The sequence below is a fragment of the Macaca fascicularis genome, chromosome 4 (assembly GCF_037993035.2).
Source record: "Macaca fascicularis isolate 582-1 chromosome 4, T2T-MFA8v1.1".
In the NCBI taxonomy this organism is placed as follows: Eukaryota; Metazoa; Chordata; class Mammalia; order Primates; family Cercopithecidae; genus Macaca; species Macaca fascicularis.
In genome coordinates this window covers 75,957,095-76,101,273 of record NC_088378.1, presented here as the reverse complement: position 1 = coordinate 76,101,273, position 144,179 = coordinate 75,957,095, and the positions used below count along the sequence as shown (strand labels likewise).

The window sequence follows — 144,179 nt, the reverse complement described above, 5'->3', positions numbered from 1 at the left end:
GTAGCCTTGTAGTATAGTTTGAAGTCAGATAGCATGATGCCTCCAGCTTTGTTCTTTTTGCTTAGTATTGTCTCAGATATATAGGGTCTTCTTTGATTCCATATGAAATTTAAAGTAGTTTTTCTTAATGCTGTGAAAAATGTCAATGGTAATTTGATGGGAATAGTGTTGAATCTATAAATTACTTTGGGCAGTACGGCCATTTTCACAATATTGATTCTTCCTATCCATGAGGATGGTATGTTTTTCCATTTGTTTGTGTCCTCTCTTATGTCCTTGAGCAGTGGTAATTCTCCTTGAAGAGGTTCTTCACATTCCTCATTGTATTCCTAGGTATTTTATTCTCTTTGTAGCAACCATGAATGGGAGTTCACTCATGATTTGGCTCTCTGTTTGTCTATTTTTTTGTATAGGAATGCTTGTGTTGTTTGCACATTGATTTTGTAGCCTGAGACTTTGCTGAAGTTGCATATCAGCTTAAGGAGTTTTGGGGGCTGAGGCAATGGGGTTTTCTAAATATACAATCATGTCATCTGCAAACAGAGACAATTTGACTTCCTCTCTTCCTATTTGAATACCTTTATTTCTCTCTCTTGCCTGATTGCCCTGGCCAGGACTTCCAATACTATGTTGAATAGGAGTGGTGAGAGAGGGTATCCTTGTCTTGTGCCGGTTTTCAAAGGGAATGCTTCCATCTTTTGCCCATTCAGTATGATATTGACTGTGGGTTTGTCATAAATAACTCTTATTATTTTGAGATATGTTCCATCAGTACCTAGTTTATTGAGTGTTTTTAGCATGAAGGGGTGCTGAATTTTATCAAAGGCCTTTTCTGCATCTATTGAGATAATCATGTGGTTTTTGTCATTGGTTCCATTTATGTGATAGATTACGTTTATTGATTTGCATATGTTGAACCAGCCTTGCATCCCAGGGATGAAGCTGACTTGATCATAGTGGATAAGCTTTTTAATGTGATGCTGGATTTGGTTTCCCAGTATTTCATTGAGAATTTTTGCATCGATATTCATCAGGGATAATGGCCTGAAATTTTCTTTTTTTGTTGTGCCTCTGCCAGGTTTTTGTATCAGGATGATGCTGGCTCTATAAAATGAGTTAAGGAGGAATCCCTCCTTTTCAACTGTTTGAAATAGTTTCAGAAGGAATGGTACCAGCTCTTCTTGGTACCTCTGGTAGAAATCAGCTGTGAATCTGTCTGGTCCTGGGCTTTTTTTGGTTGGTAGGCTACTACTGCCTCAATTTCAGAACTTCTTGTTGGTCTATTCAGGGATTCAACTTCTTCCTGGTTTAGTCTTGGGAAGGTGTATGTGTCCAGGAATTTATCCATTTCCTCTAGATTTTCTAGCTTATTTCTCTGATGGTAGTTTGTATATCTGTGGGGTCAGTGGTGATATCCCCTTTATCATTTTTTATTGTGTCTATTTGATACTTCTCTCTTTTCTTCTTTATTAGTCTAGCTAGCAGTCCATCTATTTTGTAATTTTTTCAAAAAAGCAGCTCCTGAATTCATTGATTTTTTTTTTGGAGAGTTTTTTGTGTCTCTATCTCCTTCAATTCTGCTCTGATCTTAGTTATTCCTTGTCTTTTGCAAGCTTTTGGATTCGTTTTCTCTTGCTTCTCTAGCTCCTTTAATTGTGATGTTAGGGTGTTGATTTGAGATCTTTCTAGCTTTCTGATGTGAGCATTTAATGTTATAAATTTTCCTCTTAACATTGCTTTAGCTGTGTCCCAGAGATTCTGGTACATTGTCCTTTGTTCTCATTGGTTTCAAAGAACTTCTTGATTTCTGCCTTAATTTTATTATTTGCCCAGGAGTCATTCAGGAGCAGGTTGTTCAATTTCCATGTAATTATGTGGTTTTGAGTGAGTTTCTTAATCCTGAGTTCTAATTTGATTGCACTGTCATCTGAGAGACTTTGTTATTATTTCAGTTCTTTTGCATTTGCTGAGGAGTGTTTTACTTCCAATTATGTGGCTGATTTAAGAATAAATGCCGTGTGTCACTGAGAAGAATGTATATTCTGTTGATTTAGGGTGGAGAGTTCTGTAGATGTCTATTAGGTCCACTTGATTCAGAGTTGAGTTCAAGTCCTGAATAACATTGTTAATTTTCTGTCTTGTTGATCTGTCTAATATTGACAGTAGGGTGTTAAAGTCTCCCACTATTATTGTGTGGGAGTCTAAATCTCTTTGTAAGTCTCTAAGAATGTGTTTTATACATCTGGATGCTCCTGTATTGGGTACATATATATTTAGGATAGTTAGCTCTTCTTGTTGCATTTATCCCTTTTCCATTATGTAATGCCTTTCTTTGTTTTTTGTTGTTGTTGTTGTTTTATCTTTGCTGGTTTAAAGTCTGTGTTCTGTGTCAGCAGAGACTAGAATTGTAACCCTGCTATTTTTTTCTTTCCGTTTGCTTGGTAAATATTCCTCCATCCCTTTATTTTGAGTCTATGTGTGTCTTTGCATGTGAGATGGGTCTCCTGAATATAGCACACTTGACTCTTTACACAATTTGCCAGTCTGTGTCTTTTAACTGAGGCATTTAGCTTATTTATATTTAAGGTTAGTATTGTATGTGTGAATTTGATCCTGTCATCATGATGCTATCTGGTTATTTTGCATATTAGTTGATGCAGTTTCTTCGTAGTTTCATTGGTCTTTATATTTTGGTGTGTTTTTGCGGTGGCTGGTACCAGTTTTTCCTTTCCATATTTAGTGCTTCCTTCAGGGGCTCTTGCAATATAGGCCTGGTGGTGATGAAATCCCTCAGCATTTGCTTGTCCAGAAATGATTTTATTTCTCCTTCGCTTATGAAGCTTAGTTTGGCTGAATATGAAATTCTGGGTTGAAAATTCTTTTCTTTAAGAATGTTTAATATTGGCCTCCAATCTCTTCTGGCTTGGAGGGTTTCTGCTGAGAGGTCCACTTTTAGTCTGATAGGCTTCCCTTTGTAGGTGACCTGGCCGTTCTCTCTGGCCAAGACACCTACATTTTTTCCTTCATTTCAACCTTGGAGAATCTGATGGTTATGTATCTTGGGGTTGACCTTCTTGTGGAGTATCTTAGTGCTATTGTCTGTATTTCCTGAATTTGCATGTTGGCCTGTCTTGCTAGGTTGGGGAAGTTCACCCAGATAATATCCTTAAGTGTGTTTTCCAGCTTGTTTCCATTCTCCCCATCACCTTCAGGTACTACAATCAATTTTATAAGTTTGGCCTTTTTAGGTAGTCCCATATTTCTCAGAGGCTTTGTTCCTGCCTTGTCATTCTTTTTTCTCTAATCTTGCCTGCATACCGTATTTCAGCAAGGTGGTCTTCAAACTCCAATATCTTTTCTTCTGCTTGGTCGGTTCAGCTACTAATACTTGTGTATGTTTCACGAACTTCATGTGCTGTGTTTTTCAGCTTCACCAGGTCATTTATTTTCTCTCTAAATTGGTTATTCTAGTTAGCTGCTTCTCTAACCTTTTATCAAGGTTCTTAGCTTCTGTGCATTGGGTGAGAGCATGCGCCTTTAGCTCAGCAGAGTTTTTTAATTACCCATCTTCTGAAGCCTACTTCTGTCAATTTGTCCATCGCATCCTCCCTCCAGTTCTGTGCCCTTGCTGGAGAGGCACTGCAATCATTTGGAAGAGAAGAGGCACTTTGGCTTTTGGGGTTTTCAGCGTTTTTTCATTGATTCTCATCTTCATGAGTTTGTCTGGTTTCGACCTTTGAGGCACTGACCCTTGGATGGGGTTTCTGTAGGGACTTTTTTGTTGTTGTTTTGTTTGTTCCCCCTTGTTGTTGCTTTCTGTTTGTTTGTTTTTCTTTCAATGGTCAGGTCCTTCTTCTGCTGCTACAGTTTGCTGAGGGTTTATTTCAGGCCCTATTCATCTGGTTTGCCCCAATGCCTGGAGATGCAACTGAAGGGGGCTGGGGAACAGCAAAAATGGGTGTCTGCTCCTTCTTGTGGGATCTCTGAACTTGAGGGACATCAACTTGATGCCAGTAGGATCGCTCCTATATAGGGTGTCTGACAAAAAGGTTAAGAAACTTTCTGAAGGTTATACAGGAAGTTGCTGGCAAGACTCACATGTAGGTCCTTCTGGAAACAAATTTCATGCTTAATATACTTACTACCCCTCAGCAAACCATCTGCAATGAAGTGCTCCAGTCAGCTATTCATGGGTGGGGAAGAATTCACCTAGAGAGCTACTTCCACTGCATACAAAATTCTTTCTTACTTGTTCCTTGTCAAAATATCAATCATAATTGAAACCCCAATAAAAAGATCACCTCCTCCAGGAGACTTCCTGCATATCCTCCTTGCCATGTTGATTAACCCATTTCTTCTCTGCTTTGTTTATACTTTCTATTTACCCCTATTATTGTAGCACTAATCCCTCAACTGAACTTTGCTCACATGATCTTCCTGCTCAACAGTCCCTTAGGGTGAAAAATGTATCTTGTTGATTTATCCTCTCAACTATTGATATAATACCTGATTCATAATAGGTCCTCAATAAACACAAATTGGATTTAATTCAGTGGAATGAAATAGAATAGAATGGAATGTTATGCCTTGTATTTATCTTCTTATCTAAGGCTTCCAAAAAGTTTTGAGGTAAAAAGAGGTATAGGGAACATGGATTGCAAAAATGTATGGTTCTGTGACTATGACTCTCTCAGCTGTTGAGAAATGGAAATTTAATTTATCTTTGGAAAGTAGATCCATCTCTGCACCTTCTCTGTCCTTTCTGAGTAGCAGTACAGGTTAAGCAAAACATTATAGGAAAGAGTAGAATAGACTCAATGACTTTTTCAAAATCTTTTTATCTTCTGAGTATAAATATTCATTTTAATCCTTAAAAACAATCATTTTAGAATGTTTTGTGCCTAATGGTTGCTTTTAAAGGGAAATCCCTTCTTAGAGCAACCCCGTGGGGTTTACAGCTAAGGGAGACCTGGGTCAGCATGACTCCCTGCCCTGAACTCCCTCAGTTCTTACCTTTTACTAATTGACTCTCAGAATCAGTGTCATTCTGAGCCCTCTTCAGCCAGCATTGGTTTACTCTGGGTAGCACATTGGTGCATTTTTGTTTGCACTGTAATTAAATCTCATCTGTTAAGGTGTCAGTGACCCATCTTGGCAGCTAAAAGGTAACGTGTGAAAGTTAATTTTCTAAGGTCCTAGAGCACAAAACACTGACAATGTACAGGGGATACACTTTTGAATTCATTCCAAAAGAAGTGTGTTTGAACTGGACTATTCTGAGAGAACAGAGGGGAGAAAAAAAGACTGTCTTTGATCAATGAGAAAATGTTTATAAAAATCAAGATGAGCCAACTCATTAAGTCTATTTGTCTTGACTTAAGTAGTTTATGCTGTCACATTCTTTGGAAGTATGTGAAGCTAATGGGGAGATTATTCATATAGGAGGAAATGTTTAATAAGACAGTTTGGATTAAGGAATCCCAGAACTAGATGCACTCTAAGAGATCTGCAGTCATTAGTCCAGTTCTCCACTACTGTATTAGTTTCCTATTGTGTTTGTAGTAACAAACTACCACGAGCTTGGCAGCTTAAAACAATACAAATTTATTATTTTACAGCTCTGCAGGTCAGAAACACAACACAGGTCTCACTAGGCTAAAACCAGGGTGTTGGCAGGGCTGCATTCTTTTCTGGAGGCTGTAGGAGAGAATCCATTTCCTTGCCTTTTCCAGCTTCAAGGGGCCACCTCATTCCTTGGCTTCTTGCCCCATCTTCCACCCTCAAAACCAGCAATGTTGCATCTCTCCAACCAGTTTTCTGTAGTCACATGTCCCTCTCACACAAGCCTGGAAAGATTCTCCATTCCTGAGAACTCACGTGATTAAACTGGACCCATGTGGATAATCCAAGCTAATGTCACATCTCAAGGTCCTTAACTTAATCATATCTGTAAGGCCTATTTTGCCATGTAAGGTAAATATATTCACAGGTTCTTGGGATTAGAATATGGACATTTTGGGGATCATTTTTCCACCTGCCCTAACTACCAAGGGAAAGGTGCTCCAAAAATGTGATTATAGGATAGGTATCCTCATCATAACTCTATTTCATGGCCATATTCACATAAAGACTTTTTTTTCATCATCTAACCTAAATCTCCTACTACTATACTTCCAAATCAAAACATTCTCACTCTCCAAGCCTACATAAACCTCTCTCTCCCCATGGAAGATATGATTCTATACCTAGAAAACCCTAAGGACTCTGCCGAAAGGCTCCTAGAACTGATAAATGACTTCAGTAAAGCTTCAGGATACAAAATCAATGTACAAAAATTAGTAGTATTTCTACACACCAATAACATTCAAGATGAGTACCAAATTAAGAACGCAATCCCATTTACAGTAGCGGAAAAAAATAAAATAAAATACCTAAAAATGTATCTAAGCAAGGAGATGGACTATCTCCAGAAGAGATACTATAAAACACCACTAAAAGAAATCATAGACGACAGAAACAAATGGAAACACGTTCCTAGCTGGGCATGGTGGCTCACACCTGTAATCCCGGCACTTTGGGAGGCTGAGGTAGGTGAATCACTTGAGCCCAGGAGTTTGAGACCAGCCTGGGCAACATGGTGAAACCCCGTCTCTACTAAAAATGCAAAAAAATTAGCCAGGGCATGGTGGCATGCACCCGTAGTCCCAGCTACTCAGCAGGCTGAGGTAAGAGGATCACTTGAGCTGGGGAGGTCGAAGCTGCAGTGAGCTAAGATCACACCACTGCATTCCAGCCTGGGTAACAGAGTGAAACTCTGTCTCAAAATAAGAAAAAGAAAAATTCCATGCTCACAGATTGGAAGAATCAATATCATTAAAACAGTCATACTGCCGAAAGCAACTTCCAGATTCATTGCTATTCCTATCAAGCTACCAATGTCTCTTTTCACAGAACTAGAAAAAAACTATTCTAAAATTCATATGGAACCAAAGAAGAGCCTGAATAGCCAAAGCAATCCTAAACAAAAAGAACAAATCTGAAGGTATCACATTCTGACTTCAAACTATACTATAAAACTACAGTAACCACAACAGCATGGTACTGTTACAAAAACAGACACATAGACCAATGGAACAGAATAGAGAACTCAGAAATAAAGTCATACACTTATAGCCATCTGATCTTTGATAAAAGTTGACAAAAATAAGCAATGAGAAAGGGCTCCCTATTCAATAAATGGTACTGGGATACCTGGTTAACCATGTGCAGAAGAATGAAACTGGACCCATATACAAAAATTAACTAAAGATAGATTAAATATTAAATGTAAGACCTCAAACTATAAGAATTCTAGAAGAAAACCTAGGAAATACCATTCTGGTCATCAGCCTTGGGATAATTTATTACTAAGTCCCCAAAAGCAATTGTAACAAAGACAAAAATTGACAAGTGGGACCTAATTATACTAAAGAGCTTCTACACAGCAAAAGAACCTATCAACAGAGTTAATAGACAACCAGCAGAATGGGAGAAAATATTCACAAACTATGCAACCAACAAAGGTCAAATATCCAGAATCTTAAAAGAACTTAAACAATTGAACAAGCAAAAAAAAAAAAAAAAAAAAACCAGAAAAACAAAACAAAAAACAAACAAACAACTATTAAAAAACAGACAAAAGATATGGACAGATAATTCTCGAAAGAAGACATACGAGTGGCCAACAAACCTATGAAAAAAATGCCCCACATCACTAATCATCAATTCAATTCAAATACAATTCAAAACCACAATGAGATACCATCTCACACTAGTCAGAATGTCTATTATTAAAAAGTCAAAAACAACAGACGCTGGTGAGGCTGCAGGGAAAAGGGAACACTTATACACTGATGGTGAGAATGTAAATTAGTTCAGCCACTGTAGAAAGCAGTCTGGAAATTTCTCAAAGAACTTCAAACAGAACTGCCATTCAACCTAGCAGTCTCATTACTGATTATACATCCAAAAGAAACGTTTTGCCAAAAAAAAAAAATATATATATACTCACATGTTTCTTGTAGCACTATTCATAATAGCAAAAACATGGAATCAATCTAGGTGCCCATCAATGGTGGACTGGATAAAGAAAATGTAGTACATGTACACTGTGGAATACTACACAGCCATAAAAAAGAATGAAATCATGTCCTTTGCAGCAACATAAATGCAGCTAGAGGCCATTATCCTAAGTGAATTAACAAAGGAACAGCAAACTAGATACCTCCATTCTCATTTATGAGTGAAAGCTAAACATTGCATACTCATCGACACAAAGAAGGGGACAATAGAAACTGGGGACTACAAGAGGGAAGAGGGAGGAAGGGAGCAAGGGATGAAAAACTACCTATTGGATACTATGCTCAGTACCTGGTGGATGGGATCATTCACACCCCAGACCTCAGCATCACACAATATACCCAGGTAACAAACCTGCACATGTACCCCGAGTCTAATATAAAAGTTTAAATTACGTTTAAAAAAGCTATATAGGCAAATTAATAAAGTAAAAGAAAACATAGTTGCCAACATTATAAACAAAGGTATGACAGAAGAGAGTTCTTGCTTACCTATAATAGAAGATTTTTAAAATGTGTCTTCCCTCCTTACCAAAGCTGATTTGGCCTACAAATTTTTGCTTTCCCTTCATTGTTCCCAACCTCCCAACCAAAATAAAAGTATGAAAGCTCATTACCTATGCAGCATTCCTGTTTCTGTGTTATCCATTATATACTTAAATTAAAAGCTTTTTTAATACTGAAAATTATGAAGTCTTCCATGTTACTTTTCTGAGTTGTTTGGGTTGCTCTCAGGGGATTCTGTCTCTTTTTTTAACTAAGTATTTATCTCTGCTTTCTTTCAGGAGGCAGGAATGTGCAATGCAGTGTCCATCAACCAAGTGCTTCTGAGATTTTCACTTTCTTTATTTCAGAGTCTCACTCTGTTTCCCAGGGTGGAGTGCAATGGTGCGATCTCAGCTCACTGCAACCTCTGCCTCCTGGGTTCAATCAAGTATCCTACCTCAGCCTCCCAAGTAGCTGGGATTACAGGCACGCTCCGCCACACCCAGATAATTTTTATATTTTTAGTAGAGTCATGCATTTTAGTTTAGTAGTATTTTTAGTAGAAACATGGGGTTTCACCATGTTGGCCAGGCTGGTCTTGAACTCCTGACCTCAAGTGATCCGCTTGCCTCGGCCTTCCAAAGTGTTGGGATTACAGGCGTGAGCCACCTCGCCTGGCCAGATTTTTCACTTTCTTAAGCTCCCATGTCTGACTAAGGTACCTGCCTCAGGAACTTAGTATACCTGGGAGCATTCGCTTCCTCAGAAACTTCTCAGGCTCCAAGATCTGGGGTCAGAACCAGCTGCAGTCAAGGCACAAGGATGGGAGGAGAGTATTTCTCACCACTTCCTTTCAGGTCTCCAAATCCCGGGACCTAGACAAGCCCAGGAGTAAAGAACACTACCTATGCATGTTCTTGAAAGGTAACTGTGGAACCTGCATATTTCTACATCTATTGTGGCCCAGGTACTTTGCATGTATCATCTCCCATAATCTCCCTAATTGTCTTGGTTGTCATGGTTGTTTCCAGTAACAAGGAAGGAAACCAAGGCTGAGCATATTTACACCATTTGCACATGGTCCAAGGTGACTGCAATTCCCACCTCCACTGCCAGAAGCCATTATTTTGGGCAGCCTCTTAATGCACATTAATGCCTTGCCCTCATTTTTGGTGAAGTCTATTCCTAGCACACGAATCAGTTCCCTTGACACAAAGAAATAGATGTCACCTCTTCTATCACCCTGGACCCTGAGACATCAACACAGTCAACCAGCAAGAAAACACTTCAAGCAGCTGAAAGTCTGAACTGCAGCCTCACCATCTCCTCAACACTCCCACAACCCAAAGAATTCCCCAGGCTCCCCCGTCCCACCCATCCCCAGGGGAGTTCAGCCAAGCCCCAGTGCCCCCAGGGGCTTTTTAAGGCTGAGATCAGGCCTTGGGCACTATCTGAGGGATTTTAAGGCTTCCCCTCCATGGTTCAGAGTAGTCTGAATGTTACAGGCTGCAACTTGAGTTGGTTTGCTACGTCCATGGGCAGCTGACAGCTGTCAGGGAGGCAGGTGTCCCTCTTGCCTCTGGCCAGTCCTGAGGCTCATTCACGGAGACAGGGACAGAGTCCAGACTGACAGACTATTTTGGCTCTGTCTGTGAGGACCCAGCAAACTGGGTTTGGCTGCAGACAGCCTCCAAAGTCAGCAGAACACGCAGACTTCTCGAAAACCATTGGATCAACTGACCATGAACTGGACATAGGCCTGGTTTAAAGCTTGGCTGTCCCCTCCAGTGGATTGCTTTGTTTCAGCCAAAAACGCTTTTCTTTCATGCCACTAAAATGTTTTGAGCTCCTCCCATGTGCTAAAGACTGAGATGTGTTCTGCCTAAACCTGAACTGATAAAGTATAAAGTGGGAGAGAACTTTGTCATTCGTTCATTAGTTCATCATTCATTTATTTATTCACTTATTCAATAAACAGATATTGAATATCTGCTCTGTGGAAAGTACTGTGTTAAGCAATGTGGAAAATAAAAGGAGAATTCACCAGATATCCTGCCCTCAAAAAGTTCATACATGAATAGAGGAGATATGCCAGAGACAGAACTTTCTCCAAGACGAGGTAAAACATAATAGATGCAGTGGAAAAGGTACAGGTGGAATCTCGGGAGTAGAAAGACATTACTTGCATTTAGAGTATCAGGGAAGTTGTCTGGAGTTTGGGTTTCCCCAAAAGCAGATCCCAATACGAGGATTTGAGTGCAAGTAGTTTATTTGGGAGAGAGAGGATCTCAAGACACACAAAAGGAGTAGAAGTCGAGACGCAAAGAAAGAAAAACCAATAAAGGATTCTTTAATGAGCAGGTTACCACTGTGAGCAACTGGGGCTCTGCCGCATTGAGGAAACTCGGAGAATAAACATCCCTCAGGGTCATTGCAATAAGAGAAGAGGAAGCTGCAGTGTTTAACCTACAACTCCCATTCCTGAAGATTGAGGGTTGCTCCTGGAGCAATAAGCCCCCTTGCCCAGCAGCCCAAAACCCCACCAGTGGCCAAGAACACCCTCCAAAGGGGACGGGAGTTTTCGTTGTTTAGAGGCACTACCTTCGAGTCCTGCAAGTGGGCTAAGGGACTGTGGGTGGGGCACTGCCAGCATGTGCTCGAAAATCTTCGCAGAGAATCAGCACTTGAGAAGAGCCTTAAAGAAAGAATGGGATGTGGTCTAGAGGGGGCAGGGGAATTTCAAGTGAAGGAATAGCCCAAACAAAGACACAGCAGCAAGTACAAAGGGAATAGTGAATAATTCAGCAAAGCTGGACCTCAGAATCCACATGGTGGGGCTGGGAGAAATACGGCAGGTCAGGAATGAGAGAGTACATTATATATCAACATGCTATAAGATCTATATATATGTGGATATTTTGAAATAGTTTTTAAATGTAGTTGATATTTTAAAAATTAAATCGCTACATAAAAATCTTACTCTATCTCAATAGCAAACCACTTAACCTAGAGACAGGCTCAAATCAAATCTACTTTAGCCTTTGTGGCTAAAATAGTGTCTGCAAGTGGCCTCCAATATTGATTGTGAAATGTTCCTGCCGATCAAATAAATTTTGTCTTTATAGCCCCAAAAGATGCTTCAAACATGTCAGCAGTGTGACTCTCAGTGTTGATCAATAAGGACTTACAGAGCAATGCAAATTAACCCACATCTTCTCTTACACTTTAGGAAATGTCTTCATTGGGTGTATCACTTCTTTACTGAGGTCTTGCCCCTTGGCTGCTGCAGAACTAGAATGTCTCCCTATAGCCCAAGTACTCACAGGGACAACCAGATGTCTGCAGGGAGGAAGGTGCTAGAAGGCCATTGGACTCAAACTCCCATATGTATTTCACTACTGTCCAGGGTCCTCATTCAGCCCTGCCTGAAAACAATGCAGGGACTTTCTGTCCCAGGACTAATGCTCCACCACACATCCACAGTCACAGAAACAGAGTCAAGGCTCTGCAGTGGGTGAGTTGGAGAAGGACTTAGAATTCCGATCTTAGGAATTTAGGTTTAAGGTCCATAGCAAAACCAGGGATGTTTCGCTCCTCATCAGAGTCAGGGGGCCATATACTCTCTGACACTTCAAGGAAAATCAAGCTTTTTTTACTTACTAACTTTAATCGAAAAAGAAGTATCTATGTTCCTCAGTTCATGAAATTAACTTGTTCCAAAAAATTGATGCAAAGATGAATTTCCCAATGTTGGATCTTATTTTTAATTCAGTACAAAAACTTTATCTTTAAAATCATTTTTCCTATGTAAAATAAGAACTCATTTGTAGTGTGAATTTTAACTTTCCTTATATTCAACCACCATGTATCTGTTGCATAAATCTTTTTGTTCATTAGGTTTTTGTGGAGTGGAGCACATTCATTTAAAAATGTTATTTAACATTCAGGTCAGCTCAACAACCCCTTATTGAAGGCCTGTTAGAAACAAGCAAGCATTGAGCTAAAGGTCAGGGACACAGAAGTGAGTGTGGCACAGTCCCTGCAGGCTTCAAGGAGGTGGCATCATTATATGTATACACACACACACACACACACATATTTTATATAAATATTTATATTTATATACATATATGTGTATTATATATATGCTGAATGTTGTAGTAGGGGCTACATAGTGACTATAGAAAAGTGGGAATTTTTTTTCTTTTCTTGAGACAAGGTCTCACTCTGTTGCCCAGGCTGGAGTGCAGTGGCGCGATCTTGGCTCACTGCAACCTCCACTTCCCAGGTTCAAGCAATTCTCCCCACTCAGCCTCACAAGTAACTGGGACTACAGACACGCGCCACTATGTCCAGTTAATTTTTGTATTCTTTGGTAGAGATGGGGTTTCACCCTGGTCTCAAACTCCTGACCTCAAGTGACCCACCCACCTCGGCCTCCCAAAGTGATGGGATTACAGGGGTGAGCCACCACACCCGGCTGAAAAGTGGAAATGTTTTCATGCAGTACTGAAAGGGATACCAGGTAGTAATGTTAAGGACTAATTTTAAAAAATTGACCTCAATAGATCTTTTTAGATGATTTGCAAAGGGAATAAAACTGTAAGAATAGGTCCATACTTGCTTAACTGACATTGACACTGTGTGAGATTAACAATCTTTATATTTTTATTGTCTCTCTAAATAAATGTTTGTAACTTCATTTCTTTGCAAGAATTTCTAGTGCATCTTAGAATCCTCTCCACAAGTCAAACTTCAATTGCTCTTCAGACCACCTAATTCTTTTCTGATCTTTTTCTAATCTAATCTTTCCTGTGAGCTTCCAAAGAGAAGCCACTGCAAAAGTAAGTAGAAAAACCCAATAGGAATATTTTGCTAAAATTCGTGTGAACGGTATGAGACCCAGCCTGGCTTCCAGCCTCAGCACAGCAAGTTCCTTCACTGTTACCACCGGTACTCCATTTGCAAGACCATCCCGCTCCCAGTTATAACACTGAGCCAGGGCAAAAGAGTTCAAGAATGTCCCTTTGTGTGTCCACTCTGTCCTGAGTGCATTATACAATGTACTGTGCAGAGCTAGCTTGTGTCACGCATACTCACAAGTAAAACACCGGAGGATTTTTACCAAATAGCACACAGTGGTAAAGCCAGGATCAAACCAGGTCTCTCTGATTCCAAAACCCATACCCTTTCCACTGCACCACAGGCCCAACGGCACTCCACTCTTGGGCTAAGCATCCACCTTCTCTGAGCACTCACCTGGTGGCTGTGCCCTGCTACCCACTGACTGGCCTCAGAAGGAGTTCAGAACACTGCCAGCCCAGGACTCCCCCTGCTGGAATCCGCCTCTCTGCTGGGACCGCCCCCGCTCCCAGCTGCTTTGTCTTGGGGATCTCCCCCGCTGACTGGCTGGCCTCTGCCAGGCTACCTCCTTTCTCCCAGGAATCTCTGCTGCTCTGCCAGAGCAGTCCTCCCTCAGCCCCCGAAGGCTGACCAACCAGGAGCAGTATGGGTCTCTTCTCAGTTCCCCTCAACCTGCCCCATCTGCCTGTGAGCGAGAGATCCAGGGCAATGTGGATCCTGAGAAATGACAGGAAGCAGCAAGACACCAGAAATGTCAGGTAATCAATTAAGATAGAACCAAATCCAAGAGGCTGAGCAGAAGGTGACTTTCAGAAGAAATGAACAGGCTTTTGCCCAGAACTTCTAGCTTTCTAGTTGTAGACCCTAGAAAAGTATTCAACTTTCTCCAAACTTTGCTTAGAAATTCATTTGCCATGAACAACCAGGGCCAAATCAGCAGTAACAAAAACGGAAGAACTAAAGCAATTTTCTTGAATAGCAGTCGGCAACCTTTCCAAAGTGAGGCACCACACCCAGCTGTTCCCCCCTGATGTTCAGACATGCCTGGGCTGCAGCAAGGAGGTGCCCACTCTTCTCAGGGGGTGGGGTAGTGTGCTGACTCTCAATGAAAACCACATGCTGTAGGTTTCTACCCCAATTTAGAAGCTTAGAACAGCTTCTGTTCAAAGCTGGATCATTCCATCTCAGAAAGCACTCCAGCCTCTGATTGTCTTAAGCCATAACAACAGTAATAAAGTGGTCTGTTGAGCAGATGCAATTTTCTAAATATTTCAGAACATCCAGGCAAAATATTTTCTCTTTAATACCCAGGCAAGAGAGACCAAAGCAGGATGTTGCTTTTCCAGCGTGAGTGGGAATCACACATATTTTTAATGCATCAAAGAAAGCAAAGCCCATGACTCACCCAAAAAGTAGTTTTAAAAAAGTGATTTTCTCAAAGTTGAAGGAAATAATGGGAAGGATTACATGGTCCCCAAAATATTCTTGAGCATCCTTTAAATCAAAAGTTTCTTTGGTTCAAATATGTTTATATACTTTTTGTGATTACCAGAATAATACATGTTTATGGTAAAAAATTACAAAAGTATAGGAAAGCATAAAGATAAAAATTTAAATTAATCAAAATTCAGCAACTCAACAACCACTGTTATCATTTCAGTGAATAGATATTCCAGCCTTTTCTGTGCATATGTATTTGTCTCTCCTGCTTTTATGTTAGTTTTTTACAAAAATGGGAGCATATTATAGACACTATTTGTATCCTGTTTATTCCACTTAATGATACATCTTAAACAGTTTCCCATGACATTAATTTTTCTTCTAAAACATAATTTTAATGGTCATGTAGTATTTACTGTCAGATATTTTAAGTTGTTTCTAAATTTCTCTATCGGAAATAACATCAGTAGTAAAAGGTCTTGTGCACAAATCTCTTTGTGTGTCCTATAATGTCCCTATTTCTTGCTTATTATTTATTTAAAATTAATTCCTTGAGGTAGACAAAGACAGAGAATATGCCTGTTTTTAAGTTTTTTATTCATATTAACAAGTGCCCATCAAAAATTGTGCATACTTGTAAAGTGTGCCCTGTTCCCTACACCTTTGCCAATTGTGGGCATTTCCAGGTTTTGCCAAGTGAATAGATAAAATTGAGAACTCGTTGTTTTAATTGGCATTTCTTTGTTTACTATTGAGATTAAACATGTTAGCGTATGTTTTTTGGACGTTTGCTTAAATATTTAAAACCTCTATCCATTTTTATACTATGGAATTTCTCTTTTTCCTATTAATTTGTAAGAGTTCCTTATGCATTAAAAATATTCCTTTTTGGTCTGCCATATTGGCTGCCAATATTTCCCCCAGGCTATCATTGCTTTTTAACATTATATAGGGTACTTTTGGCATGAGTTACAATTCATATGCCAGCTCCAAGTAAGAGTTAAGAAACTTTCTGCATATGGACCCTAATTCCCACTGGTGGGCTCCAGTATTACTGGAAGCTGTTTGAACAACACACCCTGCACACCCTGGAATCCACAGCAGTATGCAGTGGCCCTGGATTGCAAATACGTGGTCCACAGAGACTGCAAAATAAATCAATAAAGCTGCTGAGTCTAACACTTGAGCTCCTACTGGACCAAGCTGACTTCTGACCAGGGCTGTAGGACAGAGTGCAGCCAGACAGTAACTATTTTAGGCTTTGAGGGCCCACATCTCTGTTGTCCTTTACTCAACTCTACCATTGTAACATGAAAGCGGCCAAAGATAATACATAAACAAACAAGTGGAGTGGCTTCATCCAAATAAAGCTTTATTCACAAAACACTGCAATTTGAATTTCATGCAGTTTTCATGTGTCACAAAATATTATTCTTCTTTTTGATTTTTTTCAACTTTAAAAAAATCTAAACACCATGCTTAGCTCATGGGCAGTATAAAACCAGGCAGTGGGCCAGATTTGGCCCAAGAGCATTAGTTGGCCAATTCCTAATGCAGGATGAATGTCTGGTTTGTATCGATCTGCTAGAGAAGCCTGAGGAAAAGGACATGTTCTGATTTGCAAGCAGAAGAGATGTGTACCCCTTCCAGGCAGGATCTTTAGAAGTCAGGACATGGCTCCATCATATTATCTTTTGACCCCGCCCCCCATTACAACATCCATGCTAGTCAGCCTGGACCCAAAGTGCAGATGCATAGAACAAGGCCACAGCTAACCTACAGTGAATATGAAACTTGGTTGAGAAATAAACATGTATTGATACAAGCCACCAAGATTTAGGGATCACGTTGTTACTGCGTATATGTTAGCTTCTACTGACTGACACACTCCTGAACAGCTTGTTTTGCATTTGTACTTGCTTGAGTCCTATAAGCATTTTAGTTTAAAAGTTGTTTTGTGAGACAGAGCCTCACTTTGTCACCCAGGCTGGAGTGCAGTGGCATGATCTCGACTCACTGCAATCTCCGCCTCCTGGTTTCAAGCAATCCTGCCACCTCGGCCTCACAAGTAGCTGGGACCATGGGGGTGTGCCACCACACCTGGCTAATTTTTTGAATTTTTGGTAGAGATGGGGTTTCACCATGTTTCCCAGGCTGGTCTCAAGACTCCTCAGCTCAAGCAAACCACCCTCCTCAGCCTCCCAAAATGCTGGGATTACAGGCATTAGCCACCATGCCATCCTTTTTTAAGTCATCTGAGCTTTCATTTCTTCATCTATAAATTTGCAATATTATGTACCCTCGCAAGGTTGTCATGAGGATTAAAATGAGTTATTACATGTGAGAAATACTTTATAAATTGTAAAGCACTATAGAAAAGTTCTTATTACTTTTATTATCAAATCACCATAAAACAAGACAGACTTTATCAGGTTCTACTATAGAAGTAAAAAGTACTAGGAGGAGGGGGTTACTCAAGATGATTAGGATCACAGAAGTCTTCAAGAGGAAGTAGCATTTGAACTAGATATTCAAAGACTGGCAGGATTCTAGTAGAAACATGCACACAGGTAGGTAGCAACAGCCCATATTCTGACACACACTTGAATGTCGTTTGTCCCTGCCCTTGTTTGAAGTCCTAACACTGGTATCTGTTCATTAAATTTTGAGAAAGAACAAAGAAGTTCTACTACAGGTAAACAGTGTGTAATAGAAGAGGACTCTGAAATGTTCATTCTGAAATCTGATGTAATATTTAAAATTATTTCATTTCAACTCAGAGTAAAGGCAGCCCAGAGGAGTTAGCTACATAATTGCTCTTTTAACAGTCCTTGCCACCCTTAACACATTTAATTATTCCGTAATTACTCATACTTATGGCCTAGTGTGGAAATTATATGTGGATTATCGATCTTGATGATGAATATAAAAGAAAAGCAGTCATTACTCTCTGTCCCCAGAAGGTCTCCCCTGTCTCCCCGAGAGAGGACAAACAGCTCTCTCTGGGCGGTGGGGAAAGATAAGACCAGAAGCACCACCACTGTGAGCTTGGAGACCTTGCAAAGGATAAAGGTGCAAAAGGTTTACACATTTCCATAAATATTTCACCTTTGGTTTATCTTACCCAGATTCACAAATCACAAATGCTCACTGGGACACCCACCTGTTCAGTTAGAAAAGGTCTTGCCAAACGCAAATTTCATGAGAGTCAAAAACATTCCAGCAGACTTCTCTGTTCCTTTCAGTCCCACCTCACAGCTCCCTCTAACATTGTAAAACTAAACGTGAGCTTTAAATTCACCCATGGATTTAACAGTGATCCACCCATGACTAGACTCGAAGTCGGAGTACTTTACCCTTACATCTTCGAAGACTTTTAGCTTCTCCTGGATCACAACTCTGCGATTAATGGGAAAGACAATCAATGGCAATGAGTGGGAAAAAATCACACAAATAATACAACATAGGACTCTGTGTTCCTGCAAGAGTGCAAACTCTCTGCAACTCTAACATTTTATTATGTGTTTCAGGAAATAATTTGAGGAGAGAATTTGTGTAAGGCCTCTCATAAGTGAGGGAGCTGTCTGCTTATATTCAGTATTAAATCTCAGATCTTACCTATTTCAAGAGACACCAGGAATATCCCAAGTGTCCAAGAGCAGCACCATTTAGCTCTTTTGTGACTTCTTTTTTTATAAGAGTCAAAAAGTGTAAAATAAAGCTCTCAGCCTTTTATCCCTTCAGAGTCTCTTGACTGAGGGACCATTATATTCATACAAAGCCTCTTCCCTCCTGTAGCTTATAATCTAGTTAGGGAGCGGCAGAGGGATGAGTCATGAAGAAGCAGCACAAGGCTTGAGTGGCAGTACACAGCAACTTCAAGGCCATACAGGCCTAAACAACCAAAGAGCAGTTCTTCAATAATTCAGAGTAAGAGAGAAATCTCTAGGGTCTGGAATGGCCATGGGGATGCCTGGGTAAAAGGTGGAATCTGTTCCAAGACTGGATGGAATTTTTTTTCTTTGTGAAGAAATGGGCAGAGGGCAGGCCTAGTAATCCCAGTAATTTGGAAGGCTGAGGCGAGAGGATCGCTTGAGGTCAGGAGTTCAAGACAAGTGGGGCCAACATGGCAAAACCCATGTCTACTAAAAATATGAAAACTAGCCCAGTTCAATGGTGCATGCCTACAATCCAGCTACTCGGGAGGGTGAGGCAGGAGAATCGCCTGAACCTGGGAGGCAGAGGTTACAGTGAGCTGAGATCATGCCACTGCACTCCAGCCTGGGTGACAGAGTGGGGCTCTGTCTCTAAAATTAAAAATATATGTGTGTGTGTGTGTGTATGTAATGGGTAGACAACATTCTCAACATCCCCAATATGGCTAGTGTCAGAGGAGGGATGTGCCTCATGAGCTCAGGGTCAGTGAGATCTGTTGCATCTGAGTCAGACCTGAAGATGAGTTGTACAAGATAATTAAAAAGGCAAGTAGTGGACAAATTGTGAAGGGCCTGGAATGCCTACCTAGGTGTGAATAGCTAGCATGATCCTCTGCTTGGGTTTGTAACAGAGATTAGTGGCAAAGGGCCCAGCTTCAGCTTCTCAGCTTTCTGAAACAGGGATAATATTCCCTAGGGTAAGAAAGGGAAAGCAAAAAATAAAAAGAATAAAATTGGTATAGTAATAGTACCTACCTTATAGCAGTATTGATCCAAGAATAAAATGACTATATATATGTTTTTTATATATATATATGCTGTATAAATATAAGCTCTGTGTATGTGTGTGTATATTTATATATGTATACATATCTTAAAACAGGACCTGGCAAATAAGTTCTAGGTACAAGTTAGTTATTATTTTATAATTGGAGGTACTATTCCATCATCTTTGGACATGGCTAAATAGGAGTATTTAATTCTTTCTCCGGGTTTTATTGACCAAAATAAGAATAATTCTCTTGGTCCAGGACAGCTGGACACCTGCTTCCTATCTCTACAGTACTCCACACAGAAACCAGGCATTCCGCAGAATAAAAGGCCCCAAATCTGCAGTCCTGTGAGCACCTCCCTGAGCACCAAGCCTGTTTCTTCCACAGCCTTCCCCTGGCACCCGGGAATGGAGAGTCTTTTCCATCAGAACCCCAGAAACAGTGATTAAGATGGACATCTTCTGAAACAAATCGGAAACTTTTTTTAAAGGAGGAAAAAGGCTGAACCTCCACAGTGTAAATATTACTAGATGGCCTCAGGCTCAGATGCCATTCACAAACTCCTCAAGCTGTGTGCTCGCAATTTATGACATTTAACAGAGCCCCTGAAGAGACCTTCAGTCCTGCCTGCACTCCAGAGCTAAATATTAGCCTCCTTGTGTTAATGAGGCCGAGTCAGGGAGGAGGAAGAAGGGAGATCATTGGAGTGATTTTGCTTGTTAACCCCCAGCCCTCTTCACTCTTCCCTACCCTTCTCACTCCTCGCCTTTAGAGAAAGCTGGAAGCTTTCATGACAAGGATTCAGTGTGTCCCCTTCACCAGCACCAGTGCTAGATCACCCCCCACCCTCTGTGCCATGGGCTGCACAGCCCCCAGATCCAGGGGCATGGCTGGGAAGGGAGGACAGAAGATACACAGGCAGGAGGTGCTGCACAGCAGAGACCAGCAGGGTCCTGGCCTCACCCAGGCCTGCCTCTACTTACCTCTCATACCAGCCTGTAAACAGACGTGGCTCTGGTGAATCTCTAGGCCCCCAGCAAGGGAGGATCTGTACTTTTATACAAGATAGTCCAGCCAAAGCCCACTTCTGGACAGGAGGCCATTCATGTGAACCAGCCCCACCCGCACCTGCTTCACCTCATTAGGCCTGACCATCTCCTGGGCAGGGCAGTTATGCTCTCTAGGCCTAAGGCTGCCAGATTTAGCAAAAATGAATCCTATTCTTGTAATTTTTTTAAAGAGATGGAGTCTCACCCTGTTGCTCAGGCTAGAGTGCAGTGGCATGATCATAGCTCACTGTATCTTCAAACTCCTGGACTTCAAGCAATCCTCCCACCTCAGCCTCCTGAGTAGTTAGGACTATAGGTATATGTGACCACTCCCAGCTAATTTTTTTATTTTTTTGTAGAGACGGCAATCTTGCTACTTTGCCCAGGTTGGTCTTAGACTCCTGGTCTCAAGCAATCCTCCCACCTTAGCCTCCCAAAGCACGGGGATTACAGGCGTAAGCCACCATACCCAGTTTATGAATTAGTTTTAATATAGGTATTTCCCACGCAATATTTGAGACATACTAATACTTTAAAATTACTCTTTGTTCATTTGAAATTCAAATTTGATTTGGCATCCTGCATTTATCTGGTGATATTGTTTGACTCTGTGTCCCCACTCAAATCTCATATCAGATTGTAATCTCCATGTGTTAGGGGAGGAACCTGGTGGGAGGTGATTAGATCACGGGGTGATTTTCCCCTCACTGCACTCATGAGATCTGATGGTTTAAAAGTGCATGGCAGTTGCCCTCTCGCTCTTTCTTTCTCTCCTACTCCACCATGGCAAGACGTGCTTGCTTCCCTTTCATCTTCTGCTATGATTGTAAGTTTCCTGAGGCCTCCCAGCCATGCTTCTGTACAGCATGGAACTGTGAGTCCATTAAACCTCTTTCCTTCATAAATTATTCAGTCTCAGGTAGTTCTTTCTAGCAGTGTGAGAATGGACTAATACATCTGGAAACCCTGGCTCAGCTTCAGTTTCCTCACCACTAAATGGAATATTAAACTAGATCAGTGATTTCCAAACTTTTTTAAGGTCAAAGATCCTCTGTTAAGAGAAATCTTACCCAGAAGCACAATATATGAAACAGATAAGAACAGAGCCACCCAGATTGAGGCAGAAGGGGCAGCCTAAGGCCTCCTCCCACCTTTTGCTGAACCCAGGTCTGTCCTGGGTTCTGTTTCAACACCAAGGGAGTATATTGACCCTGCAATTTCATCTGTCTCCTCCACCTAGGCTTTCAGAGGCCTTCACAAATGAAGGCCATGCAAAACTTCACACATTCACGTCTGTTTCCTTGGTCACTAGAAATCCTTCACATGCACTGTCATGAGAGGTAAGGAGGTTATCTCCAAATACTCCAGGTCAAAATCCCAGTCCCCAAACCCCTGAGACATAGGCTAGGCTCCTCCTCTGTAGGCACATGCCGCAGTGATAAAGTACCTCACAGACTGCCCAGAGAGGCTGTGTGTGGCAATGGAGAAAGCATGGTCTCTACTGCCACTGTTTTGTTGGGTCTGATATGGTTCGGATGTGTCCCCACCCAAATCTCATCTTGAATTAGAGCTCCCATAATTTCCACGTGTTGTAGGAGGGACCTGGTGAGAGATAATTGAATCATGGAGGTGGTTTCCCCTATACTATTTTCATGGTGGTGAATAAGTCTCCTGAGATCTGATGATTTTATAAAGGGTTTCCCTTTTCACTTGGCTCTCAGTCTCTCTTGCCCGCCACCATGTAAGACGTGCCATGATTTTGAGGCCTCCCCAGCCATGTGGAACTGTGAGTCCATTAAACCTCTTTTTCATTGTAAATTACCCAGCCTCAGGTATGTCTTTATCAGCAGCGTGAAAATGGCCTAATAAAGTAACCTCGGAACGTGAATGTAGTCTCTGAATATCAGTTTCTTGATACTAAGGATATTGTTATAATAATTAATATTATACATATATTTAAAATACACATACCTTTTGATACATCAGTTTCACTTGCAGGAATATGCCCTTCAAGTATTAGTGTACAAAATACAAAATGTATTACCTAATTGTTTAAAATAGCCAAAAACTAAAAATAAGCCATCAAATGGGGATTGGTTAAATAAGTATGGTACATTCATCAATTAAATTCTATTGCACTTTTAAAAATTAAAATGGATCTATATATGCTAATAAAGGTAAATACCCAGTATATATTATCAAATATAAAAGTAATAAGCCCAATAGTAGATAAAATTTTATAAAATAAATATTGGCTATGTGTGGGGGAAAAACCTAGAAAGTACTACATTGGAGGTGATTCGGTTGTTTTCCTCTTTTACATTATAAATTTATATATTGCTTTAATTTTTATACCAACATATATTACTTTTAGAATCAGATCAATCAAGTTTTTTAAAGAAATTTTGTCGCTGAAGAAACTGGAACCCAGAGAATCACATAAGGAATGATTTCTACCTTTTACATTGTTGACTTTTTTGGCTATCCTCTAACTCTTTGGAAAGCTAGCTTCCCTTCCCTATCTGGAAGAGAGAGATCGATTCTCATTTAATCAGTCTAGGGTGTGACCTGAGCACTGGGATTTTTTAAATCTACCTAGGTGCTTCTGAAGTGCAGCACCCAAGTTTGCAAACCACTGTTTCATATGGTGTGTACTTAATAAGTATGACTTATTGTAATTATAAATTTGATGAGGCTCCAAATGACTGTGATCATGCCTAACATATAACACCTTATAATACCACTCTACCATAAATCGCATACACCATGCTGTAATAAAGAGCAGAGAGAACTATATAACTTAGCAGCTAGGTCTTACCTAAACACTTTCTTTTTTTTTTTTTTTTTTTTTTTTTTTTGAGACGGAGTCTCACTCTGCCGCCCAGGCTGGAGTGCAGTGGCCAGATCTCAGCTCACTGCAAGCTCCGCCTCCCGGGTTCATGCCATTCTCCTGCCTCAGCCTCCCGAGTAGCTGGGACTACAGGCGCCCGCCACCTCGCCCGGCTAGTTTTTTGTATTTTTTAGTAGAGACGGGGTTTCACCGTGTCAGCCAGGATGGTCTCGATCTCCTGACCTCGTGATCCGCCCGTCTCGGCCTCCCAAAGTGCTGGGATTACAGGCTTGAGCCACCGCGCCCGGCCCTAAACACTTTCTTTAAAGAGCAGAAGAAAATGTACCAATCAGATATGGGCATATAATTCTGGCTGACCAATTAGAATATACATCCTGCAGAACATAGGGCTTGGTTCAGGGATGAATATGTGACACAAACACAGTCAATTCAAATCATTTTCAGGAATTCCTATAGATACAGAGAGAAAGGACTTCATACCTTTTTACCCTCAATCACTATTCATGAGTAATATCTAAGTTGAAACTACGTAGGCATATCTTTTGCCACAAAGTAGAAAAAATAAACCTGAAAACGAATCCAAAGAAATAAGAAAATCTGGGAGAGCAACAATGTTCTATTCACATCCATAAAGCCTCTGGATCCAGTTGGCCCTATGGCTTGCTCCATCCTCTTGAAATTCCTGGTTTTACTAACTAGTGTGAGGGAGTTTTGCAGAAAACAGCAACTACAGATGATTGCCAACATCGCAGAGCTCAGAGGTGCAGAGCAAGGGCTAACTCCCCGTCCTACCACTCCCCCTCCAACCCACCCATTGCAATGGCTGTCCCACCACACAGATGCCCCATCACAAGGCCTGCAGTGGCGCTGGTGTTCAGATGCTACCTCTTCGGTACAAATGTACACTTGTATAAATTGTCTGGAAGAAAACTTCACAAAATGTATTATGAGCCCTCAAAATATCTGCACTTCTCTGTGACAAGGGGAAAATGTGTTGACGAATGGTCTTTTTGACCATTAAATTTCTCATTGTCAATGAAGGCATTGCCTGTCTGATTTTAGCGTTTATACTCTTTGGCTCACTATCGCCACTTAGGAAATAGATCCTATGGAAATTTTTAAAATTATGAGCAAAGATTTATGAAGAAAGAGGTTCATATAAAATAGAAAAAAGTGAGATATCCTGAGGTATGATGATAGCGAAGCAAGTTATGACATATCCAAAGAATGGAATATTAAGCAGTAATTTTTAAAACCTGTTGCACATTTATGGTTTTTAAAGACAAGAAAAAATAATTAAGTGAAAAGGTAGGGTTTGTTTCACCTATTCCATTTTACCATAGCTAATGTATCTTAGAAGCATTTCATTAAAACCATCTCTAATTTGGGAAGCAAACTGACACAGTATAGCCAAGAGTTAGATTTGTTGAAGAGACCTACCGTGGCAGATCATTACTATTTGGTTGAAATAATATCAGTACTACAATAGACATCGCTGAGCACATTTCCAGTCATATCAAATATTCTTCACATCCTAGCTACCACAGTTCCTATGAATTGCTTACACAAAATCGTTGTACAAGTAGCCCCAGAATGATGCCCTTGAGGCAAACAACTGAGCAAGATGACAAAAATGTATGAAGAATTATGTGAAGCTCCCCTACAGGCAATTTTGGTTCTTCCAGACCAGTTACCGAAGTCAGGCACACTAGAGCCCCCACACAGCTAACTAAGGATATTTTCTCTATAAAATGAATATTCAGTGTGTCCCCTGGGACTCACTCATAACCAAAAGGGAATATTTTTATCCTGCCACCTGCCTTCTGCTTCCGTAACTGAAAAACAACTCTTCACCTTACTATGTTTTTTGCCAAGAACTATGTTTCATCAGGAATCTTGCATTTATTACTATTCTTGATTGATAGATTTAAAGGTTTTATTAATAGGGTAAAAGTTTAGGAATTATTGTCGATTTGGTTTACTATAGAAAAATATCAAAAATCTATACTTAGAAGCAGCGTGGTGCTACGGGGAGTACCAGAGACCAGGGTTCAAATTGTGACTGGGCCTGTTTGGAGCTATTTAATCTGCCCAAGCTTTAACTGGGCGGATTAATTCCCAATTTAAAAAATGCTGAAATACCACTTTGCTGGGTAGTGATAACTTTAAGCCTTGCACAGTGCCCAGCACATTGTGGGAGCTTAATAAATTGTTCATAAATGAATGGCTTTAAAATGCTTAGCACTGCGCCCTTCAGAGTCCATCAGTGCTCCTGAAACCTTAAAAGTGCATATGAAAACATCTTGGGCCGGGCGCGGTGGCTCACGCCTGTAATCCCAGCACTTTGGGAGGCCGAGGCGGGTGAATCACCTGAGGTCAGAAGTTTGAGACCAGCCTGACCAACATGGAGAAACCCTGTCTTTACTAAAACTACAAAATTAGCAGGGCGTGATGGCGCATCCCTGTAATCCCAGCTTCTCCGGAGGCTGAGGCAGGAGAATCGCTTGAACCCGGGAGGCGGAGGTTGCGGTGAGTCAAGATCGCACCACTGCACTCCAGCCTGGGGAACAAGAGCGAAATTCCATCTCAAAAAAAAAAAAAAAGAAAGAAAGAAAAAGAAAACATCTTGCGATATTGATAAAAATCAGGCTCTGATACAGTAAGACTGGGATGGGGCACGAGAGTTCCAACAAGCTCTCAGGTGATACCAATACTGCCGGTACACAGACCAAGCTATCAGTAGCAAAGCTATATATATATATCACTGTTCTCAAACTTGACCACACCTTTGAATTATCTGAGGAACTTTAAGAAATACTGAGGATTGAGTTCCACCCCCAGAAAGTCTCATTAAATTGATCTACGGTGTGGCCTGACTATTGGAATTTCTTTGAATACCCCTAGGTGATTCTGAGGGGTAGCACCCAAGTTTAAAATCCACTGTTCCACATAGTATGTACTTAATAAGTAGAACCTATTATAAATTTGACAAGTGTTCAGATTACTGTAATTATACTTAATATATAAATACTATAATACTACTCTATAATAAATATAGATCAAGCTGTAATAAAGAACAGAGAAAACTGTATAACTTAACAGATAGATCTTAGCTAAACAATTGTTTTTAAAGCAGAACAGAATGAACCAGTCAGAGTCTATATAGAATTTAGAGTTTTCTAAATTGTATATGTAACTACTTTAAATGAATGCATATGCAACACTTTAAAGAGAAGTGCTTTGTTTTAAGAGTGTCTCTTCAAATGTATTCCAATGCATGGCACATATAAGAAGGTTTCCGTCCTATCTTGTTAACTAAAATGTTTGGGGTTATTTTAACTGCATTCTCATTTCCAACGGAGAGTGGGAGCACAAGACACATGATACAATAGGGAAAATGTCGAGACAGCGCTTTCAAACATAGTCATCCAAATGTGAAGGGACATGCCGTTCAGAAGAAACAGAGTAAGATGATACAGCAAGAAGAGAGGAGAGCAGGTGACGCAATGTGATGTGACGCTGACATGCCAGATCAAAGACTCTGACAGGACAGAAACATTTCATTTGGGAATCAAGGGAATTGTTATAAAGTTAAGAGAGAGAAGGAGGACTGTGGAAATAATAAGACTGGCTTTCAGCCACCACATCTAAGGACTTTGCCCAGAGGAACTAACTATTCAAGTGCTCATTCAGAACACTCTGACTGAAAGCTTAAATGGAGATTCCAGTGGGATCTGCTTGTCTTTAAATGTCTCCATCCTAATTCAGGGACCTCTGACCATCTACAGAATGTCACCCATATTCCAACAATCTTCCTCAAAGAGCAACAATCTCTAGCTCTTGAGAAATTATAGTATTCTACCAGTTCACTGACTTTAGCACTTAATTTTGCATTTAGCACTTGCAATTGGACTGACTTATTATACATGCCATTATTTTTTACGTAAAAACTACTTTGCCATGTTTTTAGACTATTATGTCTTTCTATACTCCTTAAACCAAATAATTTTATAATGTCTTCTTAATTTTTTTAACTTTTTTCTACCACTTTACTGTTTTGCATAACAAACCCACTGCTTCAAAGAAAACAATTTTAAGCAATTTATTTGGAAAACTGAAAAATAATACCTATTGAGTAGTCTGAAGAGAGAGCACTGCATGGTTTTCTCTCTTTGCCAGTCTCTGAGGTTGTCTGAGTTGGGCAAGACATTTATTCTTTTTGACCTTGTTTTTCCATTCATAAGGAACTTCAAATATGAGAGATTTTGACAAAGTGATACAACATTTCTCAGATGGACACAACATTAAAACTTATTAAGACAAAGGTAGGAGTGGAATTAATGTGAACTAATTGTGCAACTTAAAGAAATTTGAATGTAACTGAAACAACAGAATCATGTTTACATTCACCAGATCATGAATCTTAATAAAAGAAGTTCAAGAAATATCATGAAGTTAATAATAATGCATTTAAAATGTTAAACTAAGTATTTCCAGAATGGTGACCAGAGTCATAAAAGAAAAAATTAAAAAGTTGAAGATCCTGTCACATGCAGGCAAATGAGAAATCTCAGTAAAGTAAAACGAGGCAGAGAATTTGGAAGGGCCTGACACTGGGGAGGATGTTCCATTCTTGGACCCACTCAGTGGAGCTGAAGGATAAACGTGGTTGTATGCGCCGGAGCTGGCAGGTGCAACATGATCTCTAAAGAGTATAGTCACAGAAGATAATGCCTGGCACACAGGGGGGACTCAGTAACTTCTGGATGGATGGGTAAATGAATGCGTCTTCCTATTCAGAATCCAAAAAGAGATATGAGATATTAAGTTATCTATAAAGGGGAATGAGGGATGCAGGAGAAACTGAGCAGCCCCCGACAGGCAGGCAGTATCAGAGAGATCCATCAGCAGGTGGAGGAAGGTATTCAAGGAGAGAGAACAGAGAGAACTACCAAAATAAATGGAAGATTATTGAAAAAATAATTTATACACAGGCAAATAACACAAAAACTAAGAAGAAAATAACAACAACAAATGGGTATTTTTCTGCAAGGAGAAAACAACAATGAATGGGTCTTCAGTCCTAGACAAAAGCTCAATTCTCAGACCTAAGGCATAGAGCAAGATATCTCATGACCAGCACACAGCTTCAGGAATCAGAACTAGCACCAAAGGCTGCTTGCTGCTGGGACCTGGAACTCCTGTAAATCTCCCCCTGCCTGGAGGCAGGATTAATCCTCAAGCCCAGGACAGAACTGAGAACTGCAGGTTTGTCCAGCAAGATACAGCCTTTGGGAGACGAAAGAACAAAGGCTGAAAACCAGACAACCTGGGAAGCAAACAGGATCCTAATGACTCCAGAGAATAGAAATGGGAAGTGAACTGGGATTCCAAAAAAAGTAGAAACAGCAAATCCCATGGACTATTACAAGTCATCTAAAAACACAGCCACTTTACAATAGCTCTGTGGTTGAGAAGCTTGAATCCTCATATGGTCTTTCTTCTATGAGCCGCAGTTATACTAGTAACCTAGCATACTAGTAAGCCAGTAACACAGTTCGAGCCCCAATTACACTAGTAACCAAGCATACTAGTAACTCAGTGGCACCAGCCTTTAACATACACTAGTAACCAAGCATACTAGTAACTCAGTGGCACCAGCCTTTAACATACACTAGTAACCAAGCATACTAGTAACTCAGTGGCACCAGCCTTTAACATACACTAGTAACCAAGCATACTAGTAACTCAGTGGCACCAGCCTTTAACACTCCCTGACTTCCCTTCTATACAAAGAGCCCCGTTCCAGGCTTCTGTCACAAAAGTGAATTCCTGTGATTTAGAATAAACTACTGACAGGAATGCTAAGACCGAACAAGGATTACGTGAAAAATATCCAAGAGTTTCCTTTTCCAAAATCAAAACATAGACCATTTCACGCCAAGAGTAAGGATTTCTGCCATTCATTGGGAAGAATGGAAAATAGCCCGTTGAGCCCACAGGAATACTGCTTGCTGGAATAAAAGAGCCAGAGTGTGCAAAGAGTACATCCCTTTTCAGCTCGGGTCCAGATCTCTTATTCCCTCATCCAGTCAGGCTCAGTGGCTGAGCCTCTCTCCAGCTAAACAAAGAGGAGAGCTGAAGTCATTAACTCTGTGCCCTAGAATGTGAACAGTTTGCTCACAGGGAAAGAAGTCCCTTCTCCTGCCCCGTCAGCTGCCCATTCTAAGGAGGCTTCCTCACATCAGTATTCTGAGGGGGCCCTCTGATGCTCGGTGGCATTGAGGCTGAGCAGTTGTTTTTGGTTTTAGTCCATTCTGTATTTTTAGCCCCCAGCATTGCCTCCAGCCACTTGCACTTGTTTAAGAGGATCATTTGCTACTGATGTTTGCTCGGAGCATCAGCAAGATGTGATGGTGCTGCCTTTGCTTAGCAAATAAACCCAGTTTCAAAGAAGGAAGACAAGCTGCCTTGCAAACCAGAGTCACTATGGAGGATTCCATAAGGAAGGCTCGGGCTTTCCAGAACCAGGCTTTGTGGTGCCTCATCCCACAGCTTTGTGAAGCTGCTTGCAACAGCATCCCCACCCCTGAGGCAGAATGTAGGTCTAACAAGGTAAAAGAAATGCTTCCCCAAAAGTCTGGCTCCAGTACTAAAAAAGGAGGGAAGGAAACCATCTTAGCTCTGAATGTTAATGAACCTGTAAAGAATAGGCGAGCACCCCCTACACTAATGGAAGATTCCTGTATCCTTCCCACCATAGCAGCATTGAAACTGGCGATGATGCCAAGAAGAGCTCAACCTAGGGACCCACTTTGCCACCCTGCCCTCAGTGCTACTCAAGCAGCCAAAGACAAATTTGGCCAGGCCACTCATGTCTCCTTCCCATGAAAAACCGCTCATGTGTGTCGGAGCCTGGATGACTAAGATGGGGCAACTTGACTCCATTTGCTGCCTCCTTCTGAGTCTGTTCAGTCCTTTTCCTAGCTCGAACTATTAACATCATCCTCTTTTTCTGCCTCTCCTTCTTCCACCCCTGTCTCCCTTCCTGGATTCTCAAAGGGGAAAGGTAGGATTGGGGCACAGGACAAATAAGCTAAAGAGATGGATAAGGTTGAGAATGGAGACCTATCCAATTAATTTCGGGGCACTGTTAATGCTAGCTGTATTGACAGCTTCTCCCATTGTCATCCTGGCAGAAAGTTAAAGACCTCTCTTCTTTGAGGCTAGGTTTCCTCCACTGGGAAATCAGAATGATAACACCTATATTGCAGGGTTACTGAGGGAATTAAATGGTATGATGAGTGCATAATGCCCTGCACGCAGTAGTCACAAAATAAACAGGAGCAGTTACAATTGCTCTCTCCCCTGGCAAGTCATGCAAATCAGCACCCTGTTTACTATTGTTGCTTTCTGTATAACTAGCTACCACACATATCACACACAGCTCAACTTCATTACACAAAACAGATGCAGCAATACCCACACCTGGCCACCTTCAGCTGTGGCCCCCAGAGAACAGGTAAATTCTCTCTTTACAAGGCTGCGTGAGCCTCAGAGGATAAACTAAGCTTCACCATCAAAGCGAACTGACCTTTAACCTCAAATTGAAATGATACAAGTTCTTTTGAGAGTTCAAAACATCCAGTGGCTCTCCTTTCGATTTCATAATACATTCTTGTAGTTGTAATTACAGGCTGACTTCAGAGAGCAATGTTGTAATTCTAAGGCCAGACTGTATCAATATTTCTGATCCACCTAAAACCAAGTAAGTGCCCAAGAAAATCCTGGACCTTGTAAGATTTACAGACCAACTTTCTAAACCAAAGTGGTTTGCATAGGCTTTGGATAAGAATCTGAAATCAAGTTTTCTTATCTAAACTAGACCACTTTAAAAGAAGAAAAAGAAGAAGATACAATATTAGCTTTCCAGGGAGTGGAATACAAGACCAAGCAATACAAGACCAAGGAAAACAATTATCTGGAAAATGAGTGTTACAAATCAACAGTTCCTATACAGAAAAGACACGACACCACATTTCATAGAGCTTGGGAGTATACACTTGAAATAACTGCTATGAAACAAAAAAAAAAATCACCAGTTGAACTCAAATTGTATCACTTATTTGGACCCTGACTGCTATCTTTCAGATTATGATGAAAGGGATGTGATAAGAGGAGATACTGCCTATCTGAACCGTGACTGGGGCTGGCTGGGGTCATAAATCTGCTGGGGTGTTAACCTCCCATTACAGTCTGTACACACCTCTCACCATGGAAGTAATGGTGGTCATGGGGCCTATCTGTCTCAGATGGAATAGAGACACAGAACTCCATTTAGCTACAGTAGAGGTCAGTTGTTTCTTGGGCATAATCTCCCCCTCCACGACTGAGTATCACATGCCCCTAGGATGAACAGGATTTTATTGGGAGGACTAGAAGCATATTCTTAGAAGTGGAAGTAACCCACACAACTTAGAATGTTTGCCGTATTAAACTGGAAAAATGAAAGTTGTGCATGTAAGAAAAATGGAAATAAATAATAGCCATAAATGGGAAATCAATTTTAAATAGTTTTTTCAAGTATTTCTCATCTCTGTTGACTGAAGGGCTTCAAACATCATTTTGGTCTTCAAATTAATTTCAACTATTGTAACATTTGTTTATAATCTCAAAGTGGTTTCAAAAATTAGTAGATTCCCTATTTCCCTCAGAAATGAATCTCTGACACCATTTTAAGGAAGATGCTAGAGAAATAGAATCCCAATGCACTAGGGGAAGCAGAGTGTTAAGTGGGGAATATTTAAGAGAACATCTGAATTCAACTTGCTGAAATTGTACAAAATGAATAGATAAAAATATGGGACACTTGTCTCTCATTCACTCCCCCATTCCTGCCTTCTGGAAGGGTATTGCTTCATACTCTATCATCAGGTTACAGGAGAAATGTTCCTAAAGGAAGAGCTGTCCAGAGAAACCTGATTCCATTAGCAGTACCCTGGAACACCATCTCCAAGCTTCACCTACTCTTCTCCACCCAAAAAACTTGCCTGGTTTTTCTCCTTTCTACTAGATCCTTCTCAGATAGGAAGCACCTACAATACCCGGGAGCGTATTAGAAATGCATACTCTCAGAACCCACCCTGAACTACCAAATAAGAATCTGCATTTTGGCCAGGTGTGGTGGCTCATGCCTGTAATCCCAGCTCTTTGAGAGACTGAGGTGGGTGGATCATGAGGTCAGGAGTTCGAGACCAGCCTGGCCGATATGGTGAAACCCCATCTCAACTAAAAATACAAAAATTACCTGGCCATGATGGTGGGTGCCTGCAGTCCCAGCTACTCAGGAGTCTGAGGCAGGAGAATCGCTTTGAACCCGGGAGGCAGAGGTTGCAGTGAGTCAAGATTGTACCACTGTACTCCAGCCTGTGCAATGGAGCAAGACTCCAGCTAAAAAAAAACAAAAAAAAACAAAAAAAAAAACTACATTTTATCAGGATCCTTATGTTATTTTCTTGCACATAGAAGTTTGAGAGGCTGCCACATCATTACATTCTTCTTCTTCCTAAGCCCCTTTCCACCTGGCCCCCTGAGCCCTCCCTTTTCTTTTATTAACATCCTAAAGTTTTTGTTAGTGAGTTTGTCATGATTTCAGTCACAAGTCTTTCCCCCATTGCTATTCTGTCCCGTCTCCCACACTACATGAAGCTGTGTGTAGGAAGATATTACTTTTATTTTCTCTTGTGCTTTTCATTATCTATGCTTACCCAGATTTGCTCTGTCTTCTTCATTACCCTTGAAGTTCAGCTCAAACCACATGAAATTCTTGTCTATTCTGTGCCAGGCACTATGGCAGGTGCAATGGTTACAAAGGCAGCTAAGATGTAGGACAAGGACATGTCCTCCAGGAAATGCAGTCTAGACTCTCTCTTGCCATTCACCCCAACAGTAGGCTCTACCGTGAGCACTCCAAGGGCACCAACAACTGAGAGAAGACCTTCACCAACCAACACTAGATGTGACAACAAACAAATTAGAGCTATTTAGGTAAAAACTCATTTTTTATTTGGAAAAGTGCCTCATTCTACTTTCTATACTTGGATTAGATGGCGAATGCTCAAAGCAGAAAGACCACCACGATGCACCCTCTTCAGTCCACTATGCTTTCTGGTTTCCTCCTAAGAAAACTTTTGCCAATGTGTGCAAGACCCATTCAGCACTTTTGCCAAAGGAACAGTAAGGAAGCAGTTGCATTCCCTAGAATCCTTGGGGTGAGATCTATCTCTTAGCCTGCTTTCACCAATATGACCAATCAATGTGTGAACATACAGTGCATGGTACAGTACAGCTGGCCACAAATTTTGTCACTCTCCCCATAAAACTATAGTTTATTAACTTTCTCTGTGAATCTAGGCTGTTGCTGTGACTCCTTAATGAATAAAAGTGACAGTGTGCCAGTTCCAGGCCTACATCTTAAGAAGGTCTGGCAACTTCCCCTTTGCTCTTTTGAGAGCCCTGAGCTGCCATTTGGGTAATCTGACACCCCTAGTGGAGAGACCCCATGGAGAAGAAAGGCCAGTAGCTACATGGAGAAGGGGAGAGGTTCAGCCCTCCCAGCATCCCAGTCCAGCCTTCAGGCAACTCCAGCCATATGAGAGACTCCAAGCAACTAAGCAGAACCACACTGCTGAGCCCAGTCAACCTACAAAACCAATGAGAAATGATAGAATGGTTCTTCTTGTAATCCCCTAAGTTTTGGGAACTTCATTACACATCAATAAATAACATGTTGAAGTAATATACTTCTGGTAAGTCAGAAATGGCCTTGGGATCTCAAGAAGATCAGCCTACCTATCAGAAATCTATCTTATGTGAAAGAAAACAACCAACACTTCCAAATGGTCAGCCTTCAGTCTATTGCTGTGCCTGCCGCAGTCCCAGTGCATGTAGAATAAACACTCTAACACTTACTAAAAGAGGATGACTGATAAAGGGCTGGGAAGTCAGGGTCCAGCTACACTTGCTTCAGAGTGAACATGACTACTGTTTTCAGGTGTGACTAGCCAACTCTCAGCCAGCTGAGGTAATCTGCCCCATGAACTATGTCACCTTCGTCAATGTTGAACCTCAACTGTGTCACTCCATTCAAGAGAAGGAAAGACTACAAGAACCTGCTTAGGATACCTGTAGACATGCCAATGTCTGATGAGGGATCAGGAGTTTTCAGTGAAGAGTGTTGGACCTCCCAGAATCAAAAAGCCCTAGCAATTTGTTTCTGATCATTAAGTGTGTCCACCCATCAGGTCATATTCCTCCATTCACCTCTCAATGCTAAAGAAAAAGCAACACACCAGCGACCTGATCAACTATACAATCATTGGTCATTAGGTCTCAAAGGGCAGTTAGGTGAGTGCAGGGTGGACCAACCTGAGCCTGAAGAACTAGAGATGCTGGATGATGAAGTTAGCAACATGCGGCCAATCAGCATCCCACCATTCAGAGTTCGACATAAAGCCATGTAAAAGAGAATGGTCAATAAGAGGCCCATGATGTCCCAGCATCTTTCTCATGTGACAGCATGTGGAGATAAATTTACCTGAATCATTGGCTGCAAAATAGTCAGCACCCAACCTGTGGTTGGCAATGCCCTGGAAAAGATGCATATGAAAACTTACATCAAGATATAATCAGCCAAAATTAGAGGAGTAATTAAAGTACTTAGGGTATATTTATGTGAAATTTAATGTTGCCATTAAAAAGTATGCTAAGGAAGAATATTAATGAATGGTAAATGCTCACAATATAATGCTTTCTAGCTAAGTAATCTTGGACACACAACTTCAGTTTTCTGTGCCTCTGTTTCCTCGTCAATAAGTGAAGATAACACCACCATATTTAATTAACGTTAAGATGCATATTTTCTCACACTTTAACATCTCTAGGGAAAAAACAAATTCTAATTTATAGTGACTTAAAATTAGTGGGTAGTGTTTTCTTTATTTCTTATGGTACATAAGATGCTCTAAAGTGATGCATCTTAGAACCCACAGCATCTTACATTTGATGAAAAGGTAGGATCTACTGTATTAGGTTGTTGTGATGATTAACAGAGTTGAAATAGATGGACAAACCTGAAACTATGCGTCACAAGAGGCAAGCACTCAAAAAAATTAGCTGTTATCACCGTTATCAAATGAAACAGTGTGCACATGTACTCACCTTAACAGGAACAGTCAGCTGCCTGCTTGAGAGGGCTGAGCAATGCTGATAGGCAATCCCACCTAAAACAAATGTACACCTCTCTTTATTTTGGTGCCTGGACTTCGCATCACCCATCCCTTTCCATCCACAAAAGCACGGCTTCCCAACTCTGATTGCACAGAGGAAGCACCTGGGGAGTTTTTTTAAGTGCCAGTGGCTGGGACACCTCCCTCACCCAAACAAACAAACACACACACACACACATTCTGATTTGATTAGCCTGGGATAAGGTCCTGGCACTGGGATTTTTAAAGCTCCCTAGGTGATTCTGATGTGTACCCAAATTGGAGTCACTGCAGTAAATTATAAGGTCTTTGCGACGAAAGGCTTTCCCAGGGAGAAAACCAATATAATGGCACAGTAGGGTCCTGGAGTCAGCCAGACCTGGGTTCAAATCCCTGCTCCTCCCCTCAACTAGTTAAGTGATAAATTGCTTAACTTCTCACAGTCTCAATTTCTTCATCTGCAAATCAGGAATAAAACCAACCTCACAGGGTTGTTTTGGGGATTCATAAAATGTCAACAAATGAGCTATGAATATACATCTAATAAGTAAGTTATTAGTGCCATTTTGTGGCCTTTTTGGCACCTACCTAGTGACTTGCCAGTGGAGGTACTTAATAAATAATTGTTGATTTGAATTGGAATGCTAGAGAAAGACTCTTTCATGAGAGAGAAGGACATAAGAAGAGGTCATCAAAGGATCGCAGGTAAAGGCCAATCCCAATTCAGTCCAGACTTGTCTATGCCTCACTTGGTAGGAACACATCCTTCATCAACAGTGCAGCATTCAGTTCCATGGACCTCCACCCTCATGGCATCCTCTCCACGTTCAGGGTCTGGGTAGGTAAACTGACAGTTGACTAGCATTTGATAATTCAGTCAGAGGCACAATCTGAGGGATTTTTACAAACAAGGGATGTTGAAACAAGAAAATATGTAAATATTCAACTAAATGCAGGGCTCGATGTTCCTTTCCTTGGGAATAAACCCCGACCTTAAAAGCTGAGTGGACAGAAAGGCACCATTCCCGCAGGCTTTTCCATCCTGCATGCCTGGGCCAGGAGACCACCAGCCAGGACTTGCCAGGCTCTTGTGGTAAGCTGTACTAACAAGGATTCGCAGAGAAATGAAACCAGGTCCCATTCCTCACATCAGCATCAAATTTTTATTTCTTGACTAAATAGAAGCTCTGTGGCAGAGAAGCAAAATGACTTTTAAAAAGAAGCAAAACTAGAATGGAAATCATTTGCTGCCCTCTTGTGGGTGCCTTGGTATCCCGTCTTGCTGCTTGCCAACAGAAGTCTGGGTTATCTCCTTAGCCTTGGAAGAAATTGTGAAGGAGAAGAAGCAACAAAAGGCATAACTTGTCATAGTGCTTATAATTTTCTTGTGGTACAAATCTGAATTTGGGCTCCTGGCTTAACCCTAGGCCATACAGGGGTGGTGGGAGGTAGGAGAGAGCTAGTAAGATGAGGTATTCCAAGACCGATCCTCAGGGTTACATCTCCTCTAGAGAAGAGGAGGTCAGGGGCTCAGGCCAATTACGAAATCTTGGACTAGATCAACTGTGAAATCAAACCAGACTTCAGGGAGCAGGACGTGAGGCCGATTCACAGTAAAGGTGGCCTGAGCTGGGAGCAGGTGCTGCGCCCCAAATTGCAGTTCAAGTCCTGTCCACAGTGGGCCAAATTAGACTTTAGCCCATCAGGAGCTAAGCGAATTGCTTTCATTTTTAGGAATGTTGAAAGATGTTCTCCCTAGCTTGGAACAGATGCAAAATGTGTGTTGAAGTCACAATCCTTCTAGAGATCACCCTGTGCTAATGACTAAGATTTCCCTGTGAGCTGCCACACCATTTGCAACTTAACTAGTGACAGAAAAATGAACCTAAATGGATTTTTTTAATTATTACATTCTTAATATATACATGAAATTTCAGCAATCTTACAGAAATGTAACCACATATTCTAATAATCTAAGAAAAGAGGGGAGCCTTAATAAAACAGTATTTTATTTACTATTATCTTTGTATTGATATATTATAATCCAAAGTCTACTAATACTATTGCTGGAGTAGTGGTTTTAAAGTAGCATTCATTCTGATCCCATAAGCATTCACAATAGAAAAGCTTGTTTTATGAGCATCCTCTATCCTAAGATAGTAGTTTTCATTCCAAGGTTGGTCCATGCAGAAATCAAGCAATGAATTTATTTTTTCCTTACTTGATTGACCTAGCATTGCATAGATACAGCTTCATATTAATGATTCCTCAAATGAAGACTCGTTAAACCCATACCTGACTGCATCACTCACCTACCTGGAAACTCCCATGGCCCCCATATTCCAGAGTGGCACTGTCTGATATTGTAGCCACTAGCCATGTTTGTCTAAGTTTACATTTTAATGCACTAAAATTAAAGTTTCCTCATTGCACCAGTCACTAGGCCCTTTACTGTTCAGTAGCTACATGTGGCTACTGTATTACTGCAACTGTTGAACATTTCCAAGATTACAGAAATTGTTCTTAAAATAGGATACTGATGAAAATCCTCAGCAAAACAAACAAAGCCTTTTACAGCCTGGTCCCAAATGCCTTACTCTCATCTCTAGCCTCTTCCTCCAAATATCCCCACTGCATGGCTCCCAGTCCCATCACTGCCACTGATCTCCCTGGGATGTCTCCCTTCTACTTCCTACCCCACTACCTGGGATCTGCTTACTCATCCTGTAAGACCCAGGTTGCTTAAATATCACCTCCTCCCTGCAGCACTCCATAACTCACTTTCTCGCACCAAACAACTGTTAAGGTTAATTGGTGTCTTGTGAGTAATTTCACAACTGTTTATTTTTTAATAAAATATGTATTACTTGTTAATTGGTCTTAACAATATATTTTACTAATATATTTTGTTATACAATATTTTATCTTTTATTAATATTATTTAGAAATTTGGGGAACTATTACTTTTAAAAATAAATGTGAGCTTTGATTTCACCCATGTTTGAAATAGAGCTCTCAGAAAACACCTCCTGTATCTTCAGGGTCATAGTGAACTGGGAGAAAGAAAATTGAACTGGGAAGTGGGAAGCCTGGGGTCAAATCCTGGCTCTGACCTAACTGGCTGTGTAATCTGAGATAAGTCACTAAACCTCTCAGTTTTCTCATTTATCATGTGAAGATTTGGGTCTGGCAATTTGAGTTCTTCTAGGACTTATGTCTAAGCAGGGAGCCAATGGAAGAACAATGGACAACACAGGTGAAATTGGAGAATCAGAACACCCCTCTCTTTGTAATGAAGCTTTAGGAAACTAAACCTAAATGTCTGCTTATTCTCCCCCAACTCATACCAAACTAGATAACTCCAAGAGTTGTTGCCTCAGTCAAGCCACCAGAGACAACAGATTCTTATAGGCAAATCAAGGTTCACCACTCAGAAGCAATCTACCTAGGGCTGCGCTCTCAGACTTGCTGTCTTTATGATTAACTTGCAAATACTAGAATTATTGGGGGCATTTAAAGGTACTAAAAAACTTGAATGCTACGCAAGTCAAATATCCTTAGCCTTCCGCATCTATTGATCTGGATGTCTCCTGACATGTTGAGGGCTCAGCTCAAATGTCATCTTCTCAGAAGGGCTTTCCCTGACTGTGCACCAGCCCCAGTCAGTCTTCTTCACACTACCTTGTTTTGTATTCTTTGTAACACTGATCATTATCTGAAATTATCTTTCCTGTTTGTTTTCTTGTCTATTGTGCCATAGGCACACTACAAAAAGCTCCAGCAGGGCAGAAATACGCCTATCTTATTCACCAAGTTTTCCCCAGCACCTAGAATGATGACTGGTATGTAGTAAACACATAAAAAATATTTGATGAAAGAATGAACAAATGAGGTCAGCAACATGATGGCAGAACCACTCCTACAGTATAACCAACTTTTGCGTTGTAATTAAACCTCTCGCTATTCCCTTGGTTGCTCTTCAGCACTGGGTAGCTATTGAAGAAAATCTTATTGCCCTGACCTTGCTTTTGTCTGTACTAATAAGACTATATTCTCATATATTCCAGTAAACACACTTTCTTCCTTTGGCATTCTCTTTATACTATGCCATGTCTTTATTAGGAATCATTGAGGGTGAGTAGCGTGTAACATATACCCTTCACTGGGAAGTCCAGAATGCAGAAGCTGGGTCCCAGGGGTTCTGTGTATGCATAACAAAACCTTGAACTTCTGACTACATGAGCCACAGCAAAGTGGGACTTCCAAAAGTGGGGAGCTCCAGGGACCTCCAAGGCAGCTCCAGGGACCTCAATGATACCCCAAGTTGGATCAATCAGATTCTTTCACCAAGAATTTTGAAAAGTAGAATGGAAAGACCTAGGAGCTGGGAGCCAACCATCTCTAGAAAACATCACAAACACTTAGCACCAAATTGCCCATTTCAAGGTTTGATTATCCCATTCTTCTTTAGCTTTGTGAGATGACAGAGTTCTCCCAATTGACTACTATGGTTTATAATCAAATGAATCTTAATTGACACAAGACGGGGTGTACTCCATTCGACCCTGCAGCACATGACTCTGTCACTGAACATTTTATCTGGAAGATATCAGTAACAGCATGGATACTTAATTATAGCAAACATAAATTTACACATCGATCAAATGTGGCTGTTCACCAGTAGGACGATGTCAATACACTGTAAAGTACAGGAACCCGAGTGAAACCAGCAGCCTAGAAAGAGCCCAGGTTGCTGGAGGAAATGGCACAAAACCAAAATGACCAAATTTTATAGGAATACCTATTAAGACCCAAATTAATGCTATAATCATCTACATAATCAAATAAGAAGAGCTGGAAAGAGGCCAGGCGCAGTGGCTCACGCCGGTAATCCCAGCACTTTGGGAGCCTGAGGCGGATCAATCACCTGAGGTCAGGAGTTTGAGACCAGCCTGGCCAACATGGTGAAACCCCATTTCTACTAAAAATACAAAAATTAGCCAGGCGTGGTAGTGGGCACCTGTAATCCCAGCTACCTCAGGAAGTTAATGCAGGAGAATCACTTGAACACAGGAGGCAGAGTATGCTGAGATAGTGCCATTGCACTCCAGCCTGGGCAACAAGAGTAAAACGCTGTCTCAAAAAAAAAAAAAAAAAAAAAGAAGAAGAAGAAGAGCTGGAAAGATCTGGTTTCTTGGCAGTTCAGATGGATGAGACCTGAAGATTTTAGCTGGGCCCAATCTCAGGATAAGCCAACACTATACAAGTACAACATGATGAGCATTATTAAAATAACAGAACTCCCAGAACATGATAGGTAATGATTCTACAGTCTGTATAGATTAAATATTATTTGAAGTATTGTGCCCGATTTGTTGTCATCATACAAAGATGACACTGGCTAGGGATCATCCAGCGAGGGCTCTAAAGTGAAGAGAAATGTGTAAACCATGTGACACGAGGAACCATTAACAGAACTTGGAGGTGTTTGGCCTAGAGAAGGAAAGGCTTCGGAGTCTAATTACTTCTTCACATACTGAAAGAACAAGCACATAAAAGAACATGTTCACTGTAACTCTGGAGGACAGAAGCAGGATCCTGGAAGAAAATTACAGGGAAGCAGAATTGTTTTTAATAATTTCAACTTTTATTTTAGATTCATGGGAGAATGTGCAGGTTTGTTACCCAGGTATATTGCATGATGCTGAGGTTGGGTTACAATTAATCCCGTCACCCAGGTACCAAGCATAGTACCCAATCGTTTTTCAGTCCTTGCTCCCTCCCTTTTTCCTTCACTCTAGTAGTCCCCAGTGTCTATTGTTGCCATCTTCATGTCCATGAGTACCCACTACTTAGCTCCCACTTAAAAGTGGTAACACACTATATTTGGTTTTCTGCTCCTGTATTAATTCTCTTAGGATTATGGCCTCCAGCTGCATCCATGTTGCTACAAAAGATATGATTTTTTTCCTTTTTATGGCTGTATAGTATTCCATAGTATGTATGCACCACATTTTCTTTATCCACTCCACCACTGATGGGCACCTAGTTTGATTCCATGTCTTTGCTATTGTGAATAGTACTGCAATGAACATACACATGCATGTGTCTTTTTGGTAGAATAATTTATTTCTTTTGAATATATACCCAGTAATGAATGGTATTGCTGGGTGAAATGGTACTTCTGTCTTAAGTTCATTGAGAAATTGCCGAACTGCTTTCCATAGTGACTGAACTAATCTACATTCCCATCAACAGTGTATAAGTATGTCTTTTTCTCCATAGGGAGGCAGAACATAACTTAAAGAATAGCTTGCTTTCACAGTTCTCCAATAATGTAACAATGCACCTAACCAAGAAGTGGGTTGCCCTTCCTAGAAGTATCCTCCAACAGTCTAACTATTTAAGGATGCTTGGAAAGTGTTTCCATGTTAGATAACATACAGTCTCTTTCAGTACTAAGACATACAGCTTTTTTGCTCATGGTCTAGGTGACTTGAACAAGTAAGTTAATTTCTTTTGGCCTTTTCAGCCTCACCTATAAGAGAAGGCTAATTAGATGATTTGAGGTCTCTCGCATTGCAGAAATCTGTAACTTACAACAGAGAGGGAGCAGAACATCTGAGGTGGAGAAAGGGTAGACTCAGACAGCAAGAAAGAGGAGGGAATGGGGAAGGGAATCTGCAATTTGACAAAAAAAAGGAGAGGCTGATCAAAGACCAGGGTAAATAGCAGTTTTCAAGAGGGAAGAAAAAGCATAAACAGAGTCATGTAGCAAGAGAGAAAAAAAAGGAATCAAAAAGAAGAAACAGAAAGGTCAAAAGGGAATGGTGTTCTGCCTTTCCCCAGCCCTTGCTAGATCTATCTAATAGCTCCATCCCCACCTTCTTTTTTGTTCAGCTATTTTGATAAATTTCAACTGGCATTAATGTAAAGCATATGGATAATACCATAGTTTTAACTCCCAATTCAATTTTATTACTAAAGGTGTCTTTTTTCCAAACAAGAATTTCTCTGAGACTCATTGCATTTTCCCTTTATATTCATCACATATTAAAGGTTTCCAGAAGCCCCTAAATTTCCCATTTATGCTGATGTTCCCATTTGGTATGCTGAAGGTACTTCATTGCCATTCGTTATGAATGAGCTGCAACAGTATTGCAACAGTGCTCAGCAAACAGCTCCTGACTTTCAGGTGTCATTACATGCAAGTTAAACTAAATGGATGAATTTTTAGCAGGAATAATGTAGTTCATGTTGACATTATTCACAGCTTTCCCAAGAAGACAGGTATTAATCAGAAAACACTCACGTAGGTCTCAGTATATAAATATTTGGGTGTCTGGCTAAACAGTGCCCTAACCTTTAAAAGGCATATAGACCTTATGCTTTAAATAGGATCATCAGTATAAAGGGCAATTTAGGACAAATAAAAGGAAGAACTTCCTTGCATAGGAGTATGGATGTATATGGAACCTATCATCTCAGGAGTTTGTACAGCATAAAAATAAAAATAAGCCCAAGAAGGATTTAGGTAGGTCAGTAATTACAAAGTTCTGTGAATTCTTCCTTCAAAGTCACTCATCTATTTGCCTTTCCCTTCTATTTTCACTATCCTCACCTTGAACACTGTATATTTATTGAATCCTCCAAGAAAATTTTTTAAATGCAAGAAAACTGTATTTTCTGAAAATGTATAATCTCAAAAGTGGATGTGATATAAAACAAGAGATGAATAGAAAATGACATAGGCACATGCTAGTTGCTAAGGGAACAGTTAAACAATAATTGCTTCAAACCTTAAGAAGAAGGGACTATTTCTCAGGGCAGGAAGACTTCCTGAAGAAGGATAAACTTGATATGCCACATTGCATGGGATGAGCACAGATAAGTAGACAGGATGGAAACCCCGCAAGCCAAGACACGAAGGCAACCAAGAGTATGACCCAATTTGAGTAAATCAGTTGTCTGGATGGATAACGGAGTTCATTCAGGTGAGGAAACTTCACATAGGATAGCAGGAGAATGAGTTCTTTAGGAACAGGATATTAGAAGTCTTTGATAAGCAAGCTAAAGAGTTGAGACTATTCTGTCATGGTGACGAGCCACCAAAGGTGTCTGAGCAGGAGGTTCTGCCAAGGAGCAATAAGGACCCAAGTTGAGAGCAACAATGTAGAAAGAAGGGAAGAAATGTATAGGACAATCTGCTCTTCCCTTCTAATGCACACTTCTGCTGGATTAATCCTCCTTTATCAACTTGCTAATCTTCCACTCAAAAGACCTCATTGCATACCATACAAAGTCCAAACTCCTCTTCTTAGTATCCACTACGGTTTGCCATCTTGCACAAATCTATTTATAAACTCAGTTTCCACTTACAACATGACCCTTCCACTGCATTCCACCAATAAGTTGACTATATCCAGCATACATATAGTTTATTATTAACAAGATCACCCACTGTGCCCTGCTCTGTGCTACATGTGAAAATGAAAGAATGATAAAATAGAGACTATTCTTGAACACCCAAATCTAATGGAATCCCTCTTCCACTGCTTTTTGCCTTAACACTATTCATTCATCTAGAAGCATGTCCATATCTTCTCCAGGGCCACTGATGATCACACTTACCTACACCACCCTCACTTACTCTGAAATCATCTGTACCTATAATCTTTTCCATTTATTTTATAATTTTATTACAATTTACAATTTTATATTTATAATAATTTATAATTGTATTTTAGTGATCATTTCTGATTTTAACATATCAAAAAATTATCACTTTCTAAAAACAGATTCAACACCTAAGATTGGTTTTTGTTCACATTCCCTGCAATTTGCACATGCTGTCACCAGGAGGCAATAGTGTGCCAGGGGTACAACAGCAACCAGACTTTAAAAGCATAAATTTCTATTTTTATAAGTTTTAGGTTAGCCCTAATGTTATAAACAAGTATAATTAAATCACAATTTTCTTTTTGAGATGGAGTCTCACTCTGTCACCCAGGCTGTAGTGCAGTGGCACAATCTCTGCTCACTGCAACCTCCACCTCCCAGGTTCAAGTGATCCTCCCACCTAAACCTCCCATGTAGCTGGGATTACAAGTGTGTGCCACCATGCCTGGCTAATTTTTGTATTTTTAGTAGAGACAGGGTTTCACCATGTTGGCCAGGCTGGTCTCACACTCCTGACCTCAAGTGATCCACACACCGTGGCCTCTCAAAGTGCTGGGATAACAGGCATGAGCGACTGCACCTGGCAAAACACAAATTATTATAACTTCCCTGAATCACAACTTGGGAATAAACTTCTATGAACAATTTACCCTTCACTTTTGGCTTTAGAAGTGAAACTTTAATAACAATTTTTCTCAACAAATTCCACTTACTTTTCATAAAGCCAAGGCTCCTGCTAGTCAAGCTTGGCTCCTTGACAGTCCCTTGCCCATTTTCTAGGTATCTTTTCACATACACATATTTTAGTATTCTCATATTAAAGAATAATCTTTAGTCCCTTCAAGTCCCTAACAAAGAATAGAACATGAGGTGAGCAATAAATATCTTTTGATTATATGATTGATTTTTATATGTGTGTATTAGTTTCATTTCAGGTTATTAAAAGAACATATGGAAATATTCCTACATACTAAGGGGATATCACCAGAGTACCTCAGAATCTCACTTCAGAGACAAGATACAGAGCTAGCTTAACCAGTTATTTGGGCCAATGAAGAATTTTTACTATCTTATTTTGCAATGATGAAGAAACAGATAGGAGCTTACAAGAAAGAACTGAACAGGTGGGATACTTGGAGCAGAGCCCTTGTGATGAGTGCCTCCCACATCAAGCCTGAGGAGAACACACACCAGAGTCCTGCTCATCAGAAGCTCTTAACAGACCCATGAATATCAAGCCTATAAAATTACTTGGTTCTCTTTCACATGTATATGTTACACTTTACAGGATGTTAAAGTGGAACTATGCCCTCACCTTCAACTGAGAGTTCAAGACAATAGGCACCAACTAATCTCATCTCCTCAGTGGAGTCTTAGACCACATAAGCAGAGGTGGATGGGGGATGGGGGAGTCACCTCAAGCTCAGTGAATGAGGCCTGGTAGAGAATTCACCATTTGAGTGGAAAAGTATACATTTTAACATAAAGAAAGGCAGAGAATGGTACCATCTTGGAGACTGCCTAAGAGGGCTTTTAGAAGAGTGGTAGAAAAAGAGTAACAGCAGAGTCATAAAGGTTCAGCCAGAGAAGATGCACTTGCCTGTGTCATTGCAGCTGCCAGGTCATAGATCCCCAGTACTAGCAAGTCTCTAAAGGGCCCGTGAATGCACCCACAAAAGAGCCATCTTTAAGCATCTGCAAATATCTACAACCATTTTGGTGGCAGGAGAGTTAAACATGCCCTCCCTTCCTCTACTCTAACTCTAGAAGGGTCAGAAGTTGAGGCTAACTAATGCATGGATGGGGTGGGATGGAGGTAAGAGGTAGAAGACTTGATTGAGGAAAGAAAATAAATGTACCGTGCCCTTCTTCTGATGGAAATCTAAGCAAAGCAAGGGAGTAACTTCAGTGTTGAATGCAATTCAGAGTTTTGATGATTACACTTGACTGGAGGTATTAACAATAGAACTGCAACTGTTTTAAGGGATTAAATAGATCCCCTACTTTTCACTGTGTAAGAGCGAGAAGATAAACATTGAGGCTTGCCTGAAATTTCATCTAATATCAGGAGAAAAAATGATCCCCATTGAGTGACTTTACAGGGGCAGTTATTTAAAAATATAAGTTGCGTTATAATTGTGCCTGACATGTGTCTGTTTTAAGCATATAACAGCACAGGAAAGACGGCTAAAAACAATAGCATATTACTATGAGTTCGAATTCTTTTTTTTTTTTTTTTTTTTTTTTTTTTTTTTTGAGGCGGAGTCTCTGTCACCCAGGCTGGAGTGCAGTGGCACTATCTCGGCTCACTGCAAGTTCCGCCTCCTGGGTTCATGTCATTCTCCTGCCTCAGCCTCCAGAGTAGCTGGGACTACAGGCGCCACCACCACACCCAGCTAATTTTTTTGTATTTTTAGTAGAGACGGGGTTTCACCGTGTTAGCCAGGATGGTCTCAATCTCCTGACCTCGTGATCCGCCCGTCTCGGCCCCCCCAAAGTGCTGGGATTACAGGCCTGAGTCACCGCGCCAGGCTGAGTTCAAATTCTTAATAACGGGGAAGAGCTACAGCAGAAGGAGGAAAAAGTAAGAGAAGACAACTTATCTCCTACCTGCTAAAACGGGAAAGGTTCCCTTGTCCCCTTGCAGGGCGTGGGAGAGTGGATGAGGGAACCTTTCCTGTTTCCACTGGGGCCTTGCCCTGGGATCCTGGAAGGTGAGTGTGAATGAATGTGAAACTGTCAGGTCTGCCTCTCTTCCGAAACCCTGTCACTTCTCTCTCTTTCCTGTGGGTAACAGGCTCTGTTTACCTTCAAAACTCTGCCCTAACTGGCAAGTCAAAACCCCCAGACTTTGTCTCTTTTCTTTCACCTGGTTTGAAATGGCTCTTATCTCTGTCTTTATAACGTTAAGAGTTTTGCCACAGGGAACAGCAATGTCACTAAGAAAAGTGAGCATTTGGCTCAGCTGCCAAAGGTGCAATCAGACCAGCCGTCCCTAGAGGTGCCATGCATGCCAGCACTTTGACAGCTGCAGGCACGCATGGCCCAGGACAGCTCTCCTTATCCTTTCCCACAGGTGGCTAGCTGCGCCCACAGCAGGCAAAGGCCCAGCCCTACAGCTACGAGTGGGGTGGGAGAAAACAGTGGTGGTAGCCACGACCCTACAGGGTGCTTCTAGCCTGCTGAGCAGATGGAACGTTTTCTCTCCTGGCCAAGGAATTCAACCCAGTTCGGGGAAAAGATACAGAGATTAGGGGTGCCCACTTGCACTAAGCAAGGTTTTCTTCCCCCAGAATCTTCCCTTCTTTCCCCTTAAACTGTTTTTCTCTTTTTCCTTTTCTAAGTGAAAGGGTTCCCCACCCCGCAACACCCAACTCTGTTTCTGGTAGGAAAGTTAACAGAGGAATGACACCTGCTGGCTGAGAACTTCGACAGGACACATTTGAGACACTCCAAACAGATACAAACAGCCTCTAAAATGCCTTTTCAGTCCCAAACTCGATTCCAAGCTTCAGGCAGAGGCCCTAGAAAGAAAAACCAGGTCTGCATGGGTCCAAAGCCAGGCAACAGGACAATGTAAATGGGCACGACCAATTCCTGCCAACTGAACCCTCCACCCCAAAGAAGGAGGCCATGTTTCATGGCATAAACAGGCCTGGAGAACTCAAAGTTTGCCAACAGCAGGAAGAAATGGAGGCATAGGTGAGGGTGGTTAATTCCTATTCTCCAGAGTTTCACTGCTTCGTGGGTATATACCACAGTGGTACCTATGGCCGGATCAGGTATAAGGGTGGATAGTGAAGGGAGGTTGCTCGCTTTCTCCCTCCATCACATTCTGAGTTTTTGCTGAAAGAAGGAAGGGAATGAGGGACACCTCTATCCCCTGTCTTTCAGAATGGGCAACCAGTTCTCTTCACCACCCCCAGCTATACTCCTCTGGAGTGTATCCTGAACCATTGGGACTGCTTTGACCTTCCGAATCTGGAGGAAAAATGTCTCATAGCCTCCTCTGCACAAAGCTTCAGCTAAATTTTGATTTACAAGGATTGGCTTGTCCTCAGGAAGGAACTATTCATTTCAATACCATCTGAATTGAAACTTTTCTGTGGACGTGAGGACAGATGGTCTGAGGCCCCATATGTGGAGGCTTTCTATAACTTGCAAGGCAATCCAGACCTTTGCCAACAGTGTAGGATTGATCCAGCCCTCCTGTTTGCCATCTCAGGGTAGGCTGCAAGGGGCAAGCCCAGGGAAGTAAAGATAGGAGTCCCAGAGGCACCCCCAGCAGAGGAGCCAGCTCTCTCCAACCCTGCCTGTCCAGGTTCACCCCTACCTCCCTATCCTGTTTCAGCCTCTCACTTACCCCCTCCTAAAAATCCTTGCCCTAAACAAGCCCCAGTCTCTCTCTTGCCCCAACCTCAACAGATGCCCAGTGAATTTGGGCCCAGTAGGGTTCAGCTTCCCTTCTCCCTACAGAACTTAGGACAAATTAAGGGAAATCTTGGCAAGTTTTCAGACGACCCTGATAGATATATAGAGGCTTTCCAGGATTTCATTCAAATATTTGAACTCTCCTGGAGAGATGTTATGTTACTTTTGAATCAGACCCTGGCAGACAATGAAAAGCAGGCTGCTCTGCAAGCAGCAGAGATTGGAGGATGAGCTTTGTATCACATATAGTGTCAGGGAAGGGGACAAACATTATTCAGCTGGAAGAGAAGCAGTACCAATGAATTACCCTAAATGGAACCCCAGTGATGAGATGGAAGTCTCAGGTGTGCATAATGGAAGGCTTATGGGACCAAGCCTCTCAATTATACTAAGTTGTCCATGATCGACCAGGGATTTGATAAAAACACCACTGCCTTCCTGGAAAGGCTAAGGAGGACTTGGTAAAGCACACTTCTCTATCTCCTGATTCAGTCGAGGGACAGCTAATCCTAAAGGACAAATGTATTACTCGGGCAGCTCCTGACATCAGGAGGAAGTTGCAGAAACAAGCCCTGGGACCAGAAAGTACATTAGAGGACCTCCTGAAAGTGGCCACCTCGGTCTTTTATAATAGAGACAGGGAGGCCCAGGAAAGAGAGAGAAGATATAGTTATTCCCAGGGTGCACCTGTTAACTGCTAAAGATATGGCAAGAACAGTTATCTCTCTTCTAAAACGTTCCCATACAAGGTTTAATTTCTTTCACCAGGGTAAACCAGCTCAGGGTGCAATGTTGTTATTAGTATACTTCTTGTCTCTGTAATCTTTGGCACTAAATCCTTTCTTTATATAATACACATGTTTAATCCATGCATACTTAACCTTATAAAACTTGTTTTTTTCTCTCACTCCTAGAATCCATTAAACTCCAAATGGTCAAGCAACCAGAGCCTCAGGTGATACCTTACCTTTGCTAGGAACCCTTAGGTAGACCTCTGGGAGGAGTCTGACTGCTGCTTTCCTCCAAAACAATGACTGCTGTCAGGAGGATGCAGCTAAGACCTGTCACCGTCCATATGCTAAAGGCAGTTAGATGTACCTCTTCAGAGGGGGGAAATGATACGGAAGTGCTGGGAAGGGAGGAGCATTCCCTTTAAATGATACGGAAGTGGGGAAGGGAAGTGCTGGGGAGAGGAAAGGTGTGGTTCCCGGCTCGGGCTCCACCCTCAGGGACCTAGGTGAGGTCAGGCACTTCTGCCTACATGCCCAAATGTTGCATTTCCCAATACCGCCCTGGCCTGCCATGTCACCATCCTGTGCCTCTAAAAACCCGAGCAGGGCAGAGACAGAGGCAGCTGCACGGGAGAGGAGCACATCAGCGGAGGAACACACAGGTGGCTGGACGTGGAGAGGAATGCACCAGCACTGACTGGCATGCCCACAGGCCACTGACCAGCAGAACCACGTGGAGTTTGGCTGGGGCAGTTGGAGGAGAGCCTGGCCGCCAGGTGGCCGACTCCACTGGAAAACCATCTCCCTTCTGGCTCCCCCGTTTGCTGAGAGCTACTTCCATTCAATAAAATCTTGCATTCATTCTCCAAGCCCACATGTGATCCGATTCTTCCGGTACACCAAAGCAAGAAACCCCAGGATGCAGAAAACCCTCTGTCCTTCTGACACAGCAGAGGGTCTAATCGAGCTGACTAACACAAGCCGCCTATAGAAAGAGAAAGGCAAACTGAAAGAGCACCCGGTAACACATGCCCATTGGGGTTTCAGCTGTAAACATTCACCCCTAGACACTGCTGTGGGGTGGGAGTCCCACAGCCCACCCATCTGTATGCTCCGCTAGAGGTTTGAGCAGCAGGGCCCTGAAGAAGTGAGCCACACCCCCATCACATGCCCTGGGAGGGGAACAAGGGAACTTTCCCGTTTCACTACCTCTCCATTGTGGTGTACAAAGATCAGACTAAATGCATACTTGCTAGCACTTAAGCAAAGAATACACCGTGCACTAGCCTCACTCTGCTTCATACAGGATGCAAAAACTGACGGCTAAAAGAAATAAATTTCCAAAACCCCAAAAGAAAGCCATTCACAAAATGTTCATCTATGTAGTCTCATTAATAAGTTAAACAACCAGTAATACATGGAAACAACATAACACAAAGAAATACAGAAATGTACCTAACACTAGAGGCTTCAACAAAAAAATTTATTGGGCAGTGAAAGAGTGCAGGAGTGGTGAAAAAAAGAGTGTCAACCATGGGCAAGATTTGGGATTCAAATCCATGGTATGTGTCTGTCAAGGAAACAGGAGCTATTTGAATTACGGGGCTATAATTCCATTGAGGGATGCTGAGGACTGCATAAACCACTTGAGCCTTCAGAAATTACTACCCCATAATTCAGTCACCTGTGATTTGTTCTATGAGTAATTTATTGGCTGTCTTTGCACAGTATGTTGTGTCAAACCTGAAACAGGATATTTCTTTGGAATTTGATTTGTCTTTTACCTGAGAATCTGTCCATTTCTGTAACAAATCTTTATTGAGCATTTACAACATGTACCGAACTGTGAGGGGAAGTGGATTGTGCAGTAGTTACCTTTGGACCTCCAGCTACTTCAGGCTTTAGGCCCATAAAGCTACTGACACCAGAAAACAGACATCCTATAGCCAGCTAGAGAGTCCTGCCTGCAGAGTAAATACCCATCAACAACAACAACAAAAATTAAACAAATGTTCAATGAGGACACAACCACAAACGTTCTGGAGTGGGGGTTCTCAGAGTGTTCTATCCTTCAACCTCTATCTAAGCAGTTTCCCAGGACTCCACCCATAGGGAAAAGCTGCTGCACAGTGACTTTGGGAAGCTGCTGTTAAGGAAAAAAGGAGTGACTTAGTTGATACTAAGACATAAACCACATACACCCAATCAGCCCACACCACCTGCCTCCAAGCAGCTAGCATGATACTGCTAAGCAAAACCCTGTCCCTCCCTTTCACAGATGCACTCCATGTCCTTTCTGACCTTTTTGCCTCCTTTATCCCTTCCCTGTTAATGTTATTTACCTATATAAGATGCTGATGGAGGATAGAGAGCCCTTGACAGTGTAAGTCGTCTCAGGAGGATGTAGATAAACAGAATCTTACACTTAGAATTCAGGTCCTGTGGTCTGTGGACAACTATTTCTTAGACTTCCAGCTTTCTGAAAGTCTTTTTAACCAATAAAAGACATGTTTCCTCCTTTATATGCTAATGAGAGGGCACATCTGAAGGTGATATGATTTAGAAAAATAAGTTAACCTTCAGGCTGGGCAGCGTGGCTCACGCCTGTAATCCCAACACTTTGGGAGGCCGAGGCGGGTGGATCACAAGGTCAAGAGATCGAGACCCTCCTGGCCAACATGGTGACACCCCGTGTCTACTAAAAATACAAAAATTAGCTGGGTATGGTGGCACATGCCTGTAATCCCAGATACTTGGGAGGCTGAGGCAGGAAAATCGTCTGAACCAGGGAGTCAGAGATTGCAGTGAGCTGAGATCGTCCCACCTTACTCCAGACTGGTGACAGAGCGAGACTCCATCTTGAAAAAATTAATTAATTAATTAATTAATCAATTAAGTTAACCTTCAGTACTACAAGGGCAAGGAGAATAACAGAGAGAGGCACAGAGTCTGGAAGGTCACTTCCAAGAGGCCTCCCTGTGTTTCTGGAAGGCCTGTGGTGGAAAGATTCTCTCTACTATAGAGTCCAAATTATCTTATTATGAGCATCTATTTTGGGAGGTTTTCTTGGAAACAGAGTCTTGCTCTGTTGCTAGGCTGGAATGCAGTGGTGTGATCACAGCTCACTGCAGCCTCCATCTCCCAGACTGAAGTGATCCTCCCACCTCAGTCTCCTGAGTAGCTGGACACAACCACAAACGTTCTGGAGTGGGGCATGAGCCGCCACAACCAGCTAAATTTTTGTAGACAGGAGGTCCCCGACCATTGCCCAGGCTGGTGTCAAAGTCTTGGACTCAAGTGATTCTCCTGCCTCAGCCTCCCAAAGTGCTGGGATTATAGGCATGAGCCACCAGGCCCAGCCAGCATCTACCTTTTTTTCAGAGTTTTGTGTGCTCATGCCTTACCTTCCACTGAAGGCAGGATCAGTGCCTGGTTTATTTTTAGATCCACCACTGTATTAGTCAGGGTTCTCTAGAGAAACAGAATAAGAAAGACAGATATTTATTCTGAAGAATTGGCTTATACAATTTTGGGGGCTGAGAAGTCCCTCGCTGTCTGCAGGTTGGAGACACAGGAGAACCAGGGACACTAATGATGTAAATCCTACCCCAAGGTCAGGAGAAGATGAGATGATATGTCCCAGCTCAAGCAGTGAGGCAGGACAAAACAGAATGAATTCCTCCTTTCTCCACTTTTCATTCTATGCAGTGCTCAAAAGATCCAATGATGCCCAACCACATTAGGGAGGGCAATCTACTTTACTGAGTTTACCAATTGAAAAGTAAGTCTCATGTAGAAATAGCCTCACAGGGGCACCAGAAACAATGTTTAATTGCAGCACCCTATGGCCCACTCAAGTTCACACACAAAATTAACCATCATAACTATAATTAGCAATAGTATATAGTTTCAAATAGCTAGAAGGAAAAAAATAATAAATGTTTGAGATGATGGATATGCTAATTACCATAAGCTGATCACTGTGTGTACATATCACAATATCACTATTCTGTAAATATGTGCAATTATGTGTTCATCAAAACTGTTTTGAAATTTCAAAACATTAAAAAAATTTAAATAATAAGTAAATAAAAATAAAATTAACCATTATAAAATTAAAGTGATAGTTAATAAAATTAACTGTCATTAATCCACAATATCAAAGAAATGAAAGAGAACCTTCTAGTGATCCTCTCTCCTTGGTGAAACTATAGTGAAATAAAGGTGCTCAGCAGAGAACACAGAAAAATTAACCACAACCAACTATTTGCTATGTATGTAAAAGAAACAGACAAAGATGTCTGTCGCAGTCTGTTCAGGCTGCTGTTACAAAATACCACGGACTGGATAATTTATAATATAGTAGAAATTGTTGATACCTTGGGCTTGGACTTCCCAGCCTCCAGAACTGTAAGAAACAGTGTCTAGTGAAGACTCACTCTCTACTGTCCAAATGGCATCCTCACATGGCAAATGGGCACAAAAGGGATTCTGGATCTCACTAGACCCTCTTTCATAAGGACACAAGCGCCATTCATGAGCACCCTGCCCCCCTTAAAGGCCCCACCTCAATACTATCACATTGGAGATTAGTTGTCAACATATGAATTTTGGAGGGACACATACAGTCAAAACATAGTAATGTACAGTTTTTTTTTTTAAACAGCATTCATCCCTTGGTGGTGGACTGCCATGTGAAGCAACATGACCAAAAACAATACATAGTTTGGTAGCTCTGGAATTTGGTGTATGAGTATGGAAAGGGCAGTAGTGGGAAATGTGACCAGTAAGGGAGGCAGGTTCCAGGGCATGAAGATTATTATATGCCTGAACTTTACCTTGAAATCTACAGAAGCAGCATGAACAGGTTTCTGCTTTTTGAATAGCTTGGCAGCAAGGTAGAGAATGGGAGAGGACCCAGATAGAAACAGCCACTCCTGGCTGGGTGCAGTAGCTCACGCCTGTAATCCCAGCACTTTGGGAGGCCAAGGCATGTGGATCTCTTGAGGTCAGGAGTTGAAGACCAGCGTGGTTAACATGGTGAAACCCCATCTCTACTAAAAATACAAAAAATTTGCAGAACGTGGTGGCACAGGCCTGTAATCCCAGTTATTCAGGAGGCTGAGGCATGAGAATTGCTTGAACACAGGAGGCAGAGGTTGCAATAAGCTCATGCCACTGCACTCCAGTCTGGGTGGCAGATCAAGGCTCTGTCTCAAAAAAAAAAAAAAAAGGAGAAGGAGAAAGAAAGAAAGAAGAAAGAAGAAAAAGAAGAAATAGCAGCTCCAGAAATTCAGGTTGAGCTGAGGAGGAGAGAAATTAAAACTGTCTTCAAAAAAGAACAAGATCATGTCCTTTACAGCAACATGAATGGAAGACAGTCATTATCCTAAGTGAACTAACACAGAAACAGAAAAGAAAATACCACATGTTCTCACTTATAAGTGGATGCAAAGTATTGAGTACATATGGACACAAAGAAGGGAACAACAGACACCAGGGCCTACTTGAGGGTGGAGGTTTAGAGGATGAGGATAGAAAAACAACCTATCAGCTACCATACTTATTATCTGGGTGATGACACAATCTGTACACAAAACCCCTGCAACATGCAATTTACCTATATAACAAACCTGCACATGTACCCCGATTCTGAAATAAAATTTTTTAAAAAAACTATTTTCAAAAAGCAGAATCTACAGGGTTAGGTAACTCAAAATTTTCAAGGGGAAGGTAGGAGCCTTTTAGATGACTCCAAGGGTTTTGCTTAGACATTGGCTGGATTAGAAACATCAGGAAACAACAGACTAGGGGAAAATGATTATAAGTTCACTTCTGAATATGTTGGGACATCAGAGGCAGTGTCCATAGATGTGTTTATATATGGGTCTGGAGATGGGGAGTAAGGTTTGGGGTTAGAGATGTAGAAGTGTGCATCATCTGCTTGTAGATGGTGGAAAGCAATATATAAGGCAAGTTTCTCAAGGCAGTGGCAGTTGAAGCCCTAAGAATCATGCCATTTAAGGGTGTTTTCTCCTTTATTTTTTCAGTAACATCCCCAGGACCCAAGAAGTCAGGGTGAGCGAATTGTGTGGAACCAATGGTTACAACAATCAGAATTAAGGTGAACTGGCTGGATGTGGTGGCTCACACATGTAATAGCAGCACTTTGGGAGGCCAAGGCAGGCAGATCACCTGGGGTCATGGGTTTGAAATCAGCCTGGCCAACATGGTGAAACCCTGTCTCTAATAAAAATACAAAAATTAGCTGGGCATGGTGGCACACGGCTATAATTCCAGCTACTTGGGAGGCTGAGGCAGGAGAATCACTTGAACCAGGGAGGTGGAGACTACAGTGAGCCAAGATAGGGCCACTGCATTCCAGCCTGGGTGACAGAGTGAGACTCCATCTCAAAAAAATAATAATAATAAAAATTAAAGTGAACTGACCATATATAATTCACAAATCAGACAGGCCCTCTAACAGAGAATCAAGGAATGTCTGAACATAGACAAATGGCATGATGATATGTCCGGAGTTGGTTCCTTCTGGTGGGTTCTTGGTCTTGCTGACTTCAAGAATGAAGCCGTGGACTCTTGCAGTGAGTGTTACGGTTCTTAAAGATGGTGTGTCCAGAGTTTGTTCCTTCAGATGTTCAGATGTGTCTGGAGTTTCTTCCTGCTGGTGAGTTCGTGGTCTTGCTGACTTCAGGAGTGAAGCCACAGACCTTCGTAGTGAGCGTTACAGCTCTTAAAGGTGGTGTGGACCCAAAGAGTGAGCAGCAGCAAGATTTATGGCGAAGAGCAAAAGAACAAACCTTCCACAGCCTGGAAGGGGACCTGAGCAGGTTGCCGCTGCTGGCTCGGGTGGCCAGCTTTTATTCCCTTATTTGGCCCCACCCATCTCCTGCTGATTGACCCGTTTTACCGAGCGCTGATTGGTCCATTTTACAGAGTGCTGATTGGTCCGTTTTCATAGAGTGCTGATTGGTGCATTTACAAACCTTTAGCTAGACACAGAGCGCTTATTGGTGCATTTACAATCCTTTAGCTAGACAGAAAAGTTCCCCAAGTCCCCACCCAACCCGGAAGCCCAGCCAGCTTCACCTCTCAATCCCCCCTCTAATCAGGACACCCCAACTGCTGTTGGGAATTGGCCGATGACTGCTCTAGCTACTTCCTGCTGGATGGGGCAAAGAAGGGGCCCTGCAGTTGTAGTGTCCTCCAGAGGGGAACTCTGTAGGCCAGTGAAAGGACCAGTGGGTTGGTCTAGGGGTCCTCAATAGAAGTTGTTAGTGGAGCTCATTTCAGGTTCCATTTGTAAGACCATCTGTAGCTTGATGGCCTCAATCCTAGAGAAAATAAATTTGACAAGGAGGTTAAAAATATAGGGCCCGAAGGCAAGTAATAGCAAGATGGCTGCCAAGGGACCTAGAAAGGGGAGAAGCCATGTTGCCCAACTCCAGAGATTGGTATAAGAGTTTGAAAGGCATTGTCTGATTTCAGAAGCCTTTTCCTGTAAACGCCAATTGGCATCTCGTACTATCCCTGACTGGTTAGTGTAAAAACAACACTCCTGCCCTGAGAAGGTACAGAGTCCTCCTTTCTCAGCAGTGAGGAGGTCTAGGCCTCAGCAGTTTTGGAGTCACTGCTGCCAAAGAGTTTATTTGGGATTGTAGTTACTATCCTTTCTGGATAGATTTTATTTCTTGCAAACTGTCTGAGAAATCCTTTGAGAGTGTATGGTAGTAGGATAATGCATGTTACACTGTTAACTTTTAGCAAACTTTACTTTAGTTGAAAACCTTGTAAGTTTGGGATTTTAATTTTTCTTTGCTATTAATAAAAGCTTGTTCAGTCCATATTAACTTAGAAATGGTATAGATGGCTCCTTCCTGATTCTGTAAGTACTTTAAGATTTGGCTGAGTGCAAACAACTCGCATGTTTGAGCAGATCAATTATTAGGCAATTTTCCTAACTGCTTCTACAAGAGTTTCCTTATCACTTACTGAATACCCATTGTGTCTTTTTTTTTTTTTCCTTAATTGTCTGGGAGGAACCATCTATCATCCTGTCCTGAAGGGAGTTCCTCCTAGATCTGGTCAGACCTTTGTATAGTGATTAATTAAGATTTAGATCCCCTGTTAGAAAACCTGCTGGGTTAAGGATTTTTTGATAGGAACGCTATGGGTTGTCGGTGGCCTCAGTGCTTTCCGGCTATGCCCTTGTTTGCACTGACAACAAGGTGGTATTGGAGTGTTATGGGGTCACAGAGAAGACCTTCAATTATCAATTATAGGTTTTAAATTTACCCTGGCTTTTAAAGGAATAAGGTACACTGTTTTTTCTTTACTACTTCCATCTCTCTTTCTTTCTCTTTGACTTCTCTGTCTCTCTGTTTCTGACTCCCTCTTTGTCTGTCTCTTCCTCTCTCTGACTTTTTCTCTCTCTCTGACTCTCTCTTTGTCTCTGTCTCTTCCTCTCTCTATCTCTCTGACTTTCTGTCTGTTTCTCTCTTTCCTTTCTGCTGGTCTTTCCCTGCCTCTGCTAGCTGCTTATGCTTCTGTTCTCCCCTCTCCTTCCCCTTTTTGATGGCTTCGGCAGTGTAAGACTGCCACCTCCTTGGGTTTTTGTACTGCATGCAATAACTCCATAATTTTCTTGTGGTATTTAATGGGGGTTCACCCAGAGGTTAGGAACTCCCTTTCTTTCCATATTGCAGCATGGGCATGTAGGATTAGATAAGCATAGTTGCTATCTGTATACACATTTATTCTTTTTCCCTTTCTCAGTTCTCCAGTTCTAAGACTCAGGTAAGTGCCACTAGTTCTGCTAACTGGACACTGGTCCCTGGGGGAACAGGCTTACTTTCAGGTGTGGTTACATCACTGACTATGGCATAACCTGCCTTTCATATCCCATTTTCCACAAATGAACTTCCATTGGTATATAGGTTAAGGTCAGGATTAGTTAAGGGGACTTCTAAGAGATGATCTTGGGCGGCATAAGTCTGGACTACAACTTGTTGGCAGTCATGCTCAACCAGCTCCCCAGCCTCTGGGAGAAAAGCAGTAGGGCTGAAGGCTGCACACGTACATACTTGAAGCACCGGTCCCTCAAGGAGTAGCACCTGATATCTAAGCAGGCGGTTGTCTGATAGCCATAAACTTCCTTTGGCACCTAGTATGCCATTTACATCATGAGTAGTCCAGACAGTGAGATCCTTTCCTTGTATTATTTTGATAGCCTTTGACACTAAGATGGCCACCACCACAACTACCCATAAACAGTGAGGCCAGCCTTTTGCTACTACATCAATTTCCTTATTTAGGTATGCCACTGGTTGTGGGGTTGTCCCACGGGTCTGAGTAAGGACTCCAAGAGCTATCCCTGTTCTCTCTGTGACATATAAAGAGAAGTTGTGTCCTGTGGGAAGGCTTAAAGCTGGAGCTTGTACTAGGGCCTGCTTTAAGATTTTGAAGGCTGTTTCTGCCCCTTGTTCCCATTCTATTAGATGAGTACTTGCCCTCTGGGTCTCCTTGATTAGAGTATAGAGGGGCCTAGCTATCTTGCTGTATCCGGGGATCCACAGTCAGCAAAAGCCAGTGATTCCAGGGAACCCCTGCAACTGTTTTAATGTCTTAGGGCGAGGATAAGCCAGTATAGGCTGTATTAATTCCTTGCTAAGGGCCCTGGTTCCCCTGGCTAAGACTAGACCTAGATATTTGACCTGCTGTAGGCAAAGCTGGGCCTTTGACCTAGACACCTTGTACCCTTGATTAGCTAGAAAGTTCAAGAGATCTAGAGTAGTCTGCTGGCATGAGGCTTCCAAACTGGTAGCCAAAAGTAAATCATCCACATACCGAAGGACCAGAGTGCCTGAACTTAAGAAGTGGCCTAGATCTTGGGCCAGTACCTGACCAAACAGATGAGGGCTATCCCTAAACCCTTGGGGCAAGACAGTCCAACTAAGTTGGGATGTGTGGTCTGTGGGATCCTCAAAGGCAAAGAGAAACTGGGAGTCAGAGTGCAGGGGAATACAGAAGAAGGCATCCTTGAGGTCCAGAACAGTGAACCATTCTGCTTCCACTGGTATTTGAGAGAGCAGGGTATAGGGGTTGGGTACAACTGGATATAGAGGAATTACTGCCTCAATGATGAGTCTAAGATCTTGCACTAGTCTCCACTGACCGTTCGGTTTTTGTACTCCTAGAATTGGGGTGTTGCAGGGACTGCTGCATTTCCTTACTAAGCCTTGAGCTTTTAAATGTTTAAAAATATCCTGTAATCCTTTATGAGCTTCAGGCCTTAAGGGATATTGCCTTTGATAAGGAAAAGTGGTGGGATCTTTTCGCCTGATTTGGACTGTGTGGGCATTTTTTGCCCTTCCAAGTTATCCTTCCAATGCCTAGACTTCAGGGTTGAGTCCCTCCTCATGTAGGGGACAACAAATGGGTAACTTGTTCCCCACATTCACATAGATAATAGCACCAGCTTTGCCTAATATATCCCTCCCTAATAAGGGTGTCAGACTTTTAGGCATAACAAGAAAGGCATGTGAAAAGAGCAAAGTCTTCCAATTACAACTGAGGAGGTGGGAGAAATACCTGGTTACAGGCTGTCCCAGGATTCCTCAGATGGTAACGAATCTTGAGGACAGTTCTCTGGGACAGGAGATTAACACTGAGAAGGCTGCACCAGTGTCCAGGAGGAAGTCAATTTCCTGGCCTTGAATGGTTAAATGTACCCGGGGCTCAGTGAGGGTGATTACATGAGCTGGCGCTTGCTCCGGGCACCTTCAGTCATGTTGTTGGATCATCTGGTTGGGGGCTTCTGGCCCAGAGAACCATTGCACTCTGGGGCAGTGAGCCTTCTAGTGATTGCCTCAGCATAGTGGACATGGACAAGGGGGTGGCTTGTTTCTCATTGGACAATCTCTTTTAAAGTGTCCTTATAAACCACACTGATAACAAGCCCTATCAGTTATCAATCACTGATAACCAGGGTGATTGGCCTGATCCATTTTTTGTCCTCTCTGAATCATCAAGGTTTGTTTGTCTGAGGGCCATGACTAAGGCTGCGGCCTTTCTCTGATCTCACTTTTCCTTTTGGGCCTGTTCATCTTGGTCCCTATTATAGAACACCGAGGTTGCCAGATTTAATAATGCCTCCAGATTTCGTTCAGGGCCCAGGGCTCGCTTTTGGAGCTTTCTCCTGATATCTGTGGCTAATTGGGTAATAAACATATCTTTTAGAATCAATTGACCCTCTAGTGAGTCAGGTGTTAGGGGAGTATATTTTCTTAAGGCCTCCTGTAGCCGCTCAAGGAAGGCAGAAGGATTTTCTTCCTTTCCCTGAGTTGTGGTAGACATCATTGAACAATTCATGGGCTTTTCCCTAATTCTCCTTAGTCCTTCTAGAACACAGGTCAACAGATGTTTACAACTCCAGTTCCCATGATCTGAGTCGAGGTCCCAGTGGGGATCCATACTAGGGACAGCTTGCTGACTGGTAGGGAATTTGTCCCTTTCTTCGGCTGTCATTCTATCATTTACTTGACTAAGATACCAGTTATCTCCAAACTCTCAGGCTGCAGCTAAAGTCACATTCTTTTCATTAAAGGCCAGCGTTTGATCTAACAATAGCATGACATCTCTCCAAGTGAGATCAAAGGTTTGCCCTAGACCCTGTATGATATCTATGTACCTATCAGGATCATCTGAAAAATTCCCAAGATCTGCCTTGATCTGCTTTAAATCAGAGAGGGAGAAGGGGGCATGTACCCGGGTTGGGCCAAATTCCCCTCCCCCTACAGCTTGAAGGGGACATAACTGATAGCTGAGGGGAGTTTATCATCCTTTGGAGACTTCTTTACTTATTTCCTTCTGGGTGGGGGAGATTACAGGAGGCTTATCATTTATAGGGAGGGGAGCTATACAGAGGCTAGGATCTGGGGGTAAGCTAAGAGGTCCTTCTGTGGAATGTAAATTGCAAGCTTTGCATAGTTGTGTATTCTCCTTCAATGAAAAGAAAGCTTGGACATAAGGTATTTCACTCCATTGGCTTTCCCTGTTACAGAAAAGGTAAAGCTTCAGGATAGTATTGTAATTTATACTTCCCTCAGGTGGCCATTTTTCCCCATCAGAGAGAGAATATTGGGGCCAAGCTGTAGTGCAGAAAAATATGAGCCACCTCTTTTTCAGGGTGTGTGGGTCAAATTGGTCCCAATAGCTTAGGATGCATTTCAAGGGTGAGTCTGTTGATGCCTGAGTGTTTCCCATCTGAAAGACAAAAAATGCCTGCAGTTTTGGTTTGTTTCTCTCCCCGCCCAAGAACCCACAATGGTCCCTGGACCCTGCTGATCAGAATAGTTGCACTCACCGATGCAGCAGCAGAAACACTAGTTGTCCTCCTAGACCACAAGGAGGACCAAAGAAGGTCGGATTTAGTGGCCCTTACTGATGTATTCTCGAAAACCCGTTAGAGTCCTAAGCGTTCTCCTGTTAGTATTGGGACCTTACCCATGTCCTATAAAGATGTTATGCCCCAAAAATGAAGTGGAGGGCCACACCCTGAGAGAGGGAAGCAATCTCCAGAGTTGGAAGAGTGATGCCTTTTGTCCTCATTTATATGAATAGGAAGGATACAATTTCTGAGGTTCCCCATGTCCTAGCTTCAGGAATAGCTTTTGTTAGGCCTGCTTGTCTGAGGAGGGATCCTAAAATTCCAGATAATTCCCTCTATGACACGGCTTTGGGCAAAAATAATGTCTTTCTGGTTGGTGAGCCTGGGTGCCTAAAGAAGGTAAGAGTCCTGAAGTTTATACCAGAAATCATTCTTACAGGAGAAACTAGAAAAGCACCACAGACAGGGAGTAGTTTTAGAAGCGGGATTAGCCTCAGAGAAGAGAGGCAGGAGGAAGTTTGTCTGACCGGCATTAGGACCCAGGAGGCAAGGGTCAGGATAGATAGGATAGATGGGTGAGTCTTGCTTGGGCAACATGACTTTGACAGTTCTGCTCATTGCCGCAGAGTCAACCAACTTGTTGTCGGGACCCCAGAGCTGAATGGCTTTCCTCTCTGTTGACCCTTGGCTCAACTCAGAAGTACAGGAAAAGCAGAAGCTGGTTCCAGGCAACCCAATGCTCCAAACACCGAAGAGTCGGGGATTAGAGAGCTCTTTCCCAGAAAGCCTGACACCCATGTCTTTAGTCTGGCAGCCACGTTAGTTGCTTTTAACTGGCCGACAGGTGCCTGGTATTTAGCCCCTGAATTCTAAGGAAAAACAGGACAGAATAACAAGTGAAAGGGATTCGATGGTACTCACTGCTTGGCGATAGGCGATAGTCCCATCTGGGTCACCAAAATGTGTTTGGATTTCATTCCTTCCGGTGGGTTCTTGGTCTCACTGACTTCAAGAATGAAGCCATGGACCCTCACGGTGAGTGTTACAGTTCTTAAAGATAGTGTGTCCAGAGTTTGTTCCTTCAGATGCTCAAATGTGTCTGGAGTTTCTTCCTTCTGGTTGGTTCGTGGTCTCGCTGACTTCAGGAGTGAAGCCGCAGACCTTCACAGTAAGTGTTACAGCTCTTAAAGGTGGTGCAGACCCAAGGAGTAAGCAGCAGCAAGATTTACAGTGAAGAATGAAAGAACAAAGCGTCCACAACTTGCCGCTGCTGGCTCAGGTGGCCAGCTTTTATTCCCTTATTTGGCCCCACCCACATCCTGCTGATTGGTCCATTTTACAGAGCACTGATTGGTCCATTTTACAGAGTGCTGATTGGTCTGTTTTTACAGAGTACTGAGTGGTGCATGTGCAAACCTTTAGTTAGACACAGAGTGCTGATTGGTGCATTTACAATCCTTTAGCTAGACAGAAAAGTTCCCCAAGTCCCCACCCAACCCAGAAGCCCAGCTGGCTTCACCTCTCAATGGTACAGATCTGCATGTGTTCTGTAAGAAGGTAAACCCTGCATTATGAGGTGAGGGTGATTTAACAAAAGTTGATGAAGTAAAATCACTTCTGGTTCAACACAAGCACCTCCCGATCTTCACAGCCTTCTACCCAGGAGACTGTGTAGTCTGACAGCAGAAGACATGGAGTAGTGTAGAGCTAGTATTGTGTAGGGTGTAAAAGCTACATTCCTAAACCTAGACTCTTTGCTTTCAAACCCCAGCCCTGTTGTTCACTTGGCATGAGATCTCCAGCGAGTTATGTAACCTCACTTTGCCTCAGTTTCCAATCTGTTGAGATGATGATGGTGATGGTGATGGTGAGGATGGTGGTAGTGTTGGTGATGGTGACAATGGTGATGATGGTGGTGATGATGATGATGGAGTCACGTGATGGTGATAATGGTGATAATGATGATGGTGACAATGACAATGGTGACAATGATAGCACCTATTTTATTGTGAGAATTCAATGAGTTAATATATGCAGCTTGCTAGGAACACAGTGTTTAGCACATGGTAAGTGATATGTAAATGTTAGCTATTAGTTGATTTGGTCAATAAACTCTTCATTGATATGAGAATCAGGAAAGCAGGAGGTAGAATTAGTGTTTATAGAGAAGTGGTACTCAACTTCAGGGTAGAATGGAAGGAGGTTTGAGCTAGAAGATGTCTTAAAGATCAACCTACAGGGCCCCTCATTTTATATAAGAAGATGATAGTGACATGCTCCAGGAGTTACTGACAATATCTTAATGATAATTAAACACAATACAAATATAAGGTGCTAGTAATTTTTATTCTGTCTCTAGCTCTCCAGCTTATTTGCTTTAACTATCCCTTTAGAGGCTGTGGCTTCACTTTACCCCATCACAAGTTCCAGGCCTGTATTTGTTACTGGATCCTCAAATTCAGTGTGGCTAAAACCAAACTCCATTTTCCCTGCAAACCCATTTCCCTTCCTCCATATTTCCCATGTCTGACAGCAGCATTACTACATCCCCAGTCTCCTGGGGTAGGAGCCTAAGCACTACCTTCACTTTCACCATCTCTCTCCCCCTGTTGCTCCTCACATCTCAGGAGCCTCAGCGTTTCCTTGTGCACGTGGCCGCTCTCTCCCTCTCCACGTCTCCACCACCCGCTCCTCCTTGCACACCTTTAGCTTCACTCTGAGCCCCAGGAATCAGCAGGTCTCATTGTTCTACCATGGCCTCTTATCTGACTATATCCAGGCTGTCCTCAGATGAATCTTATTTAAAATAATGCTCTTCCACTGTGTTAGTCCCCTGCTCAAACACCCTCCTCACTCCCAAAGGGATGACTTCTGTAGAATCTGGCCCTGCATACTTCCTCCTCACTTACCCCCGTTCCCAAGCTGTGCCACCAGTGAATCAGGACTATTTGACTTTTGACAGTCACACAGGATTTCCGCCATCTTCCTTTGAATTCCCCAGCTAAAGTTGGGAGGAGGCCTGTGACGGTGGAGGAGGCAGCCAGATCCCCACACAATCAATGCCTGTAAATATGTAGAGTAGGGAAGGGAGCTGGGCCTGCCCCCTCCCACACACAGCCCCTCCCTCAACCCTCCGCCCTTCCGGGGCTGCCTTTCGTGTTCGTTTTCATCCAGATTTACCTGGATACAATGTCGAGCATAGGTTACCCAATGTGTTTGCTCAGGCCCAATATACCCTGCGATAGGTGAACGTAACCCTCCAATCCTAACAGTCCCTACACTGGAGACGACCCCCTAAGTCTTCATAACACTGGCACTAAAATAGACCTCTTAGGTACACGGGGCAGCAACACACTAATTCCATAAGGAAGGAAGCTGGTTCTTTTTCCTTTTTTTTTTTTTTTTTTTTTTGCCTCCAAAATCCACTTTTATCCAAAGGATAAGCTGCTCTGACCTTGACAGTTTTTAAAAGAAAAATCTGTTGCTAGTGGGAACCAGCCCAGCTGTGAAAGATCTAATGAGTGCCTGCTAGTGGCATCATCTAGAAACAAATCAAGCAGCTTCTGAGAGAGCAGGGAGACCAGCTGTTCCGCCTCTCCTCTAAAAGGAAAGAAGAACAGAAATATGAAAAATTGAGTCAAGAAACAGTACAAATGGCAGTAAAACATGTATTTTAACGCTCCTGAGAGCACAGCACACTGGAAAGGTAAATGACGCCCTTCCCTCTGAACAGAGTACTGAAAACTAGGACAGCAAAGCTTCCCTAACAGGACAGACGGGAGTCCAGGACCCCAAACAAGTTCTAGAAGGGTCTGGAACCAACTGACGTTGAAGTAGATGTAGATCTATTTCAAAGCATTTCTGACTAGGGTCTATGTTAATAAACAGGGCTGATAGGATTTATAGATCAAGAGAAATGGAGTCTAAAAAGATAAAAACCAAACTACAGGTTGACCATCCCAAATTCAAAAATCCAAGATCTGAAATGTTCCAAAATCCAAAACTTTTTGCGCACCAACATGACACTCAAAGGAAACAGACATTGGATTATTTCAGATTTCCAATTTTGATTTTGGGGTACTCAACTGGTACAATGCAAATATTTCAAAATCTGAGAAAAACCCAAATCCAAAACACTTCTGGTCCCAAGCACTTCAGATAAGAGATATTCAACCAGTATTATCTCTGAAATGTGGGATTAGGGGGTTCTCTCATTTGCTACTTAATAGATACTCCCATGTTGGGAAGGGAGGGTTAGAATTTTGAATGTTACCTGATTGTAATTTGCTCTAAGTGGTAAAAAGCTGATATTTGAATAACAGTATTATTATTTAACCAAAGATTTGGTCAAATTTTAAGATAGTACTTGAAACATCCTGCATGTCTCTATAGATCTTGACATGCCTATACACCCAGCTATCCTTTAGGGTTCATTATGATACACATATGTGAATCACTTCGTAATAAGATTTGAATTTCCAAAATCTTACTGTGAATCTCTGACCCCAATGACTTGAGCATATCATGGCCATATTACCATATGCCAGTTTATCACCCCAAACCTCTTTCTTCATCTATAAATTGGGAATAGAATAATTACTTTATTGAAGAGGTATAACTGAGACTATACATATATATCTATATCTATCTATCTATATATATACACATACACAATTTTTTTTTTTTTTTTTTTTTTTTTTGAGAAGGAGTTTTGCTCTTGTTGCCAGGCTGGAGTGCAGTGGCGCAATCTCGGCTCACTCCAGCTTCTGCCTCCCGGGTTCAAGTGATTCTACTGCCTCAGCATCCCGACTAGCTGGGATTACAGGCATGTACCACCATGCCCAGCTAATTTTGTATTTTTAGTAGAGATGGGGTTTCTCCATGTTGGTCAGGCTGGTCTCAAACTCCCGATCTCTGGTTATCCCACAGCCTCGGCCTCCCAAAGTGCTGGGATTTACAGGCATGAGCCACCATGCCCTGACTAATTGAGACAATATTTATACAAGGGAAAATTGGTCTATTATAAGGCATAGCCATAGCAAAGGTCTTAACATGTGCTCCCAGCTCTCCCTCTCCTCCTTTTCTTCTCTGTACCAGTGGTTCTCACACTTTGTAACACTCAGAGGTACACTGGGCATGAAATAAAAGCAGGAGAGGATGGGACAGCATATTCCAGAGATCTGTTTTTCTTCTTAAAAGCCACTCATTTGAAATTCTATCAGAAATTTATGCCTAAAATATTCATTACCTCTGTTTTAATTATACAAGAAACTTACAACTAAAATACTCTCCCAATCATCTAAGAGACCACCACTTAACAGTATATTAGATGCAAACATTTCAGATTTTCCCCATGAGCCTGAAATTTAAACATTCAAATTTGCAAAACAGAAGTAAACTGGAATAAAGACATTCACAGAAAACTATTTCATATCCATTAGTTATCATTTACACATCAAATACATACAGCATTAAGACCAAATATACAGAATTTCCACATTTATATACAGTAATCAACATAGTGCACAATTCAAATCTATCTTACAATCAAGTGTACAAGTTTAAATATGGCTTTATAAACTACTAATAACTCTGCTAAAGTAACTCATAGATCCAGAAATAAACACTGAAATGCCACCTTCACACTGGGGTCATCATTCAGCAAGATGCTAATCATTGTGTTTGCAAAATAGATGGTACAGGTAAGTGTTTCCAGGTGGTGTCCGCCTGTTAGCCCCCAAGTAGCTGAAATGTGGGTTCAAATTATGCCAACAATGGCCCTTCCTATCTCAGATACCTGAAAATAAGTCTGCACATCTTCCACACATTTGAAGATACAAGATTATAAACAAATAGAAAAAAAGACATGTAATCAGTGAGATGATTAATTACCAGACATTATCAAAACATGTTTTTCAGATTGTTGCTGAAATTCACAGACAATACATCCTGCATTTGCATTATCTGGGTACCACCCCACCCCTACTTTCTTTTCTTGTTTTGCTTAACTCAGTGGGTTGTTAAATCTCTCCGGAATTTTCAAGGCATTCTAGATCAAGTGGTCCCAAAAGCAGAATTAAAAAGTGCAATATTAAAGGTGACATCAAATTGTTCATCCTTCTCTTCCCCAACCAAAAATGCCTATTTTAAGTAAAAATAATTAAATACGTTGACCTAAAATCATGCGTCCATGCTTATTTTATATCTGCTTTGCCACAAATGGTATATACACATTCTCTAATCAATTACAGGCATCTGGGTGCTACGCCTAAAGACCCCTTGTCCCATTCTCTAAACTCCATTGAGGACCAGAAAATATACTTTTAAAATGTCTATGTTTGCTATGGTTTTTAATGTTTACATCAGTAAAACAGTATATACATATACAGCAGTGTATACATATATACATATATATCATAAATAAATACAGGAAGGGGCATGCTCAGAAAGTTTTATTAATGGGGTGAATAAGCACAAAGGTTTGGAGACCACTGCCTAAATAGGGATGATCTGGGCTGTCTCCAAACATTTAAAAGACTTCTCTAAAACAAAATATACATTACTTTGTACATTTTATATTTATAAAATGGAAAATATATGCCGCAAACACTCTTGAGAGACTAGAAGGAAATTCCAAAAGTAAAGGAGTAAACATCAGGGCCAGACCCTCTAAGTTGCTAAGGTCCCAGGCCTGGCTTCAGAAGGGGAATGGGGGACAGGAGCATAGAAATTAAAATAAAGATAAATGTGACTTCAACACTTCCTGCACTGGCCACTTGTATATGCATAGACAATCCTTCCCTACATAGATTGCACTTGTTTTGATTTATAAACCTGTACTTTTTATTATTTTAGCAAGATGGCACCATCTAGAAAACTTTCAATTGCCTGATACATCTCTACCACAGCCATACCACATGGTTGCTTGAAACTTTGACATTTGTTACTGTTTTCTTCTCTCCTCTTATTCGGCTAAATTCTAATACCACCAAATGAAGGACTCAGACTCTAATTTTTCCAACATCACCATGGAAAAACCATCGCTGTCATCAACATTTGAGTTGTCAGACATTTGGCATGATGTAGATCACTGGGAAAAAACATGTGTTTAAAATAAGCATGTTCTGATCCCACGAGGCTTATTACTTGCAATAAAATCATTTTGACAGCAGTAACACAAACATGTCACCCCTACTGAAGCAGAAGTCTTTAGTCTTATTTCTGCAAAAAACAAATCCCAGGCATAATTTTTTACAGATAAAAATACAATCATTTGGACATGGTTTATATTTTAATAAGCCAAATATAATCTCTTGTAGAAGAGAAGCAAATACGAAAGAACATTTCCGATCCTGAACAATGAAAGAGGAAAGAGGAAAATTATTTTTCAAAGAGGAGGAAGATAGTAAATATTCACAGCATCCCTCTTTTTTAGCCCTCAATGAACAATTATATTATATTCCCTCTGCTATTTGTTTAGCCACCATTAACTAACATAGCAATTCAGAAGTTGGATCTTATTTTTTTAGAAGCCATGGGGTAACTAAAAACAAAAAAGGTATTAAAGAAGGAAAAAAGCTTAAGCATTACTGATAAATGAAAGTTACTCTATTCCAGAGCCACAAATAAATAAAAATAAATGCATGCTAGTGGGGGTGGGAGGAGAATTAGTCACATTTAGTAACACAACTTTTTATAAAGTTAATTGATTATGATATATATTGCTTTATGGTTAGTGGATTGTTTCAAAAATGCATGATGGCCATTAAGTTCATTGCTAAAATTATTTGTGTACAGAACACTAAAGTACCGTATCCATCTTTTACTGCAGATGACTTGTTTTCCCACTGAAATGGTCAGTTTGGTGCTGCTAGACCATATCTATAGGTTATTTGTTTTATTATTGCAATGGTCCCCTTTATTTGTCTACCAATCTGACAACTTAAGGCAATCATCCCCATGAAATTTGAGCATCCTAGTTTGTCGTGGTCCAGCCAGCAGCAGGAGTTTTAGAGGGCCTGGGTCTGGGGACAAGTTCCTTGCTTTGGCGAAAGCAGAATGGTTGAGGAGGTCACCCTGTCAGCTCCAAAACAGCTGAGTCCCTTTTTTTAAATCTATGTTTCAGTGCCCCCTGTAATCATCGCTAACAGGCAAGGCTAATGTTGCTGGTTCCAGCAGTCTAATCTCAAAAGATTAAGGAAACTTAAATATCCTTAAGATATTCTTGAAAATCAGGGACCAAAAATCTGAGTTTCTACTAAGGAATTCAGATGAGGAAAACATGCCACAGATGTTCGCATCCACCCTTGACACTAGCAAGAGTCTTACAGGTAAGAGGCCCCTCCCTCCTCATCCACCAAGGGGATCCTTTTGAACTTCCCAAGTTATATCCAGACCACAGGAAGCAACTGAATAAAGGTCAAGCACTTCACAATCACATGTAATTGATCCCTGGACCTGTTAAAGATGGGTTGCCAGAGCCCAGCATTTAGCCTGGGAAGGATTTGTCATTGAATGTACTTTTATCAGTTCTAGTTTGACTTAAATAGCATTGCATATAAAGGAGAACAAAGGATCTTGGGTCATAGTCAGGAACAATAAAATAACTGTACTCTGTTAAAATAAATAAATAAATTAAATAAATAAAAGAAAGAAGAATAACCTGAGTTGTTCCCTATCAACAAAACACACCAACCTTTTATTGAAAATACATTCAACAATTGTTCTATGAATGAATGAATGAATACAGGAAAACCTGATTGTGCAGATCTTTCTTCTGTAAGGAAAACTCCAGCCTCTCTCCCACCTTCAGCCAAGGCTGGTTGCCCTATCCATGCAGAAGCGGTGGGTTTCAGGGCTGAAATGAAGCGCACTTGGCCCTGAACTCATTTTGATAAATCAATTTTGGGGGTGGTTAAAAGATAAATGACAAGGACAACAACAAAATCCTATCACTTTCAAAATTTCAAACCTCCAAAACAAAATTTTCTCAAATAACCTAAGAGCACTTCTTTCTTCTTTTCTGTCACTCAAGACATACTGAACATGGATAATAGAGATTACTTTTGCTTGCATAGCCTGTACCAATTTTTCTTCTCTCTGGCTGTGTTAAAAACAAGAACAAACACAATGATAACATTTAAAGACTCTTGGGAACAAGACTTTTTAACTGGGTTCCATTAACCCCCTGAGAAAACCATGGATAATTTCAGGTCTCTAAATTTCCTGAATTTATTTGTAACATTTTATGTATTTGCATATATGTATTTTTCTGGGAATAGGGTATAGAACTTTCATTAGATTATCAGTGGAGTTCCTGACACACAAAAAGTGAAAAATCACTATTTAATGGTATGTGACCCACTCTGAGCATCTTTCCCATGCAACCTTCAGGGAAGAAAATGATGAGTGCTTCATTTTCAAAGGAAGAGATTATAATCAGCTGGGAAGCCTTCATGTGAAGCTGACGAAGTCAGACCTTGAGAGATGGGCATGACTTGGGACAGTGGAGCAGAGACTAGAACATTTCAGAAGGACTGGCATGAGCAGAGGCACAGAGCGGGGGCCACATGAGGCTTTTTTAGGCAATGGCAAATGGATCAACCTGGCTGCACTGGATGGCTCTCATGGAGGAGCTACGCAGACAAGGTGAATAAAGGTGAAAACACCAGACCCTAAGGAGTACCCCTCACCCTGAGGCAATGCCACACCCCATCAGGGCCAGAGCTTTTTAGAAAGATTAATCCATTTGTAGTGGGTGGAATGGAACAGGGAAGTGGCCAAGTAGGTAAGAGGCTAGAGAAGTCTAGGCAAAAAGGGATGCCCTGAAATCAGAGTTCTGTGCTGTTCTATTTGCCACTCTGCAACCAGTGTAGATTCTAGGGCCAGGCACAGGGTAGGTGCTCTGTAAATATTCAGCAAGTGAGGGAATGGACATGGGTTCTTTAAGAGATACATAAGAAAGTATGAGGAGTCTTGGTGATTTGGGAATCTATCTTGCTATTCTTCAGAGTCTAGCAATGCCCTGCAGAGTCTAGCAATGCCCTGCACTGATGAAAGGTCTCTTGTATTGGTCTTGACCAGGCTGAACAAAAGTGAAGGATTCCAAGCAGGGAATGGCTGGAGACGTGCTGGTTCTCTGAACACAGGGTGACTTCTCAGGTAACATGCATTCTATAAGACAACAAAGCCAAGGTGGTATAACGGAAAGAACCATCAAGGGCAAGGTGGTGTAATAGAAAGAAACCATCAAGGGCAACATGGTGTAATGGAAAGAACCACATTGACCTCAGTGTTTGGTCCTGCCCTTCAAATAAGTATGTCCATATTGACCTCAGTGTTTGGTCCTGCCCTTCAAATAAGTATGTATGTGACACCGAGCCAATAAGGTGCTTTCTACAGCTAATTTTGAGCACAGCTATACATTTCTATGACTCTACATTTTCTCTCAAACAAATCTAAGCAAGACCCACAAGGCCAAAATCCTTAGTATGTCTGTTCCTTGAACCTTAGCTGTTTTCACAAAAATATACTCTAATACCTCAGTATACATGGGCAGGGCTCACTTGAGGAGTAGACTGCAGTTGTGATTCAAGTCCAAGTTGTTCCAAGTCTGTGATTAGTCTCCCAGGTAGCCCACAGCCTTGGCAGTGTCACTTTCTACAATTCATTATGTAACAACAACAAATTGGTAAATGCTGACAATATAGTTCATCTTTGCATAAATATAGATTGTCTTTATATCTGTTCTGATGGAGAGTAAAGCTCAATGATTCTGCTCATTAATCTTGTTGAGTGAGAGTGCAGGTGGGCAAAGAGAGGTGGATACAAGAGCTTGATTTACTTTTACAATGAGAGGTAAAAAAGGAACGAATAGCCTATGGGTCTTTTGTCCAACCAAAAGCATCTGTTAACATTAAAGACCACATACTTCAAGTTATCTTCCAGCAAAAAAGGAAACACAGAACTTGAACAAGAAGCCAGATGACCAAAATGTCCCTTAACTTCTTATTGTTTTTTCTTATAATTAGCACCTGTTCATGAAATGGGAGAACATTTCAAATCTGGGTAGCTTAAGAATGAAGCACATAAAATTAAATCCTTCCGGATAAAGACTCACACCATGGTGACTTTGTCTTGGTTATTCTGTTTGCATAACCCACCTTGGGAAAGTAAAGCAGGAACATATTCTAGGGCTCTAAATCAAATTGACACCTACAAAATGTTGATGCCCAGTCATACGCTGTCAGGCAACTGTCCAAGACTCCAGGTAGCAATGTCCATTCATGCCCCTGTAAGAGGTACCTGGATGGAATGACTTATTCTACAACTTCATTTTCAAAGTTGGTTCTCCACATACTTGTATTCCAAGTAATACAAAATTAAAACATATATGAATCTACATTCATAACTTAATCATCCTTTGAGAGAACATACATCACACTTGGTACTGTACAGTAAGAATAAATTGTTTATAGAAAAAAATTCCAATACATTTCTTTTCAGCTAAAATGTGGTGGGAAAAGGACAACCCATGCTTTGTGGAGACAGGTCTGCAGTCCACCTGTTCATTATACTCATATTTTCAGTCCAGGAGTCTCCCTAGTCACATAGAAATGCCACCAGTTGGCCTTAAAACACACTTGCTAGAGAGAGGGGAGGCAAACAGTCCTCCCAAATGACGCTGGAGCCTCAAACAGGCTTATCCATCATATCTTCTCCACCACATTCTTATTAGGCATCAAACAGTCCCTTTAAATAAGACTGGTTTTAATAAGATATTAACAACTAAGTTTCCCGTGGAATAAGAATTTCTAACTTAGGGTATCTCAGCACGTATTCCCAGTCACATATGCCCTACACAATTGCTTAAGTGGTAAGCAGCCTTAAAAACTCTCCTCTCTTTACCTCTTTGCGAATCTACAGCAGTCTTTTAAGATTGTTTTGCAAATGCTATATTCACAAAGAGGTGGTTTTTTTGTTTTGTTTTGTTTTGTTTTGTTTTCAAGTAGAGTGCATGGACTTCTCAGAAGTTTCTGTATTTTAAGAAGTGCCTCTTTAACCCCATAATGAGCAATCTTTATGTTGGTCAGAAGCAAAACAGTTTTGTTTGCAATTGTAAAACTTGGCTCTCCTAGCCCAAATTCAACAGCCATCACCCAGCATCTCTGCCCCGTGTGTCTCTGGAAAATGTCCTTAAAAAAAAAAAAAAAAAAAAAAAAAAAACTTCATCTTTAGAAATAGGGAGCCTTCACAAATATGGGTAAGCCAACAGTTCATAGAATACTTTAGGGAAAGAGAGAGAGAACCGGGAGGAGACAGCAAAAACATTAAGACTTATTCTCAGCATTGTTCTCCTCTCACTGGGCAGTGGCCTAAAACACCAGAAAAGTTGCATTAATAAAACTGCATATAATCTAACACTGCACAGAGTGCTTTGATACAAGTATCCTCTTGCTACTTCATCTTTTCAATACATCTTTGCAAGTTTTGTTTTCAAAAAGATGTTACAAGTTGGCAGGCTTCTGCTTACAAAAATCAATGAAATATTTTCCCTTCAACTCTATGAAACCTGCCATATTCCTGAGATTTATTCTCCTCAAATAAATCAAACGTAGGCAACGTAACACTCTGGAATCAACACAGAACATGCCAGGGTGAGCTCAGGCAATGAAAGAACCACTTTTCCGCAAATACATGGTAGAACTGAAGACTGTTTGTAGCTGTTGATAATTTGTAAAAACATTTCCAATGTTCTTTCAACAAAAGATTTTGATTCAGCCAAGATCACAAAAAGGTATGATGACAAAGTCCTAAGTGTACCTTTGTGTGTATTTCATCTGTTCAGCTTTTGCAAGTGACTGTGGTGGTGGTTGCCTGGATATGGAATTCCTTTGCCCTCAAATCTTCACATGCATGAAGAGCAATAAAGAATAAAATGCTGTGTTTATGTCGCACCACTTCCAAGAGGTTTAAAGCGCCGTACGAATGTTACCACATGAATCCCCACAACACCCCTGTGAGGTAGGTAGGTGGAGAGTATTGTCATCCCCACTTGACAGGTGGGAAAAATGAGGCACACAATAGTTAATAAGAGATTTGCTCAAAATCACACAGCTAGTCACTGGCAGGGCTTAGAATAAAACGTATACTGATTAGCACCTAGCACAGTGCTTTGCACATAGTAGGTGTTCGTTGAATATCTGTGGATTTTATTTGACTTATGTCTCAACATACAATATACACACATAAAGTACAAGCAGCCACCATAAGACATTTATTTCCTACATTTTCTCTGATGATATCTCTCATTGCTTCAAATCCTGGTGGATGAAGGAGGTTCAAGAATCCATCTCACAACTAAGACCTCAAGGTTGAAGAGGATCATCATAAACACTATCAGCTGACAACCCGCTCTTACACCTGCTCTACCACACAATATTATTAATAGTTTTCTAATGAAAACAAAAATGGATTTCAGGAACCATGCTGACATTGTTATTTTTTGCCTGTTTGTTTTCAATGGAGTCATTCGAATGGTTCTGTGTTTTGTTTGTACAAAAAAGAAATAAGGCTGCTATAGTCCAGTTAGCATGTGAAAACTGTGCCAAGCACGACGATCTCCTCCCAGCTCGGATGGATTGCTACCTGGGAAAATGGACCAACCCAGGGAGTGGCAGGTACCAAGGAAGAGCGTCAGCGAGGCTGGACGTCACTTGCATTGTTCGTGGTCTGTATAGTCATCCATGTCCACATCCGAATCAAAGAGTGAGTGTCCGGTAAAATCCGTGTCTGGGGTTCTGGAAAAACTGTTTTCTGCTCCCTCGTCTTCAAAGGTCTCTGTCCTTGAGTAAAAGCTAAAATCCAGCAGCGGGGTGTGGGTTTTGCTGCCTTCGCTGCTCTCCTCAGATTCATAGATGGTATTGTCATCATCGTGGTGCCACTCTGGCCAAAATTTCCTCCTTATCCTCTCACAGTACATGGCAAGGTTGATCAGCTCACCTGCAGTGTGGTAAGGAAAGCAAGGATTAGTTCTCAAAGGCAGCAGTCTACCACGTCTATGGTCTGTGTTCCCCCGAAACTCCAATGTTGAAATCCTAACTCCCAATGTGATGGTCTTAGGAGGTGGGGCCTTCAAGAGGTGGTTAGTTCATGAGGGCCAAGCCCTCATTTGTGGGACTAGTGCCCTCATAACAGAGGCCTAAGAGAGCTGCCTTCCCCGTTTTACCATGTGAGGACACAGCGAGACAGCACTGTGTCCAGGAAGCAGGAAGCGGGCCCTCACTCAGGCAGGCCCTCGCCAGATCCTGAATGGGCCAGAGTCAAGATCCTGCATTTCCCACCATGATCCTGCATTTCCCAGACTTTCCCAGACTCCACAGCTGTGAGAAATGCATTCCTGTTGTTTACCAGAAACCAAGTTTACGGCATTTTGCAACAGTGGCCCAAACTATGACATCCAGCCACTAGGCTTTCTGGGAAACTGGAGTAGTGGGGAAGGTAAACATTAACAGTATTTTTCCATAGAGATACTGTGAAAATATTTAGGTTTTTATGCACATAATAAAAAACAGTGAGTGAGAAAAGTTAAATTCAGTGAGTGAGCAGAATGAAATGAAGAAGTGAGTCTGATGATGATGAGAAGTGGGGGGGTAGTTTATCCAAAATGGCAGATAAACTACCATCATTTGGCTTTAGGAAGCATTTTATTATTTTCTGTTTACATATCAAGAGAACTAATGCTTTGACTGGTTCATATATAAATTAATTTATATTCCATGAAAATACATCAACTGTTGGTTGCATTAAGTCAGCCAGAAGTAATCGTTTACTCAACAAAGTTTTGCAATGTTGCTATGGGCTGAGTACCATGCCAAGTAGCTGAAGAAAGTTATGTTAGGACATACACTTTTCCCCCAAAAAAATCCATAAAATGGATAACTCAGAATTGTCTTTATGGATAAGTGTGCCTGCAAATACACTTAGCATAAGATATTTTTAAATTTTTACATGAAATTGAACAGCGGTACTCAGGATCCGGGTCCCACTCAGTCACTAGACTACTTCTTTTTTACACGAATCAAAGGAACTCTTGTGTTAAGTCACTATTACTGTCTAGGCATTTGTCTGAAACGTGACACTCTACCTGGCCTTCATTTCCTAATTCCAAATGAAACACAAAGAAAGAGGGTGAGCTTCTCCCTTTGATCCAGCAGATGGCAACATTGCTTATAAATATATGATTTGCTACTGTCTCTTATAGGACATTATTACTCTGAGTATCTTTGGATTTAAGTTATATAAATATTCATTTACAGTGTAAATAATCCATGTTTTAGTGCAGAAAATTAGAAAAAACAGATAAGCAAAAAATAAAAGCATTACCAATAATCCCATTCCCCATAATAACATTTTCATTTATGTTCTTCCAGAAATGTACATACTTTTACATTTACATACATACACATACATTTACATATATTTACATGTGCTATATAGGATTTACTATCTATTCTTTTTCTTATCCTACTTTTTTCCACTGAACAATGTACAATAAAAATCTTTGAATTTCACACTCTGACCACAGTGGTAACTGCACACTGTTATAATGGCTGTACCGTAGCTTCAGTTTATCTTTATGAATCCCCATCACAGGCCATTTAGGTTGTTTCCATATTAATGGTTCTGTTAATGACAGTTTGTCACTACTCTATTTAACTTTTCTGTTAAGGAAAATAACATATTCTCATTTTGGAAAATTAGAATTAGTCTGTATACAGAAACTGTACAAATATATAAAGAAGAAGAAAAAAAGTACCCATGATTTCACTGATCCAAGATAATCAGAATTAACATTTTGGTGTAAGTTCTTTCAGTATTTTTTCTATTTACCTATTGCCATTATTATTACATATTACCTCCTGTAACATTATTGTAAACATTTTCCCATGTTGTTAAAATTTTTCAAAACTTGATTGCTGTTTTGCTTACACCCCCTGCAAATCATAAACAAAGCAAATCCCCCTGCTTCATGGATCCCATGGACATGTACTGGTTCCAGGTCACCATTTCCAGTCTTCTCAAATTATAACAGCTCAACCCCCACTATGTAAAAATCTATTCTCTTCTAAAAGATATTTGTGCACATGCTCAGGAGCCAGAAACCCAGAAGTCAACACCATTGCTCCTTTTGAGGAGATGCAGCCTGGAAAACCTTCACTTACTTTCTCCCTCATAGGGACAGTCATGAAACGCCTCAACAGGTATTGCTGCCAATGCCAGGGAACCAAGAATTGAATAAAGATGTGAAGGCAGCAGCAAGAGAAAATAAAATATCTAATTGGGGAGGTAAAGAGACATCAAAGATGAAATACAGTCACTTCACAGTAGGACCTGGGGCCAGCCCTATTTGACTCAATCAAATCCATTCCTTACTAGCTTTTCCTACAGAAAATCAGAATCTATTCACAAGATCCACGGGATCTATGAATACCACTTCATTCATGGCTTTTCTTTCTACGGGCTTGTTTCTTCACCTTTCTCCGGAAGAGTTGCCTGCTCTGTGACCATGTGACATTAATACCACTTCAGTATGCAATAATAAAAATTAATAATCATAATAGCAAACGGTTATATACTCCTAACTGTGTGCCAGGCATGTGAAGTGCTTCACTCACCTGCTGAATTCATATTAACCTCCTTAGTCCTCATGCCCTTCACCTCCACTCAGCTCTCTACTGATGAGCTGACAGCATGGCCTGGGAATTAATAGTATTGCACTACCTGTCATGGAATATTTTTCTGTAATTATTCTTGAGGTCTCAAGACTTGTAAGGAGACAGGTGCCACCCCTTAATGGCAATGAGTTACCATAAAAGAAGTGATCATTCCCACATGTAGTTGAGAAAGGGTTTGCTTTGATGAGCCAAGAGCTGCGAGCCCACACACTCCTCAATTCCTGCCCCTGATAAAGAGTGAAACAGAGAGTGGACATCTATAGTTGGGTTTTATCTTTTTCAGGCTTTGCCTATCTCTTTCTGTGGCTAGATTCTCCATCAGCTGAGCCACTTAACATGCTACTGGACAAAAGAACAGAAAAAGTTGGCAGTAGAAATAGGTTGTGTGGAGTGGTCGGGGTGGGGGGGTGTGTGTGTGTGTGTGTGTGAGACAGAGATAAGCCTGTGTTAATATAAATGCCTATACAGGCTGGGCGCAGTGGCTCATACCTGTAATCTCCTCACTCTGGAAGGCCAAAGTGGGCGGATTACCTGAGGCCAGGAGTTCGAGACCAGACAGGCCAACATGGTGAAACTCCATCTCTACTGAAAAATACAAAAATTAGCCAGTCGTGGTGGCAGGCGCCTGTAGTCCCAGCTACTCAGGAGGCTGAGGTAGGAGAATCACTTGAACCAGGGACTGGACTGGTACCATCCACTGGACTGGTAAAAAAAAGTCTGATAACATCCAATGCTGATGAGAACGTGGAGGGTCAGGCATTGTACTACATGGCTGGCAGGGGCATACATTGCTATAACCTTTTTTGGAAAGTAATCCGATGTTATCTATCAAAAATTTAAATGTGCATATCTCTTGGCCCAGGATTTCACTTTTAGTACTCTATTCAACTATAATGAAAGCAGTGGTATGTAAAGATATATGTACATAGATATCAAATGAAGCTTTTTTAAGCAAAAAAAAGAAGAAAAGTAAAAGATGAAAACAGCCTGAATCTCCATCAATAGGTTTTGATTAAATAAATTAAGGTACATCTATGCTATAGAATATTGTGAAGCTGTTAAAATGATATGATATCCTGTTAAGTGAAAAAAACAAGTTATAGATAATGTGTATATATAATTCCATTTCGTTTAAAAACAGTGAAAATAAACAAACTGAAACACATATATGCATATGCAAATCTGTACATGAAAAAAGACGCAAAAGGATTTACATTAAATCCTTAATATTGGTTATTCTGTGGAAATAATATTGGACATGGATGAGGAGAAGGCCATAAACTTTTTAAACTATACCTTTGTAATTCAACTTACTGTAACCATCATGTATTACTTTTCATATTCAAAAATCCAATAAAATCAATTGGTAAGAAACAAAGTGATATTCTCAGACAACTTGAGAGGACATTTATCAGAAAGTCGAATGCCCCTCTACCCACAAGATAATCCCAGATAGAATAAAGACTTGGGTTTCTCAAATGGAAATACCCTCCCTGCTCTTTGAATAAAGTGACACATTTTATATTCCTGTATTCCTCTAATTTCTCTAATAATCAAAACATTCTGTACAATCTGATGCTGAAAACATTATCAACCAAATCCAGAATCCAGAACTAAGGTTCTCCCAGCTGCCAATCATGCCAGGCAGGAATGCGGGTGAGAGAGAAGCCTGCCAATGTCTCACAGCAGCACCTGCCAGCCCTCGGTCACGAACCAGCAAATAACTTGGAAAACCTAGGCCAACATCCAAACACACTCATTTGCTCTACAGGTATTTACTCAGCACCTCCCTGTTCTAGATCCACGCTAGGCGCTGACTACACCCTTGGTTGCTCCTTTTAGCATCTGTCACGCAGGCATAGAGGACACTGAGCATATATCCTCTTCAGAAAAATTCCTAAAATACTTGAATACTGTAATGAAAACACCCCCTTTGCCTTGTCTCCTTGAAGCTAAAAAATATTAATTCCCAGATCTCCAAATACAAAAACAGGCCAAGGTAATTTGATCCAGCCCTTTCCTGAAACCCAAATCTCCTCACAGCAACCTCTTCCTGAACACTTCCCTCCACATGGAGGACAGTAAGAGTGCAGGAGTGAGGAGATATTTACACGCTGGTCAAGGAGATGCAGCATTTTTTCCACTTTTTAATCTATCAAGTATTAAGTAAAAAGACACTCAAGTACAATAAATAATTGCTGGTGAAAGTTGCTGAATGAGGTTTTTCCTAGAGCACAGAAGGCTGGGCTCCTCCTAATTCAGAAAATCGCATTAAGGTCTGTGGTTTTGATAGGACTCTGGAGGACAGGCAGACACGCTGCAGAGTTCTTGACCCATTATGGCTTCAATTTCACTTTTCTCAGCTTTCTCAAGCTCTCCACATCGGTTCTAAGGAGCGCCCCAATCCACATGCAATTCTCTAATAAGAACCCTGATTAAAATGTCAAATCTGACTCCACATTAAGAATGTTGCTAATAATAAAGCTGAGATTTTTTCAGTATAAAATGGCAAAAATTTCAAAATAAATTATATTCAACCCCAATCAAGGAACAAAAATTGGAAGTACTTTCAGACTTTGCTCATGAGAATATAAATTGGTATAATCTTTCTAGAAAGCAATTTAGCCATGTAGACCAAGAGCTTATGCCCTTTGAGACAGTAATTACCGAACAAGAAATTTAGCCCAAGGAAATAACCAGAGATGAGCAAGAGTATATATTTATAACAATATTCACTATAGAATATTAGTAAAAGTTATTTAAAACAACCCACAAGTCCAGAAATAGATTAATCACATAAATTACCATGTAGCCACAGGATAGGATATTATGCAACTATTAAAAATACCATTTTGAAGAATATTTCATGACAAGGGAAATGGCCAAAATACAGTTAATTTTAAAACTTTAGGTTATAATTGTATCAACATTATGGTCCCAACTTAAAATATATATATACATACTTCTATTTGATAAAAGATTAGATACACACCACAATATCAGCAATCGTTCTCTGTGAAAGATGGTGTCACGAGTTATTTTTTATTCTTTTAAAACTTCTCTATCTTTTCTAAATTTTCTTCAGTAAGCAAATTATCACTCATATTTATATGTCTATCTAGATAGATAAATGCATACATATGTATATTCAAAGCCTGTCCTCCTGCTCATCTAAATGAAGGAAACTTTCATACTATTCTACATGGTTCCAGAAGTAGCTTGTGTGGCTTTGTAAATAATACGTTGGACCAAAAAACTAATATTCATCCAAACACACTCACAATGAGGCAAGGCCAGTGGTGCTTCTGTTGTTCCAAAGCTAAAGCAGAAAACTGCCAGAATCCGAGCCATTCACATGCCTGGGTTTCACCCAGTTCTAAAATCTCCAGGCTGCTTGTTGTTTCTACTTAACCCTTCTCATGTTACCTCTCGAGAAAGTCTCTACCACAGAGACAGCAAACGCAGGGAAAGAGGTTGAGAGCAAATTACGGCAGTAGTAGTTTGGCTGCACGTTATCAGCTCCCGTCCAAAGATTTAGAAAGGGTATGGAACTAATGCCTAAAATGGGATTTAGAGATCCCTGTGGACTTTAATAATTCATGCTACACCAGTACCCAGGGAAAGCTGGAAGCTACTTTAAGAATCAAAGTACATGCAACTATGTGCCAAAAGCCCCCTGCAGACGATGGTGTCAGACTCCCCAGATGTGCATGAGGCCCGAAATCAATCCTCCAAAAGGCTGATCATTTCTTTTAAAAGAACACGAAATGCCTCAAGTCCTTCCAGGAAGTAATAGAGAAAAGGGCCAAATCATAACAAAAAATGCATCATTTCTGAAAGAAAAAATTCTATAGCGTCTGTGAGTTCTACTGATAATGGGGTCTCTAAATACTTCAGACGAAGTAACAGATGACCACAACAGTGTGTGTGTGCACATTTGTATGTGTATGTGCACACGTGTGTATGTAGGGATGTGTTCGGGTAGAAGTGTAGGTATAACTGTACAAGTGAGTGTGTGTGGGGGTGTGTATAGAGCATGTGAGTAGATGTGGGTGGGTGTGTACATGTGGGTGTGTAAGGGTGGTATGGTAGGAGAATGGAGGGAACAGAGTAGGAAATAATAGGAACAGAGAACGGATATAAAACACAGCCCTAAATGAACTAAAAGGAATCAACATCTTTTAGATCACTATGGAAAAATGGGATTAAATTAAAGAGAAACTGATATTTTAAATGCCACAAACCTCACCAATGTGATAGCATATTTAGAGAAGTTCCAGTGTATTGCAAAACAAGGAACATCCTCATAATGACCATTTAGGAAATTAAATGACAGTCCATACTATCCCTAGTCCCACTCAGCTGAACTTCCAGAAGACCTTAGATCAATACCTGACCCATTCCAACGACGTCTGATCATGTATCCGGGGCTCTGTCCCCACCAATAAGAGGATGTGGAGAGTGAGTGCTGCTGGCGTCAGCCTGGTCTAACCTCCTGGGCATGCACATGAATCGACACACACATACATACACACACACACACACACACACACACACACACACACACACACACAGAGCTGCAGGCTCCACCACCTCCCCACCCATCTACATGACACCCACACATGACTGCTTGCCTGCCTCAGTTTCTTGTATGATTCTGCCTTGCTTGGTTCCATCCATCCATCCATCTATCCATCCATCCATTCACCCATCCGTCCATCTATTTATCCATCCATCCATTCACCCATCCAGCTATCCATCCAACATTTATTAAGAGCATTCTATGTGCTATTCTACTGGTCTCTCATCTATATACCCAGCCTGCTCAGTTGGACATAAACATTTTGATTAACTCTTGTCAATCCTCTTCCCCAAACCTAATTATTGAACTTCGATCCCCACATCCCTGGCCCCCAGGTACTTGCTTAGGTACTGCCTCAAACAGTTCCCACGCAACTATGCAGGGGAAGCCTCTCCCAGAAGCCCTGGCTGCCACATACAGATGCTCCTTGACTTATATGGGGACACATCCCTATAAACCCATTGAAAGCTAAAAATATAAATCAGCTGGGCACGGTGGTTCATACCTGTAATCTCAGCTACTTGGGAGGCTGAGGTAGGAGGATCACTTGAGGCCAGGATGTCAAGACCAGCCTGGGCAACACAGGAAGACCTCATTTATTTAAAAAAAAAAAAAGTTTTCTTAATTAGCTGGACATGGTGTCTCAGTCATGAAGTACCAGCTACTCAGTAGGCTGAGACAGGAGGATTACTTGAACCCAGGAGTTTGAGATTACAGTAAGCTACAATCATGCCACTTCACTCTAGCCTAGGCAACAGAGCAAGACCCCATTAAAACATATATATGTATACGTATATGTACATATGTATATATATGTGTGTGTATATATATACACATATATATATAAAGTCCAAAATGCATTTAACACCCCTAACCCGCCAAACATCATACATTAGTTTAGCTTGCCTTAAACGTGCTCAGAACACTTACATTAACCTACAGTAAGGCAAAATCATCTGGCAACACAGCACACTGTACAGTATCAGTTGTTTACCCTCATGATTATATGGCTGATTGGAAAGTGTGGCTCAATGCCACCCCCTGGCATCAGAAGAGAGTATTGCACCACACATATGGACAGCCCAGGAAGAGATCAAAATTCAAAGTATGGTTTCTACCGAGTAAGTATTGTTTTTCGCAACCTTAAAGTTCAACAATCATAAGTCAAACAATGGTAAGTCAGGAACCATCTGTATATCCCACCACCCTACCCCACCACACACACACACACACACACACACACACACACCCCCCAAGATCTGGTCCCTTGCACATCAATCCAAGGTGAGCTGTCTTTCTGTATGCCATTTCCACCATGAATTTTACTTTTGGCTACAACCCCACACCCACTCACACATATATGTTCATCCTCTAGCACGGGTTCTACTTATCCTTGCTCCTTAGCTTCCCCTCTCATGTCTCTTGTAATTCTGACAGGCCTCACATCCAAGGTACACATCACACAAAAAAAGTACTAAGATTGTATTTCTTTGGTCAAAAGTAACATAAATAATACTTTGGGCGACCGGGCATGGTGGCTCATGCCTGTAATCCTAGCTCTTTGGGAAGCCAAGGTGGGCAGATCACTTGAGGTCAGGCATTCAAGACCAGCCTCACCAACATGGCAAAACCCCATCTCTATTAAAAATACAAAAATTAGCTGGGCATGGTGGTGCACGCCTGTAATCGCAGCTACTCAGGAGGCTAAGGCAGGAGAATCTCTTGAACTCGGGAGGTGGAGGTTGCAGTGAGCCAAGATTGTACCACTGCACTCCAGCCTGGGTGACACAGCATGACTCTGTCTCAAAAATAATAATAATAATAATACTTTGGAAAGCACTAGACTTACAAAATATTTGTTGACATTTTCATTTTCCCACAGTCTTGAACTTTTTAGCTCTACTAGTTTTATTTTTTAATTTAAGACAGAGTCTTACTCTGTCACCCAGGCTGGAGTGCAGTGGCATGATCTTGGCTCACTGCAACCTCCGCCTCCTGTGTTCAAGCGATTCTCCTGCCTCAGCCTCCCGAGTAGCCGGGATTACCGGTGCATGCCACCATGCCCAGCTAATTTTTGTATTTTTAGTAGAGATGGGGTTTTGCCATGTTGGCCAGGCTGGTCTTGAACTCCTGACCTTGTGATCTGCCTGCTTTGGCCTCCCAAAGTGCTGGGACTACAGGCAAGAGCCACTGCATCTGGCCGCTCTGCTACTCTTAGTGTATGATCTACAGCCACTCTGTTAGAACAGGAGGAGAGAGTGGCTTGAATGCAAATGGCACAGAATCCTATGTACTTACAGTTACATGTGCAACATCTAAGAACGGTTTAGACTCAGAACATCTGAAACAGTCAGTGAGTTCATCAGCGTCACCCCACCGTGGTTGCTGTAGCACTGGATATACCAGAAAGTGGGGAGCCCCCACTGCCCAAAGGAAATTAAGGAAAACCAGCAAACCAAGGGCACTAGGTGGAATTCAAACCCTATTTCAGGAACAAATCTTAAGTCCCACTATGTAAGCAGATGGAAGAAAAGCGCTAGCATAAAAACATGGCAGGATCTGTGTCAGCACTACTAAGAACATAGTCTGGGCAAGACAACAGGTGAGAAGCCCAGACTCTCTTCCACCCCAAAGTATCCTGAGTACAGAGAACCAGCCCTAGCCCTGTACACCACAGCCTGGTATCTCCATAAAGCACACCCAAGACCAAAGCATTGGTCTAGAATTCTCCACTGGGCTACCCCACTGCCCACCCAGCCCCAGTAAGCCCCAAAACCTGAAGAGGTGTGTAGGGCTTGCCTTTGATCAGCCGTTCAGGTCTTGTCCCTGGTAAGGTCCACATTGCCTGTGCCAAGTGTCCAAAGACAGTGGCGTCAAGAGTGGAAAGCTTGGGCCCCATGATGTACTTCTTATCACCTGCAGTAAATAAAGCAGAGAAGTCACTGGGCTGGCCCGCACTACCTCACATCATCACAATGGCATTCAGCACACTCTATTACACATTCTTATACTGAATACCAAAAAGCTTTGCAGAGTCTAAATGCATGCACACCCTTTTGCTTAAAAAAAAATAGAACAAAGGTAAAATGAATTAAGCAATCATGTGATACACCAACCCAAAGGATAGCAACACAAGGAACATATCAAAATAAGCAGATGAGAGAGGGCATTCATGGAAAAAAGGGAGAATTGATCACCACCAGACCTCTGGGGAACTCATCTCAAACTCTAGTTAAGTCAAGTCTGTGATGCTTAAGAACACCTGGAAGTTTGCTTAAATCGTCTCAAAAGTAACCCAAAGCAAGCACAGCCAACATCAGCACTTACATTGTTAATTTAAATACATTTCCCCAGGAAAAACAAGAAGCCTAAGCTCCTTAAGAGGTTTGGAGGTGAGATTTCCCATGACACTACATGGTCCTGGCAAGGTTCTCACCTCTGAGGACCAGCTTCCACGGAAAACATTAAGAGAAGCTATGAGGTCACAGGCTCAGCCCTGGCATCAGGCTCTCATGAAAGGATGTTTCACACTACTGACTTCATCCAGGCCTTGTCACCGGACTATCACACTCAACCTATTAAAACTGACCCAAGTCAACTCCCAGGCTACTGTTAGACACTGCTGCATATGGAAGGAGCACTGGGGGAGATGCATCTGCCTGGTTCACATCCTGGCATCACTGTTATTCACTGTGGGAATCTGGTCATCACATAACCTCTACAGCCTCAGTTTTCCCATCTGGAAATGGGGATGAAACTAAGAGTGTCTATTTCTTTGGGCTATTGTGAGGATGAAATGACATAACGTACATTAGCACTCATGATAGCCCCTCCCTTTCTCCAGTCCTTTCCACATCCCATCTGACACTATCAACTTCCTAAGACTTTTTTGTTTTTTTTTTTTTTGAGACAGAGTCTCACTCTGTTGCCCAGGTTGGAGTGCAGTGGCACGATCTTGGCTTCAAACTGGGACACTGGTCCCTCCGAGGTCTCCACCTTGCCAGTTCATCCTGCAGATCTTGGAACTTGTCAGCTTCCATAATTGTGTAAGCCAACTTCGTATAATAAATCCTAATGGATTGGTTTCTCTGAAGAATCCTGACTAATACACCTTTGCAGGGCATCATATCAGGGAGCATGTAATGTCCTATATCTTATGACTATTAATCTTACGATATTAAGATTACGATATTAATCTTAACCATGTGGTAAAGATGCCATCTGCTAGATTTTTCACTATAAAGTTAAGATTTATTCCTTTGTTTTTTTGTTTTTTTTGGTTTTTTTTGTTTTTTTTTTTGAGACGGAGTCTCGCTCTGTCGCCCAGGCTGGAGTGCGGTGGCGCAATCTCGGCTCACTGCAAGCTCCGCCTCCTGGGTTCACACCATTCTCCTGCCTCAGCCTCCCGAGTAGCTGGGACTACAGGCGCCTGCCCCTGCGCCCGGCTAATTTTTTCTATTTTTACTAGAGATGGGGTTTCACCATGGTCTCGATCTCCTGACCTTGTGATCCGCCCACCTCGGCCTCCCAAAGTGCTGGGATTACAGGCGTGAGCCACCACGCCCGGCCAGATTTATTCCTTTGTAACTAATAATCTTGACAGAGACACTTTGAGACTTTATAAATATCCTGTTTCTCCTCAAACTTTGGCCTGCTAATTTTAGTGTCCACTGGTGGATGTTATCTGAAGCAAATATTACTGTGGTGTTTGCTTCATTGTGAGTTTCGATTTCTCTCATTCTTCGTATTGATCAGAATTCTACTGTCCTTTCTTTCCCATTTCCTAATGTATTCAATTATTTATTTATGTAAGTATGCACTAATGGATATCTATTTTATTCTATAGGCTATAATCCAATACTCTCATTATTTTGTTGCTCAAATTGTTCTAGCTTTGGCCTTTGGGAGCTTGGCAAAAGAAATTTTTTTTAAGGAAATCGAATTAGATTTGACTCTGCTTAGAGACAAAGAGGCCAAGTTAAAGGCTTCAGACTGCAGCACTCTTGGGGTTCGCAAAGTGGCCCCGGGTCTCACGACCAGGGGGTTTTGACAAAAGCAGAACACTCAGGACACTTGTGAAGGGCACTGAGGGAGGAGACTTGGGTGATGAGACACTGTGAGCTTCATTTTTGGGAGGTGAACCATCCGGTGACTTCCACAGGATGGACAGAAGCAGCTGAGGGATATGTGGGCACCTGTAATTCCCCTGCCAGCCTCCAAGCTCGGAATGTGACCTGTGAACCACTGGTGAGGGAAAATGAAGATTGAAAACATCAAAGCCCCGGGTGTGAAGGGACGAGGGTACATCAGACCTTCTGAAGTATGCTCCACCTGAGGCCAGCTTCTAAGCACCCAGAACACCTCCCCAAGGGTGCAGAGCCCTCCTGATGATGAGGGTGAGTCTACATGCTGATAGTAGCAAAGTGACTTCAGGTGCCCAGAGTGACCCAACAGACCTCATGGCTTGGTCTTCACGTGGCAATCAGACAGCAGAGACCAGGAATGAAATACAAGGACGGTGACTATGCAGAAAGAGGGAGGGGCCATGTGGATCTGGAGAAGGAGAGCCCACAGAGGGAGTGGCAGGGGGAGTGGCTGGTTCTACTGTGCGGCTGGAGAATGACAGTTGGCCCTGGATATCTGTAGAATTTCATATGACCTCTCCTGGTGGTTTAGGCAGCTCCTCTCTGTGAGAAAGGCCATATTGTAGATGAAGGAACCATTGGGACACCCAAGGATGACAAAAAACTGAGTGGAAGTACTAAACCATGAATAACAAGAATGTTAAGGGGTCCTGATGGACATTAGCTCTCTTACACAGACTTGAGTTCACTGTGATTGGACTATATCATGGATCGTTGGTTATAAGCCTTTAGTGACCTTGATTAACCCAAGGCTGCTTATCCTGACCACCAAGCCTGACCAGCTCTTCCCACATTGTCTTCCACTTCTGTGGCTGTCATGGGCAGCCACAGAGGGTTGACCAGGAGATAAGGGACACAGCAAAGACAAGAGTATGTGGAAGAGGACTGAGCATGTAGACTAGGTTCTTCACCCCCACTGAGTAGTAACTGAGCGGATGGCTGGATGAGCAGGGCAGGGAGAACAATAGAGGACAAAGACGCACAGTTGTCCAGGGAGAATGGAAGCAATATTGAGTCTGAGAAGAATGTCCAGAATCCAGGCCTGAAGACTTAGGCCAAATTGAGGGAACTAGCAAGCTGCAAAGCTGAAGCAAGCTGAACTTGATGAGCAAAGGAACCAAGAGAATAGGAGGGGACAAGCAGAGAGTCACATGCACCTGAAAGTTCCACTGGGGAATTGGGGGCATACGCAGCATAACTGAGGAGTGCTCACAATCCTGGGCTGTTTGCTTGCTGCCTGGCTCTGAGCTGCCTCCTTGGGGAGGATGCACGAGAGCTGACAGTGTGCGACGCTCTCCAGACCTGGGCAGGACAAGCTGAGCTCTACCTCCTATGAATGGTCTACTTCAGCCAAACATGTAGGTGCTCATCCTATCCTCCCTGCTCCAAATAACGCTGGCTATCTAAGCCTGACCTTTCCCTTAGGACTCAGACCAAGTCCTACCTCCTCCACTGCATGAAGGCTTCCCACACTGTCCCAGTTTACTGGAACCTCTCATTGTCCACGCCTCTGCTAAATCCCAGAGGGACGTATTGCTTAGAGTGAGGCTACTCAGAGAGTAGTCTAGCAGCACCAGCAGCATCTGAGTATTAGTTAGAAATTCTCAGATCCCATCAACTGAATCAGAATTCTTGGGAATGGGACAACAGAACCTGTGTTTAACAAGCTTTCGGGTCAGGGTTTCTCAAACTTTAGAGGCATTAAAATCACCAGGAGAGTCTGCAGTTCTTGGACCAGACTTTGAATAGCACTGTTTCAGGTGATTCTTGTGCACAGTGAAGCTTAAGAAGTACTGGGCTAAACTAGAGTATATCATTGGTCTTAAACTTGAGCATGTAGTATAATCACCTGGAAGGCTTTTTTTTCCTGCCTTTTTTAGTAGAGATGAGACCTCATTATGTTCCCTAGGCTGGTTTTGAACTCCTGGGTGCAAGTGATCCTCCCGACCTGGCCTCCAAAGTGCTGGGATTATAGGCATACACCACCACACTAGGCCTTGAAAGATTTTTCTAAAAAACTCACTCAAGTCCCTGATCCCAGGAGTTTCTGATTCAGTAGGTACAGAGTGAGATCCAAGAACCGCATTTCTAACAAGAGCCCAAGTAATGCCGGTACTGCTGCTCCAGGAACCACACTTTGAGAACCACTGGTCTAGCTCACACATTAGGTAAATCACACAGCCATCTTTCAGTCCTACCTACGTGTAGGTCCTATCTCCTAATAATTTTTAAACACTTTGAGGGCAAGTAAACCTCTATTTTACTTCTCTGTCCATCTGGCACCTATCACATAGGAAACATCAATTAAGGTTATGATAGCCTTAATTATGTTTGATCTCTGTCCTTTCTCAGAATGTAGACCTGTAATAGTGATTAAAAAGTATAATAATGTGAAAGCATTTTGCAAACTAGGAGGTGCTATTCTAACACAAGAAATTGTTTTATACTCATCTCCAATAGTCAAAACAAGTAATGTGGACAGAACCAGTCCAACCTCTCTCCAAGTATAGGAATCCCTTCTCACACTTTCCTACCAAATACTCACCATCCCAACCCCAACCCTGCTGAAACTTCTCTCCCATAATTTATTGGGCAGGGCAGACTATTCTGTGGTTAGATGGTTCCTTATACTGAAACAAAATAGCCTTAGAACTTCTACCATGCATCTCAGTTCTTTCCTCTGGAACTCACAAAAAAAATTATGGCCATATTTATTCTATCACAACACCCATTCCTAGCCTACACTAACATACTTCTAAGGAAATACTGATCACCTGTTTTCATATATATTATTATGAGATAGTAGACAGAAAGTTTATTTCAGACCACTAGAAACACTACAGAAATGAACGTTTGAATCTCATCTCCTTCCTCCCTAATTCTTTTCCCACTTCCCACTGGTCACTGTCAGCTCCACTTCCACAATTTAGCTAAATTTCCAAATTCTATAAGTGACAAAGGAGACAAGGCTGGCTGTGCTATAAAATGTAAGTTCAAGGGAGAAACTAAAGAGAATAATCAAAAGATTTTCCAAGACTCATTTCTCTATGAGTCTAAGAGATAAAGTACAATTGTGTGTTTTACATAGGGTTCCCTATACCTGAGCACTCATGTGATTTATAAGCAGGCAATTATAGTAAAATCAATGTGGACATTATTCACACTTCTAATTGTCCCTCTCTCACCTTTCATTAACTGGAAATTGAATAAAAATTAAGAAACAAAGATTTTGAGTGCTTTTCCCAAGGAAATAGGAGGTCACAGTAATCTTACCATCCAAGCATCAAAGAGCACACACTTAAAACTTTTTTTCCGCAAGTGAATGTCCCACAGGGCAAAGCTATAGGAAAAATAAAATCTACTTCCTGTTCCCTTATACAACTGATCAGACCCCACTTTGTCAGAAATAATATATAAGAGAAGCCACTTCCTTCAAAAAGCGCTTGTTTTCATACAAGCGTACTCTAAAATCACTGTATAGATTGTGATTAGCTCACGATCGCCAATTTGCTCACACTCTGGGAAAAAAAAAACGTGGGTAGAGAAAATACCAGAAGAAGCTCCTTAATTTAATCCCTCTTCAGATTTCATTCTAGAAAGCAACTAGATACTCCTGTAATTTTTAATAAGACTTCCTGAAAGAACACACAAAAATGTATCTCTTTTCAGCTCATATGAACTATCTCGACACCTTTCTCACTGGCCACCAATGCCACCATCACCCTGTCTCTTTGCTGATGTCCCAGCTCTTACAATTCCTTATGGATGAAAGCAGGAAGTGCATAAATCCCTGACTCTAAGCAATGGGTTATGTATACTCCTCTGTACTTCTCCTCTATTAATGTGTCTGAACACTTTCTGAACTCCGGACACTCAGAGAATCCATGGGCATACTTTATAATTTTAGGAAACTTAGATGAAGGATTTGCACCAGTGTGGAAAGACTTTACATATCTAAATTAGGAAAGTATTCCTCAGGATGAGGCAAATGCCTACTCAGGCTCACTTATAATTTAGCATCACTAAGCAGCTCCCGGAAGCCTTAAAGATCTACAGCTAACATCTCCAACAAAGATATCAGTTTTACCAACTCACTGATGATCAGCCTTCCTGGTTCTCTCTCTTCTTGAAGCTGCTGCAATATTGTTGCTTCTGAGTGACTGCACAATTCAGCTGACATGGTGAGATCTGAGGGCTATAAAAATTATATGAGTCTCTCTCCCCAGTATCACTTTCCCAAATACATCTTCTGAGGATAAAGAAAACATATCACTCAATTCAAACTGCATTCCAAGACAGGCTTTCCCCTCAATTTCATTTCTGTCTCATCTGCCCTGTGCTGGGCAATCAAAGGAACAAGCTGTTCTATCTCTTTATTCAATAACGACTATCTGGTAGCCCCCAGATTCTGGTTAATGAAACACCACATCAGAAAGAACACAATGTCATGTTGAAATTTAAGTTCAAATCCTTTTATAAGGAACCCGCCCATCTTTTGAGAAAGCTGAATAGTAGTAGATTCTAGTGGGAGGTTTTGTGTTTGGCCATCGGGGCCAGAAAAGCTCAACTCTGCAGGCAGACTCCACATTCCTGAAGGACCTTTCCTCATTTTATGGATTTAGGCTTCACCTTAGCTGGAATCCAGGATCCTTGACCACTTTCAAACAAGTACATAATCACCAAAAACTGGTAAAAAATCTTTAACCACCAGCGCTGTTTAGGACATGCCCAGAGTGGTGAGCCTTGCTCAGATTAACTCGCTAGACACAATCCCTTAGGAGGAAACCAAATTGCATTCGATCTTATATTTAAACATGGAAATCCTAAACCTTCTCAAACCATACATTCATCAGCATGCTGGACATCATGTCAAAACTCTTGTGTGATGCTTCTCTTCAAGTGCAGGACTGAATCTCTATCTTCTACTCTGTGGGAGACCATGTTACTACTCTACCGAATGTGCTTGTCTCTGTGTCCTGACAATTCAATGGTTAAGAATGGCCACAGGCATTGCATGCTTGTACCGAAACACCTCATGTACCTCATAAATATATATGCCTACTATGTACCCACAAAAATTAAAAATCAAAAAATTTTAAGAAGGAAAGAAAGTGAATAAAAACCAGGATGGCCACAGAACTTTCTCCAGTGCACACTTCTTTCTCAAAGATCACTGAAGCCAGAAACAGAAACCTCTTGTGCGCCAAGATCTGTAATCTTGGAATAGATCCTGGTTTCTTCACAGCCAAGATGAGAATACTCCTGCTAAAATCAGAATGGCTAATAATAATAGTCCCTGGAGAGACTGAAAGATAAGATTCTACTTCTACAAGATGTAAAACTTTTTATCTAAATAAATAACTTGAGGCAACTGAGATTGGGTACTTGCCACCCACCATAGCAGGATAAGCTATGACAACCTCTTCTGACAGCTTGGCTTTACTCTGCACAGCCCAGCAGCAGCTGAAAGAAGTGCCTACTGGGATTAATAGGATTGGGGCTATGTAGGTATATTAGTTATTGCTGTCTGCATAATAAATTACCCCCAAATTTTGCAGCTTAGAACAACAGACAAGGGTTATCTTGCAGTTTCTGTGGTCAAGAAACCAGATAGCCTTAGCTGGGTGCCTCTGGCTCAAGGTGTCTCACAGGCTGCAATGAAGATGCCAGCCCTTTGCAGTTATCTCAAGGGTTGACTTGGGGAGGATCTCCTTCCAAACTCACTCACATGGCTGTTAGTACATCTCAAGTCCTCACTGGTTCGTGGCCAAAGATGGACCTCTCTATAGATCAGTTCACCTCAGAGCTGACTTCTGTCAGAGCAAACAAGTGAGAGGGCAAGAGGAAAAAAGAAAGGATGCCTAAGATAGAAGCCACATTCATTTTGTTATTGAATGTTGGTTCATCCCGATGCTTCTGCCACATTCTACTTGTTAAAGGCAAATCACAGCCAGGTGCAGTGGCTCACACCTGTAATCCCAGCACTTTGGGAGGCTGAGGCGGGCGGATCACTTGAGGTCAGGAGTTCGAGACCAGCCTGGCCAACATGGTGAAACCCTGTCTCTACTAAAAATACAAAAATTAGCCGGGCATGGTGGCACATGCCTGGGGTCCCAGCTACTCAGGAGGCTGAGGCAGGAGAATCACTTGAACCCGGGAGGAAGAAGTTTCAATGAGCCAAGATCACACCACTGCACTCCAGCCTGGTGACAGAGCGATACTCTGTCTCAAAAAAATAAAAATGTAAAAATAAAAGCAAATCACTAGGTCCAGCCTACACTCACAGGGAGAGAAATACACAAGAGGCTGCACAGCAGGAGGCAGGGGTCACTGTGATCCATTTTGGGGGCTGCCTACTACAAGAAGAAAACATCCTTATTTCCCAGAACTACATTCAAAAGTGATTAGGCATTAAATGTCATGATATCTGTAATTTACTTTAAAATACTTCTGTACAAAAAAAAGTAGGTAAAGCAAATATAACAACATGTTAACTATTAAATCTAGGTGGTGATTATAAAGTTGTTCATTGTACTGCTCTTTGACTTTTCTGTTTGAAGAATTTGATCATAAAAAATCAAAACTGCCTGATCTTGTTCACTTATAGTGGGGTCAATGGGGAAAAAAAAGTATATTAACTATGCTAAATTTTAAATTATGATATTTGGGAGACGTCCTCCAATGTATAAATAGGCAATGCTAAATAACCTCTCTGACAAATGAACTAAGTCCTCTGGGACCTATTTGGTACCTATATGCCCTGACCGTCTCATCAAAATGTTTTCCTCTTGTGATTTTGTCTAGACTGTATATTCAGTGAGGACAGAAGTCACACCAGGCGATGAACTCTACTTGAACACTAGGACTACGTCCTAGTACTCAGCCCAGTGCCCAGTATACTGTAGGTATTCAGTAAATATACTTACTTTTAGTAAATGGCAACTATTTATAATACCTTTCCCTTAAATATTTTAGACCAAAATTATCTCTTTCAATACTTGATGGCATGGAACTCCAGGGTCTAGAAATCTGGGGTTCAACCAAGGACATGTGTAGGTGCTTGAGCTAAAAGTTCATGAAGAGGTATTCTGGCGTGCCCCATACTACTCTAACACACTGCCCCAGGAGGACAAGATGACCTTCTAACCAGGCAGCATGGCAAGTCAGGCCCTTATGTTCCCTTAAGAGAATGTCCAAGGTTAGACCACCTAGTGTCTAATGCAACAAGACTTCTCTTTTACCAAAAACATGGGAGAGCTATACCTCTGGAGGTCACCAAAATATTAAATGTAAAACAGTTTCATTCAAGATTTGTCATGGCTTGCCCTCTCTCCCACAAAAAATAACTTGTATTAGAAAGAAGGTCTAAGAGGTGCCTGTGCTATGGTTGTAAGGCAAGTTAACAAAACCTCTAGGCTCTTTAAGCTCTACCTGTATAATAAATTTGATCAGAAAAAAATATATAGGAGCTATATTAAAGTAGATCTTCAAAGAAATGCTTTTGGAACTTCAACATTCAATCCTGAGCTTTTATTAAGAAAGGTTTTTACAAATGTTTATATTCAAAAAACACGGTCAGCCAGGTGTGGTGACTCATGCCTGTAGTCCCAACACTTTAGGAGCTGAGGCGGATGGATCACCGGAAGTCAGGAGTTCGAGACCCACCTGACCACATGATGAAACCCCATCTCTACTAAAAATACAAAAAAATTAGCCGGGCGTGGGGGCGCACATGTAATCCCAGCTAGTCGGGAGGCTGAGGCTGGAGAATCGCTTGAACCCAGGACATGGAGGTTGCAGTGAGCCAAGATCACACCACTGCGCTCCAGCCTGAGCAAAAAGAGAGAAACTCTGTCTCAAAAAATAAAAAATAAAATAAAATAATTAAAAAAAAAAAAACTGTCTACAAGGAAACCCACTCTCCCTTATGTAACATCCATGGAAGAATCTTCTCCTAGAATTCAGGACCAAGAAAAAAATTGTCCCCATTGAAGAACTTGAGTGTTTCCTTTTCTTAGAAAATAAACACAAACCCCACGTTTCCCTTTTTACCTTGGTTGCCAAAAGCTCAAAGTTAAATTGCACCTAATCTCAGGAATTAGCTCATTCCAAAAGTGTATTTTTTCTAACAGGCTTCTGAAACTTTTCTATTAATGTTTTGTAATATATTATATTGTCCTGTCTTATATGTATTATAACACTGCGGATTGCCTCAACTGACCTTGGGAAGTTAGTATTCATTCAGCAAATAGTTGAGTGATTACTGTTTACTAGGCCTTCTGTTAGAGACCAGGACTAGAGGGAAGCCAGTCAATTCCTTCAGGACGACAGTGTCCACAGGCAAGGTTATCGGAAAGTGGGGGAGGGCAGGAGGACAGGAAGAACCCAGACAAGTATAACACAGCACTCCCTCGATGGAAGTACACGCTCAGCGAAACGGCACAGAAGGGAAGCACCTCCAACACAGCCCAGGGATGTTGGGGGAGGTTAGGGAGAAACTTAAGAAAGTTTCTGAGTAAGTGGAAATAAGTCTTGAGAAACTGTGAAGTGAAGCAAAGCAGGGGAAATAGCTTGTGCAAAGGCATGAAGTTGCAGAACAGCACAGTGGACTTCAGGGAACAAGGGTAATTTGGTGTGGCAGGAGTCAAGGTGCATACGGGAAGAAGTAGAAGATGAGGTTGGAGATGTGAGAATTAGGCTTGTGGAAAAAAAGAGTTTGAATGTTAGCCTAAGAGGAACTGAGAGCCTACAGCTCTAGTCTCCATTTCAAAGTAACCACTCTTAGTGTTAAAAAACAAAACTGGAGGTTGGGACATCAGTTAAGAAACTGTGGTTAAAATCCAGGCAAGAGACATCAGGTGTTTTACTATGGTTGTGGGGTAGAAAGGAGGTAGCAGATTCAGGTACCTGGTGAGCACCCCGGTGATGAATTATAGCCATCTGTTCGGTAAGCAAGCACTTACTGAGCATCTGGCTCTACAGCCAGACTCCCAGGGCCAGGCCTGACCCCCACCCCTTATTAGTCATGATCTCAGGTAAGCTAATTCACTACAATGTACCTCAGTTTCCTCATTTACAAACCAGGCATAATAATACTAATGATAATAATAGTACCTACCCTCATACGCCTTTAGTGAAAATTAATGAGGACAATTTCTACCTCATTTAACTCTCACTAAACCCATCAGAATATAGGTATTGTTATATCACCATATGAAAAAAATATATAGTAGGTGTTTTATATTATACATATATGTGTAATACATATTATAACATATATATACATTATATATAGTTTTGAGGGTAGGTATATTATACACAAGGGTATATATTATATATTGCATTACTGTTTGCCTAAGCACACTGTAAATACTCCATAAATGTCAGTTCTTATCAATATTAATCAATACTATTTTGACTATTTGCAAGACATGGCTCTGGGTGAGTGGGATACAGTGACCAATGGAACAAGGTCACTGCTCTCACGGAGTTTACATCACATGAAGAGACAATAAGCAAATCAATCAATCAATTTTTAAACAGCAGCCAATGATCAGTGCTATGCAGAGAATTAAAGCAAGGTGATGCGACAGAGGGTGGCTGGCGGCTACATTAGAGTGGGTGGTCAGGGAAGGCCTCTCTGTGGAAGTGCTGTTTACACAGAGACATGAATGTCAAGCAGGATCGAGCAGGCAAAGATCTGGAAGAAGAGAATTCCAGGCAGGGAAAGAGTTAAGACACAGGCCTGAAAGTCAGAATAAGCTTGGAATGTCTGTGAGGCAGAGAGAACAGTGTGGTTAAGACACAGCAGGCAAGGGCCGGGGGCTACAAAATGAGACTGGAGAGGTCAGGCAGTACAGGGCTTTGAAAGCCCAGTGGAAATGATGCAGAAGGAGCCCTCGGGAATGACTTCTGGCATCCAGCTGGAGCAACTGGATGGACGGTGCTACCATTCATGGAGAGAGGTCACAGGGAATGCTGGGTTGGTGGGAAGATGAAGAGTTCTGTTGTAGGATGTGCTGAATTTCTGCAGGCTCTGGGACATCTAAGTGAAGATCTAGAAAACAGCTGGGATTCAGGAGAGTTATTATATGTGGGAGTGTGCGGAGATAAATATGTGGGAGTATGCAATGTGAGATGAACAGGGTGGGGGCTGGAATCCTGGGAATCACTGATACATTTAAGGAAAAGCAGGGATGAAGGATCAGAGAAATCCAATACGTAAGGTAAGGGCTAAAAGGTGTTCAGCAACGACTTCTGGCTTCTCCTAGACTAGGTTGAAATTTAAGCTCTACCATTTACAAGCTGGGTGTCCCTGGGCAAGTTACCTGTTTGTGCCTAAATTTCCTCATGGATAGGATCGTTGTGAGCATGAAATAAGTTAATACCTGAAAAGCTCTCAGAATAGTGCTGGCATGGAGTTAAGTGCCTGCATGTGTTAGCAGTTGCTACATCCAATAACTGGGGATCACCTGAAACCACAAGACACTAATGTCTCATCAAGAGGGAGCTGGGAATCTCCGGAGCTGAAAAGGTGGGATAAAGCCTCCAGAGCAGAAAGCCTGTCTTTGTAGTTTAATACACCCAAGAAGTCTCATTTCCATTAGCATTACAGCAGAGAAGAAAGGCTCCTAGGTTCCTCTCTCTCCAGTAGAAGCTTCCTACTTCCAAAAGGCCAAAACAGAATAGGAAAGCTTTTGAATGGTAGCCTTTCAAGAGCAACTAGTAGCAGATCTGGGAGTCAGGATGCAGTTGGTCTTAGAGTAAAATGGGAGGTAAGGGAAGAGCATTGGCTACATTTTAAAAACGCTTTTGTGTGAAGGGAAAGCAGGAGACAGGACAGAAGTGGGTGGTGTCTTTAAAGATAGGAGACTTAAAGAGATAAGAGTTAAAGACAGGGAAGATACTTTGTACTCAAAGGCCTGAATGGAGAGAACAATGAGGCGATGGGGCTGACTCCCAGATGGTTGAGGTGAGGGAGAGGCTGGGGCACCGACGGGGAATACTACGGAGAGAGTGGCTTCCATGACGGAGCTCAGGCTTGACTGAGTGGAAGGGAAGTCAATATGGGAAGGGGCTAATCCACTGTGATGGCAGTGGGGAGGTCTAGAGGCAGGCAGAGATCAAGCGTGGGGTGTTGCAGGCTAAGCAGGAGTGCATTTGCAGGCTGTGAGGGCAAGGTCAGGGGTCAGAGAGCCCCATGAACCACCTAAGTCTCGAGCTGGCCTATGGGAGAGGGCGGCTTAATGGAAAGAGTGAAGTAACTGCAGGGCTGAGGCTCACTGCTGTGAGGTGCTGGACAAAAGGTTCACACAAGCACCGTGATGCCTACAGTGGATGGGGATTGCCGCAAAGAGGATGAGCCTAAGTCAGTGTCCCTCCACATAAACTTTTACGATTCCATGTGACTCTCAGGAAATATTTCCCTCAAACATCAGAGACAACACTGTGAAATAAAATAGATCAAATGACATTTAAAAAAAAAAAAAAAAAAAACCTCAACATTCACTGGAAAAATGGATAAAGGATTGGGACAAATCACAGACAATACATAATTAGAAAAATCCAGGCCAGTCGCAGTGGCTCACACCTGTAATCCTAGCACTTTGGGAGGATGAGGCAGGTGGATCACCTGAGATCAGGAGTTTGGGACCAGCCTGGCCAACATGGTGAAACCTCGTCTCTACTAAAAATACAAAAATTACCCGGGCATGGTGGCGGGCACCTGTAATCCCAGCTACTTGGGAGGCTGAAGCAGGAGAATTGCTTGAACCCAGGAGGCGAAGGTTGCAGTGAGCCGAGATCAGGCCATGCACTCCAGCCTGGGCAACAGAGCAAAAAAAAAACAAAAAAAACAAAAAAACTTCATCTCAAAAAAAAGAGACAGAAAAATCCAAAAAAGAAAAATATTTATTCTCACAAGCGATTAAAGAATCAGAAGAATCAGAAAATAGAGCAACCTTAAGATATCAGTTTACAATGAATAAAGTGGTAACCATTTTTGAGTAGTAAGATCCGATACTGGTAAGACTTCAGTGACACTGAAGCCTCAGTCTTTTACTGGTCACTTTGTAAATTTGTGCATCTTTTGGAAAGCACCATGGTGATGCCTAGGAACAGACCTAACAATGTGCATAATCCTTCACCCAGTAATTTCACTCCTATGAACTTATCTCGGGAAAATTATTCCTCAGAAGTAATGCATCCAGACCTGGAAGAGTCATCTATAATACAAAAAAAAAAAAAAAAAAACTGGACTAATGTTAAAGGAATCAATACAGGTACTTTCCAACACAATTAAACACTATGCAGCTATTAAAAGAGATAAACTTTTAAAATATGTCAATACAGAGAAAAATGTTTAGTGTTTGCTTTTAAAAAATAAACAGGATACAAAGAGATGTGTACATCAAAAGTTAAATTTCATAAAAATATGTATGTGGAAAGTATACAGAAATAGGAAATAGTTACTGAGTTAGGTGACAGAATAATGAAATATATCTACTTTTTTTCCAATTTTTTAAATTTTGGTTTATTATACAAGTTGAATCATTTAAATAAATAGAAATAATTTGTTAGGTTGACCAAGCACCAAACAATTGACAATGTATTACAATATACCAGGTCATCACTTATCTATAATTCCTCCTGAATTGTATCCAGGCAAATCAGCCCAGCCGAATACACACTGGGAGAACTTCCACAGCTGGCAACTTAGGGGTGGGGATGAAAGGGAGATGCTGAGACTTCCCATTCTATATTCATCTCTAACATATAAACACACCTAAGGGATATGTACTCATAAAGGTTTTTTAAAGACTATTGTCTACATGATGCTATCTTGTGAGGGTTTTTTTTTTTTTTCTCTTATTATAATCATTCAGTAATTGGAACCCTGAAATTTAAGCACAAAGTCAAAGTTGCTTTTCTCAGGGGAAGAAAAAGCTAAAATATACCCAGATAAAGACCCAGGATAGAGACCAGATAGAGACTGTCAGAATTGTACCAACCCATCTGTATTGCTGAATAAGCCACAAGGTTTTCTAAGAACTCGGTATTTATTAGCATTTAATTTTATTCTGCTAAAACTAATTCTTTCGTTTTCATGCATAATCAGCATAGTTCTACCAATTCAGATAGCAACAAGGAAAATGGAAAACAAATAAACCACAATTCAGGACCTCCAATGCCTGGTCCCCATAAGAATTGCCAACATGGATGGGGCCTGGTCCCACAGTCCCTGGCTATTGAAAGATACCGGGCCCTCAGCCCTCTGGAAGTCTGGAATGGAGAGGCTGAGTGAAAAGAAGAATTAATGCTTTCTGAGTGTATGATCTAATGGTCCCTTCCATTAGAGAGCAGTGAGCACCTTAGAGTTATCGAATAATAAGTAAAGACCTGTCAGAGTAAATCACTTCCACTTCAATAGATGAGCACAGGACTCCGGTATGCACTTGTAAGAGGGTGAGGCACTCACCAGAATGCAATCAATACAGGCAAAGTTAGAATTTATAGTTTTCAGGTCAAATTATTATTCTTCTGGCATGTGACTTTAACAAACCACCAAGGTAAACACACAGTAGTTCTACTGGAACAGAAGAAAAGCACTGTCATTTGCTGAGTGGCCTCAGACCCATTCCCTAGCCCTTCTGAACCCCATCTGGCCCTCTCATCTGTACATTAACTCACTCTCGGGGCTGTTGTAAGACCAGAGTTATCTTCAAGGTGCTACTAAAAATAGTATCTAAAATTTACCCACACCAAAAAAGTCTACTGTCTAGGCAACTGGTTTTTGACATGGAAAGAAGAGCTGGGCTATGTACCATGCAGACAGACCGAGCAAAGGTAACCTTTCTGGCAAAACTGTGAAGTAGGCCTGATTTGTTCTAGATTTTATCACCTCCTCTGTAAAAGACTACAATGTTCTCCCATTTGGTGCCTGCCGAAACCAAGGCACATGGACCTCACATGGCCCTTCCCTCCTCTATCCCTGTCCTATATTGGGTTACAGACACATTTGAATTACCTGGTGAGTTTTAAACTACCTTTCCCCAGACCTCTTTCCCAGAGGCTGAATTATCTCTTCTGGCGTGGTACCCGCATAGCTATGTTTTAAAAGCACCACCCTCCCGCTCCACACCTCCCTGGGTGATTCTAAATGAGCAGTCAGGGCTGAAAGCCACTGTTCAAGACAGTCCCCTGGAGTTTAGAGAATGCTTAGAATCTGCAATAGGAAACACTGTTTTGAGGTTCGAGATCATTTCTTTTAATGTCTATGGTTTTTTTCTTTTATCTGTGTATTTTATCTTTCTAGCTAGATTGACAGGCATAATTACTTCCATGTCTTCATTTTTCTTCTCTGATCTCTGTTCCCAGTTACTCAGCATATGGTAAATGTGCTAACGTGTGTGTAGATATTCATCCTTTTCCACTGCCTGGTTCTGAAGGCTTTTTCCCTTCACTTCCATAGGAGGTAAGAGTGTGTAGCCGCTGCGTTGTAAGCAAGCAGCTTCTAGCCAAGACTTGAAGGCCTAATGTGGAGATGACGTGGGCATCTCTATGAGGTGCTGTTGCATGATCTAATTAGAGTAGGAAGAGCAGATATTAAAACAGCCTATCCCCAAGCTTTCTTAAAAACAATTTTGCTACTGTCCAAGTAAAAAGAGAAAAAACTTTAAATGAAGTGGAAGATTCATTGTTCAAAGCATAGATTTAACAACAAGGGATGTAGAGTAGTGCCATAAACACGGATCCTTTAAAGCACTGAGACTTCAGCAGGTGTGAGTAGCAGCCTAAACATAAATCACCACCCAACAGAGCAAACAGAATTCGAGATAACCAGTCTCTACTTTGGCCTCTGCCTTGTTTTATGACTTACAAAATGACTCTACTCTTCTCCCCAGAGAGTGAACATAAAATAATGAAATCAATCACGGTGGCTCACGTCTATAATCCCAACACTTTGGGAGGCTGAGGCAGGTGGATCACGAGGTCAGGAGTTCGAGACGAGCCTGGCCAAGATGGTAAAACCCTGTCTCTACTAAAATCAGCCAGGCATGGTGGTGGGCACCTGTAATCCCAGCTACTCGGGAGGCTGAGGCAGGAGAATTGCTTGAACCTGGGAGGTGGAGGTTGCAGTAAGCCGAGATCGTGCCACTGTACTCTAGCCTGGGTGACAGAGCAAGACTCTGTCTCAAAAATAAATAAATAAACAAAATCATGAAACCCTTAGAACTAGAAAGACCTCCCATTTCTAAACATCGCACCATCTGTAAAAAAGACCCCTCCTCAGTTATCATGACAGTGGTCATCCAACCTCATCTGGAGAATAGCAGCTCAGGCCACATCACAAGGTAAGTCCTCCCAATTGTGGACAGCTCTGTCTTAAAGTTCTGCCTTACCCTGAGTTGTAAGCTATTATTTCCCCAAATATACATCTCACCATCCCCTCTGTCTCTTCTCCCCTCCCCCTTATGCTTGTCATCTACAGTGGCACTTAAGTCATTAGCCACTTTTAAATATTCGAAAAAAGCTAGTATATTACCTGATAGCTTTACTTCTCCATACTATCCATGCCCAGTATCCTCAAATTCCTCACATGAAATTTTTTCCCCATTAACTACTCCTGACCAGCCTCCTCTGGAAACACACTAGTTTGGCCATTTTTCTTTTAAAAGCACGATCCCAAAACTGCTCCTTACACTCTTGTTCAATAAACATAGGCTGGATGCCCCATGTGTGCCAGGCACTCAGTCGGGCTCTCAAGACAAAGGAGGAATCTGCCAGGCCTAGCACAGAGTCCAGCTGAGGAAACACTCAAACCAAACCATTAGGAGAGGGTGCAAGGAGAGCTCTGAAAAAGAAAGCACCAGGTGCCCAGGAGCATGGAACAGGCTTGCTGGGAACACTCTGGGAGAAAGGTCCAGCCTCGGTCCACTGAACTCCAACCTGGTGACACCAATGTACACTGCTCAGCTCTTCAGAGCATTCTCTGCAGTGGTGATCATTTCTTTAGGTGATCATTTCTTTAGATCATTTCTTTAATGAAAGGGTGTCACTCATTCATAGAGAGACATGCAGATTATTCATAAATGATCTACAAGTGGGTGTCTGAAGACAAACCAATTTATACATGTTGTGCACCCATTAAACCCTCAGACTCCCAGCTGAAGAAAGGGAAAGTTGACAACATAAAGGAGAAGAGGGTAGGGAAAGTGAGAGCAAGTACCTATAGCAGCTTAAGTTTCCAGCTACTATCTCAAACAAAAATCAGACTCCAGACCAAAAAGCCACACGATTAATAATTGTAAGGTTGCAATATTTTAGTATTGAATTCTCCTTCTAGTTAAATCTTTCCAATATTTTTCCTAGGAAAAAAAATCCTGAAGGTTGAATTACTTATTAAGTCAATGTTAGAAATATGACATTTTATCTTTTGAAACTACTAAACTACATACTAATTTTTACTCCTACCACAATATGTCAATGCCTCTTCCATACCCCTGCTGATACTTCTTCATAGTATTTAAAAAACAAAACAAAAACAAAATATGCCAATTTCATTGACAGAGAAGTGCCTCATGTTTTAGCTTGCATTTCTCTGATATTAAAGAGGTTGAGGCCTGGCGCGGTGCCTCCTGTCTATAATCCCAGCATTTTGTGGGGCAAAGGCAGGCAGACCACTTGAGCACAGGAGTTCAAGACCAGCCTGGGCAACATGGCAAAACTCCGTCTCTACAAAAAATACAAAAAAGCTGGGCGTGGTGGCACACGCCTGTGGTCCCAGCTACTCAGGACGATGAGGCAAAAGGATCTCTTGAGCCCAGGAGATCAAGGCTTCAGTGAGCTATGACTGTGCCACTGCACTACAACCTGGGCAACAGAGTGAGACCCTGTCTCAACAAAAATAAGTACATAAATAAAATAAAGAGGTTGAACATTGTTAATGTATTTATTCATCATTTGTATTGTTTTTGTAAATTACCTCTTTATATGTCTTCTGACCAATTTTCCCCCTTAAGTATTCACTTTTCTTATTTATTTATAAAAGTTCTTCATATGTTAATATTAATTCTTTTGTCACATGTTGCAAACATTTTTCCAGCTTATCCTTTCAACTTTAAATATGGCAACTTTTTTTATATACAGGAGGTTGGTTTAATTTTTTCTCATGTCATCAAGCAATTCATCTTTTCTTTTATAGTTTCACCCTACGGCACCATGTTTAGAAAAACTGTCCAAAGCTCAACATTCTTTAAGTTTCCCATATTTTATTCTGGCACCTTTATGGTTTTATGTTTATGGGTTTATGTTTCACATTTAAATGCTTGATTCATTTGGAATTTATTCAGGTATATGACATGAAGTCAGAATTGAACTTCGTTTGTTCCAAATGGTTAGCCACCTGTCCTAGCACCATTTATTGAATCAATTTGTCTTTCCTCCACTGATTACAGCTGCCCTTATCATATACTGCATCTCTACTCATGTGTCTTCTCACAGGGACCTCAAACTCAGCATACCCACACCTGAAATTCATCATCTTCCCCTCTTCTCCAGTGTCCTCCAACGCTGTGAATGGCTACCTCATCAAATGTTTATTTGTCCTTTGTTTTTCGGTTCTTTTCAGAAATGAGGTTTTGCTATGTTGCTCAGGCTGGGGTGCAGTGGCTATTCACAGTTGTAATCACAGTTCTCTGCAGCCTTCAACTCCTGGCCTCAAGCAATCCCCATTGCCTCAGCCTCCTGAGTACCTAGAACTATAGATACATGCCATCACACCCAGTCATCCACTAAGTTTTAATGTCCAGAACTTGATTATGCCTGACCCCACCCCTCTCCATCACCATGACCCTCCCCCTCTACACATACACATCAAATCACTAAATTTTCTCAGTTCTGTCTCTAACACATAGTTCTCATTCATAACTTTCTGCCCAACTCTACCACCATGCCTATAGTCGAAACAATATCTTATCTTTCCTGGACCCCGTCTCTACAGAAAATACAAAATACAAAACCCCGTCTCTACAAAAAATATAAAAATTAGCTGGGCGTAGTGGCACATGCCTGTGGTCTCAGCTACTCGGGATGATGAGGCAGAAGGATCACTTGAGCCCAGGTGATCAAGGCTTCAGTGAGTTATGACTGTGCCACTGCACTACAGCCTGGGCAACAGCTTCTTCCCTGGGCCACCCAATCTACTCTTGGCCCCTCCAGCACATGAAACGGATATAGGATCACACCATGTCCCAACTTTCAACCTCTGCTGGTTTCCACTGCTCTTGGGGAAAAGTCCAGATTTATTTATGTTACACATAAGACTGTTATGAGCTCAGCCCCTGCCACCACTGCCTCATGCCACTCCTGCTCTCACACCATTTCCAGACACACTGGCCACCTTTTCACTCCTTGAAATCTCCCAGATGCTGTTCATCTCAGGCTGTTTACATACGATGTTCCTTCTCTAGTCCACGCTATTCTACTCACTGTCCCACCCTTGCTGCCCATACCTACACACACGCCTGCCTTACTTGGGCTTATCTTTCAGAATGCAACTTAAATGTGACCTCCTTGGCCAGGCGCAGTGGCTCACACCTGTAATCTCAGCACCCTGGGAGGCCGAGGCAGGCGGATCACCTGAGGTCAGGAGTTCAAGACCAGCCTGGCCAACATGGTGAAACCCCATCTCTAATAAAAATACAAAAATTAGCCAGGCGTGGTGCTGCGCACTTGTAATTTCAGCTACTCTGGAGGCTGAGGTAAGAGAATCACTTGAACTTGGGAGGCGGAGGCTGCAGTGAGCTGAGATCACACTACTGCACGCCAGCCTGGGCAACTGAGCAACACTCCATCTTAAAACAACAACAACACACACAAAAAAACAGTAAACGTCACCTCTTGAAGGCTTCCAGAACCACCTCTTCATCACTACCACCACCATGTTCATTTCCCCTGCAAAAAAATTCCTCATTGCACTTTGCACTTTACAGTAGCACTCCTCACAAGTGCTGAGATTTTATAAATGTTTACCTGCAATATCTCCCTCAGGTGGCAGCTCTGGTAGCTCAGGGCTGTGCCCAATGTGTTCACCACCCAACCCTTAAGCCCCTCAAAAAAGACCGCCACACTGTTCAAGGCATGTGTGTTTAACCACGCAGTCCTAAGTCAATGGAATTACCCTTCTGCCTGAATTCTAATTATTACAAGTATACGCTCCTCCTAAGGTGTCCAACAACAGAAAAGTGGCTGAAAATAACATTGCAGTTTCCACTTGCACAGCCCATTGCTATTTCTGATCCTACTTACTCTTAAATACATTTACAAATTTAAATTTTTTGCTCAGAAAGTACTCCTAACATCCACAGATCCTGGAGTCTATGCTTGTCTTCTGCTAACAGCATTCTGACATTCACTCATTCTTTTCTTCATTCATCCAGCAGATATTTATTGACCATCAGCAGTCCACAGCTGAGCCTCACAACTGAAACTGTATTTTTCTTATTCTCCCTCTATATGACTATATCTCCCAAACCAACTCTATTTACCAATTATTCATCCACTTTTCCCATGAGATAACTGCTGTGTCACCACCCAGGATCTATAATCCAATTAAAAGCAAAGAAACATCAGGCTTTAGTAGTCTGTGCTGCCTCATCATGATCTGTATCACCAAACCCAGCCGCCTAGCACCCTGTACCCCACCCCTGAGCTTTAGGGTCAGTAGAGAGATCAAGAGAAGAAACTCAGGCCCAGTTTTAACCCACTCACCCCCAACACGCAAGGCGCTGCCCCGTCAACATTCCTGAATAGCTCTGAGCTCTGGGAAACTTTATGAAAGCTGCTTTCCAGAAGCATCAAAATCCAATCTTGTGTTGGTGCTCAGAGAAACGTGAGAACCACAAGATAAGGTATATAAAACCACAGAAAGCGTTTGACAACAACCCAGGGCACGCTCCCCAGAGGGTAGCTCTTCTACATTTGTTAACCTACTCATTCCCTCCCCCTGCGTATTTCCTACAAGAGCCCAGCCTTGTCTTTAGATTCTGAGCTCACTGAGACCAGTTCTCTCTTTCTCAGCATGCCAGAGCTATAAGAGGACTGCAGTGTGGCACCCGCCTTTCCAAGGTTTTTGACCTACACTGCAAGGCATAATTGCACCCATATTTTCTCTACCTTTCCCTCAACACATGCCCGTCTCTGAATTTCCCTGACTCTGCTATAGTCCATCTGCTCCCTGAACAGCATCAACACCGCTTGATAGTATAGGCTTCCTAATCTGGAGGGATGGAACCCCAAAGGCATTTCTGGGTAAGAGCAACCTACAGATTTTCTATGACTAATCACAAAAGCTTAACCCTGCTGTTCTTTGAGAATATTTTCACCTTCCATGTATTATTTAACTCTGAACTAAGTGATCACCCAAATATCTATATACTTGGAAAACAAAGTTGCTTGTTTTATTCTACAGCAAAATACAGTCATTCTGAAAAGCAAAACCACGGTGTCATTATACATGCTTAGGAAGCTGACATGAAGCAGCAAATGATTCATTTTTACTGCCTTTAAAGGGAAGCACTACTTTGCAACTCCCTACTCTTTATTACAGTCAAGATCACATTGACGTTTACTAAAATAACTAAAAAGTTTGATTCTTAAAAGTGTGTTGATCCAGTGTCAACAAAGACTAAAAAATAATGACTCCTCAAGCCATTTTCGGACTCAATAAAATGCTGTAGACTAGCCAAAAAAAAAAGTAGAAGAAAAGCACATTATATTTTTTATTAATCAAGTGAAGTTTGCTGGAAATCAGGTTGTTTTTTCACTTCCACTTACAAATTCCATTTACCACTTCGCTCTTTCAGAAGCAGCCCCCAAAAAAGAGATCATTTCTCCTTAAGCATTTCAGCCTAGAGACTAGGCAGCAAGCCTCCTGATGAAGGGCACAGCTTCAACTCACAAGGCTCAGGATCTCTAAATCAGTGATAATGCTCCACATTTAAATCTCTACTCTGCTTTCAGGGGCAACCTAATCAAATGTACTTAAAAATCACTTTGAAGACCACATTTTAACTTGCCAGTGGAAGTTTGTGGCAATTTTAGAAAATGTTCTAAAGAAGTCATCCTGACACAATTTAACTTGTGTACTTTACAGCACAATTCTTAAGAAACCAAGGTAGTAGTCAGGTCAGAAAACAGTAGGGGCCTTAGGTCTGACAGCCTGGATTTGAGTCCTGCCCTCACTTGTTAGTGGTTGTGTGACTGTTGGCAAGTCATTCAACCATTCTGTACCTCGTTTTTCTTATCTGTCAAATGGGTGGTGTTGCTTTGACTTTGTACTAGAGTCCATCTTCCATTCATACTTTGTATCTCACGGCCACAGCTGGGGATCTCTGTGTTAACATGGGACACAACTATACAATTCTAACTTTCATTGTCTTATTTCCCATCCACTTCAAGGTCATACCTGTAATCTATATAGGACTGATAACAGAAATATTAAAAAGGCAAAAGACAAAGCAGGATTTTGTCTGATAAATCTTCTATCAGTTTTCCTGGCACCAAGTGTGATACCCCGCACACAGAATCACATGGTATAGAATATTTAAAAATAGAAGAAATGGAAAATATATATGTACAAATATGTATATATAGATGATTCAAAATTATGCATAAAAATATTGGAAAGATATGCACCAAAATGGTAACAGTTGTTAGCAATGGGTTAGAAGATTACAGCAACAAGGAGTGAGGGAGGGATGGGAAAAATATATTTTTTAAAAATTGCGGTGACTTATTTTCCTTCCTTATACTTTTCTAAACCTTCCCAAATTTCTACAATAAATTCTAAAATCAGAAAAAAGATCTTTGTTACGTAGATATTTTTCCCAGATAACAATGTTTGCAATGAAGTTGTGTTACATACAAAATCAGTGACAGTGATTATGAGAATAACTAATATTTATTTAGCACTTCCTATGTGCCAGGCCCTGTAGTAAGTACTTTACAGAAAGCATTTCGTTTAGTCCCCATCCTCTGTGATGTAAGTATTGTTCTGACCCTCATTTTGCAAATGAAACAATTCAAGTTATTTGTGTGAAATCAAAGAGCTGGCAAGCAGTTACGCCCCAGATGTGAACCCGGGATCCGACTCCAGGATTCCCACACCCATATGCCAGCCACTAGGCTTCCTGCCTCTAGCCACACTGGTTCCCAAAAACCTCACCTTTCTGTTTTTGATTTTCATGTCTTCTTGGCTCTTTATTGACTCTCATCCCTTTTTGGGAGTGTTCAGAAATAAACAGTGTATGCATTTCTGACATGTGGGGGCAGTCAGGCAACCACTACACATAGTTCTCTGTGGTGAACACACACACCTTCCCCAAGGGGAACATGAGAACATGAGAATTAAAAAGCAAACCCTTCAACTGTCAGCTCTCACAGCACCACGAACCTCTCCTTCCAGACACTGGTCACTCCTGCTCTCCACATTTGCTTGCTGTTTGATTACTTCTACATGCCGACCACTTTTCAGAGCACTCTGCATGCATTACTTTTCTTCTCACCATTACTGTTCCTACTTTACACAAGGAAACTCAGGCCCAGAGAAGTCAAGAGGCTTGCCCAAGGTCTTAGAGCTGGGGTTTGAGTTCTGGAGTCATCATGCTCCAGTCAGTGAAGAATGAAGGCACACCTCTCCATTTTCTAAACAAATGTGCTCTTATTAGGATTGCTTCATTTTATTTCTGTAGGTCCTGAATATTTCATATAAATCATACTTCTAATATTTTTAAATTATATTTTCCAACTAGTTATTTGAGATACTCAAGAAAACTTGTTTACATGTTAGCTCTGTATCCTTCATAAACTTACTGAATTCTCTCGTTAACTGTAGTAATTTTAGTTGATTCTCCATTATATCGGCGACATGATCTCCTAATTTCTTTCCTAATTTTGTCTCCTCCTTTCCAATATAAAGATATCTTTTTTCATGTTATACAACTACATTGTCAGACCCCTCCCAAAACTACATTAAATAATAGCGAGAGCAGGCATCTTCGTTTCGTATTTTATTTAACTGGGGATGCTCCGAGTGACTCAACATTAAGTCTGACACCAGTTGTTGGCTTAATATAATACCCTTCCATCGTGTTCAGGAACTAGTCTTTGAGTCCTATTTCACTAAGAGTTTTTATCAGGAATGAATACTGAACTTCATCATCAAATGTGTTCCCAGTACTGAGATAATTATGACTATCCTCCTAACTATTCATCATATTATTAATGTATTTTATATCATAAAACCATATTTTCTAACCCTACCTGATTTGACTGTAGAGTTTTTTTCATATATGAAAATAAAAATTAGCTAATTTTGTTTAATGTTTTATGTAGTCTGAATTTCATTTATTTTAGTTTGAATTAAGTTACAATTTTTAAAACTACATCCATAGCTATTCACTGCCTGTCTCCTGTCTCTCTTTATCACCTCCCACCAGGCCTAATTCATCCCCTACAACACCAACAGAGCCGCTTTTCTAGATCACACATGTGGCTCCTTCTCTCTTACTCTCAGCAATCTGCAACATCATCATGTATCTGTATTATAAAGTACACATCTTTTAGCATGGTAATTACTGTCCTTTATAAGACTGCCCCCAAACTATCTTTTAATCTTCATTTCAACCATGATTCCCAAATGCCACTCACTTGGGATTCCTTTTCTCATGATTTTCCCAAAAAGTCCTTCCTTATTTTCGTCACTGGGACAACGCTTTTCTTTCTTGGGCCAACACACTGCCATCTCATCTATGGCCCTCCCCTGTCCTCCCTGCTCTTTCATCCCAGAGCACCAAGTACAGGTCTCTGTCGTGGGACTTGCCCCAGCCTAACTTGTGCAGTTCCTCATTTGGAGCAGAGGTCAGCAAACTTCTGTGAAGACTCAGATGGTGAATATTTCAGGCTCTCCAGGCCTCATGTGCACATTTCTGTTGCATTTTTTCCCTACGCTTTAACAAAGTAAAAACCAGTATTAGCTCACAGGCCATATGAAAACAGGCCACCAGGGATCAGCAGTACTTTGCCTCTCCTGGTTTATAGGCTCATCACCCACTGGACTACAAGCTGATTGAGACGGGGGAAATCTCTAACCCATCTTCATATTCCTCAGCTCCTGGCACTTGGGAAATGTTCAAATCACTGAAGTTGATAGACCAGGAACACTGATAACTAATGTACCCTGATGAGTCAGATATACATCCACAGACAATTATTTCCCCAAATCTTGGGCTTTTCAACAAAAAGTAATTTTGAATTTTGAGTCTCTTAGGCATCTGGGCATTAAAAATGAGCCATGTCCGTCGGGATGGCAGGGAGGTAGTTTGAATTTCACTTATTCAATAAATGAAATGAGGTTTTTGCCTCATTTAGTAAGACAAATTATGATATTCAGCCCAAGAACCTCTCCCTCCCCAAATATAGAAAAAGTGCTTCTCTTATCACAGAGTTCACAACTACACTGCCCCCTGGTCTTCACAGAATATAACACCAGCTAACTCCAACTTTTCAACTAGCCCTCTCAGCTTCTCATCCCAGAAAATCATCCAGACTTTCGATGCTGTTTTGAATACTTATCATGTATCCAACCTAGCTATCAGTAATTCCTTTTCTTCCCATCTCCTGAAAACTGGGGAGAAAGCATTGTCTAAATCGTTAATCGCGAGAGAAACAATTGTCAGTCACCATTATTATTGGTATCACCCTGCTTCCTGATTCTCCCAACCAGAAATGTCCAGAAAGGTGAAGGTCACCCCTCTCTGGTTAAAAAAAGCCACACTGTTAAAAACTGTTAAAGATGTGTGGTGCTTATAGCATAATTTCTGTCATAATTCCAGGGACTCAATTCCTTGCTTACTGGGGCTCACAAGAGCATGGGCCAGTGAGGAAGGGGAGGAAGCCAGGAACAGACATAGCCATTGTTAAGGAGAAATGGCCCAGTTGTGAGCCTGGTTTCTGAGGCCAAGAGTCCAGCATTAAGTTTCCAAAGGAATGAGGCAAATTTGAGGTTAATTCCATTCACATCTACATCAAGCAGGTCTACCTGGTCCCGGTGGAGCAAAACAACAGGCGGCCTAGACAATGTCAATTCTGCAAGCCAGACAGAGCTTTTGAAGGAGTCCAGCCAGTATCAAGCCCCCACCCCCAGAACATAGCTCCTGTAACGAAGCTAGCCAAGAGCTGGATGTGGTGCTGGGATCTGCCCTCTGCAGGCTGGGGTTCAAGGAAGGACCCCAGGTCTAGCAACTGTCTGAAATGTAGAGCAAAAAGATGCAGTCAGAGTGGGTCACTCTGCGAGGGACAGGTTATACCCAGCACGGCCTCTACTCAGCATGGCTTCCAGTTCCTAAGGCATGAGGTGGTCTTCAACAAATTCTAAACTTGACTTCCTAGCAGAGGTGAGGTACTTAATGTGCTCTAGAACGAGGATGAGGGTGAATCTGGAAATTACTGCAGATGACGGAGAGCCAGTGAAAACCCACCTTCTGCAGAAAAAACTAGTAGCCCTCAAAGGACCTGGTGAGATGGCCTAGTCACATGGAGGACTTGGCTCCTTATACATTAGCTATCCCCCAGGAGAAGCCATTATTTCACACATAGAAGGTCCTGAATTCAATATCTGTTTATGAATTGTCATCGCTATGAATCAAGCTCTGCCCAGTGAAGAATCACATCAGCCCAGGCCCCCTCAGCCAGCCAGGGGACCAAGAGTGCATCATTCTATTCCCAGCCATCCTCACCAGCCCACAGGTACACACTGCTCTCTGTGCTTCTCTTCTAGTGGTTTCCCAAATAAAATGATATCATTGTGTGTGATAAATACAAAATCAGGGTTAAAATGTGCTCGTAATAAGAGGACTAGGAACATGAAGAGGAATAAGAGGGGTGAGAAAATGACAAATGTTCCACATATACAGGGAATGGATCCGAATCAGCGCTGTCAGCAGGTCTCAAACTCTTGACGTCAATGGGTACACTGTTGAACCTCTGAGCAGTGTGTTCCTAAAGTAGCCTGTGACCCTGACCTGTTTATAAACAGAAGTGCTTCCTTGCTCAAAATCCCCGTTTTCTTACAGCACATTCAGAAATGCCAGCATCACTTGCAGCCAGGTGGTGAGGCTGAAGTATGTTCCATACTCTCTTCACACGGGCTCACCATGCTAAAAACAGTCAAGTACCAGTGATTAAGTAGAAAGACACATGCTTTTGAAAATTAGAGGATTTGGTTAAATGTGGGGACCGCAATCTACACATGGAAGCAAAGAAATCAGCCAAAATTAAAACATAAATTAGTGAACCAACAGTGCTTTACTAATCATGCAAAAAGTAAGAATAGCAAATATAGAATAGAAGGTGTGGTACATTACCCAAAAGCCCTGCTAAAGACCGCATGTCCTTCTCCATCAGCATGTAAATCTCTTCCTCGGAGAAGCGGCCAATGCCGTGGCCGTGCATCTCGCGTTTCACAATTCCTTTCGTTATGTGGCACACGACCCACCTCAGCAGGTTGCTGAAGGGACCACCACCACTAAGAGAGAGCATCTTCCGGGTCTCATTGAGATTGTCCACCCACTGGCAATAAGCTAACGTCCTGGAATTGTGTGGAAACAAGTTACTACTGTGCATCAGGTACATATCAGCTCCACAGGGTCACTTTAGAATGAGTCGTTCAGAATTTAGTACACTCTGGAGGAACTGAATAACTGCAGCTTTAATCAAGAGCAATCTGCATGCCAGATATCACAACAGGCTCTAGTCAATGCCTAGACTTAAGGGGTTGTGGAAGAAATGGGAAAAAATCCAGATAAAGATGCCATGAGATCTTTCCTGGTACCCACCCTCAGACCTCTCCCCTCCCCTCCCAGTGCCACGTTTCTGCCTTCTCTCACGCAATCCCATAGTGGAAACCCACTTGAAAAGTCTTTGAGTCAGGAGAGTGAGCACTCATGGGGGCCCAGGGCAGGAGGCAGTAGTGACAGGGGTGTTGGCATCATTCTCTTTCCTGAGCAAAAGGATGGTTCCACAGGTTTATGCTTGGTGTTCATTAATTAAGCTGCACATTTCTGTTTTGTATACTCTGCATGTGCATTTACATTTCATGATATAAAAGAGTTAAAAAAAAAAAAAAAAAAGAAAGAAAGGAATTTCTGAAAGAAACCTTTTTGCCTTTTTAAAAAAAGATACAGGGCCTTGCTATGTTGCCCAAGCTGGACTCTAACTCCTGGGCTCAAGTGATCCCCCGACGTTAGCCCCCAGAGTAGCTATGACTAGAGGCATGCACCACCACACCCAGCCTTTTTGCTTTTTTGATAGCACGTTAGGGAGTAAGTGCACCTTTCCATCTTTATTATAAATTAAAATATTATGCAAATAATTTGTTCTCCAAGAAAATCAACTCTTTACCTCAGTTTGTTCTCGAGAACTCTAAAGGGAACACAACTGCCCATGGAACTTGGCTGAATCCTTTTTCCTGTCTAGGTGATCCTAGTGGTAAACTTGCTCATTCGGGTGCTCCTGAAAACAGTGTGATCCGTATGGAGGGGCCAGCAGCTGTTCACTGTTCAAATATTTTGCTGGCCACCACACCCAGGTCTTTGCTGATTTTATTCTCCAAATGGCAAGAATTTTTTTTATGGCTAATAGTGTTGGTAGATAGAAACTTAAAGGGTTTTCTACCAAAGGCTGAAGAGAATGTAGCTGTGTGGGAGTACAGGCATCAGACATTTTCATTTTTCCTCCCTGATGAGTAACAAAAGATGTATTGGCATTCACCTCTACTCTTAGTACTGGCTGATACAGCAGTAAAGGCCACTTCAAAAAATTCAGAAGCCAGGTGTGGTGGTACATGCCTGTAGTTCCAGCTACTCGAGAGGGCAAGGCAGGAGGATCGCTTGGGCTCAGGAGTTTGAGGCCAACCTGAGCAACACAGAGTGGGACCACTGTATCAATAAGCACAGGGTGAAGGTGTGCACATGAAGAGCATCGGCTGCCTGACAAACTGCAATCAATAAATAAAAATTTAGAAATAAAAAGAAATTCATGCAATTGGAAAGTGGCATAGCCAGAATGCTGCGTTTTTTTAAGGTTTTTTTTATTTTTATTTTTTTGTTTTTTTTTTTAAATCAAAGGGCTGAAAAATATTTTGAGAGAGAACTCAAGGAATGATAGTAAATCACAGCTATAATGAAATGCTGTTTTCCACCTCAAGGGGAAAAAAAGGCATTTTGATCATTTTATATAGTTCTGTTCTATAAGGGTTCTCTGTTCTAAAAACAAATAAAAATAAGGAATAGATTTCTCTAAAATTGTTGGATTCCTGATTTTTACCAAAAAGTCTTACAGCCAATTTCAACATACTCCCTGTGCAATAGCTATAGCTGTTCTTGACTACCTTGTTAAAAGAATGCCCACAAATCTGATTAGAAAGCTTTGTGTGCCTCTTTCAGTAAATCTCTCAAAATAAAGTACTGAAGAATCAAGAAATAGTTTTTCCCCAAAACAGGAAGAAGTACATCACAATAGTGACTAATTAATGTGTATAGTCAGAGCATTCCATTGATCTTTCAATACAGAATATCTCGCATTTTTTCTAGTAAATTCTATACAGACATAGAAACGAAATGCTTTCCTACTTACTCCTTTTTTCACACCTGCAGTAATTAAGATGGCAATTTTCACATTCCATTAGAATAATTCAGCACTTTGATTCTAATTGTACTAGGCCTAAATTCACAACAAAAGAGTTATACAACCTTTTACCATTTTGGAAGTCAATGGTCTTAGGATAAAACTAAATTACTCTAAATTGAACATGATCAAGTAATAATAGCATACGAAAAGCATCTAAAGTGTAAAAACGCGGAATGTGTGGCTCTAAGCTGACAGGTTAGAAGGGGAAAAAAAATCCTTTGTAGACAAATTACACAGGTTTGATCATAAGCGTAACTGATCGAGCTCACCGGGCAGAGCAGGGGGGAAGGTGTGCACATGAAGAGCGTCGGCTGCCTGACGAACTGCAAGAACTTCTGGAAGGGGCACGTGGGTACAGGCTGCATTTGGGGAAGCCTGGAAGAGGTGAGGCTGGAGGTGCGGGCAACGGCCAGTCAGGACAGGCCTGAGGAAAGGGAGCTGAACTTTATTCCAAAAGCAAAGTTTAACTGCTGGAAGGCTTTAAACAGACAAGAAACATAGTCAGATTTGTGGCAATGTAAAGGAAGAACTGGAAGGTGGAGAAAATGCTGGCACGAAGGCCAATTACCAGACCAGGCAGGAGATGATGCACTGCGTGAGGCAAAGGTAGAAGGAATCCACAGGAGAAACACTGCGACAGAAGGAAAAGAGTCTGCTGGACTACAATGGATGTAAAGATTTATGGGTAAAGAGAAATTAGGCATTTTCTCCTAAAATGATAGTTTGAGTAGATGGTAATACCATTAACCAATACTAAATTGTACAAGGTAGAATATATTTGGATGATGAAAGATTAGTTAACCTGTAGCATTTGAAGCTCCCATGGAACCCCTAAGTGAAGATATCTAGAAGGCTGAGAACTCAGGAGATAGGTTGAGACTCCAGAGAGAGAACTGGTGAGCAAGGGCATGCTGGTGGTGGTTTAAAAGCTGTGAGAGGAGATGAGGTCTCCTTAGGAAGTTTCTAGAGTGTTGAGGAAACCACAGTTCAAGGGCAAGTTAGAAGATGTGAAGGCCAGGCTGAAAGAGGCAGCTTGGAGAGAAGTAGGGGCATCTTTCTCTGCGCTTCAGGAAGACAGAGTGTTGTAATGGGTGAGGGGCTACAGAGTTTAGAGTTCCTGTCTGATGACTTTAGCTTCCTCTGTAGCATGGGAAATGAGGGCGCGCACACAAGGTGAAAACATTGCAGTGTAGAGAGTTTGAGGAGTAGCAGGCACGAAGGAAGAGGCAGCTGTTCTGTTCTTGGCAGGGAGGGGTCTCTGCCAGTGCAATGGTGTGGGGTTCTCTACCTGCAGCAGGCTGAATGCAGGACACAGAAGAAGAAACACTGGCTTGATTCAGAATTTCACAGCTAGAAGTAACTTCAGAAACTGTCTGGTCTTCCTCTCTTCTCCTTCTATCTTGCTCTTGATTTTTCTTCCTCTCTTTCACTGTCTGTGCCCAATTATGATCGACCAGTGTCAGGGAAGAGAAGTAAATGAGGGTCAGGCAGGTCTTTAAGGGTTGAGGCCAGTGAAATGTGTATAAACTTTAAATACCAAAGAAAATAGATGCTTCACAGATTCCTAAATCAATTACTACACATAGAAGACATCACATGGTGTATGTTTCCATGTTATTGCAAACAAGAATCCACCTCCTCTCACAGCCAAGATTCTTGAAAACTCTGTTCACATGGTTGGACCCTCTATCCCAACTACTCCACCAAAATCACTCTTGTCCAAGTCAACAGTGCAACATCTAAATAAACCATCTTTCTATATTCTCGCACTCTCTAAAGTATCTGACACTATTGGCCTCTTTCTTGGAACACCCCCTTAGCTTAGACCTCTACTGCTTTTCCTTTCACCCCTTACATATTCCCAGGATCTCTATCTTCATTCCTCCTATCTTCCTACTCCACAATCCTGGAGCCATCTAACTCACACCTATTACTTTACACTCATGTCTCCCATATCCAGCCCTCTCTCCTGAGATCCATGGATCCTATGTGGATGACCCTCAAGAACTGCAAACCAACATTTCCAAAATTGCACTCATCATCTTTGTTCCATTCAAACCTGATTCTCCTCGCCCAAGGCAGAATCCCAGGAGTTATTCTTCACTGCCCCCTCTCCCTCACTCCTGACAGCCAGTCACCCTGTGAATTTGCCCTTTCTCCAACTCCATAAACACTGCAGTTCAGCCCTTCATTATTTCTTAACTACAAGGAACCTGGCCTCCTACCAGGTCCCCTGACATCCCCTCAAGGCCCTTCAGAAATCCATTTGCTCCAGTGTATACAAAGAGCTTCCTAAACATGAACCTAATCCTAACAATAATGCTTCTTAGAGTCATTCATTAACTCCCCACAGCTCCTTTGCATGGCATGCCAGCCCCTCTCCCTACAGTCTAACCCCTCTATGACCTGGCCCTTCTCGGGCCCCATCTCCCAGCACTGACTCCCATGCACCTTACGCACAAGTCATAGAGAATTACATGAACCTCCTTGCTATAGACTGAACGTTCATGTCCCTCTAAAATTCATGTGTTGAAATCTAACCCCTAGTGTGTTGGCATGTGGAGGGGCCTTTGGGATATGATTAGGTCATAAGGGTGGAGCCCTCATAAATGGGACTAGTGCCCTTATAAAAGAGGCCCCAGAGAGCTGCCTTGCCCCTTCCACCATACGAGGTTACAGTGAGAAAGATGACCATCTATGAACCAGGAAGCTGGCCCACACCAGACACCAAATCTATTGATGCTTTGATCATGGACTCACTAGACTCTGGAGCCATGAGAAATAAACTTCTGTTCTTTATGAGCCACCCAGTCGAAGGTATTCTGTTATGGCAGCCCAAACGGCCTAATATACTCCCCAAATGCTTCCTTCTTTCCTCTAAATTTCTGCAGATGTTGCTCCCTCTGCCTAGACATCCTACTCTTTCCCTACCACCAGCCCCTTCATCTGGCACTCCAACTGTCCTTGGATTCCATTTTGACAATACCTGCTCTGCAAAGCCTTCCCCCCTTCTCTCCAGTAGTAGCTGGCTGCCTTTCCTTGGTTCTTCAAACCCTCCCCCAGCACTGACCATTGCAAAGGCTTGATGTCTCCCTCCAGCCTTTGAGTCACTTGATAACAGGTATACATACCATCCTGGCCACTAACAGTCATTTCATTAAGTTTGCAGAAATAATGAATTATTGATTAAACGAAAAAAGGCTTTGCTTTTGAGCCTGCTACTGCTAAGTAGTGTTTCTAAGGGATGACACATACATAGAAAAATGGGAAAAGAGACAACGAGATGTGCCTATGGAAAATGAAGAAGGGGCTGCCAATTTTCTCTTGAAATCCACGGCTCTTCACTCTCCACTGGGAGGAGGCCCATTGCAAAAGGAATCATGAATCATTAACAGGAGAGGACATGGAGGGTCAATTTGGAAAGCAGACAAGGCTAAACAATTAATCTATCATTTTGAGAATCTATTTCAAGAAGTTGAAATACTCATCTTCCTTATCACAACGAATGTATCTAATCTCTTCCGCAAAAATGGGGTCAAAGAGATTTTTTAAAAGACTATCTTAGAACAGAGGAACAAAACCTGCTCAAAAATGTTTAAAGGTGAACAAGAAAACAAAGAGAAGCTGACCCCTGATATTTTAATGAAGATATCACGCTTTATAACTCAATACCTGGCCTATGATAGAAATGAATATTTGTAAGTGGGAACCCATAACAAACTACAATTTGAAGACTGAGTATCAACACCTGGATTTCCAAATCGTGAGCATGCCTTTCTCTGCATAGGGCTACATCCTTGCTGTCTTTTGCTTATACTCTGAATATCTACTCAAGAATATAGGAGCATATGATATGTTTCTGTAGTTTCACCAAGTTTCACAAGCATTAGATCAACCCATCCAAACAGGGGCCCTCACTACATCTAAAACTGGGGTGGGGAGAAAAGAAAGAAAAGGAGAACATATGAACCAAGCTATAATCAGAAAGAGTAGTCTCTTGGCTTTTAGAAAAGATCTTCTTGGTTAAGTCAATTTATGAAAGTATCCCATCTCCTGAACTACACTCAAAATTTTAAAATTATGGCCAACCTAGAAGCGAGCTTGAATCCACTGTTCTAATAATGCCTGTGTGTGTGTGCGCGCACACGCGTGTGCACACACACACAGGCATTAGAACAATTAATTTTTGTTATTTTTTTTAGAGACATGGTCTCACTCTGTCGCCCAGGATGTAGTGCAATGGCGCGATCACGGCTCACTGCAGCCTTGAACTCCTGGGCTCAAAAGGTCCTCCCGCCTCAGTCTCCCAAGCAGCTGGGACTACCGATGTGTGCCAGCCACCACACCCGGCTGTTTTGTAGAGAGAGGGTTTTGCCATGTTGCCCAGGGTGGTCTCGAACTCCTGGGCTCAAGCAGTCCTCCCACCACAGTTTTACAAAGTGCTGAGATTACAAGCATGAGCCACCATGACTGGCCCTAATGCCTATATTTTTATGGGGGAAAATATTATAAATAACTAGATAGTCTGAAAATGATACTCATACGGGGTTGAAAGACTCTGAAGACGCTCGCTGACATCCACAAGGGGGCAGTATGTCACACTGAAGAAGCTGTAGTGTGTGTTACCCAAAATCAGTTTCATTCCAGTAATTTGACCTTGTGTCAAGCTGACTTCCCTTTACACCAGGTTCTCTGTACTTAAGCATTCAGTAGAACAAAGGGGATTTTTAAAAACTGTGTTCATGATCTTCAATAATAGTTTTTATAATGCAAGGGGGACATCAGTGTATAGATTTCAGGCAGAAGAAAAGCCACTTTAGAGTTGAGTGTGTTTATTTGAATAGACCTAAAACAATTTCGGAATTATGTGATGTAACATAACAATGCTAGCTTTCCATTGCCTTTACTTTTCATAAAATCATGCCTGGGGTGTTTTTAAGGTTTCAGGCCAAAATAAACATATGAAAACTCCACATAATTGAATCTATTGAGTCAAACAAGGTAGGTTTATAAAATTTCTTCTCCTGGCTCTGTGAGTATAGACACAACCTAGGAGCTCACTGACTATTAGAATTTAACAAGAGATCATGGAAAGCTCATACTTGTAATATTTTCCTACATATTTTGGTCAGATCACTATATGCTGGGCCTCAGCTTCCACAGGTAGACATTTTGTGTGTGGCCTTGGAACCAGAAGAGGGGAGGAGGGGAGGCGCCTGAGGGAAGAGTATCTGAAGATTCTCTGCCCCGGGCATGGCGAAAGGAGGTTCTTTTCTCCACTGGGATTTAGAGCTCTCTTAAAAGTCTCTTCAGGGTTTCCCCAAAGCAAGAAGTTGGCTAAAGGCTTGAGAACCTTAAGAAACAGATTTGTTTTTCCTTCCGCTACTAGGGACTAAATGGAACTGTGGGAATTAGCAGGGTTGCTTTGAAAGTTTATTAGGTATCTCAATCAAGACCTTTCCTCCCACCTTCACTATTTTTTCCTCAAATTAACCATTGAGAAGACATAAGCAAGAAATAATACCTAACTCCTCTAACACTTTTCAAATTAAACAGTGAATTAGAGAAATAAAATTGTCCTTAGAAGAGTCTACATATGACCCAAACAGATCCCCAAGCCTTTGGGAATTTGCAGTGCACAAAATTAAGATCCTTTCCCATGGAGTAACACTTTCCAACTCTCGCCCCCACCCCTCACCCCGCCCACACTCCACCCCACATGGAGTATCAGCTCGGGGCTGGTGAAGGGAGAGATGGAAAGGTCAGGGCAGGGATGAACTTTTAGCAGGGAATAGAGTTATATAAAATGATATGCACACACACAGAGAACAAAAAGTAGTAATGTGTGGTAGTTGGAAATGTTGCTGGGTCAAAAACTTTCTAATGGGAATACATATTTTCTAAACCATTATGGAAATCAAAGAGCTGTAGCCAAAGTGACAACTGAAATGTATGGCTTTCAGCTTTTCAGACAGCTAACAAAGCGACAGCTCTGGCAATCAATGGGCCCATCAATCAAATGATGTAGTGCCTTGGAGGGCTGATGTCGAGGGAAGGCACATGGGTCAAGTGGCCTTGTGCGGGTCCTCCCTTTCCCTTCATAGCGGCAGAACTGACTGGAGCCTAGTAAGCAAGTGTGGTGGGCTCTTCTCGAGGCTTTTCTCAGAAGCTAAGTTTTTCCTGGAAGCTATGCATGTCAGACACAGTCATGCATTCTGGTTCCACTGTGACTGCTGCACACTTTGGGAGGGGAGCCCCAGCAGTTCCCCACCACTATTACAAGGAAAAGACCAGGTTCATTCCATGAACACTGAGTCTGATTACTTCCATACTGATCTGTACCCCTGTCTGCAGCCTCTCCCCAGCCCCCTCCTTGCTCCCCACTCTATCACCACTTTAGCAAGGAGGGGGTAGAAGTGGAGCTTAGGTCAGCCCTGGAATAAACTGGGCAAGAATCAAAAGTAAAAGGAGAAAAAGAAGAGGGTCACTTAAAATCCGAGAGATAGGAACAGCAAGTTCTCCATTTACAAAGAGAGGGAATAAATGAAACAGGGAGAGGAGGAAGAGGAAGAACCTTCTCCAATCAACCCCACACTGAGGGTATCACTCAGCGGGAGAGGTTTAATAAAAGCTACTGGGCCAGCATCTGCCTGCAGATAACAATTAATGCCAAAAACGGTGGGCTTAACAATTCTTAATTCAATCTTTGGAAAAAGATAAAGTTTGCAGAAATCAAGAGAAACTTTCTCTAGCTATTGGGGTGCAGAGAAAGGTGCAGAAACTCCAGAAAATGGATGAAAGAAAAATTTTAAAAACCAGATGACTAATGAGTTTGTAAAGCAAGAACCATATCTGCTTAACTCACGTGGTACCACTGTCAGCTCAAGGCTACAAAAAACAGAACAGGGAAAACTCATCAACTCGTGTGACGCTTCAAACTTGGGGAATACAACCTAGGACTTTGCAATCAAGCCAAAGAAAATCCAGAAAGGAGTAGTATGCTTTACTCCTGGAATACAGAGAAGCTCTTGTTATCTATGGACAACTAACCCTAGGAATTTTATCTTGACTTAGTCTTCCATTCCCTCCTCTGAGTCTCTGACATAATATGACTTTAATTCAACAGTTTATACAGTATTGGTAAAAAGCCCTGAGTCCAATCAATTGAACTATCTTCCTCAACTCAGTAAGTTCTAGTCTAGATCAAGGCCCATCAAATTATAGTCCACAGGCTAAGAAGTTTTTACATTGTTAAATGGTTGAAAAAAATCAAAAGAAGGATATGGTACATTAAATGAAATTCAAGTTTCAGTACCCATAATAAAGTTTGAGTGGAACACGGTCATGCTCATTTGTTGGCATACTCTCTATAGCTGCTTCTGTGATAAAACAGCAGAGCTGACTAGTTGCAAAAGAGACGTACAGCCAGCAAAGCCTAAAATATTTACTGGCTGGTCCTATACAGAAATGGTTTGCTGACCCCTGGTCTAGGTAACCAGAAACTTAACGGTCATAACAACTTTGACGACTGAGCCACTCATTTCATCCGAAACTGTTAAGGTAGAAAACTGCTGAAAAGGTATAAAGAGGATCTGAAAAGTGAAACAGAACTTGGGGCTTACTTCGAAAGGACGGGGACACTCCAGAGGGGACTCACCAGTAGAAGTGCTCCTCCACCATCTTGGTCACCGCTCTGGAGATGGCTCTTTCATGAGGGCCAAGGTTTTTGTTTAAATTCACTCCAAGTTTCTCTTCCAGAAAGTCAATTATGAATTCTGTGCCAGAAACTTTTTCATGATTATATTCAATCCAAGGCATTTTCCCTTGAGCAGAGAGTTTTCCACCAAAATAGTTCTAAGTAGAGTACATTTTTAAAAAGAGAAAAGCAATATTGTATTTAAATTCCACTGTATGATTAATAGAAACAAACATTCCAACCTTATGTTTGATAGTGACAGTACTATTCAAGTGAATGAACTCAGGGCATAAACTCCTAAGACAATACACGGTTACTCTAGGAAAAAACTTGTTTAACTGCACATAAAGATATCACTTTATTCTCCCATCGATTCGATCATGGACTTTGGCTTATCATGGAAAAGAAAAAAAAAAGACCCCAGGGGCAAGGGATGATGGGGGTAGGGGGTAGCAGATTGAAAGGGCTGAAATGACCCTGGTAATAGTCAGTCTAGTTTTAATGTACAAACAATTCAAAAACTCAAAAAGTGAAAATAAACCACAAGGAGGCCTGTATTGACTGGACAACTAACCAAAGACCTCACGTGAAAACCAGTATCTCACACCTGAATAATACTACTACTACACTGTAAATGAACGGTCCCCCAAAATTATAATGCTTAGGTCTAACAAAGTATGTACAACAGACTCAGCTACTGTGTCTCTTAAGAAATGCAGGTTCCTGTGCCCCAGCCTGGACTTCTGGATCAGAATCCTGGGGATAGTGCCCAGAAATCTGTGTTTTTGACAAACTGTCGTTGGTAGAGGGAATAATGGGGATTTGGGCTGATCTCTGCCTCCTGGTGTCTTGATATTTTATCTCATTGCTTATTCTAAAGAATAAAAGTAGGCCTAACCTCAAAAGGGGTAATTACTATTGGGGATGTTATAGGGGCTGCTGTTAGTCATACTGCCTTTGTGCACTTTAGAAAATAGAACTTCCTCTGGGTGGAAATGGTCCATTAGGTTTGCGGCTTGGCAAACAGAACTGGGTCAAGATTTCACCCCCACCCTTTGGCCAGGCACTGTTGTGCAGTGAGCAACCTGCACAACCATACATGCCTCTCTAGACATTATCCCGGATGTTAACCAGGAGAAATGTCACCTACTTCTAGAAGTTGCTAATACATCTAACATTCTTGTAATCTGTATACTAAAGGTGTAAACTTACCACATACCATAGCCCCTATTTCAGATTTCTCTTGATGCCATCCATATCCTCTTAATACATCCCTTTCTGGACTCTTGTCATTCTCAGATGCAATCTATCCTCCACACTGCCACCAGAGGGAACTGTTTACAATGCAAATGAGACCCAAGAAGGCTGCTGCTCAAAATTATCCAATGGCTTTAATAGCTCTAGTCTACAAACTACCCCTTTTCACACAGCAATCTAGACCCACACCCACCATCTAGCCACTGCCCACCTGCCCTGTCTCATTGGCTATATAAGTCCCTCTGGTCTCCTGAATTCCAACTGCCCCCACCCAGCCAGATCAAGGTGTCTGCCCACCTCCCTGACTTTGTGCACTCTTCCCCTTTTACAGGAATCCTTTTCTCCATCCTCTGTAAAGTCATATCCATGCTTTTTAAAAAAAAAAATCAGTTCAAATCTCACCTTGTTATGTAACTATTTCCCCAGGATACAACCATTATTTGCCCTTCCTCTGTGCCTCCACTGTACATTGTGTAGTCCCCTCCCCTTACAGAGTTACTATTTACACATCGGGCCTTCCCTCTAGACCACCCTTTCCCCTGAGAACTTGTTACATGTTTATCTTGACTACTTTTTAAAATAGAATAAAAATTGTAGAAAGTAAAAAGTTTCCTCTTCAAAGTTCCCCTTCTTGTTAAAGAATAAATCATAAGTGTTAGAAATAATAGTTTCTTTTAAAGACTAACTTTCTTCAAGCCTCCTTGCTTTGTGCTAGTAACTCTGTTAAGTCCTATCCTATGTAACTGTTGGACCTGCTCATAGGCAGTTCCAGCTCACAGCCTGTGCCCCTTCCTTATTTGGAAATGTTATTGTTTCCTCAAACCTTTCATAAGCAACTTCTTTGTTCTTCCTTGCACTTAACTATTTAGGAAAGTTTTAGGCTATTAGCAAATCAGGTATCAGTTTAAGACTGTGAGGCCCCACTCCAGCCAATGGATGCAGGACACAGCAGTAAAGACAACCCAAATGCCTAAGGGATAAATATGTCTGCTTTTCCTTTGTTAGGTGTGCTCTCGCCATTGTTCCATATGCAACTGAGCACCCTTTCTGCAGAAAGTAAAGATGGCCTTGCTGAGAGATCTTTTGTCTCCGTGCTGACTTTCCTTCGCAGCACCGATTATCTATTTCTAACAATTTTGGTATTTCTAACAAAATTAATAATCAATTCTTATGGAAATGGAAGTTCTAGTATGTTTTCACAATCAACAATTATATTTTGATTGCTAGGTAAAAAGCAAGAGACAACATTTTAGAGACACTCTGATTACATCTAAGTAAACATACATGAATGAAAAAACATTAAAAAAAAAAAAGAGAGACTCACAAACATGTCACAAGTAATTGGGAAGACTATAGGTGAGATGCCAAAGATCTTTTTTTCCCATACATTTCAATTTTTCTAAATGTGGTTGTACAATTTTTAAAATAAAAAAAAATTTACAGAGACGGGTGTCTCACTATGTTGCCCACGCTGGTCTCAAACTCCAGGGCTCAAGGAATCTGCCTGCCTCAGGCTTCCAAACTGCTGGGATTACAGGCATAAGCCACAATGCCTGGCCCAAAAAATGTATGTTAAAAATGTTGATTTTTTTTTCTTTTTTTTCCTTTTAATTTTTCCTAAATATTTTTATTTCTAAAAAATTGAGACAGGGTCTTGCTGTGTTGCCCAGGTGGATCTTGAACTCCTTGTGATCCTCCTTCCTCAGCCTCCCAAGGTGCTGGGATTACAGGCATGAGCCACCACACCTGGCCAAAAATAATTTTTCTTAACTTCTTTACATCTATTGAAGAATTCCTGGACTATTTTTATTTAAGCAATTAGACTCTGACTAATCCACTGAGGGTAGTTTCTGAAAGTAATTTTGAGAAGATAAATAGGTAAATCCTCCGTATTTTTTCCAAGCTGATGTTTCCTTCTGCAAGTCTGCCCCAGGTGAGACTGATGCAGTCACACATATGCTACATCATTAGCATGGCAGTGAAGGCCATAGGCTTTGGGTTTCAAAATCTCATTCCATCATTTATTCACTGAGTGACCCTGGACCTCCCTGGGTCTCCCTTAATTCTCCCTGGACCTCAATTTCCTCATCTGTAGAGTGGGGATAATAACAGTTGCTAGGATGAAATGAGAAGATGTGCAGTGCCTTCATCAGAAGTATTTTGAGATGAAGAACTTGAGACTCTAAGAGAGATGCCAGAGTCTTGGGACTCTGATTTGATATACTGTACCCATAGGTTTTAGGTAAATATCTAGCTATTATATTCACTCCGCCCTGGAGCTATCTTGAGTCATCTTCCACTGGCTAAATTTGAAATAATTTGAGCAGTCTGTGTGGATTACGACACATTGAAGAAATCCACACACCCATTATCTATTTAGTTTTGAAGAAGAATGTCCTTATTTTTCGGAGCTGCATGTTGAAGTATTGCAGGGTGATGTGTCAGGATTTCTGCAACTTACTTTAAAATGGTTTATCAAAAACATTGTGCACAATTGTAGATGTAAAGGGGGGGAAGTAAAGGAGAAGTCGTATTAACCAATCACAATCTAGGTAAAGGGCATGGGGGTGTGCACTGTACTATCCTTTTGTTTGCAGCTTAGAAAGAAAAAGACGCAGGAGGGGAGACAAGATCAGCAAATAAATACAACATCAAAAGTTAGGGCTGACAGCCGAGGCAGAGAGCTCCAAAGGAAACATTTTCTTTTTTCTTTCTCTTATTTAAAAAGAATTCTTTTGTGAAACGTATGCTTCTTATACAACTACTTACATCAAATGATGTAGGTATCTTTATGTATGTCTGAAGAAATGTAAGGAAGAAAAGTCAAAATATCAGTTATGATAATAATCTCTAGCTCGTAGGATATCAAGTAATTTTCACTTTCCACATACATTGTTTTGTACTGTTTGGAATTTTTCTAAGGACCATATATCATCTACACATAATCAGAAAACACAGTAAAGCTATTTTTGTGTTTTTCAAAAATTAACCACATCCCTAGGACCTCCCTGTACATTGTTTGCAATTTCCTATAAGTCTACCATTATTACAAAATAAAAAGATTTTAAAATTGAACTCCCAATATTCATATCTTGACAGAGAAAAATAATAACAACTGTGTTCAATACATTGAGCTTTTTTTAAAAATAAGCCTTTTGATTTCCTAACTAATGGTCATCAAATATTCATTCCCATTCCATTTAGGTTAAAAAATTCAAGAGCTTCTAATATAAAGTCATGATCTGAGGAACATGGCATTTTAATCTTTTTTTTTAAAATGGCACAGGCAAAAGAACGGGCAGAGGGTACAGCTCCCTGGGTCCATGACAAAATATTTCTCTACTGATCAATCCAAGAAATGAACTCCCCAGCATTCCCCAGACACCCACTGCATCAATACAAATCCCACTAAGGAAACGGGAATCAGGGTACCACCAACCCCTGCAACAGAGCATCCCTTTCTAAACCACAGCACCATTTTTTTTTACCTAAAATCTGTCACCCCCCGAGCATCACCCACTCCATTTATCTTCCATAGAGACCTCACAGAAGAAAAACAGCCCTATGCAATTCTTTCTTTAAAAATATACTTAATAAGAAATATAATTTTGGAAGGGGTAAGCACGCCCCTTCTTGAAGACCTCTGTAATGGCTGCAGGCTTCACAGCAAGGGATAGTCCCACGGCTCCAGTTACACTAACTACAGGTAGCTGCTCTAAAATGTGAAGAAAGGTAGATATGCTGCAGGTAAAGACAGGTCTGCAGCAGTCAGGGCTTGACGGCTTGAAGGGCAGAAAGGAAAGTGCAGAAAAGCCTGGCAGCTGCTGCAGCCACCACAAACGACAGGATTATTTTATCAAAGGTGGGGGAGCACAAAAGATCTTGAAAGTAGTCAGAGACAGCAGTGCACAGAATTCAGGTTTTGGACTCCCACTGCCCCAAAGCTGTCCTGGCTAAGTGAGGCAATCTGGTCAAGAGTGATGATGGAATAGAGACAGGTAGCTGTTGGGTAGCAATCTCTTCCTTCCATTTGAGTCTCCAAGTGACACACATCTTCAAGTGCTGACTGCCAACACCAAGCTGAACAACGATCTCTCAAATATGAGCCAATGCATTTAGATGCCGCAGGCCTTGTTTCCTCCACTGCTGTCTTCACAAGTCCTAAGTAATCCTCTCCCTGCTGCTCTCTCTGGACTCCCCCCGTGCATTCCAGTTACCAGTTACGAAGATCCCCTTTCTAATCTCTTTCTGTTCCCAAACATCCCATGTCCTCCCTGATGCCCCAATCTGAAGTCTGGACTCGGTGCCACTTCACCATGTCCCCAAAGGACCTGCATTATAGCACTTAACCAAACTAAAGCATGTCAACCATGTTGTCCCAGCATTGCCTGAGGAGGATCACTGCCACCCCCTTCCCCTCTTCTCTACAGAAACTGGCTCAAAAAGCACAGGCTATGGGGAGTCAGGAGCTGGAGGGGTAATATCATTATCGGGGCACGCAAAAGCTTGGCTGAGTGGGGAGCCCACCCCCTCCAACCTCCCAGTTGGTCTCTTACAACCTGAGGAGAATACCTCCTCCCAGTGTTGCTGCTTTGTAAGAGTCTAGAGATGAACCCCAGAGCTGCAGGAGCCATTTGGGGGAGTGGCAGCAAAGCAAAAGGACCAGAGTAGTTTGGGGATGACTGAGGCTCACCTCCCTTCTTTTTTTAAATCCCTCAGAGGTACAGGACCTGTGGCCTGGGCTTTAGCCCTTGTCCGGTACAAATTCCCAGGCAGAGAAGTTGGCATCCCTGGCAAAAGGAGCTCTCAAACCAAAATAACTAGATAAGTACCACTACTATGAGAAGGGCAATGCACTGAATTATATCACATGAAGCAGAATTATTGGGACAGACCAAAAAATTTAAGTAACATAACAAATATCCTCCAATGGATAAAGGAAGAGATTACTAATACAAACTAAAAGAAAACATTAAGAAGAAAAATACAAAGGTTGAAATAAAGAACACAATAGATGGGGTAAATAGTATGATGGATACAAAAACAAACAAACAAACACACACAGGGCAATGCAAAGGAAGCTCAGCGAGAGGAATGCTTCCAGAAAGAAGCAGAAAAGAATTCAAGTAGAGAGTAGAGAGATACAGAAAATAGAAGCAGAGGTTCCAAAATCCAGATAATAGGGATCAAGGAAGAGGAAGGGGGAGAAAACCAAACATAAAAGAAAAGGAAATATTTTAAGAAAATTGATCATTAATTCTCCAGAATTCAAAAGAGATGAAAGACCTCAGATAATAAGAGTTTATAAAGGACCAAACAGGATATATAAAGAGCCACACCAACACATGCCATATTGAAACTTGAGAATATTAAGATTAAATACAAACTCTAAGATAATTTAGAGAGAAAGAGAAAGAAGAATGAGATAAACATGAATTTTTTTTTCTTTTTTTTTTTTTTGAGGCAGGGTCTCACTCTGTCTCCCAGACTGGAGTGCAGTGGCGTGATTTTGGCTCACCATAACCTCCGCCTCCCCAGTTCAAGCGATACTCCTGCCTCAGCCTCCCAAGTAGCTGGGATTACAGGCACATGCCACTACCGCCCAGCTAATTCTTGTTTTTGAGACAGAGTCTCGCTGTCACCCAGGCTGGAGTGCTGTGGCACCATCTCGGCTCACTGCAGGCTCTGCTTCCCGGGTTCATGCCATTCTCCTGCCTCAGCCTCCCGAGTAGCTGGGACTATAGGCACCCGCCACCTCGCCCAGCTAATTTTTTATATTTTTAGTAGAGACAGGGTTTCACGGTGTTAGCCAGGATGGTCTCGATCTCCTGACCTCGTGATCCACCCGCCTCAGCCTCCCAAAGTGCTGGGATTACAGGCGTGAGCCGCCGCGCCCGGCCTAATTTTTGTATTTTTAATAGAGATGGGGTTTCACCATGTTGGCCAGGCTGGTCTCGAACCCCTGACCTCAAATGATCCACTGGTCTCAGCCTCCCAAAGTGCTGGGATTACAGGCATGAGCCACCATGCCCAGACTAATATTTTTAAAATATAGAAGGAAAAGAACTTTGAACATAAATTTATCAAATGTGAGAGTATAATAACAATATTCTCAGGCATGCAAAGCCACTGAAGGTTTGCCACGTAAAGACTCACTCTAAAAATATTCATCAGGGAAGTTCTCAAATAAAAAGATAAATCCTTTAGAATAAGATATATGGTAAATAAGGCTAGTCAAATAACATAGTAAAGTTTGTTGTCTAAAAAGGATAAAAAAGAAAGGAAAAGAACTGCTAAATTCCTTTTTCTTTTTTTTTTTTTTTTTTTGACAGAGTCTGGTTCTGTTACACAGGCTGGAGCGCATTGGTGCGATCTTGGCTCACTGCAACCTCTGCCTCTTGGGTTCAAGCAATTCTCCCACCTCAGCCTCCCAAGTAGCTGGGATTACAGGTGCACACCACCAGGCCTGGCTAATTTTTGTATTTTTCGTAGAGATGGGGTTTCACCATGTTGGCCAGGCTGCTCTTGAACTCCTGGTCTCAAGCGATCCACCCGCCTAAGCCTCCCAAAGTGCTAGGATTACAAATGTGAGCCACCGTGCCTGGCCGAAAAACTCCAGAATTAAAATCTTAGACAACAGCAACATAACTGGAATGAGGGCTGGGAAGAAAGGGAGAGACCCAAGGTATACGTAAACTGCTAATGTGTTTGTATTATAACAGAATAAATACAGACTTTAATACATTTAACAAATTAATGAGCATAAACACAAATTTGGGTCTTAAGAGTATCTACAATAACAATAAAAATATAATTTGTTTTAAATGAGAAAAAATTATCTATCTATTAGAAAGCAGGAAATGAGAAAAAATTTTAAAATGTAGTAAGGAGAAAAATATTAAATAAGATATTAGAAATAATTTCTAATAAAACAATCATTTCAATAAGTGTAAATGGATTAAAGTTGCCAATTAAAAGACTCTCCAATTAGATATAAGCAAGAAACAAATACAAAAAGAGAGAGGGAGAGAAAGAGAGAGGATGAAGAAAGATATCCTAACCAAATATGAACCAAAAGAAGGCTGGAGAATCTATCTCGATATCTAATAACACAGAATTCAAGATTTTTAAAAAATCGTAAGAGACATAAATGGATGATACATACTGGAAAAATAAACAAGAGTGAAAGATGTGAACTTTTATATGTACCTAACAATGTAACCTAAAATATATAAATACTCTAACATAAAGCAAGAACTGAGAGAATGACAGGAAAGAGACAAATCAACAAATACACTTGAATATTTTAACATGCTCCTTTCAGAAGCTGCTAGAACCAGCAGACAAAAAATAAGCAGAAATATAGAAGGTCTAAATAATACACCAAACATGTTTAAGCAAGTAGATATATATAGAGCTCTATATCCAAACAGAGCATATGTAATTATTTTCAACATTTTTAAAAAGTAACTACAAACCAGGCCAAAGCTTCAGTAAATTCCAAGGAATCAATATCACAGAGACTATCTTCTCTGACCATAAAATTAAAAATGATAACAAAAATCAAAGCTTAAAATAATTCCATATGGCTAGAACTTGGTTAAAAATAAAAACATAAGTGAACTTTTAAAAAAATACATAGAATTGAATGACTATGAAAACACAGCATGTTGACTTTGTGAGACACAGCTCAAGCATTACTCAGAGAGAAATATATACCTTTAAGTACATTCCTCTTCCTTACTTCCTACTAAAATGAACAAGTGTTTCCCTGAAAGTCACACAAACAGAACATGGAGTGCTGTGGAAAAGCTCTCACTACATATACAAATATCTACCTCATGGCGTACTGGGCCTTCTGCCCCCAAGATTCATGAGGGACAAAATACAATGCTGTCAATAAACTAAAACCTAAAGTAAAAAAACCACATCAGGCAGTGGCACACCAATCTTTGTCAAGGCCCAGTAGGCCTGTCAAAATTATTAACCAAAGCATACTTTTTTTTTTTTTTTTGAGATGGAGTCTTGCTCTGTCACCCAGACTGGAGTGCAGTGGTGCAATCTCGGCTCACTGTAACCTCTGCTTCCCCAGTTCAAGTGATTCTCCTGCCTCAGCCTCCCAGGTAGCTGGGATTACAGGGGTCCGCCACTACGCCTGGCTAATTTGTATATTTTCAGTAGAGACAGGGTTTCACCATGTTGGCCAGGCTGGTCTCAGACTCCTGACCTCAAGTGATCCGCCTGCCTCAGTCTCCCAAAGTGCTGGGATTACAGGTGTGAGCCACCACACCCAGCCCAAAGAATACTCTGTTAAAGAAAAATATCATGGCGCTGAGTCTCTCGAAAGTTTAGACCTTCTTGATCCATCATTAAATTGGATCTGTAAAAATCAACAGACTCTGGAACCAAGTATTTTATTTCCCTCTTACCAAGGACTAGGCACTGCTAGTTTCAGCTCCCATCCCCTCTGGCATCCACTGTGTGAGATGAAATATTCCCCCCTTTAGTTAAATACTCATCCCCTGATACTGATGTCATAAGAAGAAAACATATTTGCACACAAGTACCTGATACGGTAAGTCAGCCATCCTTAAATAAGTTTCCATTTTTAAACAGAAAGGAGATAAACTGGGAACACCATTGTTAGGTCTTGCAAACTGATGTAAAATAATAGCATCTTTAGAGTCAATCTCTTGCTGTTTCCTGTCAAAACCAAAACAGAAATAAAGAACAATCCACATGTTATCCACATTCAGTTCCCTTACTTCTTGAGAGGACCCTGCAGGGTTGTAGCTCCTCAGTGAACAAGCAGATCTGTTTGTCACAGGGGCTTACCTCACCCAGCAACCACTTTGTCGAAGGGGCTTACCTCACCCAGCACTCATGGAAGCTTAGTCAAAACACAAGAGAACCTTACAAACTCCCATGATATTACCACGACCCCAGTGGCTCAGCAAAGTAACTATACACCAACCAACCTCCTTCTGTTACCTATGGCCTCTGGGCAACAAGAACATTTTCTGGTACTGGTCCACCTATTCTCCAGCCGGCTGTGTTTACCTGCCAGGGACAAGCTGGATGGATAAAAATGATACTCTGTGCTTGCTGTGTGTCACACATTGTTCTGAGGGTCTCACGGGTCTTATCTCCTTTAATCTTCATAATAACCTTATGAAGTAGGTACTACTGCTAACCATGTTTTATAGATGAGGAAATCCAGGCACAGAGGATTAACTTGCCCAAAGTCACAGTGCTAGTAAATGGCAGAATGGGCACTGAATCAAGAAGTCAGAGTCTGTGTTTTTGGCCATTAGACTATACCATGAAACAGTCTATTCATCCAGAAGACCCAGGAATAACAGTGCAGATTTGCTCTGCTATGACCCAAGTCTGTAGGGAAACTGAGACTGAATATTCTTGTCCCTCTTCCCAACTGCCCATGCCCTCACCTAACCCTTCTTTCACCTGTAACGCCGTGGAACCCGCCTTCTGGATGCTCTCTCTCTAGCTCTGTCTTCCTTATTTTCTGCCTTCCCAGCATCCCCACTTTTACCATACAGCATGTATTTTAGTACCCCTGCTTTTCCCCTTTCTTCTGTCTCAGCCACGCATCCATCTTTTCCTTTGGCTATTCTTTTGGGTGAGGAGGACTTCCCTGCATACAGTTTTTCAATAACCACTACATAATGGAATGAATGCTGGATTCCAAGTCTGGACACCTGGTGTCAAATCCAAGCCCTGCTTCCCTTACTGGCCACATTAGCCTAGATCTCTCCACCATCTTCACCTGGAGAGTGAGGACAGTACCAATTCTGTATGGATTATCATGAGGATTACATAAGGCAATACTGTAACTATTTAGTGAACTATCAAGCATTAAGTAATAGTGGAATTTATTCTCATCCAAAGAGATATGGTCTCATCCCTGCAAGCTCATCATTCCACACAGCCCCATTCATACCCCACTCCTCGGGACCCTTTTGCAATTTCCATCTTCATTTGACCCAGCCGATTCCCAGTCAGATAAACTTCACTCTTCCTTCCCCTTGGCCCTCCCTGAGCCTCTGGTTCCCTCGCATTGTTCCCAGTACAACGCCACACCTGCTTCTTTCTACCCAAGCAAGAATAATTTCTTTGTCTCTTCATCACATGGATGCCCACTTCCTGCAGATCCCCATTTAATAAAACAAACTCTCTTGAAAAGTTTACCACCCAAGGGCCCATTCAACTTCACAATTCAGACTCATTTTGAAAATATCTGTCAAGTCAAAAAAATAAAAATATTTGCTGCTTTCTGGCAATATTTACTATAAAAGAAATGTTTTCATTTAGATGGAATGTTTGGGAAGTCAGATTTTAAAATCAAGAACTCATTTAGATGATGTTCCAAGACTGCATAGATTTGACAATTAACTGATTTTGTCCAGTCAAATAATTCCCATCACAAAGTGGTATTTTCATGTAAATTAACCAGACAAAAATTTCAGAACTGACAGGAGAGAAGACAAACAAAAAATCCCTGCTCCATCAGCCAGAACGATCTAATTCTAATTGTTAATTTGGGCCATGTCATACTAAGAATGGATACTAATTATCTACCAAGCATATGCTAATGACTTTATATATATTATATATATTAACTTATTTAATTCTGACAATGACACTTTAGAATGGGTATTGTTATAGTTTAAATTCGGCATATCATACTATACTATTTTATAGTAGATAAGAAAATTGAAGCTCAAAGACGTTAAACAACTTGCCTAAGGAACATCAATTTAAGATTGACTCTGAAATAACTCCAGTTTCCAGCTCTTAAGCACTTCAAGGCCACCAAAATGGGCAATTCCTCAGTTAGTTGTATTAAAGCTGCCAGTTTGACTCAGACCACTGAAGCCTGGAACTTTCTGATAAAAGTCACAGCTAATGATGGCCAAGTTTTACTGAATTTTGACCATGACAAACTCTGTTCTAAGCATGTCACGTGTTAACTCATTTAATCAACTATGAGAAAAGCTACTACTACTATTACCATTTTACAGATGAGAAAACTGAGTCATCAAGAGCTTACTGTCATATCCAGGGTTATGTGGTTGGTTACAGACAGAGTCTGAATTTGAACCCAGACAGTGTGGCTCCAGAGCCCTCCCTCCAATATGTCAGAAACTCCTCTCTAATTTAGGATCAGACGATTGAGTGAGTTGTTTCCCGCACAGCTGTATTTTATAAAGTGACCTTATCATAAAGTTTGTAGAAGAGGACACCCATAGAGCATTAACTAGCTAGTTTACTACTATTCCTGGGGCTAACGATATCACAGATGAACATGCCTCTGTATACAGCTGATGATTTGTTAGTTTGCAGAGATCAGATGTTGATTCACCAACTAAATGTTCTAGAAGAGGCTGACCCTGTGTGTCAAAAGTGCAAATAAGCACTGGTAATGAAGTTATTACTTAGTCATTCAATTTACAAACAAAAATTTCCAAAGCCTGATTGAATTTAAGACAGCTGCCAAGCTATCTCTACTCAGGGAAAACAAAGTAGTGTGTTGGAACAATATTTATTTAAAAATATGGTGCTAAAAAAACATGGATAAAACCCCCAAAAACCTACTTTGGTTATATTCATTAATTAAACATCCTAAATAATTCTCACCTGTCAACTTTACTCTTCCACTCTAGAGACACAGTCATAGATTAAGGTTATGTCTATGCAGCAGAAAATCCAGGTAGGCTGGGGAAGAGTTTACAATAGCCAGTAAACTCAGGGAAGTCATTTTAAGGTGTATTTTCCATATCACATATTTCAGATTTTGTTCTGTTCTCTGCCTAAATTACAAAGACTGTTGAAACCTAGATTTCACCTTAGTGGAGGTAGCTATCATGTAACCTCTAAAGCCTTGGTCTTCGCCCTTCCTGCCTGTTTTTTTCCCTTTGCCCCTCCACTCCTCTTCCCCTAGAGGCTGCAAGAAAGGCACCTGCTACAGGTCTGTCTTCCTGAGCGATGCTTCAGTTCTCCACATTGCTCTTCCTTCCTCTTCTTTCAACAAAACTGATTTCAAAGTAGGTACTTTTTTTTTTTTTTTTTTTTTTTTTTTTTTTTTGAGACGGAGTTTCGCTCTCTCGCCAGGCTGGAGTGCAGTGGCACGATCTCAGCTCACTGCAACCTCCGCCTCCCAGGTTCAACCGATTCTCCTGCCTCAGCTTCCCGAGTAGCTGTAGGACTACAGGAGTGTGCTACCATGCCAGGCTAATTTTTGTTTTTGTTTGTTTTTAGTAGAGACGGGGTTTCACAATGTTGACCAGGATGGTCTCTATCTCTTGACCTCGTGATCCACCCGCCTCGGCCTCCCAAAGTGCTGGGATTACAGGCGTAAACCACAGCGCCCAGCCAAAGTAGATACTATCTAAGAGGCAGTGGTTAAAAAAATGCAGGCTCGCCGGGCGCGGTGGCTCAAGCCTGTAATCCCAGCACTTTGGGAGGCCGAGACGGGCGGATCACGAGGTCAGGAGATCGAGACCATCCTGGCTAACACGGTGAAACCCCGTCTCTACTAAAAAAAATACAAAAAACTAGTCGGGTGAGGTGGCGGTCGCCTGTAGTCCCAGCTACTCGGGAGGCTGAGGCAGGAGAATGGCGTGAACCCGGGAGGCGGAGCTTGCAGTGAGCTGAGATCCGGCCACTGCACTCCAGCCTGGGTGACAGAGCGAGACTCCGTCTCAAAAAAAAAAAAAAAAAAAAATGCAGGCTCTGATATGAATCTAGATCCTGCTACTCTTAACTGTGTGACCTTGGGCAAGTTGCTTAACCTCCCTGAGCTACAATTTCCTTATCTATGAAACGGGTGTCAAGCTTCAAACAACAGTTGCCAGGAATAAATGCAGTCACACATGCAAAGCCCATATATGCAAAGTCTCTACTCAGTGTTCACAAATAGCCCTTCTTCATTGTTTGCATTACTTCAGAGATGTCTAATTCAACTCAAACATTAGTCCAGAAACAAAACTGGCCAAGCATGGTGGCTCACACCTATAAACCCAACACTTTGGGAAGCCAAGGAGGGAGGACTGCTTGAGGCCAGGAGTTTGAGACCAGCCTGGGCAATACCGTGAGACCCCATCTCCACAAAAAAGTTAAAAAAAAAATTAGCCAGGTGTAATGGTTCATGCCTGTAATCCCAGCAACTCAGCAGACTGAGGCCAGAGGATCGCTTGAGCCCAGGAGTTCAAGAACAGCCTGGCCAACATGGTGAAACCCCATCTCTACTAAAAACACAAAAATTATCCAGAAGCGGTGGTGCATGCCTGTAATCCCAGCTACTCAGGAGGCTGAGCCAGGAGAATCGCTTGAACCAGGGAGGCACAGGTTGCAGTGAGCTGAGATCAAGCCACTGCACTCCAGCATGGATGAGAGCGAGACTATGTCTCAAAAGAAAAAACAAAAAAAAAAAAAGAAAAATGAATCAACCTAGGATTAAACTCCTTAGTCCAAATAAGCATCCAGTGCTGAGGTTTATAGTCCCCTAAATGAGTTAGGAGCTATCTGTGGGCAGAGAGCGCTTCAGGCTCCAGTGACCACACCTGCCAGGGCATGGCCTACTCCAGAGTGGGAGCTGAGCTCCATACCGTTTCTGCAAGGTCATTTAAGCTCTGTTTTAAAATTGGTCCTGTGAAGCCTTCACTCCCTCCACTGCTGAGAAGTCTCATGGTTCGGGATCTCCTCAAGGGCTTTAGACTAGAATACAACTGAGAAACAACTGGGTTACCATTTAAATTGCTGCCCAAATGTTTTAGTTCTTTAGGTAGCTTGAAATCTAACTTGAAATACAGTTCTAAAACTAGCACAATTAACAAATAATCTAGAGAGATAATTCTCTTCAAATTTTTTTGTTTGGTTCAGCTAGATTCAAAGCAATGTGTTAAGTGAGAGAATTAAATGTGCAACAAGCTTAAAATAAACTTCCTCAAATATGGCTAAATAATATGAAAACCAATACATTTCCCCAAACCTAAATGATTTCCTACCCTCTCAGAGATGGCAACTATTCAAAATATGTATGTTAAGCCAAATACCTACATTAGGCTATCACAATAATCTTCTCGGATCCCTGCAGGCTAGTAAAGGTCACCTATCACTGTCTTTGTTTATAACCTATTGTGTAGGATTCCTCCACTGGAATAAGGCAGTGTGGACACATTTCTTCCACTTTTGAAAATACTGGCAAAGGGACATTCTGAGCTATTGAAAACTGGGCTTCTGGTAATCTTCCAGTGACGGAGGGCTCAAATGCACGTAAATTTTAACCATTAACTGATGTATCAATTAGCCAAACGACTGTCTCAGTGCCCTGTGGTATTACTCTACCCAAACAAAAATCTCGTGCCGGTTGGATGTATCAACAACAGGGGCCTCCATTTTCTGGTATTTCCAACTCAATCTTGTAAACATTCTGCGGCAGCGGATGCAACTGTTTACGGCACTGGGCGACTCCGTGTTATGCCCAACACACCCATGTGCTAGCCTGTCCTACTGCTCACACAACAATGACATCTAAGCCTGAAGATGGTGCTTGGCGTTCAATACCAGAGAAGCAGAGAACCAGGTTAAGGCTGCATCAAAGCTGCACACCACTACACTTGGTCATGCATCTTTAACAGGGACCCGCAGGTTTCTGGAGCTTTTGCAATTTTTCAGCCTTTTGATGTTGACATTTAGGGAAGGATGGTGAAGAACTAACCTTTAAGTAAAAGATAAGGTTAGCAGTTAATATTCCAGCATTATTACTTATAAACAAGGCATTTCATAAAAGTGTAACCTATTTCTGCAGGGCCCAATTCTATTGTTGCAAACACACTGCACTTAGATCCTCCTCCTAAGGACATTTCTTAATAGATAACGACAAGTGACCCAGAGCATTTTGGGAGACAAATGTTTTTCCCTCCCAGCACCGGTTTAATTCTCCTTTCAACTCCAAACTGCCCCTCACGGCCAGGTGACCACCGAATGCCTTTAGGGAAAGGTAACTGCAGGACGCTTGGGCATCTGGGCAGCGTGACCGAGGGGCTGGCAGGGGCCCCCCTCGCGCCAGCCCTGCCCTAGTCAGGTGCCCCTCTCGGCGCCCCTGTGCGGGTCCCTCTCTCCGGCTCACCTAATGACCAGGAGTTCGTGGAGCAGATACGCAGCTGCGGCCAGCAAAGCTCCCCCGGTCAAGTAAAGGGTTTTCTTCCACCAGGGATCGGAGCCCAGCCCTGCCATGATCCCACCGTAATCCTGCAAAGGGAAAGCGATGATGTCCCCATAAAAGGAGAAGGGCTCCTCGGACCCGGCCCACCAGCCGAAGAAGGAGATGCTCTGGTTCCAGCTCAGATCCACCACGCACGGCCTGGACGAAGCAAAGCCAACCCCCCAGTGCATGCTGCGCGGCTGGCTCCGGGCGCCCCTCCCAGGGCCCGCGCCGCCTGCATGGGAAGGGGCCGGCGCGGCCCGGCGCGGGCTCAGAGGCGCGCGGAGGACGCGGGCGGCGGCGACTGAGGAGGCGGCGGCAGAGGAGGAGGAGGAGGAAGGACGCTGGCCGCGGACTGCGGGCCTGGCCGGCGGGGCCCCAGAGCCCTGGGCGGCAGCAGCGGCCGCCGGCTCCCCCCGCAGCGGCCTCTCCGCCCCGCTCTTTGTGTCGGCGCCTGGAGAAGGCCGCGTGATGTCATTGCTCCCCGGGGCAGGCAAACAGAGGCGGGATAAAGTCACCTACCCCGCGCCCTGCCCCCGCCCCGCATCTCCGCGGTCCGGCCGCCTCCGCCGGGGCCGGATCTGCAGGGCTGGGGCGCGCCGGGCGGGCTCCGCGCTTCCAGGCGGCACGCCCAAAAACCGCTCGCCGCGCGCGGGCAAGGGCGGCGGAGGTGCCTGGAAATGCGGCTTCACCGTGAGGAAGCTGCAGTCGGGGCCCGGATCCTGGTCCTCCCCTACCCCGGCCCGCCCTCCGCCTGCGCTCCAGCCCCTCCCGCGGGCCCCAGAGCGGGGAACGCGCAGGACTCACCTGGGGCGGCGCGGAGCTGCGGGCAGGAGACGCCACCAGGCGGGGGCTGGGAGCGGGGGCCGGGATTAAAGTCGGGAATCAGATTGTTCTGGCCATCAGGAAAGCGCTGTGTATTTGCATAATGTGTAAAAAACACTCTTATTACATTACACAGTTACCTCGAGATTGACCAGGTGTTCGCAGGGACGAGATGTCTGGTTTGACAAATAACAAAATACCTAGAGAGATTTCTCTGACAAACCCACTTCAAGTCTTTCCTCTTTGAAGTCACTATCAGGGAACTCGCTGATACAGGGTTTTGGTTGGGGGGGCGGGGGTCCCTCTTTTGGTTAAGAAAATCTAACAACTGTGTGTGTGTTCAGTGTATTTTTTTCCTTTAACTTCATTTATTAAAGTTCATAAGTACAAAGAATAGACGCTTGTAATATATGCACAGATTTTAGCAAGAGCATGGATAATTTTAAATTGGAAGAACTGAAAAAGGAAACAGGACAGTGGAGGTTCATCACTCTTAAGGTGGAAGGATGGATAAAAGAAACCGCCAGACTTTTGCCTGGGGACAGAGATTGAGGTGCAAAAGGACTCCCCCCTTTTTTCCTCTCCTGCCACACTAGCCCCTTAGAACAGGCAAGGAGTGTGGTCATATTGTTAAAAAATGATAAATATGGACGTGTGGCCTCAACGAGACGGGGAGGGGCTAGTCAGCTGATGCCTAGGCACCAGCGTGTGAGACGCCCCAGACACTCCTGGGAACATGTGACCTCCCAGGAAGAAGTAATGTGTGTGGTTTTAGGTGAAGCTCCCATGAGTAGGTTGTAAGGAGTGAAACCCAGCGACCTCCTGGGGTGACTGAGGTGGTCACCAGCCGATCTTGCAAGGAGAGAGACCAGAAAGCTGCCTGGCCTTGTCGGCAAGAAGCAGAGTAGTTAAGTTTGGGACCAGAGCTGCAGTGCTCCGGAAGAGGGAACAAGGAGGGCTGGCACCAGGGATTCTCCATGCTCCTTCTGTGCCCTTCCCACAGAGCACTCAGTCTTTGCTCTCAGTGAACACTGAGCCAATATTTAAAGAATATAAGTTTAGTACTTGGGATCACATTATTTGTGTATCTAGGTCTAGGCATGGGGATGGGCATAAATTACCTTGAGTGGAAGAATATGGAAGGCAAAAGGGAGAGTCAATCCTGACAAACCTAATGCCCAAAAACAAGTTAGAAACCAGAAGAAGTATAGTATTTTTATCCCAGAAAGACACTGACTACAATTGGCTCTCACTCATGGTGACCTGCCCCACCCACACATGCAGGCCGGGGGCCCACTGCTGCTTCCTGGGAGTATCAGACAACTGTTGAGCATCAACTGGTCTCTGGTTCAAACATGGTTTACATTTTTAGAAGAACACTGCAGTGAAAGTCTTTAAGAAGCAGACGTGGGCTGGGCGCAGGTGGTTCACACCTGTAATCCCAACACTTTGGGAGGCCGAGGCTGGTGGATCACCTAAGGTCGGGAGTTCGAGATCAGCCTGGCCAACATGGTGAAACTCTGTCTCTACTAAAAATACAAAAAATTAGCCGGGTGTGGTGGCGAGCGCCTGTAATTCCAGCTACTCTGAAGACTAAGCAGGAGAATTGCTTGAACCTGGGAGGCAGAGGTCGCAGTGAGGAGAGATTGTGCCCTTGCACTCCAGCCTGGGCAACAAGAGCGAGACACCAGGCCGGGCGCGGTGGCTCAAGCCTGTAATCCCAGCACTTTGGGAGGCCGAGACGGGCGGATCACAAGGTCAGGAGATCGAGACCATCCTGGCTAACATGGTGAAACCCCGTCTCTACTAAAAAAAATACAAAAAAACTAGCCGGGCGAGGTGGCGGGCGCCTGTAGTCCCAGCTACTCGGGAGGCTGAGGCAGGAGAATGGCGTAAACCCGGGAGGCGGAGCTTGCAGTGAGCTGAGATCCGGCCACTGC

At 42.0% G+C, this 144,179-nt stretch overlaps 1 protein-coding gene across 13 annotated transcripts; it reads right to left on the bottom strand.

Annotated features, from left to right (window-relative positions):
* Positions 1-73,474: 73,474 nt before the first annotated feature.
* On the bottom strand, positions 73,475-142,282 carry FAXC (failed axon connections homolog, metaxin like GST domain containing). Of its 13 annotated transcripts, XM_074037413.1 has the most exons (8): positions 141,937-142,149; positions 141,340-141,461; positions 134,756-134,891; positions 124,893-125,089; positions 114,913-115,136; positions 86,145-86,261; positions 83,851-83,936; positions 75,218-76,028 (listed from the first exon to the last, which is right to left on the bottom strand). In XM_074037413.1, exons 2-7 carry the CDS (start codon positions 141,444-141,446, stop codon positions 83,863-83,865), a joined length of 855 nt encoding a protein of 284 aa, XP_073893514.1. In that variant the 5' UTR covers positions 141,447-141,461; positions 141,937-142,149; the 3' UTR covers positions 75,218-76,028; positions 83,851-83,862. The 13 variants fall into 13 exon arrangements, 11 of the variants coding, with proteins under 11 accessions (XP_045247191.1, XP_005552357.1, XP_073893515.1 ...); XM_045391256.3 differs by lacking the exons at positions 83,851-83,936; positions 141,937-142,149 and adding an exon at positions 142,222-142,282 and having other exon boundaries at positions 73,475-76,028; XM_005552300.5 differs by lacking the exon at positions 83,851-83,936 and having other exon boundaries at positions 73,475-76,028.
* Positions 142,283-144,179: the final 1,897 nt, after the last annotated feature.

Coding starts and splice junctions, on each gene's coding strand:
- FAXC (XM_005552299.5), bottom strand. CDS start 141,605: ATGCACTGGGGGGTTGGCTTTGCTTCGTCCAGGCCGTGCGTGGTGGAT. Junction 86,262..114,912: donor GTCTTTAGCAGGGCTTTTGG/GTAATGTACCAC, acceptor TATTTACTGCAG/GTGATAAGAAGTACATCATG. Junction 76,029..86,144: donor ACCTGAACGGCTGATCAAAG/GCAAGCCCTACA, acceptor ACCACACTGCAG/GTGAGCTGATCAACCTTGCC.